Source organism: Rhinolophus ferrumequinum, chromosome 18 (genome assembly GCF_004115265.2).
Source record: "Rhinolophus ferrumequinum isolate MPI-CBG mRhiFer1 chromosome 18, mRhiFer1_v1.p, whole genome shotgun sequence".
In the NCBI taxonomy this organism is placed as follows: domain Eukaryota; kingdom Metazoa; phylum Chordata; class Mammalia; order Chiroptera; family Rhinolophidae; genus Rhinolophus; species Rhinolophus ferrumequinum.
The window spans coordinates 26,066,150-26,189,763 of record NC_046301.1 but is presented as its reverse complement, the minus strand read 5'-3'; the positions used below and the strand labels follow the sequence as shown (position 1 = coordinate 26,189,763).

The window sequence follows — 123,614 nt, the reverse complement described above, 5'->3', positions numbered from 1 at the left end:
TTTCTATATCTTCAGCTGGAGTAAGTTCTTCCTCTTCAGAGATTCCACAAGACTCTAATTCTTACCTCTGTAATCTGTTGCACCTACCTGTCATTGAGCCAGGTAAACAAGGACAAAACAAACATTTCTCAACAACAGTGAACTTCGTCTTTTCATCACCTTTTGTTCAGCCAAGTCAAAGATAGATTTAATAAAGGAAAAGCTTAGGTACTTGCAAAAGAAAAAAAAACATATTTACAGTATTTAGAACATGGAAAGGAATGTACATGGATAACCTATGAAGAAAGTCAATGAGCTTTGTTTTAAAATTATGAAGTTTGGTTTCTGTGGATAGTATGTATATACCTAATCTTTGCACACAAGCAGGTCTGTAAGTCAACAACTTGTGGAGCACTCTCTCAGTAAAAGTTGTTCTGGTGCAGTTAACTGTCTTCTGGGCGTTTTGAATTCTCATGAGTCCAAGATTAAATTAATTATTTCTGAATAATTGGCCAGTATGTGTGAAATGATTTGCAGAAATGGATGTAGAAAATTCAATAAAGAAAAGGAGAAAAGAACTGTAATTTTGTGATGCTTACTATATGCCAGACACTATGCTAAGTTTGTTCCATATGTTCATGCGTTTCGTCCTCTGAGAACAGGCTACTACGTCTGCTAGTGTCAGGAGGGGGAGAATCCCCCCTTCCACCCTTCTTTACTTCTTACTGCTGGAACAATAATTAAATAATAAAATTGATACAAGACTAGATTAACAGGAGAAAAAGATTAATACATGTACACGATAGAATCACAATATGATGCTCAGAGCATAAAACGAGTTTCAAAAAACTGATAGAGCTAGGCACCTTCTTATACTTTTTAGATAAAAGAAAGTTCTTTGAAATTAACAGGACAATGAAAGTTGGTGTTTTTGAGAAAGAAATCTAAGCAAGGTTTGGGTTTATGTAATATTCTAGTAAAGGCGTTTGTTTATACAGACTTTTTCGACTCTAGATTTTATAACTCTTATGATGAGGTTGTCTGTCAACCCTCAGGAGCAGGAAGGATGCCTAGCCCATGGAGATTTTTTTTTGCATTTAGAAAGACACAGGAGAGTCCTCCTGCTCAAGTGATTTTAATTTGAAGTCATCAATATAAGGAGGAGGTTTTCGGAACTCCAATTTATAGTCAAATTGGACAGAAGTTGGGGGTAAACCCTACTTTTGATTGGCACCTGAAGTGGGGTGGGAACAGTCCTGTGGGACTGAGCCCTTCATCTGGGGTGGGGACGGGTGTGCTGAGTTCAATTGTGGGACAATTGTAGGACATCCAGCTGGCATCCTGCTTTCTTTCTCCTTCCCTTTGGATACTTTATGCTCTTGCCCCTCCCTGGTGTTTGGTTGGGAGCTCTGAGTGGCCACCCTCTGTACCCTGTTGCTCTGGGGCAGAGTCCCTGTCTGTGAGGGCCACTTTTTCCTCATGCAGTAGCTGTTGTTTCATGGAAATATGCATGACCACAAGCTTGCCCTCCTATCTGCTTGATCTGCAGGTTAATTTATTGTCCACCCTTTTTCCTGCTATCACCAGAAGTGCAGGTGAGATTTTAAAGTCTGCACTGAATGTAATAGCAGTCATCATAGTTCTGAAAAAAAGAAAAAGAGAGAGAGAGAATTACTGAGTGTGGGGAAAATCCTCCACACATTTAGTGAGTAGAAATGAAGGGTTCTGTGTAAAAAAGGGAACACAACAGGTGGAAACGTGAGTTTTTCCTTTATACATAATTTTACTGATTCTCCTCTTCATGAAGCATTAAGTTCCATGTTTTGCATTGTTGTGAATCTAGGAATACTTTTAATTACCTTAGGCAATAAAGAAATCAATTTTTACAATAATAGTTTGTTACTTTTACTTTGAATTTGACTTTGATTTTATTACATGTCAAAATTGCAATATCCAGAATCTGACCCATAAGACAAGTGTCGTGTGGGGCGGCCTGCAGGGTCTCTGGTCCTGCTCCCCACATAAGAATGCAGGATATGGTGAGGCCAAAAAGGAACACCCACGGAGACATAGGTAGGGGAGTTATACCACTATAGTCTTGCTGGTGGCTGGGTTGGAGACACAGGAAACAGGAGCCACACTGCAACCTGCCATCCACTTCTGTGCAATCCGCCGTCCTAACTGCAATCCGCGCTTGCCAGCCACCATCTTCTTGCTAGCCCCCATTTGCTGCTAGCGTAGCCACGGCAGTTATGTTAGTGGCCAATGGCTCTCTGGTTACAGCTGACGGCCAACTAGCCACAGCTGATGGCCATCCAATCACAGTTGATGGCCATTTATTACCTGAGCCAGCACCTTTCCACGTGAGGCCGAGAGCCTGGAAACTGCACTCCTGTCTCTGTCCCCACAATAAGTTTACTAGTATTTCCAAGAAGTAAGGCATTTGCCTTACCTGAACAGTAAGGCGAGGGAGGCACACGACTCAGGGGCAACTTTAAATATTAGCTAGAAGTTTCAAACCACTGGGGGATCTGCTGGAAAAATAGGAATAATGAAAACAAAATGATAATACATAAAATTAGAGAAGTGCTCAAGAATAATTTCTAAGGCACTTAGAAAAACCCAGAAAGATCCCTATACTTTGGGGAATAAGTCAGCAAAGGGTTTTGTCAAAAATCGAAACTCCTAGAAAGGTTCTTAAAGTCTTCTTCATGGATGATTTGCATAGAGGCCAACAAGTCCCACCTTTCCTCATCTCAGACTATGCCCAGGTTTGTCCTAGAGAAATCCAGACTCCAGGATTTCAAGCAATATTTGGATGTCACGGAAAGGGAATGACTACCTCCAAAATAATGCCACTGCCTACCCAATTCCTAGAGTGAGAAGGTTGAAAGACATTTCTCTGCTCCAAAGGCCAATGGGCAGAAGTGAAAGCAATTGCTGGAAAAGCCAGTTGCAAAACAATCCCTACACTTGAATTTATTGATTGAGTTTGTTGGATATGACTGGCTACAAGCAGAAAGTATTAATAACAACTTGATTCCTTCCGACAGGGGTTCCCTCCCCTCTGGGTAATATGCCAAGCTCATCTTCTAGCTTTTCCAGTCACTCCCAGATACTAACAGCTCCAGGTAAGACCAATACAATCTCTTAGTCATATTTTTATTTTAAAGTTTTCTTGTGTTTATTTATTCCTCCCTTTCCCCGCCACTTGGGCCTGTCTTAGGTTGGGAAATTCACTGGGATGGGGTGGGGATGGGGCAAGAGCCTTGAACATCTTAGAAGAGCGGAAGCCCTCTCTCTCTTCCTAACTTCACCGCCCCCCGCCCCTCCCACTGTGTCTGGTTCAAGACCCTCAGGCTTGAGCTCAGGGCAGAAAGGATTAGAGGAAAGAGACTGAAAGACCTGCATTGATGTAATCTAGTGCTGGTACTTCCCATGTTCCCTGGGATTAGACTTATTATAGTGAAGTGGAGAAATTAAAGCACGAAGATGGTCTGTCACTTGCCCACAGTTAGAAAATGGAAGAGCCTGGATTTGAACCTGGGCAACCCAGCTCTGGAGTCCACTCCCCTTGGCAAGGAGAATCCATTCCCTTTGACCTGCGTGGTGCCTCATGTTGCCTCTTATGATCTCCCCTGGCATCAGGTAGTGCCCCACCCTCATACCACACACCCCTTCCTGGGGTGGCCGAGCCATGCCCAGTGCTCGTCTCTGCCAGGGTGCATTTCAAGACGACTTTCAGTTGGATTTCTTCAGTGTAGTCAACACTGGTGCTCAGGGGAGCCCAACTCTGGGCATCCATCTCTTCACTGAGCAGTGTTTTCACTCCGCTACTAGCCAGCTGCTTGGCCAGTCTCTAGCCTGTAGATTTTCAGACATGCAAGAGGAACGAGACCCTGGAGTCCCCAAATGTCCAGAGACACATGTCAAGCCCCAGAAAGATATCCTTGACTCACTTGGCTTCATGTGTGAAAAACTCCCAGCAGTCTCACAACTCTCTCTAAAGAAATTCTCTCCCTCTGAATTTTGCCTCTTTCAAGTATTTCTAATGTACCCCAAGGTCGGCTACGAGCTAAGGATCACAGAATATATACTTCACAGTCTTTTAACATTTCTTCTATGGGTGCCATGATATCTACTGTTCTTAGCCTTTGGGGACTTTAGCCAAAACTGAAAACTCAGGGAGCCACATTGAACATCTTGTGATACATACCAGACGTAATACTCTCTGAAGCATAACTCTGTCCTCCAGGTTCTTCTTCCTTCACAAAAAAAAAGAAAAGAAAAAAAAGAAAAGAAAAAAAGAAAAGAATAAAGAAAGGAAAGGAGAGAAGGAGGAAAGGAGGGAGGGAGGCACAAAAAGAATGAGAAAGATAGAGAAAGGAAGAGGAGAAAGGACCAGATTCATATTGAGCACTGACATCACTGATGCCGCTAACGTGGCACGAAGCCCTGTGTGTGTGTAATACTTAGTGAGGCTTTCTGTGGAGTCTTTTAACAACAACCTTTGAAAAAAAGATGTTACTGTTTTTACCGATAAGGAAATGAAGAGGAAGCTCAGGGTAGCTCTGACTCTCAGAGGTGCCCACAGATGAAGGCGGCAGCCTTCTGCAGTTCAAACATCTGAAGTCTTGTCTTGACTTGGCTCCTCGGCTCCTGCACCCACTGCTTCTCCCTCTGTTTCTCTGGCCACTCCTCCATCCTCTTGCTGGTTCTTTCCTCCCAACCTCTAAACACCTCTAAGCTCAGGGGTCAGACCTCTCTGCTTTCCTCCCTCCACTCATCCTCTGGACGATCTTATCCGCAATAGGGGCTTTCGATGGGCTCTCTCTGCTGCTGGCTCCCAGAGTCACATCTCTAGTCTATACTCTCCACTGTCCCGCTGCCTGCTCGCTCTCTGAAACATTACATGTCCAAAGCTGAGCTCCTGCTAGTCTGCCCTGAACCTGCTGCTTTTCACCGTCTTCCTCATTTCAGTGAGTGGCAACTTCATTCTCCTAGTAGCTCAGAATAGAAACCTTGAAAGCATCTCTGACTCTTCTTTTTCTCTCCTGTCCTATATATATATGAGTATGTATCTAATCCCCCAAACATCCTTCCAAGTGTATCCCGAATCCAGTCCCCTCACCACTTGCATGCTGCCTGGACGGAGCTGCAGTAGCCTCCTGAGTGCTCGTCCTGCTTCTACCCCGGCCTGAGTCTACTCTCCACAGGGGAGCAGCAGAGTCTGATCCTTTTGAAGGTAAGTCAGATCTTGCCAGACCTCTGGAGACACCTCACCGTCTTATATGGAGTAAAACCCCAATCCTTCTAAGACCTCTACCCCTGTGAGAGCTGACCACCAGCTACTTCTCCACTCTCCTCTCCTACCATCTGCTTCCCCCTCCTACCACTGCAGCTGCCCTGGCCTCCTGGTCCTGCGAACATACTACCTACTCCCCACTTGAACACCTTTGCACGGATTCTCTCTGCCTGAAACGCTCTTCTCCCCAGCAATCACATAGCTTCAGGACTTGACTCAAATGGCACCTTTTTGAGGGGCCTCCCACCCCTGGCCACTCTTTCTGCATGAGATACTTCGTATGCAGTACCTCAGATGCTCTTGACTTCTCCTACCTGAGCTTCCCTACCTGTACGAGGTAGCAGACGCCACATGACCTGCTTGCTGCCCACATATGTGCAACCAGAATTGTGGTGAGGTTAATTCCCCAAAGGGATGCAGGAGCCCATAGTCCAATTCTTTTCCTTTCCTCCCTTCGGACAGATGCCCTAAGACATAATGGTTCTTACGGCCTCTCAAAAGTCGCTGTGAGATGCAGCGATTGGTTGCACTTGACTTCCACGAAACACATCCTTGCCTTGATTCTCATGCCTTTCCTGCCTCACCACTCCTGTCCATCACTCTTGCTTCCCTAGAATTTTCTCACCACTGAAGTAGAAGCACATAGGTGTTAGTTTTAATCACTGTGTTCTGAGAAACTCACTTTCTAAAATTGTAAGCCCAACACACACACACACACAGCACATACCCCTGCCTTCCCCTGTCCCTTTTTCATCTCAGCACTTATCACCATATACCACACCATATATATTCACTGATTTATCTTATTTACTGTCTGTCTCCTTACTAGAATATAATCTCCACAAATTTTTCCTGTTTTGTTTACTGTTGCATAGCAAGCACCTAAAATATAGTAAGTGTTCAATACGTATTGTGGGGACAGAGCCCCAAAGAGCAGTTTCCAGGCTCTCGGCCTCACATAGAAAGGTGCTGGCTCAGGTAGTAAATGGCCATCGACTGTGATCAAATGGCCATCAGCTGTGGCTAGTTGGCCATCAGCTGTAACCAGTGAGCCATTGGGCACTAATATAACTGCTGTGGCTATGCTAGCAGCAAATGGGGGCTAGCAAGAAGATGGTGGCTGAGCCTGCAAGCGGCACAGTGAGAGTTGAGAATTGTGTGGCTCCTGCTTCCTGTGTCTCCAACCCAGCCGCCAGCGAGAGTATAGTGGTGTGACTCCCCTACCTATGGCTCCGTGGGTGTTCCTTTTGGCCTCGCCATGTCCTGCGTTCTTATGTGGGGAGCGGGAGCAGAGACCCCGCAGGCCGCCCCACACGACACATGGCGCAGCGAGCAGGGTACGGTGTCGGCCAAAGCTCTCCGAAAGGCATGGAGCAGTTTGTGCGTATGAACACTCAGCCTCAGGAAGACCAGGAGGAGCAGCTGCCGGAGAGCTGGACCCCCGTGGAGGGGTGGGAAGACATGGACGGTTCCCCAATCAGCATACGCCGGAGAAAGCGAAGGTCTTTGCGGCCCTGTGGGCTGGGAAGTGCTTGCTGAGGCAGCCCGGATGCAGGACTTGTAGTCCCAGGAGGAAAGGCTTGCTGAGTCCTCCGTGGGAGCTGAGGGTGAGGTCAAGGTCGTCCCTCACCCCCAGGACAGCTCTAGCGAATGACTATGGACTATGGGGAATTGCCTTCCATCCCTAATTTAATGGACAACTTGACTGTTTGTTTGGGAACATACCACCATGTAGTGGAACTGGCGGATGTTTGCTTTTGTGTCTTCACCGGCCGCCATCGAGAATATGTAAGCACCTTGACTGTGAGTCGCTGTTGTTCCAGCACGGTACCCTGAGAGGCCCAGAGAGAGTGGCAGTGCCCTGAGAGCCCTGGCTGTGTCCAGGAAGTCTGGCTGTGTCCAGAGAGAGTGGCAGTGCCCTGAGAGCCCTGGCTGAGTCCAGGAAGTCTGGCTGTGTCCAGAGAGAGTGGCAGTGCCCTGAGAAACCCTGGCTGTGACCAGAGAGCTTGGCTGTGTCCAGGAAATAGCTTTCACCTCCAGGCTCCTCACACAGGAGGGCCCCTCGCGGAAGACGCTTGTTGCGTAGATTGTGAGGCGAGACCCTGTATGGGTGGAGTGTGGGGACAGAGCCCCAAAGAGCAGTTTCCAGGCTCTCGGCCTCACATAGAAAGGTGCTGGCTCAGATAGTAAATGGCCATTGATTATGATCAAATGGCCATCAGCTGTGGCTAGTTGGCCGTCAGCTGTAACCAGTGAGCCATTGGTCACTAATATAACTGCCGTGGCTACGATAGCAGCAAATGGGGGCTGGCAAGGAGATGGTGGCTGAGCCTGCAAGCGGCACAGTGAGGGTTGAGAATTGTGTGGCTCCTGCTTCCTGTGTCTCCAACCCAGCCACCAGCGAGAGGGTGGTGGTGTGACTCCCCTACCTATGGCTCCGTGGGTGTTCCTTTTTGGCCTCACCATGTCCTGCGTTCTTATGTAGGGAGCGGGACCAGAGACCCCGCAGGCCACCCGGCATGACACATATTTATTGAATGAATGAATGAGCATGAGAAGGAGCTTTATCGGAAAACAACTGTGGGAAACCAAGTTGATATGTACCACTGACAGGGAAGCAGTAACTCCCTAAGACAGAGCAGAATCAGACCGGCTGTGCACAGGGCCTAATGGGAACATCCTGAAGCTCAGTGACAGGCTGGTCATTTCCTGTCCCAATGGGTGGGAGAGGTGTGGGGGTCCTACAGTGACGTGATGCTACATTCACTTACGGTTTATGCCTACGACCCTGGACAAACTCGCTTCATGCATCTTAAAGGAAATGTGTTTTGCTGTTGTCACTGTGGATACTTTCCAAATCGTTAATGTAGATCTAATGTGTATTGTTCTACATCCGGGGGTAGAGTGTAATTTAGATAACATCTTTACTACTATTAAAAAAAAAAAAAATCCTAGTAGTTCTGTAATGTTGTAGTTACATTTTACCCAGGAAAATCACCTTTCATGAGAAGAAAATGTTAAAGTCATATCAAATGTTTCACAGATTCACGGCTGATGTAAATAAATTTTGAACAAGAGAATTTGCCTCACTCGTCATTGTGGGATTAGAAGGAGCTCTCCTGCCTTTCACATCCTCTGCCAAGGCGAACAGAGCCATCTTTCTGATCAGTTTGGAAATCAGCCATGTCCAGAGGCTTTTACAGCAGTCAAGCAATATTTATGGGAAATACAGACGACCTATGAAATATCTAAATTACTTGTCTACTGGAAACAAGATCAATACAGAATAATAGTGTATTGTGAGTGACTCTGAAGCTAGAGAAGCCTTTATTTTATCTTGGGTACAGACACTGCACCAGGAAAGTTTCTAATGAGGGAATTAGTGTATTTCAGAAGAAAAAAAAATCTGGTATTGATAGGATTTCAAATTGTTGTAACAGAAGAATCAGTCAGTCCTGATAGCCCCTCAGAGGCAGCATGGAAAAATGAGGGTGTTCCTCATACAGCTAGTGTGAGGGTCACAGAGAGAAATTAATAATTATTATTATTGTATAATTCAATTCCTGGTGCAGAATAGTTAGTCTATAATTGGTAGTTATGATTAGTAACTCACTAGCCACCCAAAGTGAAGTCATTTTTTTAAAAGATTTTATTGGGGAAGGAGAACAGGACTTTATTGGGGAACAGTGTGTATTTCCAGGACTTTCTATTGGGGAACAGTAGTGTGTTTTTCCCAGGACTCCTCAGCAACACCCAAGTCAAGCTGTCCTTTCAATCTTAGCTGTGGAGGGCGCAGCTGCAGGTCCAGTCACAGGGAACAGAACGCGCTCCAAACAACTGAGCCATCCGGGAGCTCACTCAGCTCAAGGTGCTATATTCAACCTTAGTTGCAGGGGGTGCATGCAGCCCACAGGCTTAAATGCATTCCTTGCATTGTCACATTTAAACCTCTTAATTCAATAACTTTGTAGGTGAGAAAACTGAGACTTGGAGAGATTAGGTAACTTGTTTGTATGTGGTCTATTAAATCCAGGTCTGCTTGAAGTCAAACCTAGTCACTTTTCTATTATTAAATGTGTCAGGGAAGCCCTAGGTTTTAGCAGATATAACTTAAAGGACACCTCAAGACACAAAAAAAGAAGAAAGAAAGAAGAAACATCCTCCATCCCCATCCCGAAAAAAGAAACATCCTCCATCCCCTCCTTCAATAAGAGAAGCCTCTTTTGTTTTTTGCAATGAGGGACACTTACTTTCTTATTTTTTTCATTATTTCTTTTCACGTTTGTTTATGATCAGCATATGTCTATCTCAAAAACAATTTCTAAGTCTCATAAGATAGTCTCAACTTCATTGCTCCCATTGCTCCCAAAATGAGAAAGTAATTCTTTAAAGCAATTCCCAAATCTTTCCCCAAAGTATCTGCCCTCCTATTCGAACTTGCTCCCGAAAATGAGATAATCCTTTAAAGCGCCCTAGTTCAGTTCAAGCCGTTGTTTCAGTCTAGTTGTAGGACAAGCTCCCCACTTTCGCTCTCGCAGGATGCCCACCCCCCACGAGGCTGCCCAATGGCAGCCCGGGGTACAGCCACCACGGCACAAGATGGCCGCCGGCCACCCACTCAGGGCAGCACAGGGCAGCCCCCGGGAACACACAGTAGCACAATGATGGCTGCGGCCGCACGGGTTGCCGGCCACTCGTGGCTAGCACACGGTAGCACACAGCAGCCGCTCAGCTGCATTACGCAGCGACACACACTGGCTGCTGGGCCACTCATGGCAGCACACGGTAGCTCACAGCACCCCGCGGCAGCTCACGCAGCTCACTGGCCCTGTGGGAATCGAACCTGCGGCCTCGGCATTAGGAGCACGGAGCTCCAACCACCTGAGCCACCAGCCCGCCCAGATACTTGGGTCTTTTTTTTTAACTTTTATCATGAAAGAACAAGTAGAAAATGAGTACATCGGGTGCATTTAAATGTGCGACCTCTGTTGTCTTTATATCCTCTATTGTTGTGAATCTAATGATAAAATAGGATCACTGAGAAATGATTGTGAAAGCGTTCTGTAAATGGTAAATTATTATTGAACTATGTTTACTGAGAGCAACAATAAGCTGGTGCAAACGGTGCAGGAATCGAACCTCCAACCTTGGCATTAGGAGCATACAGCTCCAACCACCTGAGCCACCGGCAGGCCCAGATAGTTGGGTTTTTTTTTTTAAACTTTTATCATGAAAGAACAAGTAGAAAATGAGTACATCGGGTGCATTTAAATGTGCGACCTCTGTTGTCTTTATATCCTCTACTGTTGTGAATCTAATGATAAAATAGGATCACTGAGAAATGATTGTGAAAGAATTCTGTAAATGGTAAATTATGGAAATAATGTTTACTGAGAGCAACAATAGTAAATTGGTGCAAGCTCACCGGCCCACGTGGGAATCGAACCCGAACACGCAACCTCAACATTAGGAGAACAGACCTCCAACCAGCTGAGCCACCGGCCGGCCTGGATAGTTGGGCCCTTGTATTTGGGCCCTTGTATTTAACTTTTATCAGGAAAGAACAAGTAGAAAATGAGTACATAGGGTGCACATTTAAGTGTGCAATCTCTATTGTCTTTATATCCTCCACTGTTATGAATCTAATGATAAAATAAGATCACTGAGAAATGATCACTTGGTACGTTCCCAAGCAAAGAGTCAAGCGGTCCATCAAATTAGGGATGGAAGGCAATTCCCCATAGTCCATAGTCATTCGCCAGGGCTGTCCTGGGGGTGAGGGATGACCTTGACCTCACCCCCATCTCCCATGGAGGACTCAGTAAGAGTTTCCTCCTGGGACAAGTCCCGCATCTGGGCTGCCTCAGCAAGAACTTCCAAGCCCACAGGGCCGCAATGACCTTCGCTTTCTCCGGCGTATGCTGATTGGGGTACCGTCCATGTCTTTCCACCCCTCCATGGGGGGCCAGCTCTCCAGCAGCTGCTCCTCCTGGTCTTCCTGAGACTGAGTGTTCATACGCACAAACTGCTCCACCGCCCTTCGGAGAGCTTTGGCCGGCACCGTACCCTGCTCGCTGCACCTTGTGTCACGCCGGGGTGTCATGTGAGTTCTCTAGTCCCGCCCCCCGCACTAGAACACAGGATATGGTGAGGCCAAAAAGGAACACCCACGGAGCCATAGATAGGGGAGTCATACCACTGTACTCTCGCTGGTGGCTGGGTTGGAGACACAGGAAGCAGAAGCCATACTATCCGCAACCTGCTGTCCACCTCTCTGCAATCCGCAACCCGCACTCCGCCCTGCTACCTGCAATCGGCGCTTGCCCGCCACCATCTTCTTGCTAGCCCCCCTTTTTCTGTTAGCGTAGCCACAGCAGTTATTTTAGAGGCCAATGGCTCACTGGTTACAGCTGACAGCCAACTAGCCACAGCTGATGGCCATTTGATCACAGTCAATGGCCATTTACTACCTGAGCCAGCACCTTTCCACGTGAGGCCGAGAGCGTGGAAACTGCACTCCTGTCTCTGTCCCCACAATAAGTTTACTAGTATTTCCAAGAAGTAAGGCATTTGTGCAAGAATTGAAAGACTCCAATTTGCTTTAAGGCATGGATATGTTTAAACAGACCAAATGGAAGAAATGTATTTAGAGTTAATAGGATAGCATATCAATAGGAACCCCAAAACATATCTTTGGTATAAGAATAAGTGCTTAGTATTTTCTACATACGTAGTATTTTTTTTTATTTCGTAATACCCTATATATTTTCAATTTAGCCTAGGTTTTAGAAGTTAAAATTCACTAGTTCCATCATCTATCCAATGATAAAGAATTCTTTAAAATAGCATACCGAAATATAAACAATCTTAAGTGTTGATTTAAATAACATTTAATATAAGGTTATTTAAATTCGTACTAAAAACAGTCACTCAGAATACTGAGCATCCTGACTGTGTCACAAGCAGTGCTGCAGATCCTAGGATTAATATGATGAGCAGGATGGAATATATTCTTTCATGAAGCCAATACCCATGAGAGGGATATGACAATAAAAATTAAGACAAATTAAGAAATAAGATGGTGATTTTAGATCACAATAAGGACAATGAATGAAATAAAACAGGCCAATGAGACAGGGAATAACAGGAAGTGGGAAGGCTTGATTGACAAGGAAAGGCCCCTCTGAGAGGTGACACTGACTGAGCCCAAATGGTGAGAAGGTGGAAGCCAGATCCAGATTTACGTGAACATAATATCAGATGTAAGGATGCTTGTCCCTTGCATAGACATTTAACTCCAATGCAAAGGTATAAAAACATACAAATAAAATTGTATAGCCAATAAATATAAATTCATAAATCTAACTTCATGTTCGGTTGAAATTGTGTGGTCAGCAGTGTAACTACTTACACATTTTTAAATGCAGGTCTTTCTGAGTTTGGCTTGCCTACAAGGAGAGGGCAATGTGATGTCTCAGTTCTACCAGCACTTTCGTCTCTTTATACAAATGTGAAACGCGTCTTCTAACAAAATGCAGTGATAATATCCAGGCTGGGCTTAGTGTAAACAGTCATTTACCTATTACGCTCGCCTGTATTCTTGTCTCATTTGTCTACCACAGTTACCGGAGTTTGGGATTGTGACATTAATGTAAACATAGCTCCTCATATCCCTCTGCCTACCTGCCTACGTAGGAGCGTCCTCAAGGCTGAGAGGGTGGGTGAAGGCTCTGCATTAACCCTCACCTACTGTGGTAGAACGCTCTTTCCATGAGCATGTGCAATGCACTCAGCTAAAATTGCGTAACTAAATAATGCAAAACTATTGCTGTTTAATGGGAATAAATAACTTACTTTAACATATCATTTTCAACCCTTTGATATGCTATTTTCAGAAAAATTTAAAAGAAGACAGAAGAATTATGAAGATGCCATTTTTTGAATTTTTTTCAAACTACCCATTCCAGTTCAGATATCAGAAGTGAAGTATAGTGTTAATCTGTTTTTAAAAAAACAATTTTGCTTAGACAAAAATGTGTTCTTCTTTGCTCCCAACAAACAAACAACTAACAAAAACAGATTTTTGAGATGTGTATTTCAATGGCCACCAAATTGTCAGCTAACTCTAGTTGACCGAATATCTTAGACGAGCCCTGTTTCTACCCCATGCCTGATAGAAGCTGGCCCCATCTCATTCTGACAGTGCCAAGTAAAAGTTTCTTTATGCCTCCCAGCAAAACTATTTGGCATGTAATCTCTAATCTTGGCTGTCTATTTCTAAACGACTCATTTCACAGATGAGGAAGTGAAAGCTCTGGGAATTTCAAAATATTGCCTGAATGCAAAAACTTGTTAGAGATAGAATTGGGACCAAGCCATATAAAAGTATCCAAGCTCTTAAGAGTGCAGTCATCACTCTCCTATGTTACATTTCCTCTCTGAAAAGAGACTTCAGGTCATTTGGTAAAATATACTTACTTATTAATTGTTTACATCTTTCCTATTGCAAAAGAAAAATTAAATACCTTTAAGGCAACTTAGAATATACATTCAATGAGGTGAAAAAAATGCAATGAAAACTAGGCCGATAAAGAGAACACGGCAAAAGAAAAATAAATGTAGATAAAGCCAGGAATGAGATTCTTATCAAGCAAACTGTAAAAATCTAGACAGGTTTTGGAGATGGGTAAAAATTTGGGTCTAAGTTTTCTAGCAGACAATACAGAGAAGGAAATTAGGTAAGTACATGATTTAGAGTCCCATTAAAATAAAGATACATCAATTATTCAGGAAATCCACAAACAGTCCTGGTAAGGACACAAAGAGAAATTTTCTTTGTTCTAATATAAGGAGATATCTCAAATACATATGATGGGGATGGATGGATGGATGGATGGATGGATGGATGGATGGATGGATGGATGGTGATGGATGGATAGATAAATCAAGCACTAATCTCAATCAGTAGATATTCTATTATGGATTCTGATGTTCCTGAAATGCCTAAGAAGCTTTATTAATAGACAACAGTTTTAACTCTTCACTTTAGGGAATGGCCTGGAACAAAATTTCCTTCATTGATTTCATAGGAGTAATAGAAATAAAGGTTTCTATAATCAAATGCTGGCTGTACACAAGCAGGCTTAGATCCTGCACAGCTTCTTAAAACTTTTAAAATTGTCAAAATGCATGGTAAATCACCAATTTGGATGATTCAGGTTTAAAAATCCACAGAAATTTATCAAAAAACTAGTATCATATAGAATGAAATTTGGGAAATCCTATACTGAAAATCCCAAATTCTGCCTCCCTCTCATCAGGATCTTGACATCTCATTTGGTGAATTTAACTTTTCCTGTGTCAAACATGGTAAAATAAATGAAATACAAAGAGAAACACTGGGATTATGCAACAATTAGTGATTGGTGATTGGGTATTATAATTTCTATCCAGAAAGCAGGAGGAAAAAGTGGAGGTGAAGTTTTCACTTGTGAGGTAGAAGTCTCTCATGTTAGTGGAAAGAAAATGTGAGTTCCTTGGTCTCTTTTGCTGCAGGAAGTAATAAAAACAATTTCATAAAGTGTCTTCGTGTGGTCAAAATAATGGATAATCTCCCAATACTTCCTTAATTTGATTGAAGTCTTTCCTTTATTGTGTCTTCTTATAGCACCATCTGCCCACAGTGAAATTGAATTCCTGTGATTTCAGAGGGTTCATTATTTATGTATTATATAAAATCTTTATGTCTATTATACAAAATGCATCTGACAAATGTTTGCTTTGTCTCTGCATCTAGAGGGCAGGTTTTATATACTCCAGAGAGCACAGTAGGTTGTTTTACTCCTGGTAGACACTATGGAATTTTGTGAATTTGATTTAACGATACTGCACGACAGATTTGATTGTATAAAAAGTTTTCTTAGTGATGCTAAAAAAACAAATAACAGCCTATAGACCACATATGACTGAAAATTGAAATTATGATATTTTCTATCTAAAAACTAAAAAATGTGCTTTTAATTATAATTACTGTCCATATTTTAACAACAAAAAAACTTGTACAAGTCTTTCCTAATTGACAACATGAGCTAATCTGTAACAATAATTACTAACATATATTGATCTTACCAAGTAGCAGACACATGTAATCTCATTTCATTCTTGTGACAACTTTATGAGATGCCATTGTAATCATTAAACAGAAGGAGAAACAATACCTTGGAGAATCTGAGTGATCTCTCATGGTCCCACAGTCAGTAAACAGTAAAATCAGGATTCAAATCTCAAGACTGGTTTCAAATATTGTTTTAGTCCATTTGGACTACTGTAACAAAACTATCACACACTGGATGGTTTATAAATAATAAACATTTATTTCTCATAATTCTGGATGCTGAGAAGGCCAAGATATGGTGCTGACAGATTCAGTATCTCATGAGAGCCTACTTCCTTATTTGATGCTCAGATGGCAAATGGGACCAAGGAGCTCTGCTGAGTCTCCTGAATGGAGCCCTGATTGCTTTCATACGGGCTCTGCCCACCGACCTGCTCAACCCCCATGTCATGCGAGGTCTCTGGTCCTGCTCCCTGCATAAGAACACAGGATATGGTGAGGCCAAAAAGGAACACCCACGGAGCCATAGATAGGGATTCATACCACCATATTCTCGCTGGTAGCTGGGTTAGAAATACAGGAAGCAGGCTCCACAGTCTGCCATCCGCTTCTCAGCCAACCAATCAACCCCCTAGCATAGCCACGGCAGTTATATTAGTGGCTAATGGCTAACAGGTAACAGCTGATGGCCACCCAACCACAGCGGATGACCGTCTGATTACAGCTGATGGCCGTCTAATAACTGAGCCAGCACCTTTCCACGTGAGACCCAGAGCCTGGAAACTGCTCTCTGGGACTCTGTCCCCACACCCCCAAACCCCCCCCACCCTAATACCATCACCTTGGGCATTAGGATTTCAATATATGAATTCAGGGGCACACTTAGTCCTTTGCAAACACAATGTTCTCTCTACTCTCTTATCTGCTACCTTTCAAGAATGAAGTAACTTTGTCTCCTAAACAAGCTTATTATCTTGATATTTGTTCAAACTGGTTGACAAAATATGATAAGCAAACTGATGAACTATAATAATAGTAAGGTGGAGCACCACCAAATGTAAAAGAAAAAAATTCTAAATTAAAATTAAAATTCTAAATTAAAAAAAAGAAAATGTTTAAATGTTGAAAACTAATGACAACTTGTGGGGACAGAGTCCCAGAGAGCAGTTTCCAGGCTCTCGGCCTCACGTGGAAAGGTGCTGGCTCGGGTAGTAGATGGCCATCAGCTGTGACTGGTAGGCCATCAGCTGTTATAGGTTAGCCATTAGCCACTGATATAACTACCGTGGCTATGCTGGCAGTTGATTGGTTGGCAGAGAAAGGGATGGTAGATTGCGGCTAACAAGTGGGGTTAGCAAGCACGGATGGCGAATTGTGGATCATGTGGATCCTACTTCCTGTGTCTCGCCTGGCTGGCAGTGAGACTGGGGTGCAGGAGGACCCCTCGTTGGGGTACCGGCGGATGTTTGCTTTTGTGTCTTGACCAGTCGCTATCGAGAATATAGTGGTGTGACTCCCCTATCTATGGCTCATTGTTGTTCCTTTTTGGCCTCACCATACTGTGTCCACCCTCCAAGAGTGGGACCAGAGACCCTGTATTACACAACTATAATTTTTTTAAGTCAAATTTTCATTCTGACCTGAGGGAGTCCTGGCTTTTTTTAAGCAAAAGGTTTCCATCGCTTCAGGCTAAAAAGGCTACCATACCAGAGCTGCCGCCACCAACCAAGAACAGATTTCATTTTACAGATATTACTCTCTCATTGATTGTTAAATCCACTTCACACATCAATGGCTGGCCCATTCTGCAAATAAACTTACACCAATAGACTCTAGCTTTCTTTTAGCCACCTGCTTTGGTAGTAGTATCTATGTTGAGAAACCTGTTTTCCCTGGGGGTGTTTGGGTTTGCTTTGTAGACAGTGAATGCTCAAAACTGTTAGCGTAGAAGAGGAAAACGTTTTCCTAGACCCTTTTAGGGTCCCTGGCTGTATCTGAAAATCATACTGACAAAGACCGACTAACAGGAGAAAGTATACAAATTTTATTAAATTTGTACATGTACACAGAAGAATGTACAAGAGATTAAAGAACCTAAGTGACTAGAGCAGAAAGCTTCTATATATTTTAGACAAGGAAACAAATTTGTGAAGAGTTGACAAGACAAAGTGGTGTGGGCTGGAGGTAGTAAATAATGAAGAAGTAACCAGGAAAAGGTTTGTTTAACAAGGTTGGTTTGCAGATTCTTCAGGTGATTTCTGTGCACTGATAGGAGTCTGCCTGTCCTCAGTAAAAGGAGAATTTATTTCCTGCCTTTAGGCAGAAAGGGGGTGCTTTTTTGGCATTTACTGCTTCTTAATTGACTTTAGCTCCAAATAATTTTTATGTTGAAGAAGCATATTTTGGAGTGACATATTCTGGTTTCCTTCATTATTGACTTCTTGGTCACTTTGGTTGTCCTTTATATTTATTATGTAACTACGTGTTTAAAACACATATACTTACGCACATGCATACACTCACACATGGAACATTTTCATTCAGCAATTTATTTGAAAACCTCATGTTTTTTTAGTAGAGAGGTTATATCAAATTAAAAGCCCTCACGAAAAGAATGGGTATGAATTTTTCTTTATTCAAACAAAAACATACACATTGTAACAAAACATCAATACAAAAATCCACCAAGTCAAAAGTGAAAATTACCAGGATGCAAGCTGCCAGAAATTCAATTATTATTTAATCATTTACTTGACTCATATGTTATCCAAATTTCCCCTTGTCTAGAAAAATAATTGCTTTTAATATTATAATTTTAGGCAAATCTTTCTTTACTTCTGTTGAATAGTGTAAATACGTATATATTTGACAATCCCTATTATGTAATTCTTCACCTTCAGCAAAGACATTCATATCCAAAGAACTGTAAGCAAACCAGTATCTCTTGATTAACCAGTTATTATTACTCTAGTGAAAACCTCCTCTAAAATTACTAGTTCTTAAAGAAGACATTTCCAGAGATGGCTGTTTCCCCCCCACCCCCCAGCCCTATACCATGTGGGTTAGAATTCTACTCACATTTGATTATTGTTTTTAAACTATTCTCCTTTCTTTCTCCCCAAAAACATTATTCCTCATTATTGGTATTGTCCACTGACCCTTACATCATGCTTCTCAGTGATTTTCTCTGATTTTACCTACCTGCTTGTTGTCGGTCTCTTCAAAACTCCTCCTTTGTTAGTCCTTAGAATTTCCAATATATGTATATATGATCCTGACAATGAGGTGGTCATTCAGTTTCTTGAACTCTTCTCCTGCTCCTCTCAGGATCTTGAACTACACTATTTCTCAGCAATATTTGACAGAGTTGATCACTTTTCTTTTATAATTAACATTCTTCATTTAAAGTCAAGAATATCTCACTCTCTTGATTTTTCTCCTATCTCACTTTTACTTGTCATTCAGATGGCCTTTTGCTCCCCATAGCTTTTAAAATTGGAGATTCAGGCGTCAGTCCTTGGTCATCTCCTCTAGCTGTATTCCTTGACTTGTTGGCACATTCTAATGATCTTAAATACAATCCATTTGCCACTATTTCCCAAATAGCTATTTCGAGCCCAGACCTCCTTTCTGAACTTCAGACTCATATCTCTAAATTTCTACACAACAAATCTTCCTGGGTAGCTAATAGACATTGCAAACTCAACAATTCTAGCACTGAACTAACGTTTCTCCTTCCACAAAATCAGAAAGCCATTTTTATCTCATTTGATAGCAAATCCATCCTTTTGGTTACTAAACTCAAAAATCACAGAGTCATCCTTGGCTGCCTTCTTTCTCATGACCCACATGTAATCCACAAGGAAATCCTTTAGACTCTTCCTTTCAAATGTGAAAATCCAATAACTGCTTGCCACCTTTTCTACCACCCACTCACTACTACCCCCAACACACACACACACACACACACACACACACACACACACACACACACAGACACACTTCTCAATACCTCAAGCATGAGTAAATGTAAATTGGAGCATGTCACTTCCTCTTTAAACAAACCTGCAAAATTCTTCTGTTTTATTACAATAAAAGACAAAATCTTTACCATGGCTTATAAGCCCAGTATTACATGGCCTCCCATTACCCTTCTGATCTCCTCTATTCCCTCTCCATTACTGTAGTCAGCTTATACTGGGTTCTTTGTTCCCCCTCAAAAGCAAGGAGCTTCCACCTTGGACCTTGGCCCTAGCTATGCAGAGGAACTGGAATGTTCTTCTCCTTTTGGAGAATTCCTTCATTGTTTTCAAGACTTTGTTCAAATTTCACCCTCCCAAGAATTCCTACACTTGCTATCCCAATTATTACCATAATCTACACCAATTCCTCAATGAGGACCCTTGATCTCTGCTGTCATGTTTTATTTATTTTTTCTTCCCGAGCACATTGTGTTCTAATGCATTAGGTAACTTACTTACTGATGAGGTTTATTGTTACCTCGTGCTAAACTAGAAGCTCCACTAAAATAGGGATCTTTGTTTTGCTCACTGATGTATTCTACACATCTGGAAGCAGCATGTGGACTGCATTAGATAGTCTACCTTTATTGAATGAAGATAATTATTCCTGGGAATTTAATGCTAACCCAAGGTACCATGTACAAATAGTTCTCATTGTTCTTGATTTACTGAGAACATTACAAAGGTTTTGGACTTATGCTATGACATAAATGTTGATGAATTATTTCTTGTCATTGCAATAATATTTATTTAAAGTCTACACCTATCCTTGCATTCATCTAAACTGTTGTACTTGTTTTTCTATAGATCTGCCAAAGAGTTTTATCTCACATCTAACTTCAGCGATCACCTTTGAAAAACATAACAAAACTAGGCTTTGTCATCAAGCTTAAAATTCCTGTAGTTGCCAGGAAACCTCACAACTTTTTATGAATTCTCAGTTAAAACCCATCTGATTTCTCTTCAGTGTGTGTCCTAGTTTCCTAGGACAGCTATGACAAATTACCACAAGTAGGGTGGCTTAAAACAACTCTCACAGTTCTCTAGAAGTCCTAAATGAAGGTGAGGCCAGGACCATACTCCCACCGAAGGTTCTAAGGGAGAAATTTCCTTTCGTCTTTCAGCTTCTGCTGGCTCCTGGAATTTCTTGGTTTGGAGTAATATAACTCCAATCTCTGCCTTCTTCTTTATATAGCCTTCCTCTCTGTATCCAAATCTCCTTCTCTTATCTCTATAAAGACAACAGTCGTTGGACTTAGGACCCATCCTAAATCCAGGATGATTTCATATTGAGATCCTTAACTAATCACATCTCTGAAGACTATTTTCAAAAAAGTCACATTAAGGTTCTGGGTGGACGTGAATTTTGGAAGGCACTATCTATCCTACTCTAATGTGTAAAATCCACATGGGGGATATTTTTAAATCATCTGCATTATATTAGCCTTCACAATTTGTGCCTCATGCATGTTCAGTTTTGAAATTTTGCCATCTTTGAGTTGTTTGCTTGCTCATTTGTTTTGCTTTATTTTTTGTAAGATGCACTAAGCACGCATCTTACTCATGTAGAATAACCCGTAAAGGTATGAAAATAATGGCAAATCAATATTTTTGTCCTAAGTAACTGGAAGGCAAGTAGATTTCTCCCAAATGATCTATTACACAAAGAGATAAGATACCCAAGTTGAGAAAACAGACAGAGTTATAAAATTGCTGGTAGAATGTTTGGATAATGTGACCCTGTCCAGTTAACATTGGTGTCATGTGCTATACGGGCACATAATTTTGCAAGCTCCCAGGACTACAAGTTAAGCATTAATGAAGTCCTTTCCCCTACTTCGACCAATGCCAAGAACATTTTCAATACTGCGTGCAGCTGAGTGACAAACAGGAGCCTCCCACAGACTGAGCCAGTCACAGACCATGGCAGAGAATTGGAGTAAAAAATTCAATTAGCAGAATCCTTAAAGCATACCAGCCAGGGATGGGTTTTCTGAATATACAAATAATTAGGACATATCCATGGTATATGTAGTACATGTTTGATACTGATGATGCTGCAAATATGTAACATTTTCCTGTACAGGTGTTCAGAACAGGCATCCCCAAAATGTGCCACTTTCGTATGTGAATCATTTTGAGCTGAAGACAATCCAGAGATTGCGGACTCATGAGAAACTTTTGCCTCTCCCTTAAAGATTTCAATTAGGGGTCTTGCCCATAATACTTATCACCAGAAAAAACTCCTTAAGACTTTTCCATAGGGCTGGATAAACTTCTAATTACTAACCATCCTGCTCTTCTTCTTGTGCTGTGAATGAACTTCCTCCCCTCTGCAGCCCCAAGGCTTCCGACCTCCTCCTTAATTGAGAATGCTACATAGGAGGTCTGACAATGAAGTTCGTAAACTTGTTGCAACGATGTTGCTAACCTTTTTTAATATCAGAGGGATAATTCATTACAAATTTGTACCAACTGGACAAACAGTCCAGTAAGTTTACTATTTGGAAATGCTGAAAAGGCTGCGTTAAAAAGTTAGATGAAAACAATCTGAACTTTTCACCAACAATTCATGGCTCTTGCATCACGACAATGCACCAGCTCACACTGCACTGTGAGAGTTTTTAGCCAGTAAACAAACAACTGTATTGGAACACCCTCCCTACTCACCTGATCTGCCCCCCCCACCCATGACTCCTTTCTTTACCCAAATATAAAAGAAATATTGCAAGGAAGGCATTTTGATGACATTCAGGACATCAAGGGTAATATGATGACAGCTCTGATGGCCATACCGAAAAAGAGTTCCAAAATTGCTTTGAAGGGTGGACTAGGTGCTGGTGTCAGTGCATAGCTTCCCAAGGGGAGTACTTCAAAGGTGACCATAGTGATATTCAGCAATGAGGTATATAGCGCTTTTTCTAGGATGAGTTTGCAAACTTAATAGTCTGACCTCGTACACCTCATTTTCCCTTTTTTGTCCTGAACCTCTCATGCATGTGGGGCCTCTGACTCTCATGTGTATATGAGGATTAAACATACGCATGTAATTAAATTTGGTAATTTGGTCTGGTTAATCTATTTCATGTCTATTTGACTATTACACCAGGTGAGAGAACTTTGAGGGCAGAAAAAAGTTTCTTCTTCCTTGATAGTTGGTGCTCTGAGCAAGATGTCTTACCAGCTGGGCACTCCTCCCTCCAAAGCTGCTAGAGAGTGAAAGAAACTGAGACCTCAAGCATGAGCTGCAAAAGGTAAGAATTCTTGCCAAGTCAGATTCCCAGATCTCTATATGCAGAGTTTGTTGGAAGCAGAGTGATGAGATTTTTTTTTTTTTTTCGTTTTCTAAATTTAGATTAGCAGGAGAAAATATTTACCAAACTAGTTTCTTGGACTTAATGACTTTTGGTGATTTCATATGAGCACTCATGGGTTTTGTTCATTGTTTTTTCCCCTTTGTCTGCTGTCTCTCCTTTCATCTTGTTGTATGTCCTGAGAGGTTGGCCTTATACCTGTGGAAATATTTTCTCTCTGGCCTCCACCATCCAGAGGTTGCACATACCAGGCTGCACCTTGCTCTCTGTCTGGCCCATCTCTCAAGGGATTTTTCTGTGTCCATCCATTTCTACCTGGAAATGGTAAAAACAGGGCCCCTCATTCTTGTATTTCACCAGTTGGAGGATGCATATGCATCTGACAGGCATGCAAGTTGGCTGTGGATCTGAGCTTAGGGAATCTAAACAGCCGTGGTGGGGGAGGGAAGGGAGAGGGACGGATGTGATTTCCCTGTGTTTTGGAATGGCTTTTTCTAACTTGCAGAATGAACTTTATCTTGTGAGGGTTACATCTCTTTATATACAAATATAAATAGATATAAATATAACACTTTTTTATTTATTTTGACATTAAATATCATTTTATATTAATTTCAGGTATATAGCATAGTGGTTAGACATTTATATAATTTAAGAAGTGATTGCCCTGACTAGTCTAGTACCCACCTGGCACTGTGCATACTTATTACCATATTATTAACTGTATTCTCTATGTTTTACTTTACATCCCCAAGACTATTTTGTAACTACCAAATTGTACTTAATGCCTTCAGCTTTTTTACCCTGCCCCCAACCCCTCCCATCTATCACCCCAACAAGTCTAGTACACATCTGACACCATATATAGTTATTAGGGGATGCAAAAGTAATTGCAATGTTGCAATTATTTTTAACCTTTTAAACTGCAATTACTTTTGCATCAACTTAATATTTTTGACTATATTCCTTATGCTATACCCTACATCCCTATGGTTACTGTGTAACAATTTCTACTTCTTAATTCCTTCCCCTTTGTTACCTACTCCCCAAACCTCCTCCCATCTGGCAACCATCAAAATGTTCTCTGTATTTGTGAGTCTGTTTCTGTTGTGCTTGTTTGTTTATTTTGTTCTTTAGAGTCCACCTATAAGCAAAATCACATTGCATCCGTCTTTCTCTGTCTGACATACTCCGCTCAGCACAATACCCTTCAAGTCCATCCATGCTGCTGTAGATGGCAAAAAACCCATTCCCTTCCATGGCCAAGCCATATTCCACTCTATATATGTACCACCTACTCTTTCTCCATTCTTCCAGTGATGGACACCCAGGCTGCCTCCACATCTGGGCCATTGTAAACAATGCTGCAATGAACATATGGAAGCACATATTCCCTGGAAGTAGCGTGTTGGGTTTCTTCAGATAAATATCCAAAAGTGGGATTACATGGTCCTTATTTGTTTCTTGTTATAGCTTTTGTTTTAAAGTCTATTTTGACTGGTAAGAGTATTGCTGCCTCAGCTTTTTGTTTGTTTGTTTTCATTTCCACTTTCATGAACTATCTTTTCCACATCACTATGCCTTTACTCTGTGTGTCTTTCGATCTAAAGTGAGTATCTGGTAGGCAGCATACTAAGGGTCTTGTTTTCTTACCCATTCAGCCCCCTCTATCTTTTTATTGGAGCATTTAATCCATTTACATTAAAGTAATTGATATATATGTAGTTATTACTATTTTATTGTTTATATATATACATATTTTTTTTCTTCTCCTTCTTCTCCTCCTTCTCCTCCTCCTCCTCCTCCTCCTCCTCCTTCTTCTTCTTCAATAAGTCCCTGTAAGATTCCTTGTAGTACTGGTTTGAAGGTGATGAACTCCTTTAGCTTTCTCTTGTCTGGGAAGCTCTTTATCTGTCATTCAATTCCAAACGATAGCTTTGCTGAGTAGAGTACCCTTGGTTGTAGGTCCTTGCTTTTCATCATTTTGAATAATTTGTGCCAATCCCTTCTGGCCTGCAAAGTTTGTGTTGAGGAATCAGCTGACAGTCTTATGGGAGTCCCTTGTAGGCAACTAACTGCTTTCCTCTTGCTGCTTTTAAGATTCTCTCTCTGTCTTTAACATTTGGCATTTCAATTATGATGTGTCTTCTTGTGGGCCTTCTTGGGTTCATCTTTTTGGGACTCTCTGTGCTTGCTGGACTTTTATATCTATTTTCTTCACCAGGTTAGGGATGTTTTCAGTCATTATTTCTTTAACTAGGTTTCAATTCCTTGCTCTCTCTCTTCTCCTTCTGGCACCCCTATGATGTGAATGTTGGTATCCTTGATGTTGTGCCAGAGGCCCCTTAAACTCTCCTCATGTTTTTTTTCTTCTTTTTTTTTCTTTTTGCTGTTCTCATTGGGTGTTTTCTGCTACCTTATCTTCTACATTGCTGATTCGATCCTCTGCTTCATCTGATCTACTATTGATCCTCTCTATTGTATTCTTCATTTTGGTTATTATTTTCTTTATCTCTGACTGGTGCTTTTTTTTATGTTTTCTATTTCCATTTTTATGTTTCTTATCTCTTTGTTGAAGTTTTCCCTAAAATCATTGAACATCCTTATAACTCTTATTTTGATCTCTGTGTCTGGTAGTTTCCTTGTCTTTATTTTGTTTAGTTTTGTTTGTTTGTTTGTTTGTTTTCTGCAGCTTTGTTCTGTTCTTTTACTTGGGAACTGTTTCATTGCCTTCCCATTTTGGCTGCCTCCCTGTGTTTGCTTCTATGTAAGGTGGGGCTGCTATACCTCCCAGTCTTAGTAGAGTGGCCTTATGTAGTGTGTGTCCTGTGGAACACAGTGGTGCAGTCTCCCTGGTCCACCAGAGCCATGTGTTCTAGATGTGTCCCTTGTGTGGGTTGAGTGTACCCTCCTGTTGTAGTTGAGCCTTGGTTGCTGATTGCATGTCAAAGGGAGGAATAGACCTGTAAGCTGATTGGTTGTGAGGACTGGCTGTGACTACAGTGGTGGAGCTATGGCACAAGGGCTGACCCTACAGAACATGGTTTGCTTTAGCAAGGCTCTGGTACCTGTACAGTCTGCTCTTTGTGTGTGTCATCATTGGAGGCAGCCAGGTGATGCTCTACCTTGGCCAAAGCTGACCCCCAGATGTGCCAGTCCTGGGGTATCCTGGGACTAGACCAGATGCAGGGTAAATTCAGCTGCAGTCTCTGCCTGTGGCCACCTGGAGTGAGCCACAAATCAATCTGCAGATGGCTGCCGCCCAACTGGGCTTGCAGGTGCCTCAAGAGGCCAGTGTGTAAACCAAGGCCAGCTGCTGCTGGTGCTGAGCTTAGGGGTACTTAGCCAGAGGTATGGGACATGCTGAAGCCAGATGCTGCTTGTTTGGGTTGTATAAACCTTTAAGAGACTTTAGTGTGTTGCATGAGTCAAGGTAAGCCATTTATATGGAAAAGCCACTGGGAGTGGCTTGGGTTGGCCTGAAAGTTGGGTGGGACAGGGTCTCAGAATCTCCAGGGTGGGACCAGGTTGATGGAGACTCAAATATGGCTGCTGCTTACATCTGCATGCCAATAAGGGGGAGGGCTTAACAAAAAACAACAGCTTCTGTCATCTCCTCCCTCTTCGAGAAAGCTGATTCTCCAGGCCTCACCCTGCAGCCAGAAAACTCGGCTCTTCCCCATATGTCCCTGGCATCTTTTGAGCTGCTGCCCCAGCCCTGGAACGCAGAGAAAGGGAGTCTGTGAGTGAGTAACTCTATATGTGGGCCCTTTAATACTAGCCTCTGTGACTCCAGACGACTTTGTCTCATTCAGCCACAGTCTCCAATTGTTTTCACAGTCAGAAGTTTTGGGGACGTCTCTCCCTGGTACTGGAACCCTAGGCTGGGACCCCTCACTCCTTTGAGGGGGACCTCTGCAGCTGAGATATCCCTCCCGTGTGGGTGTGGCACCAGCCTATGTCTCTGCCCCTCCTACCAGTGGCTTCTTCTATATGTCAGTAGTTGTAAGACTTTGGTTCATCTAGACTTTAGGCAATTCTCAGTGATGGTTGTTCTGTAGTTTAGTTGTAATTGATGTGATCCTGAGAGGATGTGAGCTCAGCATTTACCTACTCTATCTTGACAGGCTCATCCTATCAGTATTGTATCTTTAACACTTTCCTTTAGGGATGTCTCTCGTGTCCATAGTTAAGCCATAAAAATGCTTATTTGTCTAGGTCCCTACTAAGATTCTACTCAAGGTTTGTAGGATCTGATGGATCCTTTGAACTAGAAAACATTTCTAAATTAAAAAGAAAAACAGATACAAACTTTTAGAGAGCTCTTATCATGGCTACTCGTTAAGATGTTTTTAATAGGATTGAATGACAGAAATTAGAAAAAAAATCAAAATCCACTCAGAACCCTTTCTATTTGCTTTCAGACATTTGAAGATATTGTAAAATAATAACAATGACGACAACAACAACAACAACAACATTGGAAGTACAATTGTCTTGCACTTAAGAGAAGAAAGGAATGAAAGAGGATAGCAAAATCTTACTAAAAGACAATTTAGATTTTGTATGTCCTATAAACTCAGCTTGGTGACTGAGGTTGGAAGGTCTGAAGCATAGCCAGATAAAAATGTGAGCTATCCTCCATTTGTGGCTAGGGGCCTACCAAACTTTTGCCCGTCCTAAAGGAAATTATAATGTAAAATTACAATGGCTATTAGGAGGAATATTCCAATTAGATTAGATCATTTAAAGGTACACTTAAGAGCTAGAGCTTCCAAATCAAATAAACAGAATGAGATATCTATTTTCAAATATCGATAAGGGTGAAACAAAGAGTAAACAGAAAGGAGAGTCGCAAGACTCATCTCATCAGGGTGGTAATCTTCAGATGGTTATTTTCTAAAATGGGGATAAATACAACAGATGTTGATGGGGTTAAAATAAAAGTTTAAGTGCAGTACAACCAAAGGCTGGATGAGCCAAAGCACGCCCCTGTGGGTCCCCCAACATTAAAAGGCCCCAAACTAGTCTGCTTTATTTACGCCAATTTGGAGAAATTTAAAAGCTGGAGACATAGATTACAATGAGAAACCTACCCGGCAATCTTATAGCAGTTAGACTGGTTAATTAAATTAAAGAATGACCAAAGGTCAGCATCCCTTGGTTTCACTCCTCACTACAAACCCAAAACCTTTTAACCTTTTTTTTCTTTCTTTTATTTCTTTTTTTTCTTTTTTTTCACACAAAATGGGTAAAATGGTCAGGGGATAGGAAGGAGAAATTTCCAGTACTTCTGGATATGGAAATTCTAGGAATTGTGACACTAAACCTATTGGTGAAGGCCTGACTCAGGCTACAGTTAGATTAAACAATATACAGAAATGTAAGACTTGATGAAATTATGAAAATTGGAAAGCTTAAACAAGCTTTATGTAAAGATGCTGTCATCTTTACCTGAACGTTTTATGGGACTAGATATCATATCTGGCCAGGAACAATTCTTCTACACAGAATTGTACAATCAAAACCTGTTGATAAAATCCTAATAGAACCTGTAATTAGGAATATAAAAGTTGATGGAATTAAGGTAAAAGTTTATAGGTGAATTGGTATGGCTTTATATGAAGTAACTGTGTCTGTTTTACCTGACTGTATTATGGAAATAGATATGTGTGTCTCACTGGGGAACATTCTTCTTCCTGATATTGTAAAACAGAAGACATAAAAATTCACCCTTCAGCAATACAAATTAGATATGCTAAAGACAATAATTTTTTTATAACTTCATTGACAGATTTGTTGCAAAAGGGTAGAGAAAGATTAAGGTGATAAGAAGTACCTGAAATGAAAAAAAAAAAAAAAAACACAAAAAACAACAAAAAAAAACTATGTTGACAGAGGGAAAGAAGCAAATTAGGGATGATGTAGCTGGAAGGGTAGGTCAACCTATGACAGTGTTTGAGAAATTGAGAGTAATTGTTGTTAGCTTAGAAACCGTTCTGAAAGTAGAAATGCAGCGATGGAAGCCATTCAAAGCCTTCCTATCTTAACATCCTCAATTCCAAAGACTGAAGACTAAAGAAAAAAAATGTGAGAATATATATATATTCTCCCATAGAAGTGTCTGTTTGCGCTTAATATATATATATATATATATATATATATATCCATATATATCTAGCCATAGCTTCCAAAATCTAGCCATAGCTTCCATAATATTGTCTTCACTATAAATATTAATAAGAAAATCTGTAGCCATCTAAGTAGGTAACCTTAATTTATCCCATCTTCCAGAAACACAGTTCATTCATTTTCATCCCTTGAAATTTCTTAGTTTGCCTCTATATAAGACCGTTTCCAACTTATATTACTGAGTTCCCAAGAATATATAAGAAGAACATACAATGTAACCGTATTAATGTTTAGTGGTTATATACTTATAAAATATTGCCATGGTAACTCTAAGTGGCTCTAAATAGAGATGCATGCAATTCCTCAACTGGGTCAAGAGACGGTGCCATTAATACACAATAGTGCAGATTCTCCAGTTTATTATTTAATATAAAAATTCTGGTAATTTCTCAAAAATTTGAATACAAATACAAAATTGGCCTTTTTGCTTGAATGAATTTATGTACTTTCAACAATCATTTCTTCTTGTGATATTTTCTGGTGTTTTTTTTGTCATTTTTGTTTATTACTATTTCAGTTTTTAAATAGCTTCATCTGTTACTAAAAAACTTCTACCAAAAAAACATCTTTGCCCCCTAAATTGTATTCCAACATGCATTTTGATTTAAACTTGTACCCAGAAAGAGGGAGAAATAAAAGCTAAAGAGACTCTGCCAGGTGGGTCCCTGAGTGTCAGCTAGTCTGGTCAGGGGTATTCTAAAATCACAGATATCTGTTGTTGATATCTAAAACCATTAAATATCTCTAATTCTGAAAAAGCAGTTTTCTAATTCTATTTCTTCTTTGGTTTCACTCTATGATTGTTTCTCATCAGTCCATAAAGGCCCATAGCTGGTTCTGCCTGCATTTTTGGTTTGCAAATTATGTGCTTTCTAAGGCAAAACTTAGCAACACAAACATTTAAATTGCCCACACGTTTTACAACTTCATCTGCAGTATTTAATATAAAGGGCACCAAAGGAACATGGTTATTGATGAAAAGTAGATATACCCCCAAGGACTCCTGCTTACTGAAACTGCAAATGGAGCAGATGGAGAAATCAAAGGCATATGCTGAGAAAGGTGGGTAAAGAGTAAAATCCTCAGAGCAGTTACAATTTTCATTTCTAATAGCCAGAAATTAGCAAAGGGAAAAGGGGATTGTTTTTTCATTTGGAAAATTTGATTTCCAAGGTTAACTTGAATATAAGTAATACAGTTTTTGTTATTTAGGAAAAGAGTAATTTGTATGAGAGAGTCAAAAATAGTTTTAAAATATTACTATATACTAGAATCTGTTTTGTTGTTTTATTTTGTTTTGAGGGTTTTTTGTTTGTTTGTTTCTATTTATCACATACCTACAAGTTTTATTTTTAAAATATAGCAAAATTTATTTGATGTTCTTCAAAATGCCTCTGTAAAGATCAGTATTCAATGCAAGGGCCATCCACCTTAATTACATAGTGTATGCTTCAGTCGGGAAAGTAAGAAGCTTCCTGCTTTGCAAGCAGATTGACAATTCACTAAACCAATTCTAATCTTCCTCACAGTGATACATCACCTTGTTTCTTCACTATTCATCTCAACTAATATTTTTTAAAAGCCCTTTTAAAATCCTGGCAAATGACTGAGAATATACCAGTACAACCAAAGCAATTGTCAAGAAGTAGATCTATATTAAACAAGCTAATTTTTGACAGATACAGTTTTGACAGATACATATTTTTCAGGGTAATGCTTACAACCAGCAATACATTGGTTGGCCAGTTACTGATTCTTAGATCACTCTTCCCCTTTTAACTGCTTTGGTCCCTATAGTAGGAAGGCTGCCAGGTACACAATTATACACCAGAGACTGACCTATTCTTCCTTCAGAGTCAATTCTTCTTATGTGGTTGTAACTAATGGCCAAATAATCCACAAAGGAGCATTATTAAACTTATTTTCCTAATAAATAATAATAACAATAGTTTTTCTTATATTTCTGATTTTGCCCTGGGACTGTGCCAATTAATTTATATTATAGTACCTAATTTGATAGTAAAAGCAGCAGTAAGTGGGCTACTATAAAATTTTAGTCAAAATTCAAGCTAATCAGATTAATACAAACTTCGCTGCTTAGTGTATAGTTTTGTAATTGTGTCCCAACATTTTACAAATGAAATCGAATCCCTTAGAAACTGTTCATAGGTGCCTTTTCTAGATTTTTATATACCCATTACTTAAGTTTAGTCAAGTGATTGGAAACTTACAAAGTATTAAGTAATGATTTAGTGATAACTAACACTTGAAACCTTTTAGAAATAAATTACTGCTGATTAGTTGACAAAAATAATACTTCTTGAGTTAAAGCAAAATATGTAAAAGTCAATTCACCTAATTATGAGTCTTTATGAGACTTGATAGTCTGGAAAAAATGAATTCACTGTGTAAAGAGATAGAAAATAGATTACTTTAATAATGCAACTTTAAATATCATGACTAAATAACCAACTGAAATAAAATAATTGTGTACCTAAGCATATAAAGCAATGGATGTTACATTCAGCCATATAATACACCGTGATAGGACTAAGAACAGATAGTTTTTTAGCCCCGCTTATGACTCTCAGAAGAATCTGCCTGATTTTCTTCATGATATCTAAGGGACTTCATGATTCCTTAGAGAAAAAGAGTATTTTAAAAATTAGAGATACGTTTTTAATTATTGTAAGCAGTTATAAGATTTTTTAGAGTTGTTGTAAGCAATGCATTCAGGATAGATTGATTTTGAAATTGGGAGTAACAACATATACATTTGCATTAACAAGAATATAGATAGCATTAGCATATTCTCATTAGACCCATGCAGTCAATACTTCTACTTCTCTATCCCTGAATAGTCTGTGCAATTCAAGATGAAATTTAATGTCTTACACATAAATAGTAACCTGTTTAACTATATGTGAGTTGTGTTTTTCACAGATTGCATTAAGATTTCCTAACTCATTACTTTTTATTTCATTTTATTATTTTGTGGGCAAAACCTTAAGGACTCTTGGAAAAGATAAAGCTCTGCCTTTCAAAGAAACCACCTCCATCTCGCACTGACCGAAAGAAGTTTGACCATGACTTTGCTATCTCCACTTCCTTTCATGGGGTACAGAATATTGTTCGGAACCGGAGCAAAATTCGCAAGATGATCTGGATGGTAGTGGTCTTGGGCTCAGTCTCACTGGTGATGTGGCAAACCTACGGTCACTTGGTCAACTACTTCTCATGGCCAACCACAACGTCTGTAGAGGTTCAGTATGTGGAAAAGATTGAGTTCCCAGCTGTGACGTTTTGTAATTTGAACAGGTAAAAATTACTCTTTCTATAACTTTGGTAGTATAACTTTTCTTGGATGATTGAAATCGAGTTTTATTATGCAACATTTAACATATGTCACACCATTTCAGCTCTTAAGTTGTACTTAAACACATAAATTTGGGAAACAAAAAGCTTATTGATTTCTTCTTTCACTTATTTTTCTTCTTCCTTCCTTCCTTCCACAATTACACGCTAGTCAATGCACCAAACCCTGTAATTTAAATAGATGTAAAAGTCTTGATCCTTGCACTTAACAAGCTTGTTAAATAGTGAAAAAAGAGAGAAACATAAACAATCACAGTGCAATATGTATGGTAATTGTACAACACAATACAAATATGTGCAAAGACTCTGAAAGCACAGAGAATAGGTGACATGGAAGTCAGAGGATTAAAGGATGACCAGGAAATTTCTAGGTGGAGTTGATGAAGAACTTGAAAAGAAAGCTATTGTGCAAAAGTATGGACATATGAAATATTCTAACGTGTATATGATAAGATATTTAATGAAATAAAGGCAGGGCCATGTTCATGGATGTGTGACCTGTGCAGTCACACAGGGCCCTGAGCTCAGGAGAGCCTCACACTTGGTTTGATGATCTGCTGTGACTATCTTGAGTCCTTGACTACAACTTCCTTCAGAAAACTACAGTGCACTGACTGTGCACCAAATCTGCTGTGAAATGGGTAGCTTTCCCCCAGTAGGCCTTCCAGGCAAAGTCCTGTAATTGGCTATCGTCACGCCTGAAAGGTCACACGTAGGATTTTCACCTGGTGGGGGGTGGGTGGGGTTGATAAGGAGGTTCCTTAAGATCCACTGCTTATCAACTATTTGATGATGGACAAATCATTTAACCTTCTTAGCTTTTATTTTTGTATGTACAAAATGATATATTATCTACTTCACATGTTTGCTGTTACATTAAATGAGGTAATATACAAGGTGTGATCAAATAATCCAGTGAATATTTAAATGTAAAACAATTATTATAATAAAAGACACATTGCTATTAATCACCCTCAAAATAATCCCCCTCCCTTCAAACACACTTATCCCATCATTCTTGCCACTTTCTGAAGCAGTTCTGGAAGTCCTCTTTTGTGAGCGTCTTTAGTTGCACTGCCGTGGCTGCCTCGATGTCCTGAATCATTTCGACTTTGGGGAAGAGTCAAAAGTCGCACAGTTCCAGATCCGGTGAATAAGGTGGATGAGGACACACCATAATGTGTTTATTTGACAGAAATTGCCGTATACCAGAAGCGATGTGTGACATGGAACATGTCATGATGGAGGATGAAGTAAAGATACTCACGAAAGAGGACTTCCAGAACTGCTTCAGAAAGTGGCAAGAACGATGGGATAAGTGTGTACGAAGAGAGGGGGAGCATTTTGAGGGGGTTAATGCCAATGTGTCTTTTGCTATAATATTTTTTTTTATTAAAACATTCACTGTATCTTTTGATCATACATTTTGTCTCACTCCTGAGGCATTCTTTGGACAGGTGCTCAATATATAGTGGATATTATAACATGTCTTACAAGAATTCAAGAAATGTAGCAAGTTCCCAAAAAGTAAAAACAAATCAATGCCCCCCAAAAGATTTTCCAATACTATTGCCTTATACTATTTTAAGTTGTATTTGTTCTAACAAAAGCAAAGATTGGTTGCAGGTATCATTTATTAAAAGAAAGTGTATCTATCATTTCCAAAATAGTAGTGTGAGGAGCTTCACAAACTTTCTCCCCAGAGAAAAACTATAACTGGTGAAATTTATTTTAGCTAAAGCATTCATTTAGGAGTTAACCCTACCAAAAAAAAAAAAAAATCAGACTGTTAAGTTCGTGAACTTAATTGTCTAACCAGTGTGAAACTCAATAGCAGTAAAACTAATAATCCAATTTTAAAATGTTATAAGGATTTGAATAGACATTTATCCAAAGAAGACATGCAAATGGCCAACAGATACATGAAAAGGTACTCAGTATCACTAGTCATCAGGGAAATGCAAATCATAACCACAATTAGAAATCACCTTGCGTTTATTAGGGTGGCTATTATAAAAAAAGAAAAAAAAGACAACATGTATTGGTGAGGGTGTCGAATCTTTGTGTGTTGGTGGGAATGCAAAACTGTGCCTCCTCTATGCAAAACAGTATGAACCTTCCTCCAAAAATTAAGAAAAGAACTACCATATAATCCAGCAATCTCACTTCGAAGTATTTATTCAAAAGGATAAAGGATTACTTGAATCAGGATCTCGGAGATACATTAGCACTGCCATGTTCATTGCAGCACTATTCACAATAGCCAAGATGTAAAAACAACCTAAATATCCATTGGCAAACAAATGGATAAAGAAAATGTAGTATATAAATACAGCCTTAAAAATAAGGAAATTCTGCAATATGCAACAATATGGATAAACCTTGAGGACATCATATTCAGTGAAATAAGCCAATCCTACAAATACTGTAGGATTCCACTTGTATGTATCTAAAATAGTCAAACTCATAAAAATCAAGAGAGGAATGGTGGTTGCCAGGACTGGAGGGAGGGAGAAATGAAAATGATGAGTTACTAATCAACAGGCATAAAGTATCATTTAAGGAATAGATATAAGTTCTAGAAATCTGCTGTACAACAATATTCCGATAGCCAACAATACTGTATTGTACACTTACATTTAAGAGGATGGGCCTCATGCTAATGTTCTTGCCACATAAAATATTTTTTAAAAAATGTTAGCAGGTAAAAACGACAGAATCACTGTATCTACTACAACGATTAGAGTATAACAAAATGTACCTAAATATATTAAAAAGTATTTGGAAATTGTCCTAAGGGAACACAGCAAATGAAGACATATTTATTCAAGAAGAACACTGAATCTCAGAAGAACAGCAAGAGTCTGTAGAACTTGAGCCACAAACCACTCTCTCCCTCCCCCTTTCTGTCCGAGCTTTATACAAGCAAATTCCAGGTAGGTTTGGCCAAGAAGACAGCACTCTTTCTCCTCCCAGTTTTTAGTCAAGAGCTACAGCATGCCCTAGAAGATGCAGGCTAGGAAATGCAGGTTACCAAAGTTTCTCATACAAACCAGCTCCATGTTGCAGAGGTGAAATTCCAGATGAGTATGAGTATAGTTAAGAGATTGGGGCTTTCTTCCTCCATGTAACTCCCACTTATAGGGTAAGAGCTTTGTCCCAGGTATGTTAGGTTGAGATGCTCAATCACCTTCACCCTCGCCTGCTCATAGGGTGGAGGTTCCACACTGAGAGAGGCAAAGTCAGAATACTAGAAACCACTGCTTGCCCAGAACCCTGCTTGTCAAGATTCTTGCCTCTGACCAGCGGGAGAGGCAAGTCCTAAGATTAAAGAACTCTGAAGCTCTTCCCAAGGGAACTCTGCTTATAATAGTGTGGTGAAGTTCAAGTCTAAGGGAACTTTCAGAAACAATACAGTTTTGGTGGTAAGCAGTTAAGAGGAGCGTATTAGCTCCATGACAGCAACAATCTAAATGATAGGCCAGGGGTGGCCAGTTAGCTCAGTTGGTTAGAGTGTGGTGCTAATAACACCAAGGTTGCCTGTACGATCGCCACATGGGCCTCTGAGCTGTGCCCTCCTTAGAAAAGAAGCAGAAGGAGGAGAAGGAGAAGGAGAAGGAGAAGAAAGACTAATAGGAATAAAGCTTTAAATAAATAAATGGCTAGCTACTTTTGCAGTGAGAATCTAGGAAAGAGACACAAGAAGACTTCTTCTGGGGTCAGAAGAACTTTCTGAGACTGACCTCAAAATGAATTTGTTAAGGGGCCAAATTTAATTGGATCAGACTCCGAAACAATTTATGCCCCAGGGTATTATTAAAAAAAAAAAAAAAAAGAGCTTAAGAGAATGAAAGACAAGCCACAGAATGGGAGAAATATTTATAAAAGCCATACTGGTAAAGGAGTATTATCCAAAATATACAAATAACTATTAAAACTTAAAAATAAGAAAATAAATAAGGTGGCTAAAAAATGGGCCAAAGACCTTAACAAACACTTCACCAAAGAAAATATGCAGATGGCAAGTAACTATGTGAAAAGTTGCTCCACATCATACGTTATCAGGGGAATGCAAATGAATGCACAATGAGATACCAATACAAACCTATTAGGATGGCCAAATATGTACAATTACCAAAATGGAAAATTCACTAGATCCATCAGAGGGGCTCAACAATAGATTTAAACTTGCTAGGGGGAAAAAAACAGTAAACTTGAAGATAGATTGATAGAGTATGTGATCTAAAGAACAGGGGGGAAAACTAATGAAGACAAATGAACAGGACCTCAGAAAAATGTGGGATAATATTACATATAACAACAGATGCAAAATTGGAGTACAGAAGAAGTGAGCAAATGGAGTAGAAAAATATATTTTTAAAATATTGAGCTCCAAACTCCCCAAATTTTCAGAAAAGCATGAAACTACACATTCAAAAAGTTCAATGCAATTTCAGTAGCACAAATGCAAAGAGATTAAGAGCCAGGCACATCATGGCGGAAACATTGAAAGCCAAAGGAAAAACAGATTCAATGTTCTAGAAGCTAATTGTAGAATAGGGAAATTCTTGACAAAGAACTAAGGCATCAACAACATTGTAGTGACAAGAGACATCCTCAACTAATTTTCCAGATAGATTCTTTGGCTATCAGTTCATGAGTATCTTATGCAAAATTGTTCAGCAAATTATTGGCAAGTCAAGGAAAGAATTCAAATTGTCTCCTGTCTGATTCTCAAAGTCAATGGTCTTCAAACTTTTTAGTTCATGTGCCATATAAAAGAACTTTGAAAAACTGTATTCCATTCGCTTATTTTAAATTGACATCTAAAGTTGTTACTATAACTTTAAGGTCATGCCTTATTTTTAGGAGATCAAAAATACTGTAAGTTACATGACAAATACGATAAGGATTGACTGCAATAAGGATAAACATTTGATATGATTCCATAAAAAGTTAACTACTTGATTGAATAAAGTACATTGATATAAATAATGTAAACTTTTTTATTTCTAGACTTCACTTAAAAATCCCAATAATCTGGAAGATTCACAAAATAACATTTAAAATAACAAATTTCATTGTTCTACTTCAGCTTTTCTAAATTTAGAGGGTCCCAGTAAGGGCCAAAATACCCAGTTTCTAATGCCAAGTTTCACCCTAATGAGAAATATGTGCATGACAGGGTAAGACAAAATTTATGGAGACTTGCTTAATTCCTAGAATTAATCAAGGTTCCCCTGAAGCAAGCTACAATTTAATTATGCCTCTGTTAGGAACTCTGAGGTTGTACCATACCAGTATGCATTCATTATATGCTAAGATTTGTGATGGGTGACAGGTAAAAACTCTTTGATAAATGAGAGAAGAATTATTGTGAATGCAAGCTCTTTTTTAACAGTAGAGAATATGGAAATGTATTTCCTTAAAATTCTTCCTTCATGAGTACCATCAGGTACATGAATGTCCCAATAAAGTTATCCGCTAGGGACCAGAACAGAGGTCTGCTGACAGATCCCTATTCTTAACATCCCTTGTGCTAATCTTCCTTGAAAGTAGGAATGAATCCCTGAGATGAGGAAACTGTGCCAAGGGACTTCAGAATATTGGGGAGGGTTTACCTTTTGCAGTGGTACCAGGAGCCTATCCAGTGTATATGACAGCTCAGAGTGGATTTTTTAAGCCTCTTATTCTATATGACAAAAATATTTTCAGTAACAATCTTGAAATTAAACAAACGATAATAATGACTGATATATATAGATTCCAATAAAAAATGAAATACGATACAAAAACAGAAAAAAGGAAAAGAATTAGTACTTTTTAACATTAATATATATTTGAAATGAAAATACTTTTTAAATTTTTTTGCATTGATAATAGCATTGTAGTTGCCATTTTTCCAGCCTTTTTTTTCTGTGAATTTGTCAATGGTTTCATCAAAATTAATCTTCTTTATGTATTTATGTTCAGAAGACAGCACAGCCATATTTGTCAATCTAGCTTTACTCACAGTTGATTGAAGAATACATATTAATTTTAATTTTGAAAAGTTTCTTTCCCATGAAGCAATGTCTATACAAAGGAAGACAAACTCAGAAGAATACACGTGGCAGAAATTCATAAAAATCAAATTTCACAATAAGTCACAGGACTTGCAATACTGCTCATGACTGTTTGGGGGTGGGGAATCAATTTTAGTGGCTTTCAAATGTCTCTGTGTTAAAAATTTCCACTAAAATAACTTCTCCATAAAATTCATCATAAATTTCCATTATATTTGGCAAAAACAACTCCTGACATTTTGTTTTCTACTAATATAGAGAAAATAACTGGATGTGATACTATTATTTGATCCATGGTTTTAAAAAAAGTAGCTGTTTCTTCATCTTTACAATAATCCCTGTGTTTTTTGTTTATTCCAAATCTACTGTTTAAATGCAATATATATATATATATATATATGTAAAAGGATTTTAAATAAAAGATAAAATCATGACTCTCATACAAATATAAAATAAACATGTATCAAGATTTTATTAATTAATGAGAGAATTATAAGATGTTAAAATTAGCTGATAGGAAAGTGCAGAAAGCTGATGTTCTTCCACATTTTTCCTTTCCATGAAATGATTTCTAAAATACAAATTTCTTGTTACTACATGGTACAATTAGATTTGTTTGAATGGGATTCAATGAAGTTCTGAGTCAGCCATCAACTTGGACAGCAGATAAAACTTACTAATTTGGGTCATATAATTTGGGGAAGTGTAGTTAGAAGCATTAATATACATAAGAAAGAGATTTAGTAACTGGTTATGGGTAATTAAATTATTCAAACAAATCAGTGTATTTTTATTATTATTTTCTTTTACTAGCATCTTACCAAGATGTTAAGTAAAAGAGTAAGACAAACTATAACTAAGCAAGATTTCTAAAACTATATATTTGGAAAGGTTTTGAAGTTTGAAATGAAGTTGAAAATAAACTCAGAGCAAAACTTTTTGGTTTTATGCTGAACAATATGTCTCACAAAATTTTTCACTTCCATCGTTCCAAATATTGTTAGATTTTATTCATTAAGTTTAATTCACCCACTTAAATTACACTCATGTTCTCAATTATTAGTAGTATAATAAAAACCATCTTTAAAAATATTCTAAAATGCACTCCCCTTTAACCTTTTTATCTATTGTATCTTTAACTCCTCCACATATGGTAATTCCTTCATTTCTCGACATAATTAGTTTCAGAAGAATCCAGTGAACATTGTGTGAGGCAGTATTGACTCAGCCTGTGTGGGATTCCAAAGTCACAGGGCTTTGGAACACATCTTATCAGTCATTCCGAGTCAGAAAGCTGAATTAGGTTAAAGGTCCATTGCTCAATTTAGGGCTGCTCTTCTCCCCAAAATCTATTACTAATGTAGGCTGTTAACTCCTCAAAAGGTAAGTAGAATTCTTTTCAAAGAAAAGCAGGATTGTTAGATATACTGTAGTTAGGTAAAATACCACCATAATGGAAGCTTAAGAGTATCTCTAAAGAAAGGAGGGTATTTATAAGGTTCTAGAACTCAGGCTGGCAATTTTAAGACAGGCCTTGTGAGGCTGGTTAAGTAAGGTGTTATATTAGAGGCTGATCATGAAAGCAGTTTCTTATCTCTAAATGAATATGTGATGTTGCTTTGGTATTTTATTTTCCAGTTTTGGTTTTGTGTATGCCCTACCTTGACCAACGTGGCTTGTCTGAGAAAGAAAAATTACATAAAAGATAACAATATAAAGGGAAGTGACAGAAAGGAGGCCCAGGAGTGAGTTTACACACAAACTACGTATTACATGGTCCTGTACACTTATCAAGAGTGGATCACACATTTCATTTCATGCTTTCTAGCAGTCAATTTAAGGACAGAAAGTTTTTGTTTGTTGTCTGTTTTTTATTAAAGTTTATTGGGGTGACAAGTTAGTAAAGTTACATAAATTTCAGGTATACAATTCTGTATTACATCATCTGTAAGTCACATTGTGTGTTCACCACCCTGAGTGAGTCCTTCCATCACCATATATTTGATCCCCTTTACCCTCATCTACTACTCTTACCCTCTGGGAACCACTAAACTATTGTCCGTGTCTATGAGTTTTTGTTTCTCATTTGTTTGTCTTGTTCTTTTGTTGTTTTTGGTTTATATACCACAGTGAACTCATGGTTCTCGACTTTTTCTGTCTGACTTATTTTGCTTAGCCTTATAATCTCAAGATCCATCCATGTTGTCACAAATGGTCCTATTTCATCTTTTCTTACTGCCGAATAGTATTCCATTGTGTATATATACCACAACTTCTTTATCCATTCATCTATAGAAGGACATTTTGGTTGTTTCCATGTCTTGGCCACTGTAAATAAAGCTGAAATGAACTTTGGAGCACACTTGTCTTTATGGATAAATGTTTTCAGATTTTTTTGGTAGATACCCAGGAAAGGGATTGCTGGGTCATATGGTAATTCTATTCGTAATTTTTTGAGGAACCTCCACACTGCCTTCCATAGAGGCTACACCAGTCTGCATTCCCACCAACAGTGTATGAGGGTTCCTTTTTCTCCACCGCCTCTCCAACACTTGTTACTGTTTGTCTTGCTGATGATAGCCATTCTAACCAGGGTGAGGTGATATTTCATTGTGGTTTTTATCTGCATTTCTCTGACGATTAGTGATGTTGAGCAATTTTTCATATGTCTGTTTGCCATTTGTATGTCCTCTTTAGAGAAATGTCTCTTCAGGTCCTCTGCCCATTTTTCAATTGGGTTGATTTTTTGCTGTTGAGTTGCATGAGTTTCTTGTATATTTTGGATATTAGCCTCTTATCGGAAGCACTGTTTGCAAAAATCTTCTCCCAGTTGGTTACCTCTTTATTTTGTCGATGGTTTCTTTTGCTGTGCAGAAGCTTTTAAGCTTGATATAGTCCCATTCATTTATTTTAGCTTTTACTTCCCTAGCCTTTCAAGTCAAATTCATAAAATGCTCTTTGAATCCAAGGTCCATAAGTTTAGTACCTATGTTTTCTTCTATGCAGCTTATTGTTTCAGGTCTTATGCTTAAGTCGTTGATCCATTTTGAATTAATTTTGGTACATGGTGACAGATAGCAGTCCAGTTTCATTCTTTTGCACATGGCTTTCCAATTCTGCCAGCACCATTTATTGAAGAGGCCTGTCTTTTCTCCATTGTATATTTTTTGCTTCTTTGTCAAAAATTATCTGCCCATATTTATGTCGTTTTATTTCTGGGTTCTCAATTCTATTCCATTGATCTTTGTGTCTATTTTTCTGCCAATACCATGCTGTTTTGATTATTCTTACCCTGTAGTACAAGCTAAAGTCAGGGAGTGGAGTTTATCCCAGGGGCACAAGGATGGTTCAACACATGCAAATCCGTCAATGTGATACATCACATAAACAAAATAAAGGACAAAAATCATATTATATCAATTGATGCAGAAAAAGCATTTTATAAGATACAACATCCATTTATGATTAAAACACTTAATAAAATAGGTATGGAAGGAAAATACCTTAACATAATAAAGGCCATATATGACAAACCCTCAGCTAATCTCATAATTAATGGTGAAAAACTGAAGCCTTTTGTTCTATGTTCAGGAACACGACAGGGCTGTCCCCTATCACCTCTGCTTTTCAACATAGTGTTGGAAGTCCTCGCCAGAGCAGTCAGGCAAGAGAAAGAAATAAAATGCATTCAAATTGGGAATGAAGTAGTTAAACTGTCACTCTTTGCAGATGACATGATGCTATATATAGGAAACCCTAAAGACTCCACCAAAAAGCTAGTAGAAACAATCAACGAATACAGTCAAGTTGCTGGCTACAAAATCAATGTACAAAAGTCCATTGCATTCCTATATACTAACATTGAAATCTCAGAAAAAGAAATTTAAAAAAAAACACACACAAAAAAATTCCTTTTGCAATTGCAACAAAAAGAATAAAATACCTAGGAATAAACTTAACCAAGGATGTGAATGACCCATATGCTGAAAACTATGAGACATTTATAAAAGAAATTGAAGAAGACACAAAGAAATGGAAAGACATTCCGTGCTCATGGATTGGAAGAATCAACACAGTTAAAATGGCCATATTAGCCAAAGCAATATACAGATTTAAACAATCCCCATCAAATTCCCAATGGTGTTTTTAAAGAAATAGAACAAAAAATCATCAGATATGTTTGGAACCACAAAAGACCCCGAATAGCCAAAACAATCCTAAGAAAAAGAACAATGCGGGAGGTATCGCACTCCCTGACTTTAGTTTGTACTACAGAGAAAGTTTGTTCAGTGTTAAGATTTATAATACCAAATACTAATCACATTTTGAAAAAACTATAATTTATGCAAATAAAAAACCATACATAATGCAAGGCAGAAATCCTCCCCCAAAGTAAGAGAATTATAAATTACTTACAGTAGTTAAAGCAAATATATTACTTCTGCTTTTATTGCCAGGAAAACATTTCATAATAAGAGAAGCATTTATTTAATCAATATTTACCTAACACTCACTACATTTCAGGCAGTCTTCTCAAGGTTTTAGGAAATAACATTTAATTATCAAAATAACATTCTGAAAGTGGTTGTAGTAACATGTACAACTTTAGAAGTGAGTAAACTGAGTGACAGTGAGGTGCAATTTGCTATATCATACCATTACGTGGTTGTAACAAAGCTGGCTTGATCACAGAAACAGAACCACTCTGAGAGACATAAAATATGGAATCTATTATAGGGATTAAGCCCCACTGAATAACAGGGGCTGATTAAGCAGTCTTTGTTACGACTATTGCCTCTGATTCTGGTGCTGGGCCTGAAGTCAGCAGTCAGAAACAAAGATACATTTGAAGGGAAGGAAATGAATACAAGCTGGAAGTGTGTGTCTCTATTTTACTACCATCCATCTTGATGGTGACCAACAGGATAAGTTGGCACCTTCTCCAGGCTGCACTCTCACTTGACACTGGATTTGAAGAAGCTAACAGTGGAGATTGGACAGGAGCTAAAGGAAATGTGGTCCTGGTTATTGTCCCACACCACAAGTTCAGGCAGGAGATCAATCACAGCGTGTGTGAGTGACCACAGCTTCTGGCCTACAATGAACTTCAGATTGTAAACAGATACATACAAGAAAACAGACGTTGGGAAATATAGTTCCAGCATACAGAGTAGCTATGCAGATGCTGTACAAGGCCACAATAATGGCGGAACTATGATTTGACCCCAGGAAATCTGGCTCCTATGTCTCCTGTATTCTTAACCACTGTACATTTCCACCCATCCCTTTATGTTGACTCTAAAGGATCCATTAGGATGTGCCCAGATCAAAGTCTGCGAGGTATTCCAGGTAAGTGAAACTATGTATACAAATACAAGGTAAATTGTAGGATGTGACAAAGACCTCTTAGGAATCCAAATTTTTTGAAAAATACTATGAATGAGGGAAAGTATACGAGAGAAGCTGGAGAAGTTGATATTTGAAGGTCTAGATATTTGGTCTCTGTCCTCTAGATAATAAGTTTTCATTATTCTAAATATTACCTTTATTCCTACTACTAGGTTCCAAACAGATGCTGCAGCCAAATTTGGCATTATTTTTTTCTTATGGCATGTTGTATCCAAAGTCCTCCATCTCCAGGAAATCAGTGCCAATTCCACTGTCTCTAAAGAGGTTATTGATTTTCTTGCAAGTCAACAAAATTTCAGCATTACAGAGTTTGTCAAGAAAAATGGTTTTTATCTCAACAATAGCACTTTGTTGAAATGTGACTTTTTTGGGAAGCCATGTGGCTCACAGGTAATGATTTGATATTTCTTCAAATATCATCAATATAATAAGCTACTTTATGGTACTGTTTTACATTGAAATAAAGTTCACTCCCATGAGAAATTAATATAAATTGTCTCAAAGATTATGTTCCATTAGCTCAGCCTTATAATAGCAGGGGTTGTGGAATACATATGAAACATATTTTCTTTTACAAGTACTTAGATAAGAAAAGGTAGAGAACAGAAATCTTTGGTTACCTTTCTTGCAGGATTGTCCTTCCAAAAGAAAAACAAATTTAACACAAGAGGATATTTTAATTTTTCCCATTCATCAGTAAACAACATGTTCCAAGATAGCGTTTTTTATTATCACTAAGCAACCAACATTCTGTTTTTATGCTTGTGATATTATATTAAAGGCTATTGAAAATGAGAAGTCCCCAGCATTTGACTATGAAAATTATATATATTTCTCTAATAACTCATAACATCCTGTTTTTGTTTATATAATTAATCTATATTTAAGATAAAATGTTTGACATATCTGGAATCTATTACAAAAGGATATGCAGGTAATTTAATCCCTATTTCCTGTTTTAGCAATTCTATAGCATGTGCTATTAAGTGATTCTAAGTAAATTTCACCAATTCATGTTTCTGGGATACAATTCCTTATCCTATTGGTATTCTTCCTATTGGTATTCACACAGTAAACAGAAATGCCTGAGAGACATCTAGCAGAGATGAAGCTCTGCTCTAAACTCTTAATTTGGAGAAGTTTTTCCATGTTTCTTGTTATTTACCATCATGTTTGAACTCTTCACTGAGGAATTTTGTATCAAACATGACTTTTTCAATGGCAAATTCTAGAAACCCAACTCTGGTAAGCTAAAGAGTAAAAGGAATGAATTGCTTTAGTTAACTGGAAACTCTAAGAGTGGGACTGGTTTCAGAAAATGCTCAGCCAAGGGATTCTGAGACTACCATTCTGTGTCTCTCCATCTCATGACTCCCCTTGGCTTCTCTCTGTATAAGTTCTCACACAGAACCAAGATGGCTGCTGACAATTCTAGCCTCTCATCATACGTTGGCACTCCAGTATCCATTCACTAATCCCATGGAAGACTCTGATTAGCTCTACTTGGGACACATATCATTCCTAAACCAATTTCTGAGAAGAGGCAGTGAGGTATTATGATTGGCCCAGCTTGTGTCACATGTGTACCTTTGTAATGGAGGTGGTTGGAGGATGAGGGTGAAAGGAACAGAGCAATTTGATGGCTACCTCACCATGACCATGAAGGCCTGGGGAGAGGTGGTTCCTTGAAAAAAAAGGATGCTCTCCACTGGCAAAAATATGTTTCCTAAATGTAAAACAAATAACTTTTAAAAATTTTATATACAGGCTAAATTATATAATTGTATCAATTAAATAGTCATATACAAAATAACTAGTATATATTATTTTTAAAAAATGAAAACTCTCATTGAATATAAACATTAATCACCAAACTGTCTATTCTTTCTGATATTTCTGCTGTGATTTAAGGAAAAAAAGTTATAGCAATTTAAACTTCAAAAGTAACCAAAATACTCAACTGATGGTGTTTTATTTGGTTCATTTTCATATTGGAGGATTTTGCACATGTCTTCACTGAATATGGAAATTGCTTTACGTTTAATCATGGTGAAAATATCGAAGCAAGGAAAAAAGTGAGTGTCTCTGGAAGAGGCTTAAGCTTGCTCTTCAATGTGCATCAGGTATTACATTTTCTTAAACCTAGCCAAAGTTTAAGACAAACAATAATGACTACAGGTTTCAAAAGATTTGATCAGAATATTATGCCCTGTCAAATTGTTCCTACAAGTTGGATATTATTTTGGCTTTTGTTGTTTCAGCCAAGATTTCTGTGGATGCAACTATTGACTTACATATTTAAAAGATAAAATTTAGAGGCATAACCTATACATTTTTAGCTATACTACTGACTACCATTATTGTGACACCAGCAAACGGTCATGCCAGAAAAGAAGGAAACCAAATATTTTTAAATCACTATATACAGAGGGTGCTAAAAAAATATATATATATACACATTTTAAGAAAGGAAAAAACTGCATTAAAATTGTAATACTCAACATATACCAATAACAAAAGATGAATTCAAGTCATGTGTATACATTTTTTGGCACCCCCCCCAATCCCCCAGTATATGGTTAAGATAATGCTTTGCATTTTAGAAATATTTTTTACATTTACATGTAAATAATGCAATACATTTTAGAAAGAATCCATACATAGATATTTAACAAATATAGAATCTATGGCCTGCAGAAGTGATGAAAAATAATTGCTATGTAAAGAATATTGTATAAATGGACTTTGCCTAAAACTAGTTTCTGTAAATGTGTGATTGGTCTAAAAAGTTCTAATTATTTGGCTTTTAAATGTCCAGAAACCTAAGAAAATCAGGAACACCTGATATAGCTCTCATCTAAGGTTCATTTTCACCTTCTGTCTTGCACAACCAATTTAGTATTATACATTTAGCAGTATTAGACTCCTTACTTGTGGTTTTATAAATGAATATTCTGAAATGCTGTAAGAATTAAGTATCCAAAATCACACAATAATGGTAAAGATGAGAAATAAACTGAAGTCTCCCCAAAACCCATCAAACTACTCCACCTCCCAAGCCAAGTGAATGAGGTCATTGGCTACTTTCAAAAACTATCTCTTCAAGTATGTTTCTTAGCTTTGCTTGTATCCCATTCAAGGTACTTTTGCTTATGTTCACACACAGCACTGTACAATGCATGTGCCCATGACTGTATATCTATTTGATCAATGTTTTTAAGTTATTCAAATATGAGCCATATGGTCACTTCAAGTATAATATTATGAATTTTACAAACTAGAATTTCCCCAATATTTTTAGAATGCAATTAAATCTGTAAATTCAATGCAAAATTCCATAAGTAAATAGCACTGAAATATTTCTCCATATTAGCTAGTAAAGGGTTTCTTACAGAGTCATAACAGACCCAGCACAAATGGAATATTAAACAAGTTAGGCAGTTGACCCATTTACAAGAAAAATCATCATATTCCCAAGTCCATTCCTTCTCCTTAAAGCCTGAAATTACAACTAATAGCAAAGTCACCAGAAGTTCAGTCTTAAATTTTTTCATTTGACATAAGATTTATCAAAGAAGAACACTAGTATTAAAGAAATAGTATGTCTTCACTCTTTCAAGAAAATGGGTTTGAATTTTAAAGAAGGCCAGAGATTTTAATTACAAAGAGGAGAGCCAAATAATTTTCTAAAACAAATGAAGCAAAAAGAACAGCCAAGGAGAAAGCAAATAAAAGGCAACTAGGCCAAGAGAGAGCCAAAGGAAATCAGATGATCATAAATTCATCTAAGGCCAAAAGTGATCCATGGAAAACTGCCAAAGTCTTGAAACATTCAAGCATCAAAAGTATGTCGTAAGTGTTTCATTTTCACCGTTTGTCGATAAAGAGATTAAAGACTGATATAAAGTATTTGATTTTAAGTCAGTCAAATGGTATCTTCTGGTGACAAATCTAACTCTGAAACTGGTATAGAATTGATACCCATTTTTAACTGGGGAGGGATGTATTTTTGTTTCAGGAGAAATTCACTGATGACCCTACCCTTGGTTTTGTTGATGCTGGGATCATCTTTGTTATCCATTCACCAAAGAAAGTGCCACAGTTTGATGGTTTAGGTTTGTCGTCACCCGTGGGAATGCATGCGCGGGTAACAATCCGCCAAGTGAAGGTAAATACTGGCAAAATGTATAGTGTGAGGGAATTATGTGGGGTAATACATGCATATATATATGCATAAATAGTACTTTCACCAGAAACCCTTTTTTTCCATGCCTTTAGAACATCATTGGAAATTCCAGTTTCATTTCAGATTCTTTCCCTTTACTAGCAGGCAAATATTTAGTAAAAACTGTGAACTTACATATATGATGTATGTAAAAGCTGGGAAACTGAGCAAATCCAAGGTAACTTAAATTTCATTAGAGATGGAAAGTCTCACTGAGTGTGAGGAGACAACTAAGTTGCTCAGCTGTGTTTTCTCACTGGGACATTCTGGGGAGGATAAAAATGAAAAATAAGTGGGAAGAGCAGAAATCTTGGAGTCAGACATGTCCGCCAGATTTCCATTCGCCAGCTGCTTGCTCTGTAATTAATTAAATTTCTGAATTTCCATCTTCTGTCTGTACACTGGGGGTTGGGGGAATAACATTTCCTTTTCACTTTTATTATGAAGTTTAAATTAAATCACATAAAGAAAGCAATCACCATATCGCATGGTACATAATAGGTGCTCTATAGAGGATTTTATGTGTGTGTGTGTGTATGTGTGTGTGTGATTTTAGTTGTTCTTTTGTGGGTGAGCTGATTAATATGCTAACATATCATTTCTATAAATGATAATATTCTTTTCATATGAGTCAATTTTTAGAGCAATCACTCTATCTGAATTTATTGATTCACTACGGGTATTGAGAATTTGGGATGTATGTTAAAGAATCTCTATTATTCTTACCTTCAGAAATTTTTCAGGCTAATAGCGTAGGCAAAATAGGTAAATGTAGTCAACTAAAAAAAAAAAAAACAACAATCAAAGAGCTCTGAGAGAAAAGTAAAAATATGTATCAGCCTCTCTTCTTGGGGTGTAAAGAGGTGGATTGACTCAGATAAATCTCGTGAACCAGGTGTTTGTTTTTTATCTTAAGACAGTTCATCAAGAATACCCTTGGGGAGAATGCAACCCTAACATTAAGCTGCAGAATTTTAGTACCTACAGTACTTCCGGTTGCTTGAAGGAATGCAAAGCGCAGCACATAGAAAAGCGATGTGGATGTTTACCTTTTCTGCTTCCAGGTAAATAAAGAACAGCAGCTTTCCTCTTCTTTAATTATATTTCCCTAACTTGACAGATGGGAAGTCAACATATTTTTTTTTCCATTCTTATGAAATTCTATGCTAGAAAGTCACCCACTTGACAAATACAACCTCAACTGACAAGTTTTAACTCAGGAAATCATAGCAGAGATTTCTGGAAAAGAAAATTTTGTTAACAGAGCCAGTCACCAATTCTTATTTTCAAAATATAAAATTGAGTGCTTTCAAATATCTGAAACTGTTGATCACAGTTTTCTCTGTTTGAAAGAAAAATTAGATCATTTATATAAATCTTATGGATCCTGGTTATTTCACTGTGGGGCAACTCTTTATGTCTAGAAAAGAAACTCCATGCTCCCTTTGCATACACTTTGAAACATTCTCAGAGCTGTGGATATTTGAGACAAGCATTGAATGCGGTGGTAGAGTAGGATGGGTAAGAGCAGGACTCTGACAAAGGCTGCTCAAATCAACTCCACAATTTCTCATCTGTGTGACCTTGGAATTAACCTCTCTGTACCTCCAGTACAATAGAGAGAATAATAGTGTCCTTACTTATAGGTTTGTCATAAAGACAGAATGAGTATGTAAGTGGTTTAAACAGTACCTGGCACAGAATACATTCTATTTAAGCGTTCGATGTTTTTATATAGATTTCCTTCATTCTCCCTTCTCCAGCATATTTCTAAAAATAGTGGAACATATTAAAGGCAAAACCAGCTTGGCTTTGTAGGTTTGTCACTATGGTCTCTCTCCTCTCCTGTCCTCTCCTCTCTCTCTCTCTTTCCCTCTCTCTCTCTCTCTCTCTCTCTCTCTCTCTCTCTCACTCACACACACACACACACACACACACAAATCAATGGATAGCAGGAGAAGGATAGAAAGTAAACAAAACGAGCCAAGACCCCCCTAACTGATTGGGCAAGGCACATTCTGAGCCTGAGTTTCGTCCTTGGTAAATGGTGATTCCCACATTACAGGATTAGAGTAGGAACAAATGAGATGACAAATGTGAAAGCAATGTTAAGTTTCAAAGCTACCAATATTTTAAAATTATTATTCCCACTTAAAAATTTTTAGAACTATATAGACAGATGGAAAGAAACATAGAAATAAACAAAACATTATGCATCTTCCCAATGTATGTTTTCACTGGGTGAAGCATGTTTTTATATATTTTTTGCAAAAAGATGGATGGATGGAAAGTATTTTTGTAATTTTGTCATTTATTTTGTAAAATGTAAATTTTCTATATTTATACTTACTCTTTTTAAGGAAATGGGATAGAGTGTGACCTACAAAAGTTTTACAACTGTGTTTCTCCTACTCTTGGTAAGTGGCTTAGTTTATCTCTTTATTTTCAGGATTTATATGAAAGCCATTCAGAGGAACATAACCCATTAAATCACATATTATGAATAGTCCATAAATGAAACAAAATAGAGACTATAAGGGAGTTTTTCAATGTTCTTAAAATTAAGGACAGTAGCTTACATAGACACAAAGCCCTCTGATTTCAATATACATTTGAATTAAAGATATGTAGTGACAAAGTAATAGCAAAAGAGTATTTATTTTTATTCCTAAATTTGTATGTTTTCTTAAATTTTATACTTTTTTATAATTAAAGTAACTGGTGTTTTTTCTTATTACACAAATACAGCATGCTTGTTGTGACTAGTTTAAACATTACAGAATAGAAAAGAATCATATGCAAATTAGAAGTTACACCACTCTGAGAATTATTTAGGTGACCATCCTTATTTCATTATACACACATTAAATATAAATGCACATATAAAATTTTTATATAAATTAAATCACAACAATGCATGCCATATTTATTGGGGACAACTTCTTATTAAACAGCAAATTTTTTTTTGCTTGAATCTCTCTTATCTTAACCCCCAACCAATATTAACACTGGTATATTTTATCATAGTTTTTTCCACGTATATAGCTTCATATTTATGACTTTGAGTCATTGGCTGTTTTACTAAAATGGAATCGTATTATACAACTTTCTATGAAATTTGCTTTTCCAACCCATTATGGAAATCTATCAAAGACAACAAGAATAGGTCTAACATATTCTTTTTACTGGTGGAAAAATATTTCATGGAATGGGTATGGGTAGAAGCGATCTTATATTTTATAATAGCTGAAATGTTGAATATGAAAAAGTCATGTTACTGACCAATGGAATTGAAGTTACATTGCCAAATTTCTTGTAATTTCCTATCCTTGATGAGGGTTGGAGGGGAAGTTTGGGGGAACAAATCATGCATGCATTTCTTTAGGGAGTGTTGTGGGATAATGGGATCAGAAGACTGATGTGTGTGTGTGTGTCTGTTTGCATCTATTTGTATGAGTATAGAGTAAGAGTGGTGGTTATTACCAGTCCTCTTAAAAAACTAGAGACGCACGCAAAATCACCCTGAAGGAGAATCAGAGTTCTAGTCTGGAAATCAAGCCCAAAGTTGGTCATTAATCAAGGAGTTTGGGTAAACAAAGCATTCATAAGAAGAAAGTGTTTCAATAACAAAACCACAGGAAAACCAACAACCAGAATATCTACCAAGAGTGAGGAGCAAGGAGATTAAGCACCAGGAAGTGGTCAAAAGGAAAACTGAAGACAAATACCACTTCTCTCAGGGAATTTTCCCAGTACACTTTTGAATGGATAGCCAAGTTGTTCCACAGGGCCAAGAGAGGACAGAGGACAGAGAACCTCTGCAGCTGACTGAGAAGTCACTAAGTCCACAGAAATAAGAGACTCTAAATACCCAGCAGCATATTTCACTCCATTCTAAGTTGAAACAAGCTCAAGAGTAAGTTTAGTTTAAACCTGAGTCTTTGTCTTTCAGGATTACATTTGAATGTTCCTCTCAAAGAGACACAATGCTACACCAACAGCTTTCCATATTTCTCCTGTCCAAATGTCTGAAATTTTATGGAAATAAGCCCCAGGACATTCTGGAAAGAATTTCTTATTTCTAACAAATATCTGAATCTAGTGGCTCAATTAATTCAAGGATAACAAATCCTATGTTTTATGTTTTGTCTCCTTTGCTGTATTTATACTAAAAAATAAATAAAATATAAACACCTTTTGTTCAGAAAGTAATGATAGAGCTTATTAACCACTTTTTTCAGCACTGAAAGTGAAATGATATTTTTTTTAAAAGCTCTGTCTTCCCCACTGTGAATATCCTTTTCTCTGAATATCCTGTCCTGATTTTCATCTCAGATCTCATTGAACTTAAGGAGTTATGTACAATGGGAACACATAATTCTAGCTGCCCTGTTCCTTGTGAAGAAACAGAATACCCTGCTACTATTTCTTATTCCACTTTTCCAAATCAAAGAGCTTTGAAACATCTTTCCAGGAAGTTGAATCAAAGCCAAAACTATGTCAGGTAATGTTTTTAGTCTTATAAATTATTTGTAATTAACATGAATATTTTCTTTACTCAAAACTTTCAAAGACTCAAGAAATAAAATTTTGATCAAAGGAGGCAATGGTTCTCATCACTGAATTAACAATGAAAGCCTAGAATTTTAGAAGTAGATAAGATCATCTCTTTCATTGCCTTAGTTCAATTGTATGAAAAGTAAAACGAGGCCTCCTTGAGTAATTTGCTGATGGTCTTACCTTTATTGGCCCAACTGGCAAAAATAATAATGTTTAATATCAGTAAATAAGAATATCAGTTAATGTTTTAAAATATTTAAATTCTTTCCCTGTATATAATATAGTTTGAGTCTAATAACTATGTAAGATAGATGGGCAGAGATCATTATTTTTGTCTTATAGATGAAGAAGCTGTGACACTGTAACTAGTACAGTGTAACTGCTGCAGCCTTCTTGTCCCTAAATGTCCTATCTCCAGTGACGATAATGCCTTTTACCTTTCTAGTACAGGGAGAGTACGGACATGGAAGATTTATTTTTGCTTTCAGGAGACAAATAAGAGTCAAAATATCCTCTTCCGTTGATTGTTTCTTATGTCACTTTAATTCAAAATAATCAATATGTCAAAATGGCATATTTTGGGGTAGCATATTCTGCTCCCCTTCATTATAAGTCACTCTATAATTAATCTTATCACATAATTGACATGTAGGAACATTACGTTGTTGTGAATATTGGAGACCATTACCAGAAAAACTAAAGCAAATAACTGAACAAGTGCAGCTAGACTCAGGGGTATCTAAAACCTAGACAGAGTCAGTGGTTACAAGTGACACAGATAATTAAGAAACTGGTTTGTGCACAGGTACCAGAAAATCGAACAGTAATAAATCAGAAAACACAAATGCAGTTAGTCAGGAGAGAAGCAATGTGAAACCTTAGCAGCAATAAGATATAAAACAAAGCAACCCCTAACTTAATCATGAAGCCTGTACGTATTTCTTCTTGGACACAAACCAACCACAGATTTTAACCAATCCAAGGCCTCATGTGGCAGTTGACGAACCCTATTGAGGAGATGATAAGAAAACTAGCTTGACTGAAGCAGGTGTGTGGTAATGAACATAAGAGTAAATTGTGGCTGAATTTAGGCCAATTTCATTAGTAAAACAAATGAACTTTGTAAATTGTTCAGTTTTAACAAAATTTCATGTAAAAATTGCATAAAATTGTTTGCTGTGTGCAAAAATAATTTATTCCCCTTAATGTAGTGTTCATACTCAAACTCCTGGAAGCATTTCTTTAGTATTTTGTAAATGCAAAACAAAAAGCAAAAACAAAAACAAAAAAAACACAGTATTTCTCTGATCTCCTCACCGTTATTAAAATCCAGATTTTATTTTATAAAATTTCCTGACAGAAACAAATAATCTTGAACTTAAATCCTGAGCAATTTCACTATCATAATGAGGCATAGATTCAATTAGCCCCAAATTACTGGGTAAGTCACCTGCCTGAGAGAAGTCGAGTAAGTATCACAATATTTTTGTGGGTAATAAATTTATCTTCTCAAAAATGGAGATGGATTATGCTTGGAAATGGTTGTGAGTTTTGTGCTTAGAAAATAAAACACTATTATCAGTGTGCATGCAAATTAAGAGCACAATGGAGGACAAAATGATTGCAATATTATTAAAATTTCTAGACTTCCAAGACAACTTTATTATTTCTTCCACTTTGACAACTGTTTTATTATTTGTAAATATTACAATACTCTCTGATTATCTACTTAAACATGGTACATTATCCTGTTACCCAGGGCTAAACCAATGGAAATTAACTAAACATATTAATGATATATTTTGAATTAAGTATATTTTGAAATATTGATTTATAAAACTGTAAATAACATGGTGAGTGATTTATAGCTATCTTCCTTAGGTATATTAAAGAACACCATATAATTCTAGGAAGCACTGCTAATAAAATCCATTCTTAATGACAATTATTATTGCTAACTGAAAATAACCAGATGGTTGGTTTCCACCTTAGCTTTTAAGACAGACAAGTTAATATTTAGCCATTTATTCATTGGTTTTTCAATTTGTCCCCTTTAATTTGTCCCCTTATTTATCCATATAATAAGCACCTATTTTGTGTCAGGATTCAGAGGCGTTCTAGGCATTAGAGATACCCTGTATAAAGAAAGACAAAAACTGTGCACTATTGCACTTATTTCCATTGGTGTGAAGTTCAAGATAAAAGCCTGGGGTGGAGACTGATAGTGAGAGGGCATCCAAGACTACATAAAGTGTTATCATTTTAAAATAGTGCTTAGCCACTTTGGTCACATATAAAGATTTTTAGAAGACATTAAAAGACAGAGTCTCTAACCTAGTATATTAATGATGGAAGTAAATAACTACCATTTATTGTATACCCAATATATGCCGATTCTTTAATATATTATTTAATTTCTCCTCATCCTAACTCTTAAATCCGGACTCTAAAATCTTGACTACAGATGAGAAAACCAAGACTCAGAAAAACCATAGTGTTTCTCCAGGATCACATTAAGTTACAAAGGCCATACCAAGATTTGCATTAACATGAGACACACATTTAAATGTTTGTAAATACTCGAATCTACTCCATAGATATTTAGATTTAATGTCTTTTTACATTGTAATGCTCAGGAATGAGGCATAGAAAATTGTTGGGTCTGTAGACAAATTATTTTCCCTGAGTACCAACATGAAAAGAGTGCCTTCCAAATGACGGTATTATGATTAGTATCAAATACAATGATGGGTGTCTAATTCCACAGTAAATAACATCTGAACCAAAAATGAATATTACTTTTGTCAAATAGGAATTAACAGTAGTGCTGACAATCGAACTAGATTAACTCTGTTTTTTATCCCCAGGGAGAATCTCGTAAACATTGAAATAAACTATAGTGACCTTAACTATAAGATAACGCAGCAACAAAAAGCAGTGAGTGTGTCTGAATTACTTGGTAAGTGTTGCTTAGCTGCACCTCAATTTTTAAAAAGACTTTCTATCAGATATTTTTCTTTTGCATTTAGCTTATCAGTGGAGGAAAAGAATCAATAGTGCTTGTCATTCACCTGCCACTTAAATCTGAAACTTTTCCACTTCCTGGATACACTTTCAGCAAACCTCACAGGGGCTTTCACAAAGAAAAGACTGGTGTGCATTATCTCATATTCACACACAGCATCTTGCTTTCCCTTCAGAGAGCCACGCTCACCATGTAACTGTTATAGAGTGTTCAGCCATCCTACATTGGGGTACAGTATCAAGCATCTCAGACCTCCACACAGAACTCTACTCAGAATGAACTGACAAGAAGATTTGGAACAAGGAAAATTTGGCATTTAAGTTGCCGCCACACTCTGCGCACACTCCTGCCTCATACAATCCTTAATAAACTTAGATCTCACTGCATTTTACAGGAAGTCATATAGGAGACAGGAGAGGGTATCATAGGCAAAATGACAACAGTCAGACACTGGCCGCAGAGCCCCTGAATAGAGAGGAAACATACAAATTCCTCAAGCTCCTGGGGAAGTCTATACTTACTTCATCACACTTTACAAAAACCGCATAATCCTAAAAATGGCTCAGGGCAATGAGGAAAAGATGAATAATAGTATAATCTGTTTAAAAAGGCAGTGCAAGAGTAGTCAAATTCATAGAGACAAAAAGTAGGATGGTGGTTGCAAGGGGCTGAGGGCGGGGGAAATGAGTTATTTTTTTAAAGGTTCAGAGTTTCAGATGGGCAGATGAAAAAGTCATAAAGATAGATGGTGATGGTGGTTGCACAACAATGTGAATGTACTGAATACAAGATTGTTAAAATGGTAAATTTTATGTTATGTATATTTTACCACAGTAAAAGGCACAAACAACAAATACAAATATAGGTTTAGAAAATGTTTTAAGAAGATGGCAGTGCTGTGTTAATATATTTTAGTGTAGTGAAATATTACAAATGCTTAAAAAGAAATAGTTTGAACACGTACAGTAACAAATTGCTTAGAGATTTATGTTGATGGAAAACATCATCGCCCAATAATGCACGTGAATATCCCATTTCTACTCTTCATTCAGCACATGGAAATGAATTTGTAATTTTCTAGGATGTTTTCTGAATTTGTCTAGATTTAATATCCCCCAAAGTTTTTGAGGTATATTCTGGATAAAGCTTTATATAGGCTTTTTCTCTCTACTTTTGAAACGATTTATATAAATATTATAACCATTATTTTAAGATCCTATTGTTATTACTTTATTTATACCAAACTTAAAATCATACAATCAAGTCACCTTCATAAAATATCAATTATTATTAACTTATTAGCTTCAAATAATTTAAACTCGAGTAATGTTTCATTTGCTTTTTATGAAAAAAAACATGATTTGCTCAATTTCTTTGTTGGTTTTATTTCAGCAGATGTTGGTGGTCAACTGGGCCTATTTTGTGGGGCCAGTATAATTACCATTATAGAAATTATTGAATATGTATTCACCAATTTCTACTGGATGTGCATTTTGTTCTTGCTGAAGATACCTGAAATGACGCCAGGGGCTCCTCCACCTCAGAATCATTTGGGGAACAAAAATAAAATAGTGGAATGCTAATGTTAACTTAAGACCAAAACTTTTGCTTTTCTCTTCACAATACTTTCAGATTTATTAATAACTAACTCATTGCTGGGAAACTTCATGTAATAGTTTTGGGGAGTCAATATAATCCATTGTAAATATCTATCTCTTTACACATATTTTAGATCTTTTTGTCTGTACTTATGTATATATGTATTAATTTATATGTGGAAAAGAAACAGGCACTGTCTTTCTTTTTTCTCACAATAAATTCCCGGCACCTAAACAGTAGTAGTCACTTCATAATTTTTAAATAAGTGGATGCTTTTGTAATGAAAAAAAGACATTTGCCATGCAGGGTGTCATGCGGGGTCTCTGGTCCCGCTCCCCACATAAGAACGCAGAACATGGCGAGGCCAAAAAGGAACACCCACAGAGCAATAGATAGGGGAGTCATACCACTATATTCTCGCTGGCGGCTGGGTTGGAGACACAGGAAGCAGGAGCCACACGATCCGAAACCTGCTGTCCACTTCTCTCTGCCAACCCACCTCACTTGCTAGCTGCAATCCACTCTTGCAGGCTCAGCCACCGTCTTCTTGCTAGCCCCCATTTTCTGCATAATTTTCTGGCGTAGCCACGGCAGTTATATTAGAGGCCAATGGCTCACTGGTTACAGCTGACGGCCAACTAGGCACAGTTGATGGCCATTTACTACCTGAGCCAGCACCTTTCCATGTGAGGCCGAGAGCCTGGAAACTGCATTCCTGGCTCTGGCCCCACACGCCACCCCTACAGGGTCTCACCTCACAATCTACGCAACAAGCGTCTTCCGCGAGGGGCCCTGTGCGAGGAGTCTGGAGGTGAATGCAGTATCCTGGACACAGCCAGGGTCTCTGGGCACAGCCAGGGTTTCTCAGGGCACCACCAGGCCTTCTGGGCACAGCCAGACTTCCTGGACTTCTTAGGGTACCGCCCGTCTCCCCCGGCACAGCCAGGGCCTCTCAGGGCACTGCCACTCTCTCTGGGCACAGCCAGACTTCCTGGACTCAGCCAGGGCTCTCAGGGCACTGCCACTCTCTCTGGGCCTCTCTGGGTACTGAGCTGGAACAATAGCGACTCACAGTCAAGGTGCTTACACATTCTCCATGGCGGCCGGTGAAGACACAGGAAGCAAACATCCACCGGTTCCACTACATGGTGGTACATTCCCAAGCAGTCAAGTGGTCCATCAAATCAGGGATGGATGGCCATTCCCCATAGTCCACAGTCATTCGCCAGGGCTGTGAGCCTCACAATCTGTGCCCCCTCCGCAGGGCGAGGGCTCCAAGTCCTCCCCAAACTGGGGGTGAGGGCCTCAGCAAGCACTTCCCAACCCACAGGGCTGCAACGACCTTCGCTTTCTCCGGCCTATGCTGGTTGGGGAACCATCCACATCTTCCCACCCCTCCATGGGGGTCCAGCTCTCCAGTAGCTGCTACTCCTGGTCTTCCTGAGACTGAGTGTTCATACGCACAAACTGCTCCACCGCACTTTGGAGAGCTTTGGTAGGCACTGTATCCTGCTCTCTGCACCATGTGTCATGCAGGGTGTCATGTGGGGACATGGTGAGGCCAAAAAGGAACACCCATGGAGCCACAGATAGGGGAGTCATACCACTATATTCTCGCTGGTGGCTGGGTTGGAGACACAGGAAGCAGGAGCCACACTATCCGCAACCTGCCATCCACTTCTCTCTGCCAATCAACCTCACTTGCTAGCTGCAATCCGCTGTGCTAACTGCAATCCGCTCTTGCTAGCTCAGCCACCATCTTCTGCTAGAATAGCCATGGCAGTTATATTAGTGGCCAATGGCTCACTGGTTACAGCTGACGGCCAACTAGCCACAGCTGATGGCCATCTAATCACAGTTGATGGCCATTTACTACCCAAGTGAGCACCTTTCCACGTGAGGGCAAGAGCCTGGAAACTGCACTCCTGGCTCTGTCCCCACAACAATCTTTATTGCTAAATATATAAATTAGACCTGATAAATAAACTGTATATGAAGAGACAAGATATATTTTTTATTCAAGAAATAGTATATATAATTTGGGATTATAAAATTTCTGAGATTTTCATTTTCACTAAAATTTAACATAATTTTATTTATGTATTTATTTTGGTCTGGAGAGTTCTATTATAAACTGACTTTTGCAGGTGCAGTGACTATACCTATTTCTTACCTAGATGGGTACTTAAAATAAATCTATTTGAAAATAAAGTTAAATCTGAAGTATATTGGGAGCATATAGCGTTTGTCATTTTTTCCAAGTACCACTATGTGCTTATTTAATAGACAGAGGAAATTCAAGAGTTGCAGTGTTTTCATTACTCCTCAATCAACCTATTTTCAGCCTCTGAGCATACCCAATCAATGGTGAATTTTCCAGAGGCCTGCTCAAACACATTTAAGAAATAATCAAGTCATAGAATTCTAATCCTACATTCATTCTGTCAATTATTGCTGGGTCTTATTTCCTTTCTGGTCACATGAGAATAACTTTTAAAAATCTTATGTTGTTATTTTTTTATTATTAAATTTACTGGAGTGACAATGGTTGGTAAAATTACATAGGTTTCAAGTGTACAATTCTGTAATACATCATCTATATATCACATTGTATGCTCACCACCCAGAGTCAGTTCTCCTTCCATCACCCCTTTTCCTCTTCTACCCCCTTACCTTCTGGTAACCCCTAAACTGTTGTCTGTGTCTATGAGTTTGTTTGTTTGTCTTATTCCTTTGTTGCTTTCAGCTTTATATCCCACATACAAGTTAAGTTACGTGGTTCTCGACTTTTTCTGTCTGACTTATTTCACTTAATGTTATTTTTAAGTTTGATTGTAAGCAAGTGCTAGTGCTACAGGAAGGAGGCCAGTGTAATCTGATAGTACTCGGTCAAATTAGGAATATTTATATCTCATGACCCTGAAATGCCAATAATTGACAAACACCCTAATGCATGCCTTCATGCCTGGAATTTGACAACTGCCCCCTGGAACTCCCCAATCTTCTTTTAACAATTATCTACATGATCATATTGGCAGAATGATTTCTTAACTATTTTTTTTATCATGAAATTATTTTATCCCAAATCATTTCATAGTTTCTAATTTCTTATAACCTTCGAAAAGCTAACCATCTTATATATTCAGCATTTTTTAATTTCTTTCCCAGCATGCTTATGCTGGGCAGTTCTTTCTCTGTCCCACCCATTGATCGTGATGATTTGTTCCTCAGTATCTCTCCTTATCTTCTCTTTTATAGCAATATCCTCATTTATGAAAATTCTGAAATATTTTCCATTCTTTAAGGTTATGCCTTCTCTATTTTTGCCCTACATTCTTCAATCTTTATTGTTTTTTTTTCTGTCTAAATATAGTAAGACATTTAATCAGTATAGTATTTTTTCTTAAAATTTCTTAAACATTGTAGCAAATCAGTAGTTAAATAAGATAATTGAACACTTTACATAGAAATTAACAGAAAAATAGATATATGCAATGGCTACTTTTCTTTTTTTCTTGACGATTAAATATAATCAAAAATTGGAAAATTAAAGATAATAATGAAACAACCATGTACGTAGCATTCAGATTTAACTAATGTTGTATTTTGCCATATTTCCCTCAGATTTACACATATTGAGGCATGCTATATATATTAGTCAGAAACCTGCTTTTTCGTTTCATATGTTTTCTGTGTATTCATGCTAACACATGAAGATCTAGTTTATTTGACTGTTACACAAAATAATGTGTATATTATGATTTATTTATTCATTCCCCTCCAACTAATGCATATTTACATTGTTTCAATATTTTATCTATATCAGAGAAATGAATCACAATGAAACTCTGTGCACATTTTCTTTTGATTATGTTCCTAGAAATGAAATTGCTGGAATTTTTTGGTATATGCATCTTTACCTTAACTATATATTGCCAAATTGCTCTGTGCCATAAATGTATGATTTATATAGTCAACAGTAGCATATGAGAATTTATATTTCCCCATTATATTATACTCCCCTTTAGATTATAATGTGAGTCTTTTAAGTATTTGGTGTTTTGTTTTGTTTTCCCCAATCTGATGTGTATGCGTAGGTATCTTATTTTTGCTGTAAGAATTCAGTGGACACTAAGGGGCAGGATGGAAGTTGAGATGCTCCAGAGAACGAGAGATTATGGAAAAGTAAGAAGAAGCTGCATCAAATATATGACCAGATATCTTTGTAGCTTTGATTGGACTGGCAAAATAGTAAAGCTGTGAGGACATTGTGATACCAAGAGAGTCAATAGGGTGGGCCAGAAGTCCTAGTACTTAAACTAATCTCTTTTAACATACCAGAGCTTGTATTGTCTGGTTCTATGATAGACTAAAGTAAATAGAGGTATTGGCCAACTTCTTGGGTGGTTTTACTGTGGTGTGAGAATAGTCAAAGTGAATGTGATATTTAATGGGGGAAAGAGTGTTCTAAGTGAGAATCTACTCCAGAAAAATTGTCAGTCAATGTACTATGTTCTGACCATTCTTCTGTGGGTAGCCATCCTGAAAGATTTATTATACTTTTTCTTGTCATGAAGAAAGAAGAATAAGAAACTATGATCAGAAAAAACAAAACAAAACAAAAACAAAACAAAAAACACTTATTTAAAATCATTTAGAAAACTAATAAATTCATTTATTCAGCAAGAAGTGAAGGGTAAGACATCTAATGTAAGAACTGTTCCATCTTCTTTGCTATTTATTTTACTAAGTCATCTCATTACTAAAATTCTGAAACCTCACTGGAGCTTCACTCTTTATCTGAAGGCATAATGAAAATCAGCACGTGAGTAATTACTTTTAGATTTAAAGTGATAGAAAGTTTTCTTCTAAAAGGTAACAATAGTAGTAATGATCTCATTAGATTCAAAATTGAAATAAAAATTGAGAAATAGCAGAAACACAAGTTAGATGAAAAGGGATTTAAATCTCCAAGCCCAATTAGATTAAATTGAGACAGGTTTTTCCAGAATTATGGGCTATGAGCAAATAAGAAGACTCAGCACTGAAAAAGTTGTTCAACAATTTCCGCAATAGCATCAGGCAACTCCACAATAGTATCTGGCAACTTTTGTGCAAATCCATATTTCCATCAGCTCTTGCACATCAGCATTAAGTGACCACCTATACAAAGAAGACTGTAAGTAAACAGAGGGTTAGCTCAGATGACTCAAATGTAAACTTCAAATAACCTTTAAAATTTTCTTATGCTAATAACAAAGCACAGTACACCAATTAAATATTACTTCCATCAGTGGCCTTTAAATGTCCTGAATATATTAGTACAACTTTTTAATGCACTGGCAAAATTTCTGTGCTTTGAAGAACAAATCAAAATGCCCTTTAGACTATTCTCATCTTCTGGAGCACAAAGGGAGATTTTTTGACAACAAAATGCACTATTTCATTCTCATTTAGAGATAGATAGATGAGAAGAGAGAGAGAGAGAGAGAGAGAGAGAGAGAGAGAGAGAGAGAGAGAGAGAGAGAGAGAGAGAGAGAGAGGAGAAAACCAATATGTGATTGTTTCAAAATTCTTATTTAAAAAAAAAATACAAATTCAGAGAAGGTGAGGAGAAATCACTCTTCACACTACTGGCTATATCAAACCAGAGTTGAATCTTGCAGACCAGATTGGAAGAACTTGGATAAAGTTCTGAGATTGTGGTTGGATATAGAAAGGAAAAATAGGCTGTATAGTGCCAACTTTAGGCACAGAATGTGGGCATGATCATGCACTGGTGGTGCTCATCTTGACAGGTACAACTATTCTGGAGATCAACATGTAAGTACTTAGGCAAATGAAAAAATTAGCACCTAGCAATTTTACCCCTGGAGATATAAGTATATATGATATATATGCATATCATTCATATTTGATATTAGGCAGTATATTATATATTTCTATTATGCATATATAACATAATATATATAAAATCTCCAAAAGTAAATATATATATATATATATATATATATATATATATATATTTATTTGAATTTGAAAGTAGCTATTTGTATTTTACAAGTTCAATTCTTATTTCTTATCATATACCATCATAAACTCAATATGAATTAAGACAAATATAAGAGCACTAACCATAAAATGTATTATAAAAGAAATATGTATACAGCCTCCATATAGTTAAAAGCTTTCTATATATAAAGGCAAAGAAAAATTGCAGAGCTCAAAATGGTATGTTTAGCATCATAAAAATTCTGTATGTCAAAATGTGAGAAAGCGTTCAAGAAACTGGGAAAATATTTGCCTCAAATATGATAGAGTCCAATAATTTATAAGCAAAGAGGCCATTGTAACATTATTTACAATAATGGAAAATTAGAATTAATCCAAATATTGATGAGCAGTATTATGAGTAAGTTGTGAATCAGCTATATAATGAAATAATCATTAGTCATTAAAAACCATGACCAGGAGATAGGCAACAAGCAGTGGCAAAAAGCAAAGTTTTCATGCTTAGGGTAGCAATGCATGTTGAGTATTTTAAATATCTGTCTATTACATGGAGTTAAGGGATAACTGTGAATTGTTTCAGATTCCCCGAGACATACATTGTTTTGTTCTCATAGCCAAGAAAACTAGACAGTGCTACAAGGCCTAGTTGCTCCCAGGCCACTACACTTTTGGTTTCCGAAATGCGTCACTTGAACCTGCCATAGATTTAAGCAGGGTCAGTGCCCTCCCTGGCTGCTCTTCTTTCAAATATTTGCACAATTTCCTGTCACCATTCAAATACTATTTGCTTACGTTCCTCTCTTTGAGGCCAACATCGACTTTCATTTTCAAATGGCAAGTAACCGCACTCCCATTCTTGCCCTCCTGATCACCCTTATTCTGTTTTCTGTCTTTATCCCATAGAGTGCATCGCCTTCTGTCATTTAATTTACTTTTTTATTACAGTTATGGTTTATTGCCTGTCTCCCTCTGCTCCTAAAATGTAGGCTCCCAGGGGAAAAGGAACTCTATCCATTTGTCATTGATTGAACTCATGCTCTCAGACCAGAACCTAGCAAATCCTGTGAGCTCAATTAATATGTGTTGAATGAACAGGTAGGTCCCACTTCATCATAGTAACTGACGTACATGAGAAAAATGAACTGGATCTTGCTACTCAGTCCATCCAGCTTCTAACTGAGTGCTGATGCCTGGCTATGCTAATCTGGTTGAGAAAATCATGGTCCATCCACAAGATGAAATTTTAAACAAACAGTATATATCCACTCTACGAAAAAATTTAAAGATGCGGAAAAATGCTTACATATTATATTGAACAAAAAGGGAAGGATACAAAACTGTGTCATTTTTAAACAAACAAACAAACAAAATATATATATATATGTATATATATATATAAACCGGGAAAAATACTAAAAACACATATACAGTGTTGTTCCCTGAGCATATTTTGAGAAAAAGAAAATTTTCTATTACACTAAGTGAAGAGTAACACAGTAAGTTATTTTTAAGTATTCAAACACTATTTTATAGTGAAGGGAATCTCCTAACTGAAATTATGGGATAGTTTAATTCCAGGTATCTGTTGAGCTGTGGGGACTAATGAGTAAATATGAGTACATATAAGTCAATTTGACAAGAAGACAAGTCATCAGAATTACAGTAGATAGAAGAATGGCCCAGGTGCTATGGAAGCACAGACCTAATTTAGGATGGGAAATCAGGGAGATTTCTTCTATATTTCAGGGAGACCTTGTTAGAAACCTTAGAAAGAAACATTTTTTTAAAAACTTACCTTGGTGAGCAACCCTCATAAATAAAATGAAAATGCTAGTCGATGGAGGCAAGGTGAAGGAGAGTGAGGTAACCAGCTTTACAGAGGATTTCCTCCTATCCAGGGAGCCAGCACTTTTCGCTGATGCCTTAGGGGAAGGTTACAGTCAATGAAATTCTTTCCTTACTTATATGACCCATTGGAGCTCACTATTGGAATTAATCAGTCCTGCAACTTGAAAACTCAAGAGCCAATCTGGTTTTCAGGCAGCATATAAGCCTTCTATACTTACCGTGTTTCCCCAAAAATAACACCTAGCCGGACCATCAGCTCTAATGCATCTTTTGGAGCAAAAATTAATATAAGACCCAGTCTTATTTTACCTGGTCTTATTTTACTATTATATTATGACCGAGTCATAATATAATATAATATAACATAACATAACATAACATAACATAATATGATATATAATATATGTAATATAATATGATATAATATAATATAGGGTCTTGTATTAATTTTTGCTCCAAAAGACGCCTTAGAGCTGATGGTCCGGCTCGGTCTTATTTTCGGGGAAACACAGTAGATTACAAGTTTACCCAATTACTCTCATGACACTTCTCCTACTACATAGCATATGGGTTGTCTTCTTCTTGCCTTATGACTGCTGCCTGTGATCCACGTCAAGTTTTATCATGTTCCCCTTCTCTGCACCTGCTTTTGCCCCTTTCCTGTGCCCCAGTCCTCCAAATCCTGCTCTTCAGTGTTTGTGGTAAGATTTAGGGGCAAAACCATATTGTCTTTATACTCCTTGACCATTTGTCCAACTTGAACTTTATTACTTAACACACAGTCATCTAATAAAACACTCACAAAAACTCACCACTTGCCAGCTACTTTGCTCTCCTAGAATCTGAGAGCTCAGACCATGCTGGTGTTGAAAGCAGAGGCTCTGGCATTCGTTGCGTATATAGTTACTGGCTCTTCCACTCACACTCTGTTTGACTTTTGGCAACTTACCCAAACTTTATGTGCTGCAGTTTACCTTTTATGTAAAATTGAGGTGATAATAAGAGAGTATTTACTCAATAGGTTGCTACAAGGATTAAGCACATGCAAATTGTTTGAAAGAATGTTGGGCGTGTGGGGGCACTAGTTGTCTTTGGTGATGTTCCCCTATTGCCATCTGGTGCCATAGGTTTTGCTGTGAGTTTGAGAGGCAACAGGGGTTCTGATCACCCCTTATCTCAAGTTTTTCATACCCACTAAATTCCATTAGCAGTTACAATGCAGTACAACATTTAAGGAAATGCACATTTTTAAAAAGGAGTTTTGTAACTTTTATTATAGTGTTAACACTATTTTTAAAGGAAGTCCTTTTTTGAAAGGTCTTTACATGTCAACAAAGGCAAAGAGCTTTATTAAAGAGTATGAAAGTATTTCAAATCTCAGAAGTTGATAAATTAAAAACAACATTTGGGAAACTCACAGAGAAGGGCATGTACTCAATATGGTAGGAACATTTCCTCCCAGTAAAATCTGAAGAGTTCATACAGTTCTAGGACATTTTGTTAACAATAAATCAAGTAAAAATTGTTCATTTGTACACAAGCACGCAAAGCTTCTAGCAGCCATCTTTTGCATAATTCTTTTTTAGTTAATACTTTGATAATATTCCTGTCAAGTGCAAAAATAGTAGATTCGGTCTACAAGGAAAGAACAACTTTTAGCAAGAATACAAATAAAGGAGAAATGGAATGTGGGTGGTAACTGATTGATGAGTTAGAGCTTTATAAATAGTCTTAGCTTTGTCAAAGATAATAGGCGCTGCCTAAAGCTTTATAATTACTTCTTGTGAAAAAATGCAAAAGAATTGTCAGGTGAAAATGTAAGGTCCTTTATCATCTCACAACATGAAGTTGCTAATGTTAGTAACATAAAAAATAGGTCTAATTCCTTTTTTCTTAAATATTTTTTCTAAAAATCCCTGAGAACTCATTTTCCTTTATTACTCTTCTTATCACCATCTACATTATGTTTTAGTACATAGTGTTTAAGTGTAAAAGAAATGTTCTATTCAAAACTAGACATTATAAATTAAAATGAATAAACACTTTTGTTTATCCAATGGCCACTTTCACCTTCAACTATTCAGATACGTGTTTTTTTTTGGTTTGTTTGTTTTCTTTTTAGGAACAACAAGGTATGACTCAATGTGCTGACAAGGAGGAAACAAAACAATCAAAAATGTAAGATGACTATTCATTTTTTACGAACGATCTAATCAATTTCCTGTATATCTAGACCTGGACTGCCTAATTGTGGCAATAGCTTCATGTGAACATTGAACACTAGAAAAGTGGATGATGTTAAATTAATTAAACAAGAAGGCCATTAGACTGATATGGCTCTGATGCTGTGGCAGTGTAGATAAACAACCCCAAATCTAAGACTGTAAATGCTTCAAAGTTATGATATTGAAACCTAAGGATAAACAATAACAAACAGCCAACTAGGCTTTAAACTATAGCTAATCAATATTTTTCTTACTCTATAAAAGTCTCTCTCCCAGCTCCTGTTGGTGGAACTATTTCTAGTATGGTGCTGCCTGATTGGAGTGGATTTCTGCTCAAATAAACTCTTAAGTGGATTTTTTTATTCAAATCAACTCTTAGTTTATCTGTTAACATTAGTCTGAATTGAGATGTACTGCAAGTGTAAAATATGTACTGGATTTCAAAGTCTTAGGATGAAATAAAGAATGCAAAATGATTTATTAATAATTTTTATATGGATTACATGTTGAAATCACAGCATTTTAGGCATATTGGGTTAAATAATATATACATTTTAAAATCAATTTCACCTGTTTCTATTTTTTTAACTATGTCTACTAGACATTTTTAAATTTAAAATTTCACATGTCATATGTGACTCATTTTTATGTCTGACATTATCTTTCTATTCAACCATGCTAATTTTCTAGAAAGACAAAAAAGATACTGTGCTTTGGAGGAAAACATAGTTATTCTAATACATCAAGGAATTACAACCACCTCAATATCCTGTTGTAAACTTAAAATTGAGGATATAAAATCATTGAAAAAATATGTACCAAAAACATCACTGCACATACAAACTGACACCCTGCAAAAGGCTTTGGACTCCAGACATACTAAACTCCCAAATCTTTCCTGCCTCTAACTCTCTGAGTTACTGGCTTCTTTTGACAGACCACGAGGATTTCTTGTCAGATCCTAAATTTTAATTCTACTTACTTCCTGAGACTGATACTTTCTTCAGGCCCTGCCTTCACTTGGTCTCAGATTCCAGGACACAAACTCCTAACTCCTCCAGGACCACTACCCCCTCCCACGCAGAGTCCCAGTTGCCCAGGAGAAGAGGAATCAATAGCTGGCTCAGCCTAGGCCTTACACTGCAATGATATTTACACAAAAACAACTGAAATCCTCTTGATTATGTTATTTGTACTAACACATTCAAAACTGTGTGCGATTACAATGTCAGGTCTTGGTGTTGTGGTTGTCCAGAACTTTATGATTGCATGGATATATATCAATTATATTCAAGTTTCTTCATGTGATGCAAAAAAAAAAAACACAAACGTATTTACAGATTTTTAAATTTATTTTTGTTAAAATAATTTTCCTCAGCTTTACTGTGATATAAATGACAAATAAAAATTGCACATATTTAAGATGTGCAATATGATGTTTTGACATATATATACATTGTGAAATGATTGCCACAATGAATCTAATTAACCTAGCTACCACTTCACACATTTACCTTTTTGTGTGTGTGGTAAGAACATTTAAGTTCTACCCTTTTAGCAAATTTCAAGTGTATCACTATGATTAACTATCGTCATCTCGCTGCACATGAGGACTCCAGAACTCATTCATCTTATAACTGAAAGCTTATACCCTCTAACCAACATCTCCCACTTCCTCCAACCCTTGACCCCTAGTAACCATGCTTCTACTCTTTATGAGTTCCACTGTCTTAGATTCTACACATAAGTGAGATCATGCAATATTTGTCTATCTGTGTTTGACTTATTTCACTTAACGTAATGCCCTCAAAGTCCATCCATGTTGTCACAAATAGCAGCATTTCCTTCTTTTTAAAGGCCGAATAATACTCCATTGTGTGTGTGTGTGTGTGGGGGGGGGGGTGTGTGTGTACCACATTTTTATCCATTCAGCCACTGATGGACACTTAGATTGTTCCCATGTCTTGGCTATGGATTTCTCTTTTTAAAGGGCGGTGCTTTGTTATTACAAAATGGGCAATAAATGTCATTAGCAATAATTTTAAAAATTCTCTATGTAACACTCATTGATACTTCCTGTCTTTAATTTTTTAAGACGTTATTTTCTATTCAAAAGGATGCCTATTTAAAATAGAGGTACATTTTCTCCCCTCATTATTAGAGAATCAAAAACACAACTCTTTTATTAAGGACTTTGAACTTAGGAGACATAATTAGATAAATATTATAGGACAAATTTTTAATAGAAACACATACTTTAATACTCTTATACACTGGATTATAATCTTGATTAGTCATTCTGATTTTAGCTTGGAGTCAAAAGTCCTTACCAGGTGTTTGCCTCAGGTTTGTTTATTTCTTAGAGGTTAGCTGTAAAATCCCTCAGTTGATCTATGAGTATTTCAGTGTTCCTACATTATTAAAGAGAGCACTATTAATAGTTTAGATTGTCTTTCTAAGTATTCCCAAAAAGGCCAGGCCAAAGTCATAGCATCACTACACTGGAATTTTTACCAAAGAAATGATGGAATTTTGGAGCAAGGATTAACCTCAGCTATCATTTTGTCTAGCTCCTTTTTTTACAGAGGAAGAAACTGAATCCTAAGAAGGTAAATGACTTGTCAAAACTGCAGGGCTGGCCTTCCTGGAACTGGACTCAGGTCTTTGACTCTCTGTCCGGTGTTTACTGTGCTGGTTTTTTTTTTTTTTTTTTTTTTTAATCTACCCTATATTTCCTCTCTCTAATACAGGAGAAGTGGCAAGGAAGAATCATTTAAATACGTTTTATTGATATAAAGTAAAAGGTTGTCCAATTTTCTCATTGTAAATAACAGTACTTTCTTATTTGTACTTGATAGCTTTTAACATGAACTAGACACAACTTAGTTTGCCTATAATAATTCTATACAAATAGCTTCTATTACAAATTGCCTGTTTTAACAAATTTACAGCTTCCTACAGAAGTTGCAGGAAATATTTGGGTGAAATTCGGAACAAGATATGTGTAAAGAAATGCCATGTTACATAAATGGTCATAGTGAGGTACAAATAATTATTTTTATGACATACCTTTGATTAAAATAATTATTTAAATAATTATTAAATAATTATTTTTATGACATACCTAAGGGCTGGTGGGAGAGATGAATTCAAGGTTGAACACAGGAAGTGACAGTCATTTGGGAACCAAGATGGTGAAATGAACTTCTCTGAGCGACCCTGTGTTCTTCTCGGTTCTTTTCCAGACTTTGATTCTAAACAGCATTCTCTGCCACCCTCCAGAGGTTCCAAAAGCCATTAGTAAGGGCGGCAAAAAGAAAAACATACTTAGAGGTAGGCAGATAAGTAATTTTTTCCCCTTTAAGAATTCTGCACCCACTTCAGAGGCCAATTGCACATCCAGGTTGTCACCTGTGCTTCTGACCAAATGGTTATAGATTCAAGGTTCCCACAACCCCCTCTTTGCATTCCATTAATTTGCTAGAGGCACACAAACTCAGAGAAACATTGTACTTACTAGATTACTGTTTTATTATAAGAAAAATATAGCTCAGGAACAGCCAGATGGAAGAGATGCATAGAGCAAGGTATGGAGAAGAGATACAGAGCTTCAATGCCCTTTCCAAGAACACCACTCTCCTTGCATCTCCACAAATTCACCAGTCTGGATGTTCTCCAACCCAGTCCTTTCGGGCTTTTATGGAGGCTTCCTTACATTAGTATGAGTGATTAAATCGCTGGCCAGTGCTAAGGAATTCCATCTCTAGCCCCTCTCCCCTCCCAGGAAGTCTGAGGTGGGGGGTGGGAGGAACTGAAAGTTCCAACCCTCAGATCACACTGGAAACCAGCCCCCCTCCTTAGGTGCAATCCAAAAGCCACCATTAACATAAGAAAAGAAACCTTTGTTGCTCTCATCGCTTAGGAAATTCCAGAGGTCTAAGAAGTTTATGCCAGAAACTAGGACAGAGAGAAAAATCAAATATATATTTCTTATTATAAATTACAACATCACAATATGAAATGCTCAGAATAGGCACATCCTTAGAGACAGAAAGTAGATTAATGGTTGGTAGGAGCTGAGAGAAAAGGTTAATTGGGAGTGACTGCTAATGGTTACTGATGTCTTATTGAAGTAAGGAAAAATAGTCTGCAATTAGATGGTTATACGACCTTATGAATATACTAAAACTACTGAATTGTACACCTTGAAAGAGTGAATTTTATAGTATCTGAATTGTATCTCAATAATAATAATAATAAAAGAATCCAATAGACTCCAGAAAGCTAGAAAATAAAATTGTCAGAATACAGCAAATTTTTAATAATTGTAGAATCTAGGTAGTAGGTGTGTGGTTGTACCCTGTACAAATCTTTAACGTTTCTTTGTGTTTTACAATGCTCACCAAAAAGCGTTTGGGAAATAATTTCACAAAAACAGTAAAAAGAGAACAATAAGAACCTTTTAAGAGGATTCCATAAAGTAATTTGGAATTACTTTAAAAAGGGCCAATCAAATAATTAGTGTTCACTGAATTTAGAAATTAGGAAGATGACCTTGGGCAAAGCAAGCTCAGTGTACAGAGAACACACTACATCGGAGGATTAAACAGGAGAGAAATGGAGACACTGAGTGTAGATTACTAGAAGAGATGCAGGTCTTTGCTTCCATGACTTTAACTCATCTTTAAACTAGACCATCATAAAACCTAACTGGCCTCCCTACCTCCTCCTATTCCCACCCTACCCGGTCCTCTCGTCTCTCATTCTCTAAGTATTCTTTCTGTATCTTGAATATGTCTCATCACTACAAATACCACATTTTTATTATATGTAGATGTAATCTTTCACCCTTAAAAGATTGTGAGGAGTTCAAGAGCTGATGTCATTGCATTATTTATCTGTGTACCCCCTCCCCACCCCCAGTCTAGACTTGTTTCTGTCATTTTGTTGGTATTAAAGAAAAGTAGCATTTGAGGATATGCTTATCTAACGGGAGCCATTAAACTTTATAATAGCAGTGAATTGAAATTCACTTAAAGGTTGATCAGGTAAAATCATAAAATGTATTTAGCATTAATAAAATGACAACATATCATTTTCGTTGAAGTAAAAACTGTCTAGAGATAAGTGGAAAAAAATAATTTATTGCAGATTGTTTTACACATTAACAAGGAACATTTATACATATATATTGATGTGTTGATATGAAACACTAAATTTAAAGACAAACATTTTTACACAAAAGTAGTGGCACTATATTTTATAAAGAGAGATATTAATAAATTATCAGAGACATTTAAGAACAACAGGCCAATTATTCCAATGGGAATGCATTCTATGTCGAAATTAGTTTAAACTAAGTTTTCCAAACATGATGCTCTGGATATAATCACATTCTTCTAAGCTAAGAAAAAGCAGCTCATTTCTGGGAATAAAAGTCCACTCTGATTAACAGAATGTCCCCACAGTGCTTCCAGCTTTTTTCTAGGATGTGGTTAGTCCCTATCATGGATCCCAAGCTAATGTAATAGCTAAATGGGGAACAGTGCCGCTTTCTGTAACAGCTGCATGTAGTTAATGAGATTTAATACAAGGGATACAATAAAAATGATAGCATTTTAGAGGAATTATAATTGTCACATGATGTGAATGAGCAACCAAATATTTTAATGACAGAAATGTGTATTCTGCATTTCTGAAGGGAAATTAGCACACTTCAAAATAGTCACTATTTTCTTAGCATGGGAGTCTGAAAATAAACCACGTTTGCCCCTAAAACTTAGAATTCACTTCTTTAGAAAATCATTTCTATAATGCTATACACCAAGACGATATAAAGTTTGTTATATGTTATAGTCATTAAAATATACATATGCATACATATATGTGGAACACGAAACAGATTTGGTAAACCATGGTCTGTATACACATGGCCAAATGCTGTTCAGTTTCATTTAATTCGATTCAACAAATATTTATTGGGTGCCTACTACTTGCTAATTACCCTGTTAGGTAATGCTTGTAGTAGATTTTAAGACACATGAAGCGCATATCGTCCACATCTAAAGCCAAACTTTAGATAATATATTAAACCTTGTAAAGAATCAAAAGCAGAGCTAAAGTTGAATAATGAATAGTGAAAGATATACCTAGGAGAAAAGCTTGGGATAATTGAAAAGGACGAAGCAAAATTCTGTATCCATAGGTAACAATTGCTCGCCTTGCTGTGTGTTAGGATAACCAGAACCTAATCTCAGTCTCCTTCCTGCCACAGTCCAAGATTCAGTTATCATCTTGCTTTGTTTCCTTAAAAAGTAGAAGAAACAAGGGATTAATTTTCAGAGATGATAAAGATTGTAGTACTCTCGATTTTTTTCTTTTTTTCTACAAGACTGTGATCTGCATTTATATCTAGTCTTTCTAAATTATTCCCCCCATAACTGCTGAAACAGGGCCACCCAACTAAAATGACCAACACTTGACATACAGTTTATCAGAAGAACCTTAGTAAGCGTGTCAAACCCATAAGTAAATTATTGAAAGTTAAAACAGCTGAATGAAGATAAATATTTTAAAACTTGGCATTCCTTTCCTTTTGGGATTTGTTAAACTGTAACAGCATTTTTAGGGAATGGTACGCATACAGGAAAAAAATATAATCAAGTAGTCTCACATTCTCAAAAGAATCAACACATCAATAGGGGAACAAAGTGTCAAAGTTGTTGTTGACGCAACACATTGCGAGTGGGAAAAGGCTGGGCATGACCTGTGTATACAAGCCCTCAGACACTCAGCCACAGGGTTCCGGTTTGGAGCCCTGATGTTCTGAGACCTGCGGGAGCACATGGCTTCTGACTGGAGTACAACCATCATAAGTACTAGCATGAACCAAAAGCTTCTCCACAGAATCACTTGGATTCTGGGAAATTAGAAATCACTCTTCTCGCTAGGAAAAACACACAAGGGACCAGGACTTCCAAAGATCCCCAAACACTTCACAGGAAGATAGTTTGGCCCTTCAAAGGATCTGAAGCTTCATGGTGAAGAAATACTAATGGTGATCGCAGAACACCTGATGGAGCTGAGGGCTGAACGCCAGGGGAGTCCCTCACAGCCCACTCGCCTCAACTGAGTTTGGGCCAGATTATGGAGGGAGAACAAAAACACAGGCTTTCTCCAGCTAGTGTTTTTGGTTCGAATTTCATGAGTGGACAAAAGCTGGCAACCATAAAGTATCCGCTAAGAACTGGCTCATTAATTGTGCAGTATTTCTGCAGTTTTACTTAAGCGTTCATTTCTGTAAGCAAGAATGCTTTTCCAATGAAACACATTTTCAATGATTATGATTTAGCTCTCATATGTATAGATTGTCTTGAAGAAAAGAAGTAGGCTCTGATTGATCATACCTCCGTTCCTGCATTTTTTCTGGATAGAAACCAAACTTGCATTGGCTCTTTCTTGCCCTTCATGGACACTGGGCCTCTGTGCTCCAGCTGGAACTGCGGGTCTGAATTTTCTGGCATCATGAGACATCTGAAAATCAAGGGATAGGGAGTGGGGAGAGACGTACGGACAATGGGTGCATGGAGAAAGCGACATGTACGACGGATAAATCAATGCAGCCCAGAGAGACACTAACATTGTATTGACAGGTAACTCAAGGTTTTAGGCACAATGGACATCTCAGGAATTCCTAAGATACTATGGAATCTTTTGCAGTGTCAATAATGACAAAATCTTCTCAAATAAAAAATAAACAATCCTGAGGGCAGGGGTGGTTAACTGCTTCAAGGTAACAAAAATCATTGACACCACAGGCAAAAAGACATTTTCCTTGCAAATCAATAAACACCAAAACATGTTCTCTTACCGGTATGTATATTCAGACACATTTATTTTTCCTTTTTCTCCAGTGGTTTCTGTTCTGCTTGTGAGGTTGACGGTGTTTCCAAACAGACAATACCGAGGCATCCTCTGTCCAATGACACCTGTAACTACCTCACCAGTATGTATCCCTATTGTTATCTGCAGAAATCAAAGCTTTGCTTTAATAATGTCAATCCCTAGTACACTAATATGGGCTCATTTTATATTACAGAATAATGTAGAGTCATCATATAAAAATCAGAAGAATTCTCGAGAAAAACTGCAAGTATATATTACAGACAAAATCAAAACCTTCACAAAATCTGTTTCCCAAGAGAAATAGTCCTTTCCTGAAGTCTGAAGATTTCAAAGATGTGAATCTGGCAACTTACATGAGACATAGGAAAGAGATTTTTAAAAAATAAACCAGACAGGATAGGCGGTTTCATCTCATTCTCATGACTTTCAGTACGTGAAACAGACGAGCTGATTTCGATAGTTGGAGAGATTGGCTATCTCCGTGAAAGAATGCAATACAACGGGCTCAATAAAATAGTACAATGTTTCTTGTGAAGATGCTCTTCCTATACACCATTAATGACTGTCTGGTCAAGAGTACGAATCAGTTGTCCACAGAGGTCTACTACCACTATTATTATATTTACTTTATTTACTAACCTGAACAGATGCACCATCTACTTGAACCTGACCAGCAATTTCCATCATGTCCAAAGCCAGGTGGCAAATGGATCGTGCGTGGTGGATGCATGGTTCTGGTAAACCACTCACTGTCATGTACTTATCACCAACAGTCTCCACCTAACACATAGGTAGATGTTGGTTAGCATAAACAAGACTATTTCATTTGCTGCCCCTATACAAAAATATTTGTCAAAGGCTTTCAGTAACTTTAAACTATCTTCTCCCTTAATTCTCTAAAAATTGTAAGGCGTTCAACCCCAAGATGAAACCTTGTAAACATTTGAAATTTACACACATGGCTCTTGAGGTCTTTGATTACAGGCAGATATAGACATAGTATTCTTTTTCGTCTTGCAAGTTCTGGTTTCTCACCTCAGATACCCTTATAATTCAGTAGAACAATGTATTGCCTTGTTTCACCCTAAAACAGTGATGCTTTCATGGCACAAGAGCCGCTGCCTGAAGTTCAATGATTTATCATGGTCATTAACCATTTATTTTTATGATGTGCTCACCAAGTGTTACACTGTACCTTGGAAAAACGACTAAAATAAATAGTTCTTGTGGCACTTATATTACTCCAGATGCCTGGAGATGGTTTAGTTAACATTCTTTCCTTTATGAAGCAATATTCCACTGACTTCATTTTTCCAATATTATATATTTTTTTCTAATTGAAACCAAAGGCAGAAATGCTTTGTAAATGTTTATCTTCAAGTTGATATTATCTAAAATTCCAGCCCCTTTCTCATGTTCCACGACTTCTTTACCGTAAAAAGCATTTATGTATTTCAGTAAGCATGTCTTTTACAGAACACTAAAATGAATGCCATGTTTATATTATGTGTGATAAGCAACCAGCACAGATGCGTGAATGTAAGTGCAAAAAAAGCTGCTGAACATTTCACTTCAACTAGGGCGTCATCTGCTCCATTCATCTTGGTTACAAGGAAGAGAACCTTTTAGAAGAAGTGGATCTTTAAGATAATGATAAATATTGAATACATGGGGGCCTTCCTATATACTGAAGCTCCATCCAGAGAACGCTGACTGCAGTGCCTCTGGAGGGAGGTGTCTGAACGGCACTGCATTACCTGGTGGTCAGGACTTGCCTTATAAACAAATGGATTTTTCCGGGAATCAGTCAGGGTGTCAAATCTGGTATACAGGTCATTGAGGAGGTTTACAATCTTCATGGCCCCTTCTCCAGACGCATGCTTGCTGCAGAAAGCATTGAAGCCCACGATGCCACTGAAGAGGATGGTCACATTGTCATATCTTTTTGCAGGCACTGGACGCTTGTGTCTCAGTTCATTGGCCACGGATGGAGGAAGGACAGAGTACAGCAACCTATTCGGTGGGATTCGGAAAAAGTCATGGTAAGAAATGCTGGGAATAGTTGTAGTGCTTCACCTGGCCATTTCCTAGAACGTCAATGTCATTCGTACTGTAAAGGCCTGGATTTTTATAGGACACCTTCTAAAATTAGTAGTAAATGTTAGCCATACTAATAAGTGAAAAATAAGACATATAGACAACATAAATCATTTGTCTGTTTTAATCACATAAAACGTCCCCAAGGCCAAACCAATTCATAGCAAATCAAAATAAGTGAAACAAACATATAGACAAAGGACTGCAATAGGAAGTCAAAGTTTGGATTGGTAGTCCTGTAATCTGACCCTCCTGTTATGATATCACAATATGGAATTCGTCATTACCAGCACTTAAAACACTGTATATAAAAAAACAAAAAAAAAACAAAAAAAAAAAACACTGAATATAAATAGCACAATGTCAGGAGCATGGTTATTTCTCAGGAGTAAGAAACGTATCCCAATTGTTGCAAAGTAGTATTGAAAGAAGCACATTTCTCTCCAGTCTCATGCATGCTTCACTCTTCTGTGGAAGAAACTAGTAAGACGGGAGGAAATTGGTCTAGACGAGAAAAGATTTCCTTCTATAGGCAACACTGAGACTACTACAATGGCATCAGGGATCGTCCTGAGGGGACACGTGCGGTAAACGCAACAGGAGAAGGATGGCTACTGATGGATTTAAGGGAGAGAAGCAGAAAAAGGGAGACCTAAGGGCTCTTGGCATCAGGACTTAGAGGAACAAATTATGCCTCCTCCTTTTTTCCTCTCTATAGCCAGAGAAAGTTAATGTGCAGATAAAGCCGAGCTCTCATTATTTTCCCTAACTTTAGTGGAATTTCCCCATACTTTCATTCTTAACTTTTAAACAATTTATAAAATATTTTAAAGCTATGTTCGAATTTTAAAATGTGAACAGAACTTCTGAGCACAAAAGAAAATCAATAGTGAATGGTTTATAATTAAATCATCTTGGTAAACAAATATCTACAAACAAAACATAACCTAGTTGGTTTTCTAACGTGGCAGCCAGAGCAGGACACTGAGTAACTTACAAACCCATATGACTTTGAACCTGGGTCCTAAGTACTATCTTAGAAGCGCCACAAAATGTGATATTGTTCATGGATAAAGTTGTAACACATCCCAATACAACAGACAGTTTGAGTTGTTTTTCAAGCAGTGGGAGGAATTTCAGCTGCTTGCCCCATATATTTTCTGAAATTTGCAAAATACCTGGGTAGATTAAGGGGGTCAGTTTAGGACCATGAGGAATGTTAAGTGGTCAAAAGAAACTAAACACAGCTTTCAGCTTCAGTTTACAAAGACCAAAACAAGTGAATTAAAAAGCTATGGATACTTATGGAGGCTGGGAGCAGGGGAGATCTCGGCCTCAGGGGAGATCCCAGGACACTGGATCCCACTGTTTTCCCAGCACTTCAACCTTCCCCAGAAGGTCCTCCACAAAATGGTTTGATCAAAAAATATACAGAGAGTGCCAAGAAACTGTATACACATTTTAAGAAAGGAAAAAGCTGTATTAAAGTTGTAATACTCAATATATACTGATAACAAAAGATGAATACAAGTCACGCAGTCACGTTTGACTTCTGCGATTACAAGAGGTGCTCAAAGTTTTACCGTCAGTGTAATTAAAATACAGTTTTTTCCTTTCTTAAAATGTGTATCTATGCTATTAAATAGTTAACTGATGTGTTTCTGTGTGGGCACAGCATCCATCCATGGGCAACTCTGTATGTATCAGTGCAAGAAAAGTATAGAGAATAATGCAATTACCACTATTCTGAGTGTTCAACTAGAGTGGAAGTAAAGCACATCCCTTCTGGAAGTAAAGCAGATCAGTTCAATTCTCCAAAAAGATAACTTCCTATAATATAAATGTGAAAAATGAACACACAAGACCCTGGGTAAAATATCTTATGAGTGTCAGTTACTTAGTCCTTTTAATATATGCAAGCAAGGCCAAGTAGTGTGCACAGTGTGTATTTGTTTCAATGAGTTACTTGAAAATGCACCATTATCTTTAATGTTACTTGCCCAATATTTCATAATTTGATCTACCACTCATAGCAAAACAATAGTTTTATGTTTTGATGTTTTTTGCTAATGTTTGTCTTTACAGATATAATTGTTGTCATTACAGATGACATTACCATTTGTCAGATTCATACCAGCCAAGCCATAAAATAACTCAGAGTCCAAGAAAAGAAATCTTTTCAAATATAATGGCCAACCCTAAGTTCAGTGCTCAGTGTAACCCTCAGCACTTGGCCAACCTCTGGCACACAGAGGGTGCTCGGTACATATTTCTTGTGTACAGGAATGAATGAATGAATGAATGAATGAATGAATGGATAGTCGGACTTGATGCATTTGAATTATCCTAATGATTTTCAGAGAGATGTACTGGCATATATTCCTTCAGTTCAGTTTGCAAAAATAGAAGACACATTCCCACTACCATTAAGACTGATTTATGTCTGTATGCATAATTTCATTTTAAGTGCTGTGGAAGAGTTAATCTACTACTCCAGAATACAATGGCATCCGTAACTTTTCAGTCTGATTCTCAATCTTCACTATAGTACAGTCACAAGATACCATGCCTAACAATTGTGCCCTTCTTTAACCACAAGCTGACATACTTACGTGTCTGTCTTTTTCTTTTCATCTTCCAGGGCTCTTAACGTGAGCTGCAGCCTGTCTGTCAGGATTTCCAGTTCTTGAGTCAGTTTGTATTCCTCTCTGAATTGTTCTCCCAAAAGAACGAGATCGCGCGTGGCATCGTGCAGGGGGATGTCACTTAGATACAGACCTCTCCTTGTCAAATCGTCCAGATTCATCACACTGTTTGCACAGAGAGATGAGGTGACATCAGTCCAACTTGTCCACATCACAACACCAACCTTGATTACTGTCAGGGAATATAATCCTACCATCTCCTACCATTCTAAAGCTTCTCAGGCTGAAGAAAAAAAAATTTTGGACAATCTCGTGAAGACTGTGACTCTGTTCTTTTAGAGATTTAAAAATCTATCAAAGAGCCATGAATTTAAAATGTGTTTTTGTCAAATTGCATTTTCTGATGCCATCAGCCTAAATTGAAAGATAAGGTAGAATATGAAACCTGCTCAGGTTTTTAACACAAGGCTGTGCTTCATTAGTTTTTCCTCATTATCAAGAGATGAAGAAAAATTTATCTTTACTCTCTTTAACAGAGACAATTGTGTTTCTTTTGAGTTCATTTCTGCCTTATGAATTCCATGACTCTTGCGACTGGTTGCTTTTCTCTCTAAACATGAAGATTAAAAGTTTACAACCAGACTTATGATCCATCTTCAATAAGCATTTTATGTCTTTACAACTTTCTGACATATATTTGTATACTACTCTTACTTCTGGTTCTAATTTCTTCTATTTTCTTTGACAAATCTTTCTCATTTATTTGAAACAATACTTAAACTTTCTAAATTTCATCTTTGCAACTTGAGCCATTTTTAGAACAATATAATAATGCTTATCGACTCAGTGAAGCTCTGATAAGTAAAAAGTTGCTTTTGAAAAATGTATTCTTTGGTGAAAATGCCTGACAGCTATATTATTGGTATGATTTTTTTAAATGCAAAGTAATTACTTCTGGGTCTTCACAATAATCGTTTTTCTAAAATGACCTAATTGAGTTGAGGTTTAATTGAAGAATTTTGGATTAATGAAATGTCTCTCTATAATATATTCTCAATAGAAAAATCCATAAATCAAAGCAAAAATTAGCATACTGATATAGAAAAATAAAATGATCAAAGAGTTTACTAATGAAGCACATTGTCACCTTACATTTTGTTAAAATGCATATGTAAATTAAAGCTCACTTGCAGAAATAGACCCCTCTGGAAAGGGGCCAGATCGTCTGCCAAGTGGTATACAAGACCTGCCCACGAGCAGAGAAAAAATTATAGGCTTAAAATAAAAATGCTCATATTCAGTTAGAAAACTTAAATCATGTCTCATTCTTTTAAAAATTATTATTTTAATAAACTATTAACATTTTTCTAAATTTAAACTAATCATCTTGAAATTATTTTTCAAATCAAAATGCTTTTAGTTGACCCCTTTTTGTTTTTTTTTAAATGTGAGTACAAATCTTCTACACTCATCAACTGGTACCATATGACAATCTGCAAATGTGTCTCTATGTGACAAATTTCTGCATATAGTAATTAACAAACAGACTTCAAATTTTCTGTTTCTGTTTCCGAAGAAAGCTTTATCGCCATAAACAGAAATTGTGTCTATTGAAAAGCTGTCATTATACTAAAGCTCTACTTGGAAAGAGGCAGAAGGAAAAAAACACTTCTTGATGGCAGATGAAGATATAATTGACCAATGGAGGTTATTAACAAAAAAGTAAGTTTATATTCCTTAATCGTGTCTCTTTTATTTTCATGATGTATATTCTTAGGAAAAAAGTCATCACTAATCTTATACAGACTAAATACTGTATTAATAATATTAAAGGAAGTTGTTACAAAGTTCATTAGATTTTTCAGAAATTTTGATGGTAAATTTAAGTGAAAAATAATCAAAGTAGACTTTAAATTAAATTTTGAGTCAATAGGCCACCAAAACATGCTTTCTCGAGTATGTTATTAAATAACGTGTAAACATTTTGTTTATATAAAGTTAAAAATATACAAAATATCATTTAACAACAAGTTCCACAGTTATCTTCTATTGTTTTAAAGCAAATTTTGATATATTTTTTGTATTCTGAATTCTCACGCATCTTTTGTTAAAATGCTTTGTCAAATTGGAACAACACCAACTTACAGTTTTACTCCCCTCTCCTGTTAATTGCAAATAACATAATTTCAACTTAATAATGTATTTTGAATAGTGTATCCTGACTGAAATAGCTAAATATTTTTTAATACAAAATAGTTGAAATCCAGAAATAATTTGAAAAGTCATTTGGTGCCAGCTATACCTGTGTATTAATGCCACCAAATTAGATGCTTTCTGAATTGCTTTTCTACAGGATGCCTCTTTGGAAGGTACAAAGTTAGAGAATCAGCTAACTGCAGATTAGGTGTAACATGATCTAATGGCATAAACACTCAGCGCATAGTTCAAGACATGGCAAATAAAACAGAATGCATGCTTTCTTCTGAGTTTCTTACAAATGTTAAATAACACTAACCTTGTTACAGAGAGGTATACCACAAGACTTGTAAAATCTAATTACACTTTAGAATATATAGACACGATTGAATAAAATGTCATTGAATTCCTTCATACCTATAACCACTGTAATTAATCTAAAAATCCTTACCTTGGTGAGCACAGAAAAAGTATGCTATCCGCTTCAGGTAAGTAGATCATTTGACCTTTGAGACGTAAACAGCTGATCTCAGTCCCCGTCAGTTCATCCTCACACTCTAATTTCTCTACATCCAACAACCCTTCCTTGAAAAGGCAAGACATAACCGTTAATAACTAGCACCTTTCTTCCTACCTAACAATTCAGCAAAAAGAAGGACATGCAGCCTTTACTTCCCACCAAACCATCAGGGAGAATAAGTGTACCAGTTAGAACAGGGGAAGGCATTTCACCAGAATTTGGCCAGGGAATAAGCATAGTAGCTCCCTTACAATCACTGCAGAAAAGTGACTTGACTATCTCCTTTGAACCCAGAAAGCGTAGTTGTAGCACTGTTAACATATTTATTTAAAGCCTCAATGAATCTTATTTCTGATTTTCCAGTATGGCTACAACATATAACACCAAGCTTCCTCAAAAAATAAACCAACTCCCCACCCCTTCATTTGTAGAGCAGTAGTTAGTTCCAAATACTTAAGTATGTGTACGTAAGACCTTTGGGAGGGTTGTTGGAAGGATGTGTACGCTAGAACATATTTGCTGTATCAATCCCAAAGACAGAAACTGTGAGATCTGGGTACTACATAAATTATCAACTGAATGAATATTTTATCACTTTTGCTTTCCCACAAGAATAGCACCAAGAATATTGGACACTTTAAGAAAGTGAATGAAGTTTTTCTTTAAAAATAATATGTTTATCAGCTCTGATTTCTAAAATGGGACATTGTAGTTGTGTAGGAAGTAAAAAATGTTGGTTTAATATGTAACACTGGGCTGTGCCATCAAGGCATTCTCAACAGTTACTTTTGTTAATTCTGATTAGATGACAGAGTTCCATTGTGTCTCAGGCAAACCAAAAATAATAATATTGCCTTTGAAATACGGCTCCCTTAGAGGTTTGGCTTTGATTTCATTATACCTCCTCCATCTTATAGAATATCACAGTAACTACTTTTTCCTTCGGAACACTTTGAATATGTAACATACCTTGTTACTCACATTTATTGAAATATCTTAATTACCTTGCTTCTCAATACGAAAACTGTATTGATGTGTGAAAGGATACCATGGAAACTAATGTCAATATGAGGACGGACCAGAGAGAAGACAGACAAAAGGCTGCAATTGCCAGGCTGGAGCTAAAATGTAGATAAAAAGAAAAGAACACTTAATTATTCAAAATACTTTTGATGATTTGATATCATTAGATTAAACCAGCTCAATGTATAGTAATACATTATTTTGTAGAAAAGTTACCTCAACTATGGACTCATATCTTGACTTGTGCAAGTTGATGATTAAATAGACATCAAATAGTTTCATGTACATAAAACCTAATGTGGATTCAGATGACTAATAGTCCAATATAAGCTAAGAAATAAGAGAAGCATTTTCAAAGAAGAAAGAATGGAAAGGTATCTTTTAAAATGTAGCATGAGGTGTGAAATACCTATGGCTTAAAATGAAACTGAAACATCAAAACCACCAGCAAACACTCACAGTTTATCAAGAGATCGTTAATAATAATAATAATAATAATAATAATAATAATAATAATGGGTGGCTTATAACAGACAAGGGACTAGACTTCGAGTTCTTCTCGTGCTCTCTATCCTCACTCTGTATAACAAAGAGAAAATAGGCAGAGAGGGGCAAAGCAACACAATTCATGTCATACAATGAGGGAGAGGCAGAGCCTGCACAGGAGCCCCGTACACCATTCTGCTTCCAGATTTATAAGTTTATGCCTGATCCTATTTGGGCTAATTCTGAATTATCAAGTCTCTTTAATTATAAGCAAAAATTATCTTTAGAGAGCTGTCGTGTACAACTCCAAAAGTTAGTAACTGGCAAGCAGAAAGGAAGGGTTTTACAAATGGGTTTGAATAATGCAAATCAAATGTGACTTCTCATCATCACCCCAACTGTTGTCCTTTGATACTTTTTCTACTAAACCCCATGATAATCTCTATCGTTTTCCTCTTTGGTATTTTTTCAATTCTCTTATTTTCCCTGCAAATGTCAAAAGTCGATTTGGAAGCTATTTTCAGACGGTAGATATCCAATGAATATTTATTCAATGAATGAATGAGTGAAAGTTGATTGTTACTAGAATGCTATCCATTTTCTCATGTAATAAATAGTATGGCATTCCCAGTGCACTGTAAGTGAGTAAAACAGAAAAAACATTAATAAATAGCTGTCCTAGGGAAAGTCACAGTATGCTCAAATCCACTAATCTCACGTTTAAACAACTTCTGTGGTATATGATACGCTGCACCTTACCTAATACACAGTCACAGGATTAAAAGAATTAATAAATCACCCTAACAATTGTGTCGTTAGGGCCTTTTGTCTCAGGCTCCAAGCAAGTGTGATGTCAGTTTACCTGGGGAAGCACTCTGTATATGGCATTGCCACACTGAGTGACCACTAGGTCCCGGTCAAATATTATGTGAAAAGGAAAAGCTTTGCAGAAGGTATATGGGCTGATGCGTGATTCCTGGGTACCATTTTCTTCAAATCTGTCAAGATCTTCATAAAAATCCTCTTCTTTAGATTCTTTTTCTTCAATTAAAAATTGAGTATGATCACATTCTTCATTTCTTTGCTGAATGACCTGGATGTCGAGGTGGGAAATGGTGTTAACTGTATGCGTTTCAATTGATTTACAGTACCGAAATACCTAAGAAGCTGGTTATAGAATTGCATTTAGAGAGTTCATTCTAAATTTTTAATATATGCAAATACTACACATGCCTAAAATAGCAACTATGTTTAGACATGTATTTATGAAATTTGCAGGCTGAAAAATTATTCATAGTAATATTGCAAATCTGGTATCAGTCCCTTAACAGCCCATATAGACTCTGGCAGAATTGGGAGCAAAGCACCCTCTTATCCTGGTGAGCTTCTCCCCCTCAGCCAGCACACTGTGAATGATCTATAAACCATTCAAAGAAGCACCACTTAACATGTGGAAAAAAAAAAAATAAGATATTTACAAACGGAGGGAAATGAAATGATAATCATATTTTCAAATACATGCAATTTCACTTTTTATCCATCAATTGGCAAGTATATAAAATTACAATACCAAATTGGGTAGGATACAGAAAAAGTCATCTCAAACACCACTAGTGGGAAAGTAGTTTGATCAATCTTCCTGAAGGATATATTGATAATATGTATAAAAAGTCCTTTAAAATTATACATTCTTTGATTTTATTCCAAATCTAGGAATTCATCCAAAGGAAGTAAGCATAATTGTGAGCAAAGCTCTATATTTAAAGAAATAATTATATTTCTAAAACTTCCACTAAGCATTTCTGTAATCTCTAAATAACCACATTTCTATAGTTAAAACTATATTTAAACTGAAACTGCGTTTCTAAAATACTATCCACAGGCACATACATTATTAAGGTATAGAAAAGCTTTTTGTTTTTCTTTTGAGTTCAAGAAATTACAAGCAACACGTCCTCCTATAAGGGGAAAAATTCTATCTCAACTGCAGCCTGATCCAAATGGGAAATGGTTGGGGCAATATTTCTTCAGATACAGCTAAATGAAGATAAAATGTTTCTCTTTCTTCACTTTTTTGTTCAGGAATTCACTGCAGCATTTTCTGAGACTTAAGAGTAAATCACAGTTAACAAGGACATTATTTGTACATATTCTTTCAGATATATTTTCCTGGTGAAAATAGGATTTAACTACTATAACTGTCACACTCATCTACTACATTGGGTAAAGATTTGTATTCTGACTTACAATTTAAAAATTCTGCGCCATTAAGGTTGATTTTCCTAAAGTCTCATAAAACGAACAAAACAGAGTCAATCTTAAAATTCAGGCCTAATTTTGATGTTCTGCTCTGCTTCCATTTTAGCTACAAGAACTGAATTACATGCAATCTAAATTTACTAATTAATTCCTTAGTTCTACTCTTTGGCTTTAATTAAATTGGCAAAACAAACTGCTTTTCTGACCATATTTTTAATCTATCCTTGGCATATTCCTTCACGACATGGTGTAATATTTCTAAAGTTGATAAATTGTCTAGTAGCTCTGGACCTGTTAAGTATAAGAATACTTCAGGAAATTAAAACGGTGCCTTTGAAAAAAATTAAACATACAAAATATAATTATCAAATGTAAATATCTCAAAAGTCTATTTGGAGTACTTAAAAAATGAAAGCCACAAGATAACCCAAATATTGAATAAAACGAACCCCACAATTAAGTAAAAACTTGAATTTTATATAAAGTATGCTAATGCTGTTACCCTCCCATACCAAAGACTCTGAATACCCCAGCAACTGAAATTTCCATCTGTGCCCTAATTCATGTTTCTTTCCCGAAGTTTTCATTACCTGCTCCCTGCTCAGCGTGGCTAAGTGAAAAACACCCAGGAGCAGACACAGTATGCATAAACACCCTGATATCGGCTCACTTAGTATAGATGTGTTAGTTTGGTGTCAGGATCAAAGATTGTAAATAAAAGACATATAAGATTTTGATTAAATTCTAGTGAGAGTCCTAATTATGGAAGAATTTCTATCCTTTACCCAAGGTTTTAATTTGTAAATCTCTGGATTTGATAATGTCATGTTACACATGGTCCCACGCTCTAGTTGTAGAAAAACTAAGGATGCACTTGGGAATCACCAACCAGTGTCATGTAAGAATTGACACCAACTCCTAAAGGAAAGCAAACCATGAAATCTCACGTGCTATTACTAGATTAAATATATGGAATACTTTTCCAGTGTAACTAATGTAAATGTTACAATTTTTATTTGTATAGTATTGTACTTAAAATTTAAGCTTCCCATATGTTAGAACATAAGTATGATATGAAGGACTGTCATAAAGAAAGAAAGCTGAAATAGAATATCCCTTCTCCCACTTTTCTCAAACGTGGGGCCACCGAAAAATGACGCTTTGGGCTGAATATGCTGGGCACACAAAAAGCATCTGACTGGGTGAGACTATCTGGGTCAGAAATAGAGAAAAATTATGGTTCTCTTTATTGCATAATTGTTGTGTCAATACCTTGAAATTATCACTAAAAACCGACAGTATGTATTATCAATACCAACACATTTTTCAAGTATTGAGATCTGGCTCCTTTCACCAAGTAATCTAATTTTTAAAAAAGCAAAACTTTTAGTTCACAAAATGAAATACTTCAATTACATTTCAGGGATGGACAGAAAAAAAAAAATCCACCAAGAAGCAATAAACAGTAAGATAATATCTAATTTCACATTATCTTATAATTTGACTGTCCACGTTATGTTTTTTGTATTCTGAAGGCCACAGCCTAGCCAGTCACATACCCTGTTTCCCAGCTAGTGTGTGCTGTCAGGGATCGCAAACCAAATTTCATGTGGCCTCAAGCAATGTATAATTAGAAAGAAAAATCCTCTGCCACAAGGAAATAAATATTCTGCATTCCTGTATATCCTTACATTCCAAGGCCAAATATAGAAGATTGCTGGTTTGCTATTGTTAGAACTTATATATCCCTCTGGTGAGGTCCACTAGCAGCAATAACTGAATAAATTCGCAGAGGACCATTTTTAATGTTCTGCATGTCACCTGTGTTCAGGAGAGTGTCCGCTACTGATCATTACCTTCATGTCGATTTCAGTGCCATGTATTTGTTGAGCTACCGTTTTGATGATTCCAATGACAATATCCTGAAGTCCTTCTCTCTCTGAGTAGTAGTGCAGAATGAGTCCTTTGCCCTTCTCTGCATCAGTGCACCTAAATGAAGGTGCACGCATACCTGGGTAGATAGTAGCAAGGTGGTCGTGCAGAGCATCGAGGTTCTGCAATAAAGAGGAGATAATGACGAATAAATAATGCTTCCACAATGGCAGCCGGCTACTGGAAAGCAAGATAAAGAAAGAAGGGTCCATCTAAGCTTAGAGGGCCTATCAGCGAAATAAACATTCACATAGTACATCCTTCCCAAGCTGTACAGAGACATCTGTACGGCAAGAACCGTAGAGAACTTGATACTAAAGTAGAGTAATTAAGGAAAATATCTGTGGCTATTAACAGTTGATACATTTTAAGGAAGGATAAATAAACAAGTGGGATATAAAAAGAATGTCTGAAGCAGAAAAAAGAAACATAGTTATGGGCTAAAGCAAAGATATGCATATTTACAGAAGTTTGGGGCAGTTGTATATGCATGACATTGTCATTTCATGGTAATATAGCCAATTTTCCCAACTTTTCCAAGACTTGATTTCTTCTGATAAAATGGAGATAACTAAAGAGCTTAGCACGTCTCAGATATAGTAGGCAAAATAATGGGGCCCCCTAAATTTCCACGCCCTAGTCCCTTTGAATATGTTACCTCACATGGCAAAAAAGATTTTGCAGATGGGAATAAAGTTATGGATCTTGAATTGGGAACATTCTCCTGGATTATTCTGGTGGAGCCACCGTAATCACATGAGTGATTGAGTCCTAAAAAGTCAAGTACCTTTCTTGGCTATAGGGAGAGAGAGGAGCAATGACAGGAGGTCAAAGAGATGATAACATGAGATGGAAATGACCCGCTATTGTAGGTTCTGAGATGGAGGGGACGATGTACAAGGATAGAGAGAGTCCCAGGACCTTAGGGCAGCCCCAGCTGATGGCCGGCAAGGAAACTGAGTCCTCAGCCCTGTAACACATGGAACTGAACTCTGTCAACACGTGAATGAACAAGGAAATGACTATCCACTGGAGCCTATGTAGAGGAACACAGCCCTGCTGGCACCTTGATTATAGTCTAATGAGACTTTCAACCTACAAAGCTGTAGGACAATAAATTTATGTTGTTTTGAGCATGCACACTTGTGTAATTTGTTATGGCAGCAGCTGAAAACAAACCAACAAAAAAACTAATACACCAGGCAAATAGTAATCTATTAATAACTGTTGATTTTTACTAAAGAGAATGAGAAAAACAAAACAGTCACAGAATATCGTGGGCCCTAAAAGAAGGCGTCTACAACGAAGGTGCTGCAGATGAGCCAAGCAATCTTTATTGTGGTTCCAAATGTCTCAAAGAGATTAATGTAGGGAAGCAGAAGTATCCAGTAAGATATCAGGAAGAAACTGGAGTATGAGGCGACTCCATGGGGGCCCAAATTTGAGAAATTTCCCATCAGGGCACCTATGGCACTGTGGTTGAATTTCCTGTCGCCTTCATTCAACCATTCACTCATTCTATAAAGTTACTGCATGTACATTACTTACGTGGTGCAGGCTGAGGGCAGGGAAGAGGGTTGGGTACAAATCGGCATGATGCGGACCCTGACTTGAAGCAGTTCATGGTTCATACCACAAACGAATGTGCAGAGTGGCATTTGATGCATAAATAAAGAATCCAACAACTCAGACTAAAAGAATAAGGGCCAAAGATTTCAAAGTGAAGATGAGACCTGAGCTAGGTCATGAAGGTTGACATTCTGATGCGAAAAAACGTTTCAATAGTGCCCTCAATTGGGTAAATCTGCTTTCTGTTTTAAATGCCTTTATGCACTTAAAAGTGTTTTTTGTTTTCTTCTTAAAACTTACACCTGTTATGATATGATGTAATCAAGTCAAACCGTTTCTTAACAAAAAAAACATCAATTCACCCTGATTGCCTCTAGGGGATGCTATTGCCATGTAAAAAGAATCCAATATGGCAGGCGCTAAGTATTGGACAGTTTACATAAACTACAAGCTGTTGAAGTTCTAAAACTACTGTATTTGGTTGAATAGTACAAAGGGTTCTTCCTATGACGAGTTCTTCTCATGGGAACTCTTTCCTGAGAAAGGAAGATGTGAAGACTGCTCTTCATAACATCCTAGATCCCTTACATTTCTGCTGATATTATAAAGTGTCACATTTCCCACAAAGTCAAAATGGAGCCTGTTGCTGCATTTGGGAAATTTCTTAGTGTAGTCATGCCCAGGTACTGTGTTATGGCTCATTTTAGAGGGAAAAAATGAATCAATCAATAACTTGAAATATGTATTTTAATATTCTTTTTCCATTTTCCCTCTACAAAGTATTTAAATGTATCAGTCAATACGCCTATATCACTTTCAGACTCATCTATTTTTATCTTGTGCCATATTATATCATTAGCACATTTCTACATGCAGCTACACCATGAGTCACAAAAAGATAGGCACTTCACCCCCAATTCAGAACTATTTTAATTTAAATAGATGTATTAATATCGATAATAAAATTTTGCTTAAATTTATCACTTCAAAGCAAGTGGGAAAGCAAAACATGTGAAGTCAGAATGTTCATCTTTTATGTCTTTGTGGTAACCAACTCTCCAGAGAGTTACTGTTTTATTGAATTTACTATTAATTAAATGGACAAGTGAAGTGCTTTCCTGTAGCATGAAAGCTTTAACACCACTTAATGTAATATTGATTTCCTTGAAATAGTATCTAACATAAAAATACTCTTGGGATTTCTTTAGTTACAGCTTTCCTCGCTTGGTTTTACTCTTTCAAATTTAAAGTGATTACCACAGCCTGTCTATTATAAGAAATGGAATTCATGATTAACAATTAAATTATTTTCATTTGAGTACATTTATATTGCTAAAAATGTGCCTTCTTTGTAGTTAGACTATAATCGTTTGCAACCATATCAGAGGACACAAAAAAAAAGATTCTCAAAATAGCCAAGAGAAAACCTTGACTGCATTTTACAACTATCTATACAAAGCTAATGATTCATCCACAGGCTGTAGCAATGTATCCTGGAACAAGAGTTTCATATTAAAACAGGTATTCTGTTTTATTTCTAAATATATTCATGGAAGCGGGTATACAAAGAAAAGACCTGAGAGGTCAATTACAAAGAAATATAGACATTAAAGAAAACATGGGAAAAATGTACACAAACATATTCCAGCACACAGCACAAGTCGATTCCCAGAAAACAATAAAGCAAACCTCGTATGTGCTTTCCCTTCATTCTTCTTAGCTTTATGAAATTACAAAATAGGAAAGGGATAGAGAGCAGGTTCACTCAATTATTTTGCCCCAGATGCCAAAAGATTACTCTGAGGTTTCAATTTCATTTCTATATCATTTTACAGGTTTTTCTACAAGCAAAATGAATGTACTTTTTCACAGGAGTTCTACTATTCATATGCAGTGCATCTTGTCACCTAGCATTTATCATTTACAGAAGAAAAACTAGTGTTGACATCCTAGGAAACTGTATTGAAGTTCTAGATTTTGGACACTGCACAGATTTAGGAAACAAAAGAAAATTTATTATTCCTTTGAGAAATACTTTGAAGTTCCATATTTTTAAAGATCTTGGAATGTTTCAAAATAATTACAAATTTTCTCTTTGTAATAAGCCTCACTAAAGTAAGATCACACGTAATTACAGAGGCAAAATTTCCAGACCTTACTACTTCATGTTTCTCCTTCCAGGGCATCTAAGTGAAAATTCCTAAATGATCCACACAAGTGGATGGAGTAAGACCTTGCGTCCAACTTGCGATGAAAGTTTTAGAGAGATGTTTTAGTCTCCAAGAATCTTTACCTTAGTGGATGGGAAGAAAGGAGTTTTCTGTGTTATTGCAGAACACTCCTGAGATTAGATCTGGAAAAAAAATCTTAAAAATTAGTCATTGCAAACCTCTCTTTTTTTAAGGAAAAAGGTTTAGGCACAGCACGTCCTTTTTTTTATTCCTCACACTTCTGAAAAACAAGACCACCAATATCATTTATTTATGAGAGTCATGTAATTGGGAAAACATTATAAATTTTATAAGAAAAAAGTCATTTTAGAATTTAAACATAAAAAATTTAAACAAGCAAGTCCTAAATACAGTGGAAAACCCAAACTCATATAATGGGAAGCACAAGGGTCAGGGTGTTGAGTAGCCTGAGAGCAAGGAAGAAGTTCATGATTTCATGACACTGTTCCTGACTTTTCTCCATGGAGCTGCCCCTTGAGAAACAGGCCTCCGAATGAAAAGACATAGAGAACCTTGTTTTAAAAGAAATAATGTAAGGCCCTATTTAAGAAGAAATTGTACCGGTCACTAAAATTATTCAAATGGAAATACTTTTTGAATTATATATAGCTATCACTACTATTCTCTCAAGAGAAATATTTTAAAGAAAAAAGGCAAATACTCATAGAAATATCTGTGTAAAATATTTCTATAGCTTTTAAACTCATATTAAAAAGAAATCCCCCTTACATAATACTGTATTTAACAATCTGTATTTTGTAAATTGTAAAAACATACACCAGTTATTCAAAGAGAAAAGTCTTAAAATTCTACAATACTTATCTTCTTTTAAAAGTCCTCACTTGTCCATTTTAAAACTACAGGTTGCAGAAATTGGCATTTTAGATGTAGAAAAAACAATTCCTTTTGAAATTCTAAAGTTAAAAATAAAATGAATGGTGCATTTTTTTGAAGAAATATTATAAATAATTTAGGGAAGTATTAGAATTTCACAGCTGTTCAGGAAAATCCGCATATTTCTCAAAATAACACTTTGTACAAACATTTAAAGATTTTAGATGGGTCATCAATCCCAGATTGCTCCTGGTGGTCTGGCTAAATCACCATGCTGTGTTTTGGAAGCCCAAACCTGGGACCTTCATGAATTTAAGGAAATCCCATCGCAAGCTGGACAGACCCACTGACAGAGGAACTCCCATGTATATTAAGTGAGTGAATGGATGAAATTGCCACCCCTCCAAAATTAGTTGATGGAGTGAGAGTTTCCAGCAAACTATGACAGAATATTTGTTTGATTATTCAGCTGAGATTCTAAGCATATTTAAATGGGCCCATAACTTAAATCCCAACTGGTCTCTAAGAGTGCATGTATATTGCTCATTTATTTTTCAGTAGTCAACCTGGCAACCATCAATGCTCATTTTCATTTCATTTTACTTCTGTAAAATTATTGGGGAGATAAAGAACGCATAATATAATAATAATGTAACACCACTGAAAATGAATTGGTAGCCCTACTGTGGATTGACTTAGTTTCCATTCCCAGAAGTCTTATATTAGCTTAGCTTATCAAATATGGCCTAGTGGAAGCTCCTGACTCAAGGAAATCCATCTAATGGGTGGCTTTCTATTCTCCTATGTTTCAGTCCATGATTTATCACTAAATTAAGTTATATAGTTTCACCCAAAATGGGTTCTTGTTATCCTCAATAAAATAACTAACCTTCAGATATTGGTATATTTGCTTCCTATTTTTATACAAACAATAAACCTTAATTAAAAAAAGAGATGCATTCATCTCCAGATACACAGATTGTATCTGTGAAGATATCGTCATTAAGAGATTACACATGGTCTCTGGCTTTATGAAATTTACATTCCAGCCCAACAAACAGGAAATGATAATACAGTGTGAGAAAGACTGTGGCTGGAAAAATAGATGTATTGTAACGACACAAGAAATACCAACTACCCTGACTCAGAAAGAGCAGAGCTTGGAGAGAGGGGTAACATCTTCCCGGAAGAGATAAAGTGACCTACAGGATAAATAAGATTTCCCTAGGTGAACACGAACAGTGTTCCAGACAAAGGGAAGAGCAGGTACAAAACCTCAGAGGAGAGAGAGAATGAATAGGGAATGTAAGCAGTTTCAATCATTTTAATTATTTTTGACATTTTCCAATGAGCGATGGGGAATCAATGATGTGTTTCAGCAAGAAAATGAAATGAGACGTATTTGCAGTTCCGAAAGATCATTAGAGTTACAGAATGGACAAGAGATTGGGGGAGTCATGAAGAGAGAAGGAAAACCATCCAATCTCCAGATAATAGTAGACTCTCCCACGGACGTGTAGGGCAAACGAAGAAAAGTGTTAGAATTCTCAAAAGGCAGCCACATGGAGCTAGTGGCTGTGCTATTGAATAGCACAGCTCTAGAACATGGAGAAGAAAAGCCAAGAGGCTACCTGTTCTCTTATAGCTAGCACCACTACAAACTTAGCAAGTGGTCACAATAAGTCAAAGTTAAAAAAAAAAAAAAATTGTAAAACTACTTGAATATTTGTTTTGTTATGTAAAGGAGCCATTGAGAAAGTTAAAATTAAGACTGAGGAACTGTAAGTTGAAACTTTGTTGACAAAGTGACAGGCGTCAACAAAGGTATTAAAATATGAAATAAATATTGAAAAGTCCCAAATTACAAAATACTTTTGAGTACTCAACTATAACCCATTTAAAATAATTCATTTAAATACAGCCTGTTAAAGTTTAATTTACATATTCCCCGGCAGCTACTTCATTTGGAAGTGGCAGGGTTTTTTTGACATCAGTAGTTTGGTAAATCCATGGCAGGGGATTGCAAACCAGTTTCCAACATGATTTAATGCTGTTTTAAATTTATAAGAAAAATGTCACTGTGTAAACAAGAGACATTTTGATTAAACACTAAAGTTCTTATTTTGGCTGTTAAATCAATAATGCAGCTGGATTGCAAGTCGTTTACATTCCCTCAAAACTGGGCTTCAGTTCAGCTAGTATTGCACTGACATCATTTTCCAGCAAGATCTGGCTGCTTTCAGCAGCCAGTTTAGAAATATCCTTTACAAACAACCACATAATTTTCAGTGTTAACACATTTCAAGAAGAGGGTCTTACAAATGACTTTGCTTAAAATAGGACAGACAATCCAAAAATAGCTTCTCATCTAATGTGTATTTTACTAGTAAAAAATTGTTAAGGTAATTTTAACAAGAATAAAAGACAAAGACCTTTGGTGATATTAGCTTTTATTTCACCAGAAACTGCTTTGGAAGGTCTCCTATTTCCTTTTGATAGTTTAATTAATATGTAATGGTTCTCAGATTTCTTTTGGTGGCATAGCACCTGAAAGCCATGATGTTTCTCCTAAACAACAAGCTCTGGGTAGAACGTCATAGATACTGATATACTAGTTAATTATGTAAACTAGGAGTACCTAAAATAAGATCATTTTATAGACCCAAAACATAAAACCACAACTAGTAACACATACAACCATTTTTAAAAAGGCAGTTAAACACATCACAATAGGCCATGATGAGTCTTTCGCAGAACATTAACTTACAACTTGCATATTTATTGTCAGGAACCAAAAGTTAAAGAAAAAACCTGAAACAAAAATACTAAAATGTATTCAAGATCATCTAATACCTATCATTTTACGTGAACTAGGAAAAATGGCATTATAATTCCATTTTAGCAGCAAGATACTCTCATCCAGCTGGCTGAACAATACTATTCCAGAGGCTATGTTTAAGAATCACAAATTCAAACCTTTTAACTACAAGACTTAAAATCGCTTACCTGTAGAAATTCTCTGACATTAGATCCCAGGACACGCAAGATTGTATCATAACCAGATTCTTGACAAAAGACAAAAAACATCTTCCCAAACATTTGGAGAATTTCTCCAGCATTGAGATCTATTTCACAGGTTTGAAAGGACAACAAAAACAAACAAACAAAAAAACATAATATATTGTTAATGGGAAGAATGAAGATAAGTGCATAAAAAATTTACATATCCTCAATATTTGTGGACAGTGAATATAGATCACACGAAAAATTTCTGCAAATGGCACCATTTCATCTTTTCTGATGGAAGGAGAACAGACTCTGGGTGGTGAACACACAATGTGATATATAGAAGATGTATTGCAGAATTGTACACCTGAAACCTATGTCACTTTATTAACAATTGTCTAACAATTTCTAAAAAAAGAAAAATAAATTTTTCTGGCTGTGACAATACAATGAAATCTGAGAAGACATCATATTAACATGTTAACAGTGTAAATTTGTACTTGTAGGAAAGCAATCAATTTCTCAGTTTCCATGACAAACCCACTTAGTTAATTTTGAGCTGTTTTAGATATATATTTAATGCATAACATTTTTTTCTGAAAAACACAGGAAAATCTTGAAAGTCATCAAGAATACACATGATAATATTTGGTGCAAAATGTTCTTCTTTAAATGTACATAATTAATAAGATTGCTGTATGTAGCATGCAGCCTAATGTCTTGCTTTTTTGTCAATATGCAATTATTAATATTTCCTAAAACTTTAAGATATTTTTCTGTATATAAGTTTTAATCACCATATTATTCAACACAGGAATGCAACAAAAGTAACTCTGAAATGAAAGCACACGTAAATCATAATGCAAATAGAGCTAATAATTTCTTTAAGAAAAATTCCTAAAGGATTTGAGCATTTTTTTTTTAAAGGCTTTGACTGATGATGCAAAATTTTTCTCCAGGAAAGCTTTCTTTACCATTAGGTTCAAAATATGCATGATTTCCTCTTTAACTTTATCCTTAACAATACTAGATATTTAATTTTTTAAAGTTCTATATTTATATGAAAAAAATTTCATATTTGTGTCAATTCTGATTACTAACAAAGCTGGATACTTCTCTTATTATTATTAACAATTTACCATTCTTTTTTTTTTCTTTTTTTAATTATTGTATTCTTCAATAGATAGTATTTGCTCTTCTGGGTTATATTTGGCAAAGCTAAAAAGCTTCTTTGTAGTCTATCCAAACTATAGCCTATTTATAAACTAAGCACTATGAGAATAAGAGACACTACTTTGAGAACAATTTTTTTGCATGCAGCTTTCTTTTAACTTTGCCTTCTTTGCATGAGTTTTGTCTGATACAGAGCTCAGTTTCCTGATTCTTTTACCAAAAGCTAACAAAACTTATGATTGCAAAAGAGATCTGGCGATAATATTTTCTGTATACTACACTCATGCAATTACTGTGCTGTTAACACCATAACATTAAGTTATTATTAAATTATTAATTTATTACATTAAGGATCAATACTATTTTTTCCTTCCCCAACACATGGCTTCCTGTGGGGAGAGGCAGAGAGCTCCTCTGTTCTCTCAAGAGCTTGTAAAAGGAAAAGTTGGACTCAGCATAGCCTGAGCCTCACATTATATGCAGATATTCTCACCACCAGGGTTGTGCAGTGCACAACCTGCATAACTGTCCAATGTGATCTTAGACCACACATTCCTTGAGCTTTTGTGTGTAACTTAACCAAAGAAGGAAAGTCACATTCAACTTACTGAGGACTTTACTCGCAGCAGCAACCAAATCATAAGTTTTAGAATCATCATATATTATTCTGACAAGAAACTGTCCTTCTTCATCTAATTGTGCTTCTTTTCTGGAAAACAAAAATGATAGATAGACAAGGGGGAAAAGCTGAAATCAAAGAATAGGTACTATAGCTACAATCATTGTATAAACAACGATTTTGTATCTGAAATAGGATTTGATTTTGGCAAATTTGTTTAAATCGATGTCATGTACCTAAAAGTCAGTGATAAGGAAGAAATTATTTCATGTTCTTTCCCCAAATTAAAATAATACAGTGAAGTATATTCTAGCAAGACCAACATTTATAAAGTACTCTAACATCCAATACAATACCTTATATTAAATGTAATAAATAACTCGATTTAATAAACAGTTAGCAAATATTTGTTGAGTCCCTATATATGCCAAGCATTGTTGTAGGTACTGGAAACACAGTGTTTGGTAAAATAAACAAAAATATCTGACCTCTTGGAACAAACGTATTCTAGGAGGGGAGACAAATGGGGCATGAAACTAGTAACATATATAATGTTAAGTAGTTTGGAGAAAACCTAGTCCAGGAAGAGGGGTAGAGAGCTCAAGTACAATAGCTGGGAGCCTCGCTGAGTAGCTAGTAATTGAGTAAAGTCTGAAAGAGCTTTGGGAGTGAGCCATGAGCAACCTGGAAGTGTGTTCTGGGAAGAGGGACGAGCGCCTGCAAAGGGCTAGACGGGAGGATTTAGTAGGCATGGAAATCTTACTTTCAGAGCCCATAATTACTAGCTGAATGAATTGGGACAAACCACATAAAGCATATGAGCATCAAACCGCCTGATTTCTAGAATGGGAGCAATAATATAACCCACTGCAGTTGTAAAGAGAAAAGTGTGCAGAAGTATGTTCTAAGCTGTGGAAGCATTATAAATCTTACTGATGACCACAGCACTTCCCAAGTCTACATATTCAAAAAATTAAAGACCTGTATATGAGGTGTAAAATTTTCCTCCCGTTTGCTGAATATACACAGCTATTAAGTGAAAGGAACACATCTTCAAAACTTCAGGTCTTTCTGATACCAAAAGCCATTGAAATATCCCCAAATTAGGACAATATAATGTATAAACACTGGCTTATCTTTGAACATTCTAATTTCTAATTGTATAAAAATATGAAGCACAGATGCTCCTTGACTTATGATGGGGTTATGTCCCAATAAATTCATCATTAAGTCGAAAGTGTTGTAAGTTGAAAATGCATTTAATAAACCTAACCTAGCCTGCATTGAATGTGCTCAGAACACTGACATTAGCCTACAGTTAGACAAAACCATCTAACACAAAGCCCATTTTGTAATAAAGTGGTGAATGTCTCGTGTAATTTATTGACTACAGTATCCAAAAAATGTTGGCAACAAAGAGCACTGCAGAGTATCGGTTGCTCATCCTTGTGATTAGGTGTCTGGCTGGGCGCTGTGCTCACTGCCCAGCCCAGCATTACGAGAGAGCATCGTACCGCATGTCACTTACCCAGGAAAAGATCAAAATCCAAAATGTGAAGTCTGGTTGCTACTAAATGCATAGTGCTTTCAAGCCATCATAAAGTTGAAAAATCTTAAATCAAAGCATCCTAAGTCAAGGACTGTTTATATAGGAAAGAGAAAAAAACTTAAAAATTCTCTACTATCCTGAGATACCCACTGCTAATATTACATTCAAGTTGTTCATGCTTGAATATACTTTTATAAATAACACACACTAGATCATACTACTTCAAAATCTCCTTTGACTTACTATTTGATGGACATCTTTTTATGTTATTAAATATATTGTATCGACATATGAAAGTTTTAGTAGATATGTATATTGCTTTTTTTTTTCACAAGCATAAACAATGTTCTTATGAATATCTTTGTAGTTAATAATTATACTTCTGTGTAAAAGTAGAATAGGTTCTGGAAGATAGAATTGCTGATTTGAAGGATATGGGTAGTCTAATTTTTCTCATTTTGTCACTACCATTTTATAATGAAACTGCATTGATTTACAGATTGGAATTTTGAAGCCTCTAATTTCAGGTATTCTAATAAAATATAATTAAATTTTAATTAAATATATAATAAAGTATAAATTCATTCATGCTCTCACTGTGCCTTATTTTGTTTTCCTCCAAATGGGATAAATTAAATCACATAAATTTCTGTAATAAACTAAATTTCTCGGAAACACTCGCCATTCCATAACAATCATTAAATGAATGAGGTACAAACAGAATACAAAGTCCCTCTAAATAAAACAGAGGAATGGCCATTTCCCTAGAATTCCCCTATGAGTCAATCCATTTCTTCTCTCCTTTCTCTTCTTTTAATAAAATAAGCTTTCTTATCTTTTAGGCTTTACTTCCTGAACTGATCAGCCCAACATGCTCCCTGGAGGGAGGCTGAAAAAGAAATTTAACAGTAGTATGCAGAAGGAAAAAATCATCTTCCCTTCAGAATTTCATACTGAATTCCAATGAATTATTCCAAATACTTAGGATTCCTGATTTACACTTATCTTAGAAATCTTTGGGAACTTTCGGTCACCCTTTAGTTATTTCTTTTTTCATCACCATGCCCTACCCTCACCCTGAGGCTAGGAGTTTTACCACAAATATTTGAGCACCTATTATGCCCAGGCACTTTTCTAACTAAGTACTGTTAGTAAGTCAATGAACAAAACAGATAAATTTCGCCGCCCTCATAGAGCTTACATTTTAGCTGGCAGAAACAATCAATAAGCAATAAATGTCATATATATTCAAATTTTATCATCTATAATGAAGTGATAAGTGCTACAAAAGAAAGCAGATCCAGATGAAGGGGTCAGAGTAGAGATCTAGAAGCAAAGAGCAGGTTTCAGTGTTAAATATAATCATCATGGAGAAGTTAACACCTGAGCAAAGACTGCAGGAGGCAAAAAATATCTTTATGAACTAATCTTTCTGGACCCATTTTCCTTATTTTTGTAACCCATTCTTCATCTTCCTTTTTCACAGGAAAAGCTACTTGGAGACATTACAAACATTTTAGTGAGAATTTAGTGAGAATTAGTTTAGTGAGAATTAGTTCAACTGAGCAGGAGAATTTCCAGTGCAAAACGAGTAATACCCAAAAGAATTAATTTCAGGCAATATTGGTTATTGAAAGTGGTAGAAATTTTAAGCTAATAAAGTTTTTTCAGTGTCTCTCAATTCTCCATTCTTTTCTTCTAAACGCTAAATAAATTTTATTTGTTCAGACTTTATGTTGTCAACTGTTTCAGCCTCCAGAGAGCACAGGGAAGTGGTAATACCAATATATATACACGTATGTGTCAAAGTTTGTTTAAATTGTTGCATTACACAAAGCAATTATGTAATTTCCAATTATTTAAATTATATTTAGTTTATATGTGAGAAGAAAACTACAGGCTAATGTGAGAAACATAATTTAAAATTTTCCCCCAAATGAAAAATTTTGGACATACTTTTTTTCAATAATTTTTAGATGACAGTAAATATCATATGAAGTCATAGGTAAATTGGACTAAAATGAATTCAATAGTGCTCATCCATCATATATATGGCAACTGTTAAGACTGTTATCATCATATATCCTAGTTTGTGTTATTACATTCTGTTGCTTCCTATTATTATTTTAAAATCTCTTGGATAACTCAAAAATAATCTCTCACTATTTCCAAATAGTATGACTTGCAGTAGGCAATGTTATTTTTACCTATGTACTCAATAACTCTGCTTTGGTTAAGGCTTAAATTTTTCTACTTGGTGCATTACTCAATGATAAAGTCAGCAGACAGTAAAATTTTTTAGACAGGGTTTATTTTTAAATTGGCCTATATGAGGTTGGATGTGGTGAAAAGGCATTCTTTGGCTAACAAGTAAACCTAGGTAAACACACACACTTGGTTTCATCCATATCATACATAAGACATAGTCTTTCCTCAAACAGTGTGCAAAATGAGCAACTAAGCTAATCCCAAATGCAGTGCAATAAACGTGGACGTGTACCTGTCTGTGTTTCAGTTCCCTCATCTATAAAATAGAGGAACAGCAGTGCTTACCTCGAGTCATGCTGGCTGACAGGATTAATCTATGTAAGGGCTTAACATAGTGTTTCCACACAGTTAATGCCCAATCCATCTAACTGGCAATAGTCTCAAAGCTGAAGAAGAAGATGATAGAGGAAAGAGAGGAGGAAGAGAAAATGGAAAGTGGAAGAAAAAGGGAGAGAAATGATAAAATCTTGGGCGTTTTGATTCAGCATCAAAATAAGCCACTAAAAGTGCATTCAGTTTGTTCATTAGCTGGTAGAATGTATTAATTCAAAGACCCAAAACAAACAAGTTTTGTCTCCCACCAAGAGCTTTAAAAATAAAGACAAATTCTCACCCGGGACAAAATAACAAATAATCAGATTCTATACATTTGTGCATAGACAAAATCCATGTTTAAAAATTGAGTATGTATAAATGAAAAAATTTCCCAGTAGCAATTAATTTCCTAGTTACTTTTAGAGATAGTTATTTGTTGGAATTTAAACTGTTAATTTATTTACATGAATTACCCTTCCCCTAAAGGATAGTAAGTATTTTTATTATGGTGGGGTTTTGTGGTTTTGGTTTTTGGATTTTGGTTTTTTAATCTCTGGTGCCTAACTGAAGTGCCTGGAATAGAGCATGCACTCCATAACTGTGTGCACGTTTACGGCCGGTTAGCTCAGTTGGTTAGAGTGCTGTGCTCTTAACAACAAGGTCACTGGTTCGATCCCCACATGGGCCACTGGGAGATGTGCCCTCCACAACTAGATTGAAACAACTACGTGACTTGGAGCTGATGGGTCCTGGAAAAACACACTTAAAATAAATAAAAGTTTAAAACAAAAAAAAGTGAAGAAGTTAAATATATTTCCCCATGTGTTTCCAAAATCTGTACTAAAAAATCAATAACATTACTGGCAAAAGTCCACAGTTTGTTTTCAAACTTAGGAATTGCCATATATATATATATATATATATATATATATATATACACACACACACACACACACATATATATATATACATATACACACACACACACATATATATATACATATACACACACACATATATATATGTATGTGTATATATGTGTGTATATATGTGTGTGTGATATATATATATATATATATATATATATATATATATATATACACACACATATATATTTTAAACTAGGTATACAACTGGTCAGAAATATCCAGGCAGCATTTTCTCATAACTCTATACTTAAGGAAATAATCCGTAACTACAAAATGTGAATGTACAAAAACTGAATTCATTCTGATCCTGAGCTCCTGCTATGATACACTTCTCAAGTAAGTATACTATAGGACGAGGACCACTGGCTTTTGGGAAAAGTTTCCCATGGAAGTATGGAACGGGGGTTCTGAAATAGGAGAGCCTGAAGACAGGCATCTTGAAAAAGGAGCCTTAAACCAAGGTCTGGTGTCAGGCAGAAAAGGTCAGCACGCATCAAACCATCAGCCTGACCAGTAACAGCTCAAAGGGGTACTAAGACTTCAAAAACCATTATCAAAAGCACATGCTGTACAAAAGACAGTCTGCAGGTATCGTCTTGACAGTAAATCCTAGGATGGTCCATCTCGTGACTTGTAAGAACATCATAAATGCTGGGTGGTGTACAGCCATTAGGAAGGTTAAAATCTGCTGTAAAACACAGATAAGACTATGTATGACATATAAAGTGTTAAAAATGTATACGACTTTTGTGGAGTGGGTGTGAAGCATTTATGGCCTCTCAATTTTCAACAGCCCAATGCCATGATCCTTACTGAGCCCTGAATCCTGAAGGAGAGTCTCCATCTAGTTTGAGGGAGCTGCCAAGGAGACAGGAGGCCCTTTAAGTGCAGGGACAGCTTCCTGCTTGGACCCTCTTGCAGTTGGTAAAGATCAGTCTTTCAAGTCAATGTGTTCACTCAACCAAGGACTGTAAATAGTAATAGTAAATATTCTCATGAATGACAAGGACTCAGGCAAAGTAACATTACTCTTAATATATAATTGCATTTTTTTCTGACTGTGTCCAGGTGTCACGTGAGTCTCATGAGTACTTGCCGAAATTTTGACAACACATCCACAAATATTTCAAATGGGCCCTTTTCAAGTACCTTCATCAGCCAAATGAATTCGTTTTGACCCTTGTATGTGTATACTTCATCCTTAACTCACCTTATGGGCACATCGGGTCACAGTTCTTCTAAAAATCAATAAACTGCTCAAAATTTCTGAGGCTCTCATTTTCTGCAGTAGATGTGCTGGTTGGTGAATAAAAACCACCTTTAAAAATGTTATAGACAAATCACAAGTGCTTGAAAAGTCCAGGGAAACAAAAACAAAAATGGGAAGTACTCACACACACATATGTGTTGTCTACCGCCATGGTAAATTGGTTGGTGTTGGAAAGGAGGTCGTAGGCCCTTTTATTTTGGGAGGAGGTATATAGTACGACCATTTCCAAGCCTATCTGTGTCCAAGTCCCTGCTCTAATGATTAATAGCTGAGTGGTCCGAGCCAGGGTTTTAAAGTATGGAAGCCTCAGTTGCCTTATATATAAAATGAGAATAATGAAAAAATCTACAGAGGGTGCCAAGAAAATGTATATATTTTTTAAGAAAAGAAAAAAAAACTGTATTAAAACTGTAATAGTATATACCGAGAACAAAAGGCGAATACAAGTCACGTTTGACATCTGCAATTACATGAGGTTCTCAAAGTGGTTACCATCAGGGTAATTTTAATAGTTTTCTTCCTTTCTTAAAATGTGTATAAATTTTTTTGGCACCCTCTGTGTGTGTGTGTGTGTGTGTGTGTGTGTGTGTGTGTGTATTGGGGGAGAGAGAGAGAGGCTTTCCCCTGAGCAATAGTTATAATCGTTATAGCTAGATTCTAGTGAGACAGATATTAATCAAATAGTAGAAATATATCATCATGAACTGTTGCATGTACTATGAAGCAAAAGTACAATTTTGGAGGTGAAAGAAAGCTTTCCTTAAGATGTAACCTTTGTTTTGTCATCTCAAAGCTGAGATGACATTTACGGGAAGGGATGGAGAGAGTGAAGAAAAGAAGACCCTTCTGAGCAGAGGCAGGAATCCTCCTAACACATGTAAAAGCTCAGTGTGCTTCAGAAATGGAAAACTGGCCCGTGAGGCTGGAATGCTGAGAGCAACTGGGACATTTGGACTGCCAGTTCCCCATGTTTGGGTGATTTGAAGATTGACCACAAAGAAGAACTTCAATAAAGCACCAATTTAATATTTCATGATTCAATAATGAAGGACAAGTAGATCAAAATATGCAATAAAAGCAAAGCCCCAGTAATAAACAGGTACAGTAAATACTTCAGAATGTGTACCTTTTACCTGGAGTAGAAACCTCTTTAGTGGCATCTTTTGATATAGAAAAAGGTGCTCCATTTGGCTAGACATAAACAAAGACACCACTGCCCCTCCCTCCGCAACCACTGTTTCCTCTTTCATGAACGAAGAGGCAAAGTAGTGAATGGAAAAGCTGCAAGTACTCATGTCTTTTGAGATGTCACCCTCTGAACTGGGCCAGTTATACAGTTTTAACTGTGTTTTCCTGTTGTTGTCTGCACAGTATCCACCCATAACTATCACTTTCCAACACACTGAAGAGAAACATTTGCTATCGAAAGTTGAAAGGACAGTGTTCCTCGCGAACAGCGCCAATGTCTAGTGAATGTTGGACATAACTAGGTCTTGGTATGTGAAGAGGAAGAATACAGATTTTCTGATTTATCCTTTGGTGCTCATTTTAATATGCACAGTTCCTTCTTGACCCAGCTAAGAAAAGAATATGCTTCTATGATTTTTCAATTCTCAAAAATTGCAGAGGGCAAGGAAAACAAAGACCTAGTTTGATTTTTTTTTGGGGGGGAGGGGGAATACCTCAGGTCATCAAAGAAAAACCCTGAGATATGGATCTTACCTGGTTTATCACCTAGGTGTCATGCTGCTCACCAGACATGGTACAGGTTTGGGAGAGCCCTGTATAAGAGTTCACTGGCAGGTATGTGAAGGGGTTTACACCTGGACATCTACTTGTACCTGGAAGAATACTTCAAATGTTAATAAGCTTATCAACTAATGTACTGTGCCTTCCTCCATCTTTCAGGCTAACTGGCTGATCTTTCTACAGAAAAAGGTCCTGATCCTAAAAATTATTTAGTTTATTTATTTGAAAACCTGTATATTAATTTGTTTATTTGTATTGAGAAAGTTTCTGGGTATAAAACTTAATATGGCTTCGTTTTTTTATGTGTAGTATATTAGCTCCTATTTTTATCTTAAAAGCAGCAGCAAACCTGGCACCAGAAGAGTTGGGTTGGAGTTGGAGTGTTCTGACCCTTCAGCTTCCTGTGTATAATTCCCCAAGACAGTCATTTACTCACTTGGAAACTCAGCTTTATCATTAAAAAAATTAAATAGAATAAAATAAAAAAATTAAATTAAAGAGCACTGAGTTCACTTGTATGTGGAATCTAATAAGGACAAACTCAGAGAAAAAGAGTGTAGAGTGATGGTGACCAGGGATTGGGGGTGGGGGAGATGGGGAACTATTATTCAAAGGGTACAGACAACCAGTTATAAGATTAACCAGTTGATTATAGCTAATAATATTGTGTCATATACTTGAATATTGCTGAGAGTAGATCCGAAATGTTCTCAAAACAAAAAGGAAGTGGTAACTATGTGACAGGAGGGAGGTGACAGCTAATGCTATTTACAAATGTATTATCAAATTAACACTTGTCCACCTTAAACTTACACAACGTTATGTGTCAATGTCATAATAAAGCTGCGGAAATATTGAGCTAGAAAGACCCTTCCTATTTCAAAAGGGCATTGTAACACTCAACTGAAATGGCAAAGGACTTCAGAAATATCAAACAGCATTTATAATATAAAGAACCATTAATATATTAACATCTACTTGAGCAAGGGTACAGAAAGGTATAGAAATTATATAGCCTCATGATTATGAAAACCTGATTAAAACATGGCAAAACATGGGACATTATTTTGTTTTGTTTTGATAAAATGACTATTAAGAACATACATTGCTTTTTCAAACAACAAACAGGGATTTAGGGAGAGGGATTTGAAAGATATAATGTAAGATTGATTCCAAAGCAGAACTTGAAGGAGAGATCCAAGATGGTGGAGTAGATAAACACTACTCCTGTGTCCTTCCATGAACACGTTAAAATTACAACTAAATTACAGAACAATCAACTTAGAGAACCATCTGAAGTCTAGCCAAACCGAAGCCCTATAACTAAAAATATACAGAAGCAGCCATGTTGAGACTAGTAAATGGGGCAGAGACACAGAACGGGCTGGCTACAAACCTCCATGTAGTGGTTGAAAATCAGGAGGGATATCTCGGCTGCAGAGGTTCCCCCAGAGGAGTGAGGGACCCCAGCCCCATGTCAGGCTCCCCAGCCCAGAGTGCTGGTACTAGGAAAAGAAGCCCCCATAACACCTGGCAATGAGTAACAGTGGGGATTCTGACCACCCAGGTGGGACAGAAGGCTGTGGGAAACCCAGACATCCTCTTAAAAGGCTTGCACACACTCACTGGCTCCCAGGCCCTTACCCTTGGCTCCAGGGGACGGATAGTGAGTTGTGGGGGGGGGGTGTTGGAAGCATAGGTGGGGGCAGACTGAGGTATGTGACTTCAGGGCAAGGGCTAGAGGACACTCACCATTTCCCCTGAGTGGAGTCCTGTTGCTGTGCAGCCAGCAGGAAGCCGCCATCTTTACTCTGTTGAGCCCTCCCCCAAACAGCCAAATCTGAATCTGATTGGTCTGGTGAGTTCTGCTGCTCCACTCCACCCTGCTGACTTACTTGGACCCAGCCCCACCCAACTCCCCCAACACCTGAAGCACTTTCTCCCAAAGCAGCCAACCCCGCCCAAATTTCACTCTTTATTGGAAAACTATAGGAATGCAGCAGGCACCAGGGAGGCAGCAACTGGCCTCAGCGTGCTCTGAGACTTTTGCTAAGTAGTTCCAGGCTCAGCATTGGCACCAAACCAGAATTTACATTAAGACTACAATCCTCCCACTCTAATGACTCCCTGAAACCCTGTCTCACCCAACTTGCATACTGCAGGAGGCTCTATCAGCAGCTGAACCTTGAGGGAGCTGACAGTGGCAGCAGACCTTACAGTGTTCTGGCCTCTCCCACGTACCTCCAGGTTTAGCAAAGGAAGTGAACAACTGTGAATTGCTTTGTAGTGGCTATCAGGTACTCCCTGGCCAGTCACAGGCAGGGGGTGCCCTGGGCCTGCACAGAAGACTCTCCCAAGAGGTTCCTCCCCAGAGGTTGCTTCAGACCACAGCAGAGAACCACCCAATTAGCCCCACAAGCAGCATAAACAAAGGGCGGTCTCAACAGGCACCAGAATCTGCTGGGGCAAATCCTACTCAGTGGGGTAAGCCCCTGGACAGCAACCCATAAACTATTGATGTGGCCAAACCCCACAGCCAATCAGTCTGAGGATCAATCCCACCTACTGAAATGCCAACAGCAACCAAGGCTCAACTATAATGAGGGCACACACAACCCCAACAAGGGACACTTCTGGAGCACCCAGAGCATATGACCAGAGATACTGTGTCAGGGCTGCAAAGGGCACCTACTACATAAGGCCACCTGGCCAAGACTGGGAGACATAGCAGATCTACCTCATACATAGAAACAAACACAGAGAGGCAGCAAAATGAGGAAACACAGAAATGCATCCCAAATAAAAGAACAGAAGAAAACTCCAGAAAAAGAACTAAATGAAATGGAGGAACACAAAATAGAACTTGAGCAGAAAAAACAGCAAATGGAAGTAATATTCTTCCTATAATCTGAAGAATGGAGAGGCATGGGACAAGTCAGACACAGAGAAGCTAGCTATGAGGCTATTATAGTAGTAAAGGGGAAAGTGGTCCGGGCCAGAATAAAAGGAGAAGAAGAGCATCTAAGAGGCATTTTAGATTCAAAGAATTGGTACCAGCTGCATGGAATGAATAAAAGAGAAAAGTCAGTGAAAATAACAATGAAGAAGTTTCTACAGAATCCTAGACTGATGAAGGAACATTTACACTAGTGTAGTATATAAGCTTCAATGAACTACTGTTATTTAAAGGAGAGCTTGATATCTTTCAGGTGAGCTAGGGAAGGGAAAAGTTGAAACATTTTTGTTCTAGGGTAAAATAAAAAATAATAGCTACCATTTATTAAAGTTATTTTTCAGGAACTGTGTTAAGCACTATATAGACATTATTCAACATGTGACAACCTTATATGATAGGTATTATTTATTCCTTATGCAGTTGAGGCTTGGAACTTTGAGGCAACTTCAAAAGTCAGGTTATGAGCTGACAGCAAAGCACTTGCTGATTTGAGCCATAATGATTATTTTGTGATTAGTAAATTCAGCTAGATACACTGATGTCAAACCTGGAAGAGCAACATATGCTGTCCAACAGTCAAATGTTTTCCATATTTGAGTTGTAGGCAGGAAAAATCAAGAAAAAATAAGACTAAAAATATTCTGATATCTCTAGACTTTATTTGAAGGCAAAAATGATATCATTCACTTTTCTATCCTCAGTGCCTAAAACACTAGACTATACTCATTTAAAATGAGCTTAACTAGAGAATGAAAGAATGAATGAATCAATTAAAGAATGAATGAATAATTAAATCAATGAATACCTGCCCTGCTCTAGGTAAATCAGATAAAACAATACTAAACATATATGTATTCTTAACATAAGATGATTGACAGCCTTCTAGAAGAACTTACTCTAATATTTATCCACCAACAGTGTCAATACATTATTTTCAAATCTCAAACTAAAATTGCAATCCCAATGTTTATCTCAGATCTTTTAGGAAAACAGAGAAAGGCTAATCAAAATACTGTGTAGCACTTAGGCATTTCAATCTATTTTAAATTTGTTCCTTGGCCTGCTCAACTCTAGGCAAAATAATTTGTTTTCAGGAAGGTGTTTTTGTTTTAATAGACTTTTAATCATCTTAGATATTTTCAGTTTTTTGAATCCATATTTATGTTCCAGTAAAGTTAAAAAAATCTGAAATCAAACCCAGTAATTTGATGAAATGATTAGTTTTTCCAGGGCTGATGGGAGAGGTAACAGAAATAATTAAATCAAGTATTTAGGTACTTTTCTAATATGTACATGACTTTGTGGTTTTTGTTGTTTTGTTTTGTTTTTCCTGAAATGATAATTGTTTTTTTCTCATCCTTTAGGAACTATGACTTCTAGAAAGGACCATCTGAAAATTCAAAGGAAGGGAAACCAACAAAAGATTTGAAGTAGATTCAGAGGTCTCTTGTTTTTTCACATGTGTTAGGTCTAGATCAGAGGTTGGCAAACTGCAGCCCATGGGTCAAATCCAGCCCACCATCTGTTTTTGTCTGGTCCAGGAGCAAAGAATGGTTTTTACACTTTTAAATGGTTAAATTTTAATAATTATATAGGCACATACATAATAACTTCAATATTGACTTCTGGCTTATAGCACCTAAAATATTTACTATCTGACCTTTTAAGAGAAGGTTTATCTACGCTTGGTAGAGACAATATTTCTTTTTCTTAAAAAGAGGAATTTAAATCTCTTATGGAATGGTTATACTGTTGGTAAGAGTGTAAGTAGATACTGAGTTTACAATGAAGCATTTTTGGCTGTTATCCACTTAGAACTTTCTGTCTGGAATCTGTTACTTAGGGTTTTATTTGTCATTAAATGTTTGGCATCCTTTCTCATGAAGGATGGATGACCATTGCCTACTAAACCAAAAAAGTATCATAGAAATTTTATAAACATCAATTTGCATAGTTTCTCACAGACCAAAAATGAAGATAGAGGAGTCTGTTACTGAGACAATTTTTTTCTCATATATTCAGTTTTTCATCAAAAGTTAAAACTAAAAGTATCTTGGACCATTGACTGCAGCGACCCTTCCTGGAGAAGAGGGTGAGTACCGGAGAAGGGATCAGAATCTTCCAGGGAACATTTTAAAATTAAGCTCTACCAACTCCTCCTCACCTGCCCCCAGGCAATGAGAATCTCTCTGTTGTGATAACAAATGCTTATCCACTGAGCTCTTAGTAATAATCCCTCGGGGTTACTAACTGGGTTAGAAACCGCTGACCTGCTTTAATCCCCTCAATACAGAAAGCTGAACAATTAGCCCAGGTACCAAACTGTATCCAGGACAAGATGGGCTCCACCAAAAGCTTAGAAAAAAAAATCAAAATGAACACTTGGATTGCAAACGCTAGTTTAACTAATAGTATTTTCTTTGCAGGGCCACATAATCCTTGAGATAATTTTATTAAGAAACAAACAGAAAAACCAACACCCACATGAACTGTTTCATTTTACCAGAAGAAAATGTATTGAATGATTTAAATTATTAGCACTTGAACAGATTAAGAACACTGTTCGAAACTACTTAAAGATAAATCGTGAGTTAAAAGACATTGATGTTTAATAAAAAATTATTTTTTAAAAAAGTAAAATGTAACAATATTCCTAGTAGGATTGAGCAGAGTTAAATTCTCACATCAGTGGAATTTGTATATTTTTAGGTATTTTGATCTTCTCTGGGGAAAATATGGCCAATATAAACAAATCACAATAATTTAATTAAAAAACAATTCTGAAACATTTTTCTAGTACAATTTTCATTTCTGTATGTAACAGTGACCTAAATTGATAATAGATAGGATATACATTGTCAATGTGGTTAAAATACTTGACTGTTTAACCATAATAGTCATCTTTTATTGTCCTCTCAAGATTCTAAACATATTGCCATAGCATTCACCAGAAAATTTGGGAATTCCTATCTTACAGAGGAGAAAACATCATGTGAGGGATATGCATGTTGCTTTCATAAATTCATAACGAAGGTGACTTAAAAATAATCCTATATTTAAGGTACATTGTTTAAAATCTTGCTCTCAATGTCTGCTTTCTATATAACTCTGTCTACTAAGCAAAAAAAAAAAAAACTATGAAAGTATTCGTAAGGTGCATGGAACATTCAAGTCTCATAGTAAGCTTTCTCATTTGATTCAACCACATAATTGCCAACTCTCCCTCTACCTTTATAAATATAGATGTGTCCTGTGGGTTATATAAATATTGATTATGGGTCATGAGCGAGTGCTCATTGATACAGACCCAAGGAAGGCAAAGTTGCAATCTAGTGCTCAATATTTAACCTGTCATTTCCATGGAAACAGATGCTTGTAAGAAATCACTATCATGTAACTGCATAAGTCCAGCTAGAATTGATTGCTAATAATTGTGATATATTTAGGGAAAAAGTAGCATGAAAGCATCACGTACTTGTAACAAAATGAAATCAGTGAGTACAGGCAATGCGAGTATGTAATAACAATGTGTTCTCCTCTGCCCACCCAGGTAACCACGCCTTCCACCTTTCTTTGAATGTGATTGTTGTTCTAATAATAAAAATACATAAATAAGGTTTCGGTGTAGCTAGTGGATTGTGGTCATCTATACAATAAGTTAAATGCAAATTTCACCAGAATAAGAGAGAAAAAGAGAAAGGCCTCTGCTAAATTGAAATGCTTAATGTGGTAGCAGAAATGACCCATCATCCCAACAGGTTTAAACTCTCATGTGCCTGGGGTATTTCCCTCACATCCAAAGTGCCGGGCTCACAGCTCTAAACTGAAATTAGTAGACTGAAACTAGGATGTCCGCCTACAATGGACAGCCTCCACCATAGCAGAAACGAAAAGAAGGGGTGGGGAGTGGGGGCGGAATTTGGGGAAATAAAGAGAAAACATTCCAATTTCACTTTATTTCAGAATGAATAAATGCACATGCTCCACAGTTGCTCAAGAATAGTTTCATTAGAAGCGAGCTTTAGCGCACTGAAAAGGGTTAACTATTTTTTTGTGTCTGCAAGGTGTGGAAATTTTAAACGAGGCAAGGTCTTCCGTTTGTTTCTAAGGCCTCTGGGAGCTTGAACGTCGCGGAGGCCTTTGTGGTCCCCCGGGCCCTTCTCTGCGTGGGAGCCGCCGGTCGTGAAAAGCCTGGGAGCTGCCGGGCGCTGGCAGCGCGTTCCCACGCTCGGGCCGGGTCGGGAGGCCGCAGTGACCCCAGGGGTCCCTTCCCTGGCTCTCGCCCCCCCAGCCCCGCCCCGCCCGGGCCGCCCCTCCTCTCCAGGTCCCGCTCCGGAGCGTGGGAGCGCAGCTGCAGCCGGGAGCGGCAGGAGGAGGCATCTCCGAAATATGCGCCCGCGACCGGAGCAGGAAGCGAAGGATAAAGCGAGGAGCAGGCGACAGCGCCGGGGGCCGCCTGGGGACCTCCTCCCTCCCCCACATGCGCCTCTAGTGCCTAGCCCGAGCTCGGGGACCCAGTCACTTACTTGATGTCTTCCCACACCTCCAGGCCATAATTGCGGATCACCAGCAGCTCCAGAGCATGGTTCACAAATCCATACTGCGGGGACAGGGGGAAACCTGAGCGTCAGGAACCAGCTGTAGGTGGTAAGGGGCTTGAGGGTGAGGCTGCTGCATTTCCTGCCACTGCGCTGCTTTAACCTTGTACCCCGCCCTCTGGGTCCAATGTATTCGCGGTACTCGCTGCTAAAGAGAGACATTAAGGGCGCAGCCACCCCCATAAGGGGCAGATACTCTCCATCACCGACCTCCCCACGTCCATGCCACCTCCTTACCCCCGCTTACCTGTCACCGCTCGGAGGCAGGCTGGGCATGGGGAAAACGTGGGAGAGGGGACGCGAACCCTGCGCCTCCCTCGACTCGCGCTCAGCCTCCCACACCCGCGGGGCCGGCCTGAGCTGGAAAGCCCCGGTGCTTTGGCCGTATCTCCCCTTTCCGATCTCGGGAAGCCGGACCCTCTACGGAGCAAAGGCACCTAACTCCTCCGCTGCGAACCCGGGCATTCCCACCTCCCAAGTCCGGGGCGCAGGCAAACAGCGAGCCTGCTCCGGCGACCAGTGGTGCGCTCCCTGAGCCCCCGCGCCAAGCTTCGGTGGTGCGGCCGGTTCCCTGGGGCAGTCAGGCCCAGTCCAGCCGCAGCTCGAGGATCCGGCCTGACCTGGCTGAGAGCACTCACCATGATGAATGCGCGCCGAGCCGGGGAGGCAGCCCCCACGTTGAAGCACCGCCGAAGGGACCCAGGCGGCGGCTGCAGTGGCTACAGCGTAAGAGGACCGCGGCGGCAGCCTAGAGCTGGAAGGAGCGCAGCAGTCTCAGCCGGCCTGATTGCCACCCCTTCGAAGCCAATGGCGAGTCGAGCCGCAGGGGGCTGGTCGCTGCCTCCTAATTTTCAGCCAATGAACGGTAGAGGAGGGAATTCGGATGCTCTCAATACTGCTGCGCTCCAGAGCCTACCCGCCCCCGCCCCAGTGACAAGGCTTTCGTTTGAGGCCATAACAATGACGACTGAGAAGACCCAGCTTTGCTCCTTGCATGAATTTTGGGGCAGGGGAGAAAACAGCTATTGTAGTCCCACCAAATATATTCTTATCCGAATGTCTACCCTCAGAGATAGCAAAAACTGACTAGGTGTGTGTAGGGGTGTGTGTGTGTGTGTGTGTGTGTATTTTCCAATGAACAAACCTTAAAAGGAATTTTCCCTCCTGGTCAGCATCCTCTATTTTATTGTCTTGCAGATAAACATTTCCTTTGTGGTTTGGTCCCTCAACAGTTTATGACAAACTGAAAGCTAATAATACTGAGTTTCACATATTTTATTTTCAGTCAATGAGACTAGTTGAGTGAGCCAGCTAAAATTTTCAGTAATACAGTGTGTTGAGCGTCCTGTCCAAACCAGCTCTGCCCATTACCAAACTTCCCTACAAGATCCAGTCATGTTCTGTGCTTGGTCCTAGTGGGACACCTAGTCCGACATCATGGCCAGGAGCCATGAAGTTTTTGTCCAGAATTTGGCCTCTTGTTTCTGGGAGGTGACAGATGAACTGACAAATGCCCAGTAGAAAATGAGCATAATTTTAATCTATCCCGCAGCCTATGATCTACCAGTCTATAATCTAATGCCCCGAGGCCCACCACAGGGAGAACATGAGAGGGACAGGAACTGTCTGTTGATTAAAACTCTGTGGCTGAGGTGCATGGACATGGTTGACTAGGGTGAGGTCAAAAGTGAGGAAGAGAATACAAGCATTGTTTCTAGATCTCCTGTGTCAAGTGGAACTGAGAATATAGTTAGAAAAATGTCAAAACAATAACACTACTGGCATTCATACTCAGAGACTTATCTTGAAACATAACTGATACAAAGTAATTATATGTAAAATGAACAAAACAACAAATAACTTATAAAAATATTAATTTCTATCAATATTGGATTAAATACGAGCTCTGACAATTAAGTTTGCGAACTTGTTACAAGGATGTTGCTAACCTTTTTTGGTATCAGAGGGATTATTCATTATGAATTTGTACCAACTGGACAAACAGTTAAGCAAGTTTACTATTTGGAAGTGCTGAAAAGGCTGCATGAAAAAGTAAAACAACCTGAACTTTTTGCCAACAATCCATGGCTGTTGCATCATAACAAGGGGGGTTGTCTGTGAGTGAGTTTTTAGCCAGTAAACAAATAACTGTATTGGAATACCCTGTCTGCTCGTCTGGCCCCCAATGACTTCTTCCTTTACCTGAAGATAAAGGAAATATTGAAAGGACAACATTTTGATGACATTCAGGACATCAAGGGTAATACAATGACAGCTTAGATGGCTATTCCAGAAAAAGAGTTCCATAATTGCTTTGAAGGGTGGACTAGATGCAGGCAACCATGCATAGCTTCCCAAGGGGAGTACTTCGAAGGTGACTGTAGTGATATTCAGCAATGAGATATGTGTCACTTTTTCTAAGATGAGCTCACAGACTTAATTGTCTGACCTCGTATACATGTAAGAAAGTTATGAGATGTCTGTTGTCTGTTACTAAAACCAGTGGCTGGTTTAATAGGACCAAGATATTTTATATTATGACTTTCTGTACCTTTTGATTTTTTTTGTATACAGATGTAATAATTTTTTAACTTGTTAAAAAGACTTTTTTCTCAAATGTCGGCCTGTTTTTCTTTGAACAGCAGTAGACCCATGCTACATCTGTCTAAATTGAGCTGTGGAGTCCTGTACCTTAGATTTTCTATAGGTAAGAGATTTGGGAGGAAATTCCTCTAGTGATAATAAATGAGGAAAGTTCACCTAAAAAAGATGTCAGAGAAAATGAAGAATGAGCATCGCTTCCAAATTTTTTTCTCTCTCTGAAATTCAAACTTCTGCCCTCATTGTTCTTTTTGTCCAATATTTTTTTTGCAGTTATTGTCATTCTGTCCAATACCTATTTGCATTTGTGAATACATTATAATGTTTTGTTTTCTGATTGTCTTTTATTCATTCTGAATCTAAAGGAAGTTCTGTTCACTAAAACTTTGCCAGCTTTTGTTGAGCCACAAGATTCTACAATGGATGTGATATTCAGGGAGAAGAGGGAGCCCTTCAGCCATGGAGGAACCCAACAGAGATCACCATGCTGCTGTAAGCCCCTACTCATAGTCACCACTGCTGACAAAAGAGCCTGGAAATCAGGTCACAAGTAGATTATGCTGTGTTCTCAGAAACAATATATTGCACTATTCTCTGTATGGCAGGAGCTGAGGAGACTCAGTTAGGGAGGAAAGGAGGAGCTTAGGGAATGTCTGAGCCAGTCTTTTTTTTTTAATTTTTGTTGGGGAACAGTGTGTTTTTCCAGGATCCATCAGCTCCATGTCAAGTTGTTGTTTTTCAATCTAGTTGTTTTTTTTTTTTTTTTGGGGGGGGGGCGGCAGATCAACTCCAGGTCAAATCATAGTTTTCAATCTCGTTGTGGAGGGCACAGCTCACTGGTCCATGTGGGAATCGAAGGAGGGACCTTGGTGTTATGAGCACTGCGCTCTAACCCCTGAGCCAACCGGCTGCTCCTGAGCCAGTCTTAAAGTCAACACAATTTGAAGATCAGGCCAATACATAGTAAATAAATAAATAAATAAATAAATAAATAAATAAATAAATAAATAAGAAGGCAATATGTGGCTTTCCAAAATGTCAGCTCAAATGACTCACATTTTCAGCTGATAAAAATAAATTCGTTGGGTAAGTTAACTATTAAATGTACCAGAACTGTTGTTTTCAAAGCTTTTCCAGTGATGTGAAAATATCAAACTTTAGGTTGGGGGCATGTTCTTAGGTCTGTGTATGTGTTTTTCAAAGCTTTGGTGTTTTGCCAGTATTTTCTACCTTGAAACCAGGGCTTCTATTTTTGGATCATTTCGTGGAGCAGGGTATTCTTTAATTTCAACAATTCCTTATACAATTATTTGCTTTATATTCATACATTTCTTTTATCTGCGTGGCTCAGAGCCAGATGATTGTTTCTTTGTGAATCTTCTGTGCCGCTGTTGGTTGGGCACACCATAATGATACCTCTTGTGACTTTTTCTAATATAATCACTCAATACTTAAAGCAAGGAATTCAGATTGCTTATGAGCAAAAAGAAAATTGTGTTCTTAATGACACATTAATGATGTGGTTTTGGATTAATGGGGGAAAAAAGGGGATTTGATAACTCAGATTCCTAAAGAGGTAACATTCAGATATTATTTTAATTTGCAAATTTAGCCACATGAAAAGGGTACTGAATATTAAAAGAGGAACTTTTTAAAGTTACTCTTTCTATACCAAATTCTTTTAAGTGTTTATCCTGCCATTAGAATTTATAAACAAATAAAATGCAGTCAGAGAGATAGAGAGAGAGAGAGAGGGAGAGAGAGAGAGAGAGCCAAAAAAAATGTATACACATTTTAAGAAAGGAAAAAACTGTATGAAAATTGAAATACTCAATATATACCAACAACAAAAAATGAATACAAGTCATGTGTATACATTTATTTGGCACCCCCAGTATGTATATATAATGTTTTAACTCTAAGTAAATGGAAATCAATTAAGGAGAGTTAAAGATGATGGTTAGTATTGATGTTACAATAACTAGAAGCATTAATCAATTTTAATTAAATAAAAATATATTTTCTTCCCGAGAAAAACTTATGAAACCTGGATTTAGCTCTAATGTTATGCTTTCAGAGTCAAGCTGATTAATAGAGAAACAAATTCATATGTGGCTGGAAAAGATTATCAGACCTTTTTATAAGGCTAGATCTACCATCAATATGTCAAAGATTCATCCACTTTGAGCACTGAAAGGTATTTTAAAGTTCACATTGTAAAAATTTATTTTTCTATGAGGAAAGCTCTTATGCGTTTTGTTTTGTTAGGGAACAATGAAAAATTAAAATCTTAGCCAAGAAGTAATAATTAGTAAAGTAATGAATTATGTCAGAAGCCCTGGAAAATTTTAAGATTCCCATGAAACCAGAGCTAAATATACTTTCCTGTCTCACCTAGTGGCAGTTGGAATCTAGCACTTGAACTACACATGTCTATTTCAAGACAGTCCACACCTCTTAAAAGCCTCTAGATATTGCATTAAAGTACTGCTTTTTTCTAGTCTGTGTCCAATTGCATATTGAATACTGCTGATACAAAGGGAAATAGGGGAGAATGAGAGCCATTAATTTATATCTTCTATAGGGTTTTTGATAAGGGTCAAATTAGTTAACATACAGGAATGAATTTTATAGACAGTACAATTTAATGCACATTGGATTTTTATACGATTCTTTGTCTGAAATACATGAATTTTGAATATTATTCATGTGAGAAAATACCATGAAGGGATAAGAGAATGAGATTCATAAGATTTCTGGGTTTTGGCCTCACTGTGGACACGATACTAAACTTCTCTAAACCTCTGAAAATGAGGGAATCATGAAGATGAAATATGATAATATATGTAAAGGATGTATTACAGTGCTTGACACATGGCAAATGCTCACCAAATGTGAACTTTATGATCCACTTAAGAAATAGGTATATAATAATGCAAAGAGTCCATTTTCATAGGTGTTGGGTTTAAGATAATGCTTAAATCCCACAGTGGCATTGCAGAGACTATAAAGCATGGTTTACTGATCCCTTCCTTTATTATCAGTCCAACCCCACAGATAGGAGCCAATGTCAGCAGAATAAAGCAGCTCTAGATTTGTTTCCTTCTGTTATCCCAGGTGAATGAAAATCCAACCACCCTGAGGTATGTTTTTCTGTGCTATCTACCCAAATAGTGTGCATTCACTTTATTTGAACTGTTCTTATTTCTTTCTTCTTTGTACTCTGTTGTTTTCATTTTCATCCCTGCCAAGAAACCAGTAAAATAGCCCACAAATAATTGGCCATAATTTCCAAGGCTATTCAGTCCTACTTTGGGGGACTTCTATGGAAATCTTTGGTTTTTCCAGTCTAACCTGGGTAAAGATGATTTTAGTGAAAACAAGAGTTTTCTCACATGAAAAAAAAAAAAAGATACAGTAGAGTGAACTGAGTTGGAAAGTCCTGAGCTGTGAGGTAGATCTTCCCACATATGTAACATTAAGTACGCTGTTGTAGACAGAATAACGCCCTCCCCTCGCCTCAACCTCAAGATGCCCATGCCCTAATCCCCGAGCCTGTGAATATGTTACCTTACTTGACAAGTAGGACTTTGCATATGTAACAAAGTAAAGGATATTGATATGGGGAGAGTGTCCTAGATTTTCAGAGTGGGCCCAATGTAATCACAAAGGTCCTTATAGGAGAGAGGCAGGAGTGTCAAAGTCAGAGAAGATGTGATGATAGAAGCAAACGTCACAGTGATGTAAGGAAGGATCCATGAGCCAAGGAGTGCAAAAGACCAGTAAATGCTGGAATAGGCAAGAAAAGGATACTTCCCTAGAGCATCAGAAGGAATGCAGCCCTGCTGACCTTGATTTTAGGACTTCTGACCTCCAGAATTATAAAGTAATAAATGTGTGTTGTTTAAAGTCATTACATTTCTAGTAATTAGTTATAGCAGCAATAGGATATGAATAGAATGTGTTGAGTATCTTTTCTGGACCAAATTCTGAAATCTCTCCAAGACCTTATTAAGGACTGAATGTTTGTGTCTAAAATTCGTATATTGAAGCCCTACCTAATCTTCAATGTGAAGGTATTAGGGCCTTTGGGAGGCAATTAGATGTAGATGAGGTCATGTAGGTGGGGCCCTTATGATGGGATTAGTGTTCTTATAAGAAGAGAAAGAGTCTGCTCTGTGAGGACACAGCAAGCCAGGAAGAGGTCCCTCCCCAGGAACCGAATCTGCCAACACCTGCATCGTGGATTCCCAGCCTCCAGAAGTATGAGAAGTAAACGTCTGTTGTTTAAGCCATCCAGTTGACAATATTATAACAGCCCAAGCTGACTAAGACAGACCTATAAGTTACATTTCTATATTAATCTTTCAGAAAGATGTCAATAACAGAAAGTCTCCCACTCTATTCCACACATATCCTATTACTATATGTACCTACCTCTGGTTCTCCTGTTGACAGTGTTGTGTTTCACACATGCATTATACTGCTGCAGCTTATATATAATGTAGGACACTGCCCCTTTCTCCCCCCATGTATAGCCAAAGCATTCTTTGAAAGAAGGATCCCAGGATTCATTGTCATGGAAATTCTTGGTGTCTTTATCAAAGTTCTGCATCGCAAGCAAAAGAAATTAGCTGTGGGCTGATTTAAACAGAAAAGAAACGTATGAATATTGAGTATTCACAAAATCATAAAGACTGGAAAGTTAATGGGAAAAACATAAATTATGTATAATTCTATTCATATTTCAATACCCAAAAGATATTGATTTGAGTCTGTTGTATTGCATATGTGTCTAGATTTTTTTGAGGAGGGTGACGTTTTACAAATAAATAGCATTATGTAATAGTTTTTCATTTGGGGAGTCAAAAATTATCTTTGCTCTTTGTTCTGGTAAGTGCATTTAAGCCTCCAAAGTTGTTTTTTCCTACCTTCTCACTGCTAGAAACCCTGTTTCCACCACCATCAAAATCCTTGGTCTGTTTCCCAACATTAACTTATTTCTCCATTTTGTTCATTACATTTGAATATCAGGAATACGTAGTGGGGAGTAGTTCATCCTGGGAGTTGAGAATGAGGTTTGAGAAAAATCCAGAAGTGCAGCTAGAAGGCTGGCAAAGGAAAAGGGGAGCAGCATATGAAACTATTGACATTGGGGGTAAGGAAAAAACCCAGAGCAGAAGATGAGTCATATTTCAGTAATCAGCATGCCAATAAAAATTAAAAGATTATTTGTCATGTATTGTGCTAAAGATACTGATCATACCGTTGAAAGTAAATGCAGTAAAAGCTCATTTGGTTGGCTTTTCTAGATCCCAATTCTACCAGTTCGTCTTCTAACCTATGGCTCAGCTATTTCTCTTTGGCACAGGTTCTTGGTGACTGCCATTTACGTGTGTCCCAGACGTACGAGTACGTAACCTGATGGTTTATGTATGGTCTGGTCTAGTTGGTGTCTTTCACTTCAGCTAAAGTCGGGGGAAATTCCATAGCACCATTCTAACTATGGCTCTCATCACTGGAACAACTGCTTACAGAGTTTGCATAAACAGTCAGCTATCCCTCCAGGAAGCTTCCCTGAGTAATCAAGGAAACTCACTCTGGAGAGATCTCTGTAGCCATCTGCAGGCCTCATGACCATGGTGTTGCACTGAATCCTTGAAGAGCTTTTGTCCCTTTCTCCTGTCCCCAATGCTGAGCTTCCATATAAGTACAGTCCCAGGTTGCACATGGTGCTCCTGGAAAGAAAGTGTTGTTTACCATTTTCGGAATCCCCAGTGGGGATTCAGTTATGGTACACTAGTTGATAATGCCTCCTCTGTCGCTTCCCAGAAAGCTGGTAGACATGAGGGCTGGCAGACAGTATGAATAAATGAGTCTAGTCTTTGCTTGAGGAGGCCCTCGCTCAGCGCAATTGTCCCAGCCTGTCCTACAGATCCATGACAGCAGCCTATGGCATTCATTAGGCCCATAAAATGACTGAGCAGTAGCTCCAGGAACGGGGCAAGAGAGACAGGTAGCTTGTGTAGGATATGCATGAGCTATTAACAATAGCTTTTTGAAATTGGATTTTGGATACATTGACCTATGCATAGCAAAAGCCTGAAATAATGGTTATTGGTCCTGTGTTTCCACACCATTATGTTGGAGATTTCCTCTCTCTGTATCAGAATAAACATATTTGTATTACTTAGAATAATACTGTTTTTATTTGAGTCAATGGTTCATTTTGTTTTTAAATAGAACTCATTTTAAATTTTAACAAGGCTTTTATTTAAACACTTTTATTACAACATTTATGTGGCAGCAATATCTAACAAACTTCTGAGACACAGGACAACTTTTTGATGGGCTTTGCAACTCTTCCAGAAGCAGAACTCAAAATAAACATGTTATTTAAAGAAACTGTGAAAGTTACAATAAAGGGAGTGTTGTTAATATCGAGAAGATTTTCAATGCAAGGTCCAATAGCATCCTCTTTTACACAGAGAAAAAAAATGAAAAGAAATACTTAAATTAGGGGGCAAATTGGAATACCAATAGCAATGCACATTTACCAAAAGCTAGAGAAAATGTGTTGAGAGATGTATTAAATATTTGCTGACAAGAAAATTTTAGTTGCTTGTATGTGAAGCCCCCCGAATCATTCCACAGGAGAAACATACATACACACACACACACACACACACACACACACACACACACACAAGCATGCATGTGCATGCACACACACACACTTCCTTTATTCCTCAAAAATGGAAAGCGGTCTCATCTAAACAAAAAGTCACAGACTTTTCCCTAACTCTCTTCTCATTTCAAAGGTTATTTGCTATTTTCCCCCTCTAAATAATATATTCTTAGTTTGAAGGTCTATGCTACCTCACTGGGGTGTTCTACGTGTAGTCTCTAGGGAGTCCTCAAACCTCTGGAATTATGTACATAGAAGTCTTGGGTTGGAAGGTTATATGCACGTTTTCGGAGGAGTGGTGGTCTATATCTTTTATCCAGTTCTCAAAGTAACAGGTGACTCAAAGAAAGTGAAGATCCACTAGCCAATTGTAGCAGTTTCCAAAATAAAATATAAACACGATACACTAGAGTAAGAGAAGAAAATACTGGGATTTCTATTTATATTCATGCTCACTTAAAAAATAAAAGAAGTTTTACTACTATATCGTAGGATACAAGTTTGACAGTAGCATATTATATTTATTAATCATAAACACTAAACTAGTTATATTACAAATATTTTTTTAATATTTATAATGTATCGTTCATGTACTAAAATATTTTACGTGTAGTGAGCAGGAATCCAAAAGGCTGGAGAAGACCTTTCTAGAGTAGCGAATATCATTTCTGTTACAAGATTTTGCAGGGCACCTTGAATTTACATATGGGAAGAGGAGAAGGAGCAGTTAATTCTCAAACACTAATATATATTTTATTCACTTCAGTTTTGCAAGATACAAGTTATTTGGGGAAGAAGGCAGCTCACTGTGATGGAAGTGCCTGGAGGCTGCCCATCCCTAAGTCACTGGGCAATACTGTTTCCAAAGGCACAGAACTCCATGACCAGTAATCACTATAATTTCCGAAAAGGCCTGTTTGTCACTTT

The 123,614-nt window shown here is 37.3% G+C and overlaps 2 protein-coding genes across 9 annotated transcripts; one reads left to right on the top strand and one right to left on the bottom strand.

Annotated features, from left to right (window-relative positions):
• Nucleotides 1-22,481: 22,481 nt before the first annotated feature.
• On the top strand, nucleotides 22,482-67,799 carry ASIC5 (acid sensing ion channel subunit family member 5). 8 transcript variants are annotated; one of them, XM_033135006.1, is made up of 11 exons: nucleotides 22,482-22,674; nucleotides 29,863-29,988; nucleotides 31,938-32,244; nucleotides 43,928-44,165; nucleotides 45,773-45,850; nucleotides 47,794-47,943; nucleotides 48,917-49,064; nucleotides 50,361-50,417; nucleotides 52,336-52,504; nucleotides 55,428-55,519; nucleotides 56,978-57,374. In XM_033135006.1, the coding sequence occupies exons 2-11, from the start codon at nucleotides 29,901-29,903 to the stop codon at nucleotides 57,166-57,168; spliced, it is 1,518 nt and encodes a 505-aa protein (XP_032990897.1). In that variant the 5' UTR covers nucleotides 22,482-22,674; nucleotides 29,863-29,900; the 3' UTR covers nucleotides 57,169-57,374. The 8 variants fall into 8 exon arrangements, with proteins under 8 accessions (XP_032990897.1, XP_032990896.1, XP_032990900.1 ...); XM_033135005.1 differs by having other exon boundaries at nucleotides 22,484-22,674; nucleotides 45,773-45,898; nucleotides 56,981-57,374; XM_033135007.1 differs by lacking the exon at nucleotides 56,978-57,374 and adding an exon at nucleotides 67,167-67,799 and having other exon boundaries at nucleotides 22,485-22,674; nucleotides 45,773-45,898.
• Nucleotides 67,800-72,399: 4,600 nt separating this feature from the next.
• Nucleotides 72,400-114,176, bottom strand: GUCY1B1 (guanylate cyclase 1 soluble subunit beta 1). Its single transcript, XM_033134492.1, has 14 exons — nucleotides 114,037-114,176; nucleotides 113,327-113,400; nucleotides 97,754-97,854; nucleotides 95,973-96,091; nucleotides 88,257-88,454; nucleotides 85,004-85,234; nucleotides 83,637-83,753; nucleotides 82,564-82,697; nucleotides 79,884-80,081; nucleotides 76,950-77,187; nucleotides 75,814-75,954; nucleotides 75,140-75,294; nucleotides 74,676-74,802; nucleotides 72,400-73,575 (listed from the first exon to the last, which is right to left on the bottom strand). The coding sequence occupies exons 1-14, from the start codon at nucleotides 114,037-114,039 to the stop codon at nucleotides 73,552-73,554; spliced, it is 1,860 nt and encodes a 619-aa protein (XP_032990383.1). The 5' UTR covers nucleotides 114,040-114,176; the 3' UTR covers nucleotides 72,400-73,551.
• Between the last annotated feature and the right edge of the window lie 9,438 nt (nucleotides 114,177-123,614).

What these genes read in the sequence shown, in the direction of transcription:
- GUCY1B1 (XM_033134492.1), bottom strand. An exon ending in GCACTGAAATCGACATGAAG is followed by an intron (nt 85,235 to 88,256) that starts GTAATGATCAGT and finishes CTCGACATCCAG; the next exon opens with GTCATTCAGCAAAGAAATGA. An exon ending in TTTTCGTATTGAGAAGCAAG is followed by an intron (nt 82,698 to 83,636) that starts GTAATTAAGATA and finishes TGCCTTTTCAAG; the next exon opens with GAAGGGTTGTTGGATGTAGA.
- ASIC5 (XM_033135004.1), top strand. Translation starts at nt 29,901, where the DNA reads ATGAAAAGTAGATATACCCCCAAGGACTCCTGCTTACTGAAACTGCAA. An exon ending in CAAAGCCAAAACTATGTCAG is followed by an intron (nt 52,505 to 55,427) that starts GTAATGTTTTTA and finishes TTTTATCCCCAG; the next exon opens with GGAGAATCTCGTAAACATTG. An exon ending in GAGTGTGTCTGAATTACTTG is followed by an intron (nt 55,520 to 56,977) that starts GTAAGTGTTGCT and finishes GTTTTATTTCAG; the next exon opens with CAGATGTTGGTGGTCAACTG.